Source organism: Dermacentor silvarum, chromosome 4 (genome assembly GCF_013339745.2).
Source record: "Dermacentor silvarum isolate Dsil-2018 chromosome 4, BIME_Dsil_1.4, whole genome shotgun sequence".
Taxonomy (NCBI): Eukaryota; Metazoa; Arthropoda; class Arachnida; order Ixodida; family Ixodidae; genus Dermacentor; species Dermacentor silvarum.
This window is the reverse complement of record NC_051157.2, coordinates 44,666,589-44,810,767: the sequence shown is the minus strand read 5'-3', so window position 1 is coordinate 44,810,767 and position 144,179 is coordinate 44,666,589. Positions and strand designations below refer to the sequence as shown.

General features: G+C 45.1%; 3 protein-coding genes across 5 annotated transcripts; 2 read left to right on the top strand and 1 right to left on the bottom strand.

Moving 5' to 3' along the window:
* The first annotated feature begins 43,195 nt into the window (after positions 1-43,195).
* Positions 43,196-50,979, top strand: LOC119448086 (uncharacterized). Its single transcript, XM_037711567.2, has 3 exons — positions 43,196-43,423; positions 47,137-47,538; positions 50,548-50,979. The coding sequence occupies exons 1-3, from the start codon at positions 43,408-43,410 to the stop codon at positions 50,781-50,783; spliced, it is 654 nt and encodes a 217-aa protein (XP_037567495.2). The 5' UTR covers positions 43,196-43,407; the 3' UTR covers positions 50,784-50,979.
* Positions 50,980-58,043: 7,064 nt separating this feature from the next.
* LOC119449926 (uncharacterized) lies at positions 58,044-111,227 on the bottom strand. 3 transcript variants are annotated; one of them, XM_037713217.2, is made up of 9 exons: positions 111,019-111,227; positions 93,210-93,361; positions 90,456-90,615; positions 87,282-87,458; positions 83,324-83,420; positions 79,144-79,266; positions 69,176-69,356; positions 65,291-65,462; positions 58,044-62,589 (listed from the first exon to the last, which is right to left on the bottom strand). In XM_037713217.2, exons 2-9 carry the CDS (start codon positions 93,351-93,353, stop codon positions 62,459-62,461), a joined length of 1,185 nt encoding a protein of 394 aa, XP_037569145.1. In that variant the 5' UTR covers positions 93,354-93,361; positions 111,019-111,227; the 3' UTR covers positions 58,044-62,458. The 3 variants fall into 3 exon arrangements, with proteins under 3 accessions (XP_037569145.1, XP_049521478.1, XP_037569146.1); XM_049665521.1 differs by lacking the exon at positions 111,019-111,227 and adding an exon at positions 94,389-95,236; XM_037713218.2 differs by lacking the exon at positions 111,019-111,227 and adding an exon at positions 93,696-94,359.
* Positions 111,228-116,013: 4,786 nt separating this feature from the next.
* LOC119448085 (histidine-rich glycoprotein-like) lies at positions 116,014-123,028 on the top strand. The gene is made up of 2 exons (XM_037711566.2): positions 116,014-116,275; positions 122,747-123,028. The coding sequence occupies exons 1-2, from the start codon at positions 116,067-116,069 to the stop codon at positions 123,000-123,002; spliced, it is 465 nt and encodes a 154-aa protein (XP_037567494.1). The 5' UTR covers positions 116,014-116,066; the 3' UTR covers positions 123,003-123,028.
* The last annotated feature ends 21,151 nt before the right edge of the window (positions 123,029-144,179 follow it).

Below are 144,179 nucleotides of genomic sequence, written 5' to 3'. Positions count from 1 at the left end.
ATTTGAACGACACAGAAATGTATTCTCATTGCGCCTCTGCAACACGCGACGATTTGATTATTATTTGGGTAGTGTTTCTGACTTTTCGCTATCAGTAAACCGGGACATCTGGAACAATAATTCATGCTCAGTTTCGACACATTTCCAATATGCACAATGTAGAGCAACATAAGAACTTTCTTACAGTGCAGACGAATCTTCCAAACTCCGCAAGCAGGTTTTTCCACACACCACCAACCTATATACCGCTGAGATGGGGGTGCTTGTGAACAAAGCGCGTAGAAAGCAGTGAACAAGCATTCACTGCACATGTGAGTTTCCTGTTTTCGCTCTCAGTACGCGAGCACCGACTAGCTGTTGTCTTCAATCGCGATATCAGCATGCAAGGGAAAGGGTCCTAGCCATGTGGAGAAGCATGCTTGCGTAGCGCTTGATATGCTCAAGTGCTAATCACTATTATGCTGTGCAAAAAGAGGGACGCATGCCGCATCGTGTCGGACAAGATTGTGGAATATTCCCGAATCTGGTATGTCATCTACGATGCCTCAAATTAAATTTAGCGTTCGCAGCATTTGCACGTTACAATTTGAAGGAGGTAGGAGGCGTTCCGAGATGTGCTATAACTCCACTTTTCTTTTTTGGGGAGAAGCACTCTCTAATTTCTTGGAGTGTGTATATCTTTAGATATTGATAAAGATGCCTTCAAATGGTTAGACGACCTTTTAGAGCTCTTTCGCGGTAGTTGTGATAGCTTCCGCAGGGGCAGCAACGGCTGCCGACCGAAGAAGAACGATGGTTTTACGTGGTAGCAACCCGTACGGGCTTCAATACTGAAGTACTCGCTTCGACCCTTTCTTGCCCCACTTTCTTCTTTTTTTTATGATTCGTTTACTAACTTTAACGTCTTGCAAGTTCATCCTTGACCAACGTCCGCGGTTCGCGCAACAGGGGCTTCACCACAAAGCAAGCGAGGACGTCAGAGCTGCACCCCTTACAACGCTCCCCGCATAAAGGAAAAGGTCAGGGGAAACGAACGGCCAGGGTCCGAACACAATGCGAACCATAACAAAGCGAGAGGTCACCGCGCAGAAGTTGACCGCTCCTTGCACAATGGCTGCAACTCTTTGACCCCGCGATGCTGTAACCAGTTCGCGACTTCCTATAGAAGAAGGGTTAGGGGTCGGTCCGTCAGCCAACCCCTTCCCTCGCCACCGCTTTGCGAGCCTCCCGATTCTTTGTGTCCCGAATGGGAGGAGGAAGCGGGCCCCGTTCCGTATACGCCAGTGTGCAAAGCCAAGTGCAGCCGTGTGTACGGCTCCCGCTGCTTCGTTCCCGGTCGCTCTTTCTCGGAGAACGGCGCGGCGCCGACCGAGGGTCAGGTCTTCGCCATCCTGATTTATAGCTGCCTCGACCGTGCAACAAACAGGGTCAAGCGACGCAACATCTGCGTCCCCACGCACTACCTGCCTGGCTGCGACTGGCGCCGCTGTTCACTTTGCAGCTGCCCTCCCCGTGCAAGTTGCGCGGATCAGTGCGGTGCTGCGGCCCCTGTGACGTCACGAAACTCCTCGCCGTTGCGGCACTCTTCCTTCTTTTCTCTTCCGCTGTTCTTACCGGCTGCTTATATACACCAGTTAGAAAACACCAAATTCTGTTAAGCGGAGCTTCGGTTATACGCCATTTATGATGACAGAGAGATTTCATCCGAGGAAAGGCACGAGAGATCGGCCTGAGCTAGTGTGTATGATATACATTGCGCGGATGAAATAAAGAAGGGAAGGAAAGGAGGGGATGAGTTACGAATAGAACAGGTGAGATGTCTGCTAGATGTCTACTATAGATGTCTGCTAGATGTCTGCTAGATGTCTGCTAGATGTCTGCTAAATGTCTGCTAGATGTGCAATCGTGGGGTACTGCTAATGGCGCGAGCCCACTTCGATGTTGCGGGAATGAGTTACACGATAAACATAACCTTGCATCTATTATTTGATCAGAATAAGTGTATGTAAATTTACGGTTAGGCTTTTCTTTCCGGTGAGCGTAGCTGTGGTGTATCGTAATTAGTTTTCATCTTAAGTACACTTATAGCATGCCCGTGTAGGTTAAAATACGCACTTGTGCTGCGGGGCTGCGAAATCAGATGGGTCACATTGAAGGAAGCACCAAAGAAATCAACGCGTTTTCGTTTTTCGTTGAAGTAACATGGCGTGAGCACATTGCATGTCCACGCCGAGAAGCATACAGATAATGCGATAATCTAGAGCTAGTTGGTTCTGTTGGACTATAAACAATCTACTATACCAAAAATGACAAAGACGAGTGAAAAATCCTGTCGTCCTCTCTTCGCTCGCCCGAGTCAAATTTCAATAGTACAATGTTACGATCGGAGAGTAAAAACACCTTAGCTGTTTCCATCAGTCATATTATTCTTGGGTGGGTGTTTAGGGTACGTATGACATTAAGATGGTGTAATAACAAAAAATGACCAGTTCTTTTAATGTAGCCGGTATAGCTTTCATAAGTTCCCTCACTCAGCGTCATATATAACTCCCATACGTTTCCCGTTATGCAGAGGCACAAGAGCTCTCCTGAATCCAGTTTTAAATATAAGAACAAGGAAAAATGCACACACCTGACTATGGAGTTGCTACTAAGCGCTGCGTAATCCCAACAGGAATGTATAACGACGTGGGTCTGTATGCGTTCACACGATATATCTTATCCGACCACTGACTGGCAGGAATGTGATATAGGAAGCATCTCGACCCGAAGTAAGATGAATGCTCGGCGGCGCCAGCTTTAAGCGTTTAACTCTCGTTGCGTTAACCAAAGCACGCAGCGAGAGGAGACGGCAATGTCACATCGCGCGATGTGATAAATGTTTGTATTACCTGGAGATCTACAGTGGGCCGAATAGGAGAAGCCTACGCCTGGAACCAACATGGGGGCTTGCAAATATACTGTTGGTCACTTCAGGCCTCCATCTTCGCATGTGTACCCGCTGTCTTGTTTATCTTGCATAAGATATTAGTAGCGTAATGCGTTCGACGTGCAATAGACGAACCTCTGTTTGTCCCTGCATGGACACGACCGGAAGAAAGACGAAATAAGCAGTCTGCTAATCGCAAACGCGTAACGTAGTTTTTTTTTTTTTTTCAAGAGGCAAACATTCAGACGAGACTATACAACACGAACAAAACTGCGCTCCTCGCAATTACTGCGCCCTTTGCAGGTTCTAGGAATCAGAGTTTAGTACTAACTTCGGAGGGAGTAGATTTGAGCAGTCATTCCTATGTCGAAAGTACACAGTTTCTCCGCCCTTCTCCCTAACGCCCATCTTCGTCCGCAAAAAAAAATAAAGAAAATGGATAAAAAAAAGGAATTGAAAAAGAAAGCCCTCACCGAAGTATACTAATTAAAGCGTCCAGCACTCTTAATTTGACACTTATGCGAATACATCGGGTTTGCCGCATTCTATATGCCCCGCGGTACTTTACTCGACCGGAACGAGCTCGGGACTGGCTTCGTGCGGTTGTTGACCTTTCACAAAGAAATCTCCATTTCATTCCGTATATTCAACCTGTGCTCCCTTTCTTTGTGTTTAGCCTCTTTTCGAAGCACTCACGTTCAGGATAGTGTGCTGCACCCGCACTCCTCAAGGAATGCTGATGGCCGGGTCCCTAAGAGAGTAGACGTAAACGAGCAAGAGAGCAAAGACGAAGAGGCCTAACGGGACTAACCACTTTTCCACATAGAGGAAGGTATACGTCGAAGGTGCTTCGGGCACGATGGAATGGGTATGCCCCCCCCCCCCCCTCCTCCTCCTCCGAAAACGCGATTATCGCATCTTGTCTGCATGCCCCAGGGCAACTCACGCTGCGACCAAGCTGTCGTGTTCGCTTCGGGGGCGAGACATTCACCTCGCTCGCAAGAAAGAGAGAGAGAGAGCGTGTGTTTGTGTGTGTGTGAGAGAGAGAAAGGCGTGCTTCAAAACCCGGCGGGACCGGCTCCTCTTTCTCCCGGCCGCGTCTTGCGCGCCCCTTCGCTCGCCGTGCAGGAATCCAGAGGAACTGGATTGGCGCTCAAACGATGTGTCGGCGGGAAGGTCGGCGAGGCGGCAGGCGCCGGCATCTCCCGAATAACGGAACGCGAGCTTTCCCGCGCCTTGCATGCTTGTTCCTCGTCGAGGCCACGCCAATAGTGTTTAGCAGGGCAGATAGGATGCGTGTTCCGACGCTAATCAGACTGGGTGTCCTGGCAAGCGTGACGAAGGAATTCGCCCGCGCGTTCCGCGCACCGCAGTGCGGGTTCTGCGAGGCTCTTGTCTTCGGCTTCTGAATATCTTGCCATCCATTAGCAGCGGAATCGGTGCACACGTGTATGTTGGTATCCTGCAGCAAATGAACTATGGGGAAGCGTTATAGAATAGATGGCGGGACAATTTGGCCAGTGTTTTATCACTTACGACGATTGGATGGATGGACACTTCGTGTGAGGCATAGTATTGCTGCTACGATTTTATCCTTAATAGGCCGGTGAGCCATCCCTCATTTAATAAAGCTGTACTATACATATGCCATCCTAAGCACTCAGGTACCATAAAATATTGTTCGGCTAAAGGACGCACACTCGCGTGCACCTAACCTCAGCGCCCCCCCCCCCCCCCCCCACACACACACACACACACACGCGTGCGGACATAGACAAACCCAGATTTTTATTCATTTTTTTCCCTTCATTTTAAAAGTTTGGACAGCATGCACTGTGCCATATGTGGGTATCTAAGGGAATGCGTGCAAGCAGTTCTCATTTAAAATAGTTTAGCGGTAGTTTACATAGTTTATTATCCATAAGCCAACGCGTATACAGATGTCAAATTAACCAGTTCGTAGGTTGACCGCTCTTAAATAGCTTTCTCTCATGTAGTCCTCGTCACGGAGTAGTCCTCGTTCATGAGCAGAGTCACTAGAAGTTGTGGAGGTCTGCTGGTGAATGCTAGAAGAAAACACTTCAAACAGTTCACGGGGTCTTCGGGCGTTGAACGCCTGCCCGATTGACAGAAACCACGTCGAAATTTCCAGAGATACTTCCAAAGCGGAGAAGTCACAGGGCATTGTCCTGCGCCGTAAAAACGCGTCACCTGCGATATCAAAGTCGAGTAATGATCAAAAAGCATTGTGGAAGTAGTGACAAAACGCCGATGCCCCAAAGTCGTTTTAGTTACATAGCGCGACCTCGCTAGAAGCTGTTAAGCTGATCCTCAGAAGCTGAAGCTAGAAGCTGATCCTCAATCTATCAATTTTTTTTTTTTTTTGGAGAGTCAGAAGACAGGAGCCTCGCCAGTGGTCCGGCCAACGTCTCTTGGCATGCAAGCTCCGGCTTTGAAACTTTTGAAAAACATTGTGAGGTGCATCTCCGAGCGCTTGTGAGAGGTGTGTGCGAGCCTCGCGTGGGGACAAAAAGCAGTAGTGAACCGAGCCAGTTTTCGCTTCATTCTAGGAAAGGTGTGTAAGAGGGACGACAAGGTAGCCAAAGAATACAGGACACGTGTGGCCGTCTACCTTGTCGGCCGTTGTACGCCCATTTTATGAGATGAGTGATGAACTAACCCGGCAGAAAGCGGTGCACGTGATCACTGTCGGGAAACAAAGCACACTTGATTAAATTGGCGCGCATTGTCTGTTTACACCGTGGCAATGGCCCACAACCACCCTCCACTATACAATCACCTGGCAGTCGCACCTCCCGTGACGCCGTGAACACTAGAGAAACATACCTGTGTATGTACCCCCAAACCGCCCCCATAAATTGGCCCGACATTGGTTCCCCCCACAACAGCTAGGCGCGAAATCTCCCAAAAAGGCTGATTAACCCTGTAGAACTATGAGTCAGTAACATGTGACAACAATGATGTCATCTAGAACAGTCAGCTAGACAGTGCGCGCTTCCGGGGAGACCACTGTGTATACCAAAAGGATGTCGCTTCCCTTCGGGTCCATTACTATGTAGGGATGAACGAACTCCCTTCCCGGCGCAACGACGCCGCTTACGTCGTCGTCTCGTAACCTTCATAAAAGAAGGAAGGTTGCTCGCGCGCGCAAGACGCGAGCTCCTTTCTTTCTCGCTACGGTCGCCCATCTGCGCACCGTAGCGCGAGGCATTGTGCAAGGCCGCCGGCGCTTCATCGTATAGGGCTGGATGTTTTTTGCTGCCGCCGCCGCCGCCGCTGCTTCGACCCCCCCCCCATCCCTGGCTCCCCTCTTGGTAGTGGATGCCGGCATTTTTTTGCGCGAGAGCCCCGAGGGCCCCACCCCTGGGCTCGTGCCGATCGTGTGCCGCGCGTTGTTTGCCATAACCACCGATTTCGCCCACCCTGCGCCCTCCTTTCCGTCTTCTTCGTACAACACAACGTCCCTCGCCCTCTTTCTCTCTCAAATCGCTCGCTCGTTCCTTTTGTCGGGAAGGAAAAATAAATGTTTCCGCCTTATTTTTTAAGGCTTTGTGCCGCGTCATACCCCTCGCGGGACTTTGTGAACCGCGGGTTCAAAAAAAGCAAAAAGAGGGGCGAAGAGGAGAGGCTGAGAGAGAGAGAGAGAGTCTCGCATTGCTTTGCCGCGCCTATTCCCCCTCCCTCCCCGAACTCCTGCCACCGCCCCGCGCTTACAACTTCGGTACTGCGCGCCACGCTGCCGCTGTTTCGATTGAACCCTGGCGCGGCGGCAGTGAACTGCACCGGCGATGACGACGCACAAACAGGCAGGCGCTGGCTGCGCGATCAAAAAAAAATGCCGAAAAATAGAAGAACAAAAAATGGGAGGGCAAAACAGGGATAAATCAGGCAATCTGCCGGTCCTCTCTGCCTGCTGCTGCTGCTGCTGCAGCCTCCGCGATTTCGAGGAAAAGCATCGCCCACTGAATCCGAGAGCACCCGCTGCACCCCCTCCTCGCCCAACGTCCTACACTGCACTGTCGCCCCCCCCCCCCCTCTTTTTTTTTTTTTTTTTTTTTGTGCGCACTTGCTTTTCAACTTCGTCCTGTCGTTATGGCCGAAACTTAAATGTGCAGAGAAGCCCGCTTACCAAGACTGCGTTCGTCGTTCCGTTTGATGCCTCACTTCGTCACGTTCCTTTCTTCCTCACCGTTTTTGTTGCCTTCGATTTCAAACGTCCTGCCTACAGGCGTATTTTTCACTGAAGCCTCCGCCTGATGGGGGAGGGACTCTCCAGTAAAGATCGCCCTCGGAGTTGCGCGTCATTCGTTAGCGTCTGATGTAGTGTATGCGTCTCCCGTTTTGCAAACTCGCCACTGGTGACTCAGTTTCGTGCGGGCCAATCCTCACCCTCAGCGAAGCCTTAGGGAGCAAAGCGCTCGAGCCGTGGGAATTCGCTTTCTCTGCGAGGCGACATTATAGACTCACGCGCTGTCCCCATGGTCAGTAACTACAGATTAGCGACAGACAGAACAAAGCGAAAAGATTTTCCCATTCCCACGCAAGAAAGTTGTCACTAAACCTGAGGTTTGCAAAATTTTGCAAGGTGGAGAAAATTATGGGAAAGGGGAATGTTCCATCCACATGATCATACTCGGAAATCCAACTGGCTCTCTACGTAGCTTTATACAGTCCAGGGGATGACGTTTTCTTTTTTTTTTTTTTTCAGTGGGTTTTTAACGGCTTTGTTAACTCGGAATATTTCTCACCCGTTTCTTGAACGCTCGAAATGCGCCGGTTCTCCGAGAAAGTGCAACTCAACTTATGAAGTCATTGAACCAAAGAGTCTCAAGAGATTGCTCTTATTCCGAGCACCGGCTTCAGTTTTATGTCGTACACTGTCGTGAGCTTGAAACTGAATTGCATATAACGATGATATATTTTAACCTTGGATCCTTACAGCGTCTTACAACTGACACATAAGGCAGCAAACTTCGTTTGTCAGCTGGCGCCCACTGGAACTGCATGTAGTTGTTCGGTAAATATTCGGGCTTGCGCCTCTTGGTGTAATGCGGTAAATAGTGTCCAAAATAGAAAGTAGAGAGGAATCCCGCGGTCGACTTTCAAATTTTGCTCGATACAAACATAATAACTATAATATGTTGGCATGATATGAAGATGAGAACACAAGAATAGGACATGACACAGACTTTTCCTCCTTCTCTCGTCCTCGTCTTAACCCGCTGTTATCATTCGCTGGCGTATAAGACATGAGCCCGAGATGAATTTGGTGGCGTTGCTTCGGCCATGCTTGACTATTTCTTAACTAAATTATGGTGTTTAAGGTGCTTAATATCTCGAAACTGTAAGTTATGACGGACGCTATACGTATAGTGGGGAGCTCCGGGTAAGCTTTGAGCACCTGGTGTTCTACATTACGTGCTACATCCACCTAAACCTAAGTAAACGAGCGTTTTGCATTTCGCCTCCATCTAAGTGCCGCTTCCGCAGCCTAGAATCGAATCCACGACCTCGTATTGAGCAGCAGGAACGCTATAACCACTGAGACACCTCGACGGGTTCGACTGTTTCTTCAAGCGACGAGCACAGCTATGCCTCCTATTTTCGTATGCCGTTATTTCACAGTTCGACCTGTATATATGAAGCAACGGTGTAACTCACACACGGGGACGTGCGGGCTGCGTTTGAGAACCCCTCCTTACGCGCGGCTCGCGCATCGCGGTCCAAAGCGGATGCGCGGCGAACCCGGAGCCCAGATCCCGTTCCGGGAAACTGGAATCGGCTCCCGCCGCGCCCCACCGGCTGCCCGCGAGCGGAGGAACGGCTTCCTGCCGCTCCGGGAGCGCTCACGGGGCCAGCCAGCGTATTTTTCACCGAGCCCACGCGGCCGCCACGGTGCAACGGTGAACGGCCTCTGCGTGCCCCTTGGCGGAAGCCAGCCGCATGGTCTTGCCGGTGCATGCTGATCACCGACTAGCTTCGGGCAGCGGGGCGATGGTGGTCACCCTGACCGCACATATGCACCGTGGCCCCACGGGGCCGCCTTCTCGCGTAATGGGTGCGCATCCCCCGGCTTACCTTTTCCTTTTATTTCTTTTTTTCCCCCCCCGCGGCCAGTGCGTGCAAACGCGTGGGATGAGGGCAGCGGCGGAAGGAGTGCACGGGGTTCGCCCCGGTGTTCACTCACACCCCCGCTTTGTTTTCCCGTCGGCCGTTTCGTAGGTCGGCGGAGTAGAGCTAGCTCGCACCCTCTATATAGGTGGGCGCAAATGATGGCGCGCTAAGGGAGACAGGGACGGCATCGTTGGTTCATTCCTTGGGTGCACGCGGCTGCAGTATAGGGTGCGCGCTTCTTCCGCTGGATTCCGTTAGTCGCAAGTACAGAGAGAAGGATAAATAGTATAGGGCTAGGCGCTCGCGCGCCTTCACGCATGCAGTGTTGAAGTGTATATAGCATATGCGGTATAGTATAGTGAGTGTACAAGCTTGGGAAAATATTGGTCACGAGGGTGTTCGGTGGTGCTTTTATTACACTTCAGCTGCCACTGCCATTAGAGGCCAATGGGCAGCAACTACCGCACATAACCTAACCAGTGCACGTTCTGCGCAGTTCGTGTTTGTGTGGGTCTTTATTTTTTAGTGCTGTAACCGTGCATGTCTCATATGGCCGCCACTGCTCGCGCTCGTAGGGTCGTACGGGAGCAGCGGCTCGTGCACGACTGAATCTGTTTTGTCAAAGCCAGACGAAGTCTAACCACGCACTAACTATGTTCCTGCGTGCATGCCACGTCATCTTTAGATATTGCACGCACCGAAGCATAAACAGCGATCTTATTTATACCGCATACCTGCGGGGCCTCAGATACCGCCAACTTGTTGCTGCGCCAGGCGCGGTTACAGGACTTCGTCCCAGGTCGCGCCACGGCTTGGAAAATTGGGAGAGAGATAATCGCCTGACCCCTTATCTATCTTTCTTTAACGTGCGCCGATCCGCTATATAGCGCTACTCGACAGGACAGCTTTGGGGCCGTCCTCTCTTTTAAGTCCCGGCGCCTTGCCTTTTATTTTTATTTGCTGCCACTCTCGAGAACGACCAAACTCCTCTACCGCAACCGGTAATACGGGCCGTGCTTCAGAGCAGCCGAACGCATTTACAGCAGGACGAGGGGAGTATGAGGGGGGGGGGGGGGGGCGCAATGGATGCTTCCCTCGCCTATACTGAAACATCCTTCTTTTCCTTATACGCGTAAGAAAGCAAGCTAGTTGCAACCGTCACGAAACGTAACACACACACACACACGCACAAACGCACGCATCTATATACTATACCACAATGTGGCGCACCAAGCGGTATATATACGTAACAGCGTGTCTGGCCCCGCCAATCTCCCCCGCCCCCCATCTCGGCCGAACAACCTTCCTCTTCAGCTGTCCGCGATCCCCTGCGCGTCGCGGCGTCCCTTTCCTGTTTTTAAGCCTCAAGGGCTGCGAGCGCGCTGCCCATTTGGGAAACAAAACAAGGACGCTGTGTTCAACAAAAATCCACCGCTTCAAAGAAACGCGGGAGGGGAGTAAACTAAAAGGAAAACGCAAAAGAGACGAACGTATAGTATATATACAGGCATACCCAAAACAGAAATCATCATCACAGGCCAGGGCGGCAAGGGCCAACGACCTCGTGACGCAAGCATCCGAACTCCGGTGGTACCTCTCTCTCCCTGTGTGTCGGTGGAAATACTCAACTTCCACTCCCCCCCCCCCCCCCCCCCCCCCCATCCTTCACCTCAACTAACGCAGCGTCCCCCACTCTCCTACGTTCTCCACTCCCTGGTTGCCGCCGCCATCTTGTTTGGCTATCTTTTTTTTTTCTTTCCCGCCACTTCTGTATTTGCGTCGTAGTTACGTGATTCCTGCCCTCCCTTCCCGTCGTCCTCCCCCTTTCCCCGGACGACCTCAGCGCCCCCCCCCCCCCTCCTCTTTTTACTTGCCTCCCGCGGATATTCGGCTTTACCCCGCCAGTGAACATAGTTGAAAAGTTTTCGACCCCGCAGAAGGCCTTCGCCGCCGCGTAAACCACGTTTTCGGGAATGCGACCTCCCTCCTCCCTCTCGTTTCCCTCTCTCTCATCGCATCCTCGCCTCTCGGCTGTTGAGCAAACACACAGGCTGGAACTTTGTTTTTCATCATTTTGCTTTCGCGTTCCTGCAATCTCTTTCCCTCTCTCCCTCGTAGTTATCTCCTTTCGTTCGAACAGGAAGCACAGACTTAAAATATTGGCCGACACGCGTATACTGTCTGACGGCCCGTACGGTTGCGGCAGTTGGCAAAGGACTTGTAAATTTGCATCCAGCCGACTATTTCTATGCTCACGACGCGTGTATAGTCCAGGGGGATCCGGCGCCGCCCCGTCTTCGAACGGAAACCGCGAGCTCCTGTGTTCGACAAGTTTCTTGAAAAGTCCCGCCACGCCATTGGGTATTGTGGCTTCACGAGGCATCCTGTGCTGAGAGCAGTTCGCAGAATTTGCGGCAACCGCGAATATTGCATGTAAAACAGCTTTCCGTGCTCGTCGTTTCTTTTACGTTTATACTTCGCTTGCTGCTCTGTTGCGTACTTCAAAACATGCATGGGCTGCTCATGCATCGTTCATAATGCAACAGGGTAAACTACAAATTCCATTGTTAATCGCTTTGACTTGGAGAAGATTATCAACATGTTCGTCCTACAATGGTTCGAGCTTCGTCGATAAGACTTCGATTTTGCCATCAGAAAACCGGTCACCGGAGAAAACAGCGCATGCCGTATTCTTAAAACTATAGAAAGCAGAAACAGTGTAATTGCGTCTCCTCAATCTGCGGTAGGACACATATCAGCTTTACAAGTGAATGTATTCGCGAATATAGTACAACTCATGCCCTTGGTCATGAGTTGTACTAAATTTTTCATCATATGTCTCTTACGTTCTCATATAATCTGACCAAAAGGGAGTGAACTATCGTAGTTTATCTGCGAAATATATATATATATATATATATATATATATATATATATATATATATAACAAGAAGTGTGTATGCTCGCGTAAATCAGTGCATGGTTCCACGGTTGTTTTACTACGTGCTTTCTTTCTTACAGTGATTTATTCAACGGTATTACAGTGGGGCTCCAGCAACCCTTACTGATGCATTGCTCACGTTGTCATGTCACCGTCCTTGGAATACAGTGCCAGGTACAGGATGGGAATTAAACTTGGAAGGCAACACATAAGCTTGTGCAGAAGCTTAAGACCGCGCCATGAGCGACGGAACTAAAGAATCATAGGCTTGACATTACGAGACAGTAAGACAGCGGTGACGATTAGAGAGCAAACGAGGGTAGCGGATATCTTAGTTGAGATTAGGAGAACGATGTGCAGGTCGTGTGAAGCGGAAAGCAGATAGCCGGTGGTCTGTTAGAGTTACAGAATTGGTGCCAAGAGAAGTGAGGTGCATTGAGGACGGCAGAGAATTACAGGTGGTGCGATGAGGTTAGAAAATATGCAGGCTATAGGGTGGAGTCGGCTGGCACAAGACAGGGGCAACACTGGCCCTCGTCCTGCAGTGGACCTAAATTCGATGACAGTGATGATGATTGTTCTGGGGCCTCGCACGATGACGCCCGAATGAGTATAATTTATGCGAACATTAATATACCGAGAGTATTCGGTTCTCGGTAGTATTTGCAACGTAAAGGCCATATTTGGGACGGTGAATAATCCATCGACAATAGCGGGATGTGTTAACGGCGTTTTCGCATTGGTGTCGCAATGCATAGTCCTTGCAGTGCGCCTTTTTTTCTTCCTTGCGACAGATGTAGGGGAACCCGTTTTGACGTATTCAAAGAAAATGTTTGCTGTCAGAGATAAAAAGGTTGAAGTACGGTGTGGCCCTTAACTTCTGCCACTTGTTTCGCCTTTATTACATATGCACTGCAGTTCCTGCATATTTTTTAAAATTTTCTCACCATCAGTGGAAAAGCGTAATTTAGACCTTCAACAGCTCCCAACGCCTTCTACGGCCAATTAATGACAACATAAAAAAATTCGATGACACCTATTCGAAAGGCATTCGCTGAAAAATACAGCAAGCTAGCTTCTCTGCAAAAAGTAGTGCCGTACACAAAATATAAAGCCTACTTTCAGGATTCGAGTGACAACCGATTATAGTACCGCGATCTCAACCTCAACAAACCTCAACCGCTTTCAGCACTACTAAAGATAGCTGCGCAAAATAAAATTAAAAAAAAGAAAACATGCTTAGAAAATAAAATTAAAATGCATTACGTTTTACGTTGTCATATTGCAATGGGTACGGAGTATATTTATCCCACCTTCCCACATTATAGAAAACGTTTTAAAACTTCCTGGCAGGCTGTGTTCCATTCGACGCAGAGATAAAGCTGACCCTTGCGAAGGAGCTTTGTCAGTACAAACAGAATTAGGATCGGGATAATGTGACAAATATATTCCAATGCGTGAGTCGTGGATGATGAAAAGAATTAGAATAATTCGACATGAACTGCTACATATTGTACCGGCCCAAATCACATACGCTATAGAACGCTGGCAGGCTCGCCTGCGCAGTCTTAACATTTGCTCATTTGCTCCACAAGAAAGCTCGCTTGCTATGCTGGCATATTTGATCGGGCAGTCTTCCCTGTGTGCACTGTTTAAACGCAGTTAAAGAAGATTAAACAAGTGATCCTTGCAAAGTTGGAAAAGTTTACGCAGCTTCTTTCACGGAGCCTTTTTATTCGTCATACTCGCGTATCTTCTTTTCTTGTTTTTATTTCTTCGCCAGGAAATCAGCATTTCATGTCCCGTCTAGCGACACAAAGTCCCATTTCCGTAAAGTGTAAACTAACAATTTAAAGAAAAATAAGAATGTGAGGTCTTCCGCGAAACACTTGCTTTTCAATTGCGCGCAACACTGCTACAAAAGGAGCATTCCGCCAAGGTGTTTAATGTTCCTTAAGGTGCTTAAAGAGCACCTTAAGGAGCATTTCGCCAAGCTGAAAGAAAACACAGGGGCTCGAGCGTATGAGAAAGAACTTGTCACCGCCATTCTATTCGGTCCACCAGAAGCTTCACTTCCCATCCCCCCTATTCTCATCAGCTTCCTCCAAAGAAGGAGGAACAGATACAAGGGATCATCGAATCTGTGTTGCGAGATTACACAACCGCACGCACCGTCGGTACCCTCACACCTGAATATATCCCTTGGATTCTTCCGCGCATTACCACCGTTTGAGCGTGGCCAAACGGCGCGAGTAACCCGTGAATCTCCCGGCAACCTTATCCTATAGGCATGCGCGCATAGGTTAGAGCACTGCGGCTCGCGCGAAGTCAGAGAAAAACGAATGACAAGGGGGAAAAAAAGGAATAAAAACGAAGAAGAAGCAGTGAAGCTCAGCACCTCTTCGCTCCGTGCTCGCCACGGACGGTTCGCGTCCTTCGTCCCAGGCGGCCCCGAAGGGCTCGAGTACGGAGACTATACGCGCCGAAGCCGGAGCTCCCGGAACACGGATCGCCTCTTAGGCACCTGATGAGCTTTTAATGGAGGCACGCAACGGTTCGCAGCGGCCCGCCAAATCCTTGCATTATTCCCGGAATGCATTAACCGTTCAAGCCGCTAATTGGCCGTCCAGCTCCGCGCTCAAGAAGAAGGGCGATAAAGGAGGGCTCCCGCAATGAAGCTATAACTCTACGCCATGGCCACTGTATCGTCCCATTCGAGTCCCAGGAAAAAAAAAAAAAAGACTAAATAAAACACTTCCTGCTCGGCCGTCCTTTCCTCTGAGATTGTGTTTGTGCGTGTGGGCCCCATGGAGGTGGCCATATAAACCCCGGCCTCGGCTTTCGTGAGCCGTGCGTTCTGCCTTGCAGGTTACGGGAGCGCGCACAAAGTCCTCTCCTCGATCGACTCTCGTGAGATGAACGTGCGCGCTCGCTACGCCCGCGCACCTATAGGGCTGTAAGCTCGTCGTCTCGAGCTTCTTTCTAGTTCGTTCGTGTTTCATTACCTATAGTCGTAGAGTCCTCGCCGGAATCTACTTTCGATTTGCCTAAGCACGTCCGCAAACTTCTGTCGCGCGGTACGTGTGCGAGGATCAATGATGAAAAATTGCGCTGCCGGGAATTAGAGGAGTGCGACTCATCTTGCAGAGTTGCTTCGGTCGTTTCATTCCGTTTACTTTCTCCTGTCCTCACCACCGTTCCTCGTTCTTTAATTTTTTTCCTGTTTTTTTTTTTTTCACAGTCCACTGGTCATTCTTCTGCAGGATGCGGAAACAGGACCGAACATGGTTCACAGCCGATCGCCGGCTTAGTGGAAGCGGAACAAGGCCTAGACCACGGTAGGAAAGGAGAATCAGTACGTTTAGAAGGTTTCGGGATGGTATAGAGCCTTTCAAAGTGCATCATGTTAAGAAAAGAGATATGTAGGCATAGAAATCTAATGACTAAAGCTATGCGAGATATGGCACCACGAACGGATCACATGATAAATATAGAAAATTCGTAGCAGTGATTCGGGCCTGACATGTTTACAGGGCAGACAAATATAAACGGGAACGTATGATTTGTGTTCCAGTGTTCTAGATCCTTCTCTAATTTCGCTTTTGGCAATGAAGTGAGAAACTACCACGCCACATTTCCTAAATTACGATAACTACTTAGCAAGGATCAGAAATTAAGTGACGTCCCAACCCGAAAATCTACAGAAACTCCTGTTATAATACTGATTAGGCGTTTTATTCATTCAGACGCCCCCTGTACATACAGCAGCACCACAGCAAACTCCCGGGCTAGTCAGGCATTTGGTTGCCTTTCTGACACCCTTTCCCGTACAACCATCGCGCATAAATTGTATTTCGGCTTGTCTGTCTAAAGTTGGTCGAAAAGCTCGCAGTGAGGCAGTTGGAGGTTCGGCAACGGCTCTCGGGCATCCTTTCTCAGCTCGTTGGACTGCTGTGCGCTCCATGTGGCTCGCACGGCCAAGAGCTAGGGAACCGAGAAAACTCGGGGGAGACGGAGGAGCGAGTCCGCCGCGGGAAGTGTCAAGCCTTCGAAGCGGGTCGCCCGAAATACAGTGGCCCGCGAAACACCGCCGTGCGTCCAGAGTCGACGGCCCGGGTCGCAGGCCACGAAAGTGCATTTCCTGGTGGCATTCCGGAACGGGAGCCACTTCCGGCAAGGGTTTTTTTCCCACGACCCACCGCCTCTGCACCCTGGCGGCCATCCCGCCGTCGGCACCCTCCTTTCGTTCCCTCTCCTTAACGACCACTGCGGGCTTCGGGACGAAGAAGGGAGGAAGTAAAAAAGAAGAAGAAAGAAAGAAGGGAAGAAGGAAGGCGAAAGGCTGGAACACGCGGAAAGAGTGCGCGCACTCGGGATGCGACGGTGACAGTTTGTTGCGCCACGGTTACGCAGTTACGCAGTGCGCCTCTCCTTCCTCCGTCGTCTGAGGCTGCGTCGTCGAGTCGTTAGCTTCGCCGCACATGCGGCCGAACCGGCGCGTTCCCGACGGCCCCGGCGGTCGCACTCGGGGGTGTTGCGTAGTGTACGAAGAAGCGGAGTGGCAGCACGCCAGTTCCGACCGGTCTCCCTCTCGCGTCTTTCTTTCGCCCTTCTGTGCGTTGGCTACAGCTACACGTGACGCGCTGCGTGATTTTAGCAAACGGCGCACTCTTTCCCCATCACAGATCGCTTTCAAGATAGGGCCCGCGCGGCCGCGCCATACGCAGCCGCGCCATACGCAGCCGCCGCCGGAGGATGGTTGATCACGGTTCGTAATGGTTCGACGCGGATGGATAAGGCGGTAAAGAGCGATAACGGCTTATAATGACCGGAACGTCATCAGCACGCCTGGCGTCGCCGTCCGCAGCAGTTCATGTCGCCGCAGCGCTGTCGTTTATACTGGTCGGACCAAGTTTCATAACATTGATAATGGCAGCGGGCTGCGTGCAGATGAGCAAGTGGCGCAATGCTCACGCATACTTAGACGACTCCCAGAGGAGTTTCTGCGTGAATTTTTAGATTAGAGGATGGCGTTCTTTTTTTTTTCAGTTTCCCCGTAAGTAAAACTTTTTATTTCAGGTATCGCACATAAATAAGTGGGAATTACTGTCGGTTTCGTTCAGTCCTACGTTTGACAAATGCTTCTTGCTTCACGAAGGGAGCGAATGGTTTTGCGTTACAAGTTTCAGCCGCCCCCAGTGACGGTACACTACCTCTTTCTTTCTTTTTTGCCCTCTTATTTCTCTCTCTTTTTAGAGCCGTTGAAATGTAGCAGCGAAACACATTATACTACATTAAACACCTCAAAAGAGGTCTTGACTTTCAACTTACCATCTTAGTTTTCCTATCCGCGTAGAGAGGATGAAGTTTTGCCTGAGCAGCAGTCTCAAACGCGTTGCGCGGACTCTGGGCTCTGGACTCAAGCCTAAGCCTACGGAAGGCGCAAACACTCGTGTAATTACATTAGGTGCAAATGAAAGACCCCTGGTGGTCGAGGTGATCGAACTTAATTTTGCAGAGTCCCCCAGGGCAGCGTGTCTCATAGTCCATGAGTTGCCTTGGGACGTTAAACGACACAATTTAATTCACCAAAGCCCATTTTACACTTGTACATAGATATAGCTGATATGATTCTGTTCAATATGGTGCATAATAAGGGAGGTCATAAGTATTTGCCGAACGACGCGGAACCCCGCTGCATGCATTCGCTAACGACTGAACATGTCGTCATCATAGTTTGTAATTCATCGGGTCCTTATAAACTGCACTATTCTCGATGAGCTAAAGTGATAATTTTGTTTAATGTGAAATAATAAATAAATGAGTAAATGATTACATAAGTACCTCACCAGTTTAATTATTCATAGCTATGCAATATCTAAAACCTCGCCGAAGGTGAAAAGCTGCCTTGAAGTTACGTACGTCGGCTAAAGACGTTATGCACAGCAAATTTTCGTCATGCGCGTGCTCAGCAATATAATCTGTTTCAATGAATGAATCAACGACGGCAGCAAAAAAAAAAAAAAAAAAAAGAACGGACGTATCGAATATATAAATGACCAAGGCACGAACTATCAATGAGAAAAAAGGAAGCCAGAGGTACACTTTCAATTAAGCAAAGTTTTCAAAGCCTGCCGTCGCATTCCTCAACCCCTCTGTATTTTACGTCAGCAATTGTAGGTTTCTCGGCTGTCCAGCTGATATCTGACTGCTCATCTCTGATGCAGGGCCTCTGTTTCGCTGACAATCGTCATCAAGTCGCTTGTTTCACTAAAAAAAGAAAAAGAAACTGCAAGCAGTTTCTCTGTGAATTTTTTACTCAATAAATATACCAGCTTTTTAAAACGAGCAACGAAGAACGAAACGAGACATGACGGGGATCACTGAAGCAAAAAAGAAAAATGTAAAAAAAGATGTTTATGTAATTACAACTACCTAAGCAAGGTCATTCAATTTTCTTTTTTTCGCCAGCTGTTTCATACGTAGTGTCGCGGACCCCCACACTGCCGCTACAGTTGCACTCGCAGATCCTTCCTGCTATCTCGCGGGTTCACTTTCCTTCCCAAGAAACACAGAACCACGCGCGCCGTCTTACGCAACACCAAAGCCACGTCATCAAGCGGTCTTTCCCGCAGCGTATCGTTTTGTGGGAAAGCAGTCGTACAAGATGAACGCCTAAAGCACTCGCTAAGAAAAAAAAAGGAAGAACGAAGAGAAACAAGAAATGTCGCAAAGGGAACTCGCGGAAGCGAGCGAATGATTCTAGCGACGGAACTTCGGAGGCTCGGTCTCTCTTTGCTTCCTCCTTCTAATTTTGGCAGATGGCCCGCATTTCTCCACAGCGTCTCTCTTATACGCCAACAGCCCCGTCCTTCTCATCTCCCTTCTCCACTCACGTTCGTGCTTTCATTTAATTTCATTTTACTTCATTTTTTGTTTCAGTGGTAAGGGGATATAGCGTGGCACTGCACTTGAATTTCAGGAAGCGACCGAGGCGGAAGTGTCACCGACTGCAGTTGCGAATACGCAAGCGAGGGGGAAAAAAAAAGTCGTTTTGTTTTCAGTGACGGAAGTATATCTGCACTGGCTACGCCGGAGTTTGATTGATATCCGCGTCTCAGTCGGCGTGAGAGCTGTCAACATCGCGGTCGGGAGAGGCGCTGTATATACCTGATCTACGCCGAGGCGACGATAAACTTGCCATCAGAGTTCTCGCCTCCTGCCCCTAACCGCGGTAAACCAAGAGAACCGAGAGGCACTTTTTTGCAGCTAGTTTGAAACGTTGAAACTCAGTCTGGGATTCAAAAACCTGGCATAGATTGCGGTTTTGATTGCGTAAGCTTGCTCTTGTTTGTTGCCTCGTTTACTGTCGTTTCTTGGAGCGAATGCGGCGGCGCGGTACGGCGCCCATGTAGTGCGACGTCTGCCAAGAATGAAAACGGGAAGTCGATGACTTGCATGGAAGACAACAGGATACCGGCTACCGGAAGTCGCGTCACTAGTAAATAGGTCGAGTGCTGCGTGCACTAAAATAACTGACTTGTCGCAGAAGTAATAATGGCGACAGCGGTTTACTCTTTGTAACGACTTTTTTTTTCTTAGAGGGGAGGGGGGTCGAAGGTTTGCTAACCGACAATCGACGTGGGTGAACCAGACGTTGTTTTAGGATTTCTTTGTTGAGTGTCTTTAGACAAGCTTCATTCCCTTCTATGTGGCAGCGATACCTTTGCCACTATATACCAACAAATTATTTCAGTTATCAAACGATCGCTGTATACTTAAGAATATTACGCTAATAAAAAAAGATCCCTTAAAGAGTGCTTCTCGCAGCAGCGCTGAGGATTCGCTTCAACAAATTCTATGAGATGTGTTTAACAGACCTTGAGCTTACTTAATTAGGGGATTTTACGTGCCAGAACCACAATCTCATTTTGAGGCACGCCGTAGTGGGAGACTCCGGAATAATTTGGACCACCTGAGGTTCGTTAACGTGCACCTAAATTAAAGCACACGGTTGTTTTCGCATTTTGCCCCCACCACGGCGGGTGACCTTGGGCTTATGGTTTCATCATTGAATACTTGCCAACGCAAATTTAAAATTTTGCATAAATAGCATATAAGCAGTGCCTTCAATTGAACAGGACACAGTGAAATTTAAACAGAAGCTGTTGATTTGACTAGGATGCACATAAAGTCGAATGCGAATATGTCAGTCTGAACTTGAGGCAATAAGTTCGCTTAATTTAAAGAAGAAAAAGAAAGCAAGAAAGAAGGAAACGGTACTTCATTTCGCATAGTTCCGATAGAACAAGACAAATAAAAGGGGCCTAGTCAGTGCATCAAGTATGATTATACTAACACTTTTACCTGCTGCTGCAATATCAATTACCCAACTTTTTGAGGCAGCAAGTTGAACACCACTGCTACTTGGCGGTCGGGGACACCTAAATTTATTCGTTCACAAGCAAATTCGTCGTAGAGGCGTTCACAATAAATTTGAAAGATTAGAATTAAGCCAGGACATAATCAATCCTTCATTACGCAGGTCATTTCGCTGTAGCGGCGTTCGTTGTAGTCGTGTTCGACAGTACAATGGATCGACGACGCGAAGGTGCACCTGGATATCCTATCATGCTCCCCACATAACCTCGTTTTCTAGAGCCATTTATCGCCCACAGCAGAACGCACTACGAAGGAATTTCGACAAAATGTCGTTAAACGGCCTCTAAAAGTGTTCAAAGCAACCCATTCGACCGTCTCCAACCATGAAAAGCGAGCGCAGGTGTCATCATTATGTTCGGAAGACCCGCAACTCGTTCGCTCGGTAACCCTGGCACACGGCCGCTTGATTACGTGTTTAAGAGGCGCCCCCGCCCGGCCGAACCTCCAAAATTCCGGCCAAATAAGCGCAGCGAAGCGGCTTCACTTCCTGCTGTCACCGGATAGTGTACGGGCGGTGCTCTTCCCTGTTCGACACAACAATGAGAGCACCGTCCCTGAGGCAAGCAGCGCTCACGGGGGATGAAACGTCCGTTGCCTAACCACGTCGCATCACTCGCGCATGCGTGAATCGGGCAAAAGAGCTGGCAAGTTGTTGCGTCGCTCATCGCATGTTGTATGTAGTACACACGCGCGAAAGGCTCTTTCATCGCATCTTCTCTCTTTTTTTTTTTTTTTTTTGTTCGTTAGACCACTCGTCATCTATGCAAAGAAAAAACCAGGAAGAGACCAAAAGGGCAGACGAAAAGAAATAACAATAAACGAAGCAGGAAAAAAAAGAGAAAGAAAACACGAACTCGGGAGTGGGCGGAAAGAATGGCGAGCCGGAGGAGAAAGAAACGCTCACGGGTTGCGCGCTTTTTTACCGGACAGACATGCTCGCGGGTGAAGCCTTCGCGCTGCGTTGCGGAGGCTGTTCCGTCACGCCGGAGACGGGAAATAAGCGATGGCAGACGCGCACTCTTCCGATGGCCCAGCCGAGGCGACGGATTGCTTCTCTGCTCATTGCGGGGGTGGACTTCTTTTGTCTCTCCCGACGTAACGCATGGTAACCCCCTCCCCCTTTTCTCCCTTTCGCCTCCGCCACAGGGAAGCCGAGTGCACAGAAAAGGGAGTTTGGGGAGTCACGGAAAGAGGACGAGGAAAAAGAAGAAAAAAAGCGTAGAGTACAATAAGGTCCTCCGCCCCCGCCGCCCACAGCTTTTTCTTTTTCTTTTTTTTTTCTGAGTGCCTTTGCAAAGAGTAGAGGAAATAGAGGGAAACCGAAAAAAAAGGGACCCACCGGGTGATGCGGCCGGGAAATATGGATAGAGTATAGAAGGTACGGTGTTAGGGGGGGGGGGGGGGTGAAGGGGGTAGCCTGCACTTTTCTTTCGTGTCATACAGAAGCGACAAAGAAAAAGGAAAGGGTAAGAAAGAAAAGGCGAGACTGTCACCGGCCGAATTTCTGCGGTGTCCGCGCTGGGGTAGCATTTTTTTCTTTCCCTCTTCTCCCTCGTCGTTGATGATGGTGCGTCCAGATGCGTGTCGGTCAGAAGGGGGTCGTCGCCGGGCGCGGGCGACACTGAATATGCCATAAATCACCCGTCCTTCACCCCTTTCGCCGCGCGAGTCAGGGCACTATGAATGGAGGCTGTTGCGCCACGGCCTCAGGGCGGTTGCGGAAATGCTGCGGTTGTCCACAAACAAGGCGCGCGCGTGGTCGGCCGCGAGCTGCCACTTCCGGAGGAGAAGACTAGAAGGCCATTTGCATGCGCGCGCGCGGGCGGAGAGGAAAGAAAGGATAAAAAGAGGAGGATGGGGGTGAAACGGGTGGTTGACGTTTTTTTGGGGAAGTGCAGGCTGGGTGGGGGCAAGGGCGAGTGCACGCTGAAGCGGTTCGGCCGTTGGCGAGAAGTACGTGCGCCGGCCAGAGCGAAACCACGGTCCAGTGGTCACCGTTGGCTTCGGCAACAACTCTTAACTGGGCTCATTTGGGAGTCGAGCACCGCTAAGCGGATACGGGGAAAAAGGGAAGGGGGAAACTGCTTCGGGATTTAGTCCCGTGCGGCTGACTGCAACAACAGCGGTAACAGCAATGAGGACGATCGATGGACGTAACAAACGGGCGGGTGACTTAACTCTAGGGCTTCGAGCTTGCAGTTCGACGCGCGGTTTTTGCTATCGAGAGGGACGCCGTCTGTTTCTATATAGTTTCCGGTTGCGTGTAGACCACTTCAGTTTCGGTCCACGTGTACGTGGCTTGTTGAGAACGGCGCTTATGTTAAATGCCGTATCTCTTTTACTGCTGATTGACGCTATAATGTGGTGGCCCATCGCCAAATATGGCTGTAGAAACATTTTTCTGTTTGCGTGCTGCGAATCTGCACTGCACATTGGACAGTGCAATTCCTGCTTTCATGCAATAAATGGCCAAAAGACGCGTGTACAAGAAGAGGGGCGAAATTCGGCGAAATGAGAGTGCTTGCTTGCTTGCTTGCTTGCTTGCTTGCTTGCTTGCTTGCTTACTTGCTTGCTTGCATGCGTGCGCGTTGAGTATCTTCATTTGTTACTATAGCATCCGCGGCCACTGACCTAAACATTTGTCCCGCATTTCAGCGCCACCTTTTTCGAAAGTCCCGAAAGTAGATATTCCGTAAAGTAAAAGCAATTCATTCCCGTTGCTTTCAAGGAGAAAACTGAAAAAAGAGAGAAGAAAAAAGAAATAGCAGTGGAAAAGCATTGCTCACAACAACGAACTCAAAAATCTCGCGATCTGGAATCTTTACTTGTCTACAGGTAAAGCGAAGAGAAGGTGAAAGGTAATTGTGATGCCACATAACCGATAATACTAAAAACGGCTTCTTTTTTAAGTCATCCTTTGCAGCATACACTTGTAACATAAGTGCGCAATTTCGTAATTCGCATTTACCCAATGAGCAAAAGCTACTGTATAGCAAACGTTCGGTTACGTACGTTCAAGTTGCCTTAATTTTCATAATGGCCTGTGCTGACAGGCAAAATTATAGACAAAAGAGCAAGCGAGCAGGACTTGGAGCTGCTTCGCGGTATTTTTCGAGTAAGTTATAATAATTGACATTTGAGCCTAATCACGCTGACCATCGTAAAAATCGCTTCCTGAGCTGCGGAAAGCCGGGCACTGTCATACGCATACGCTTTGGTGACGTTACGCGAAGGACCACTACTTTATTTCTGCTTTCGACGAGTGCATCATTAGCAAAAAAAAAATACCAACGACGTCTTCTGATAATTAGTCTCAGCTCTTTTAAATTTCTACCCACCGTGGTTGCTCAGTGGCTATGGTGTTGGGCTGCTGAGCACGAGGTCGCGGGATCGCATCCTGGCCACGGCGGCCGCATTTCGATGGGGGCGAAATGGGAAAATACTCGTGTAGTTAAATTTAGGTGCACGTTAAAGAACCCCAGGTGTTCCATATTTCCGGAGTCCCCCACTACGGCGTGCTTCATAATCAATCAGATCGTGGTTTTGGCATGTAAAACCCCATAATTTTTCTTTAGAATTTCTGCGACGTTGCTCTTCGGGAGCTATTAAGGATAGTCTAAAGCTGCACGCTGCTCGAGCTCACGAGGAGTTTAAAGCACTGATTATATTACATGATACAAGACTGTGCCAAGCCATTGCACATATTTCACTCTATTGCAGTATGCTTGTCGTACGTGCCGTTCGTTCGTATAACATTGTGCAAACACATGTTATATCCTAAACTCTGCTCCTATTTCGCCCTCAGTGTAAAAAATCAGTATCATGTACCATACTTTATCCTATAGGAGTTGACACACGATATATATGATAGTATTGGTGTGCAATCGTAAGAACGGACATCCGATACTGACACGCCGTTTAAAGGACGCTAACAGCAACGATATAACAGTGTGCACTGGTAAAGCATCCCTTCAATTTTTGTTTAATTATTCTTGTTCCTTCGGTGAGAAAAAGCTTAAAATACAAAGATTAACCTCGGTGCATGTGCGTGAATGTGGCGTCATGGGTACTCGTGTACTTTGTTGGATTAAAACTGAGATATGCAATGGTAACTTTTGGTAACCATGGATAACCACAGTAACACATGGCACGCTTGTTTTTGTTTTTCAAAAGAAAAAAATAAACCCAGCTTTTTATGTAATAGCCACTGATGTGGTTTAGCGGCTATTGCGTTTCCCTTGCATTCCGATCAAAAAGTAGGAAGTGCGATTCCACACCACAACGGCAGCTCTCAGATGTGAACGAAACCATGAAGACGTCTGTGTAGTGAGATTCAAGTTTAAATTATCGCAGATGGACAAATTTGATCCGGAGCCCTCCCTTTGTCCCACATGTATGCATTTGAGACGCTAAGCTCACTTAATTATTGCACATATATTGCCTCCCCCCCCCCCCTCAAAATGAAAAATACAGGAAACAACTCACACGTCTTCGTGGAGTTGTGACAACACTAGCCACCGCATAACCACTATTCTTTGTCTGCATTCCATCGGTCTGTTAATCTTCGTTTGTACTGTTTTGGCATATGACCGCGTACAGCAAATCTCAGCTTTTTAATTTATGTTCAATACCATGCAAAGAGACCCTCCAAAATTGTTGTTCTCCTCCCGCGTGTCACGCACCTTTCGTCGATAACCGAAATTATGGGTCACAAGCAAGTGCATCACTGGATGTGGGCGAAAGCTACGTGCCATTTCGTGAAGAAAGCGTGTTCACAAAGTCAGCGGCGATCAAAAACAGAAAAAAAAGAAACAAGATACTAAAAGTTCAACGTACCTTAGAATGATTGGCTGAGTATCGCTGGCGTTGCTGCTGCTACACTAATATTGATCTATCATCATCTACAGGTTCAAAGGCCCCTGGGAGAAACGCACAATTAATCCGGACGTGCGTGACCCCAGTGCAACCGTCACGCCATCAAATTTTCTAATCTCCTCGCTCCATCCATCTAACTTTCCGCCGCCCATGGTTGCGTTCGCCTTCCCTCGTCCATTCTCATACTTTCAGTTATCTGTATATACAGAGCGCCGTCACATGACCTTCCCATATCCGCTTCTCCCGCTTAATCTCAACTAGAATATCATCTACTCGCACCTCTAATCCACATTTCCTTTATCTCAACGTCACGACGCTTATATCGTTTTCCTTTTCGCAGGTTTGTTGAGCGATCCTTAGCGATTCCTTTCAAATTTCTTTTATTAGCTTCCATGTTTCGGTCCTGGTACTGGTCTATATTGGCAGAAAGGCCTCGATTGTGAATTGAATTACGTTTTTATCCAAAACACGTTCGAATATGTTTCTTTTACAACTGCTTGGTTATCGCTCAAATTTCGCTAGAATATTGCATCCCGTATGTTGGCGCCTATAGCCATTAGGGAATTGAGCTGCTACAGTGATGCGGGCTGCAATCGCTGTCTGATTTGTCCAGGCAAGGTTAACGTTGCGCATTGAAAAAAATTCAGCTATAGTCGAGAAATTCGAGCGAGAACGAACCAGCGGCAAGCGCACAACCTTATTTTAAAGTATTCGTATAACCTATAAAAACACAGCCACTGTGCACACTTCCCATCAGAGCTTCTGATGCAACTCCCTTGCAATGACCAGGAGAGAGAAATAAATTCGAGCATGAGGAGAAGCGGCTGCTGCTTCGGTAGAGGGCGTTGCATGGCCTCTGTAAGCACGAGTTCAGTTCTTTGTTTCGAAATCGACACAAGTTCGGCGAATCTGCGCGTGCTTTGCTGGCCGTGTGCTGTGCTGCCCGTGTACACGTCGATGAAATAAGATATACCTCTTTTTTTCTTCTTTTTTTTTCCTCTCGAATGTTTAGCAAAATGTTCAGCGCAATCCACTGTCTCTGTTGCGCATCCTATTGACGACTCTTGTATGGAGGCCGTTATGAAATGTCGGGGCTCCATTATATAAAAAAAAAGGAAAAGAAACTGACATAATCCTTCTAATCTCTCCTCGTTGAGCACACGACAAAACCAAGTATACAGTACGAGCTTTCCCTTCAAAGTCACGTGTCTTCAAGACAAAATAGCCATCTAGGACATCATGTTTTTTTCTTTCTTTTTTCCAATTACGTCTGTGTCAAGTTGTGACGCTATAACAAGTGGACGCAGGAACAGCCAACCGACAAAGTTTTCGCAGCACGGAATTCCGAGGAAAGAAAAGATCACTTGTCTCGCATCCCCACCTCTGAAGTCCAACTTCAACGGTGATGACCCTGCCGTAGGAAATTATAAACAAATCTTTCACTTCTTGGAAGGATACGTTACCGGGCGACACACAGTTTAGTCGAATCTTGGATCCCGCCTGCTACGAAAACTTCTGCGGTATAGGGAGGACGCTAAGGAGTAGCGGCATGACATGTTCGACTTGTCACTTTTCTTTGTCTTAAATAAAGGACTAAACCATCTAAACCCTAGAAAAAGCGTCAGAGCAAGCATCAGAACACCCTAACTAATTTACTATGTGATACTTGTCTGTACAAACCAGTTTCGGTACCTTATAGTTTGAAGCTTCATGACGTGATGATGCATTGGCTCTCTCCTTTCCGAGCAATTACTGCGGCTGCCACTGGCTAGCGCAGTCAGAAGAAACGGCCACGACGCTCTAGCTTATTATTATTATTTTATATAATCAACTGAATCATACCTGTCCTTATTGCTAGACGACGTCGAGAAATGTTGCTCTGTGTCATCACGTCACGACAAGGTCGTTAGCGCCGAGTCCGGGACTTAAAGGTCAATTTTAGTATCAAATTAAAATATCTTATAAACGTTTCCTTATCATACTTGCTAAATTACATCGTTATACATGTGAGAAGCATGTAGCCTTACAAAAATAATGCATAATATTCAATTTAATCTCAACAGAGATTCTACCGAATGCAACATAAAGTGAATAGAAACACAATTTATTTATAGTGATTTTTGTAAAAGGTAGTAGAGTTTCTACTACTACGAAAATATCTTCGGTACTCCTTTAACTAGAGGGATATAGTTTAGCAAACGGCGTTACTGCGTCCATCCCAAAACGTGTGGACTATCTCCCCTGTATTGTGCTGTCCGAAGGAAGTAGTACAAGCACTTCGTGCACAATGGAGATATGACTCACAAGAAAGGCCTGTCAGCACAATCTCTCAGGCCCTCGTTATTCTGTGTACTTCAATTAACCACGATGGCTGACACGCTGAGTAATATACTATTGGGGTTTAGCGTGTTCGTAAACGTATTATCAGTTACGGAATACCGAGAATACCGGTGACGTACACATGAGGACCAGTGCTGGTGCCGCCATCTTGCGACCCTCACTTCAACCAGAAAGTAAAAAAAAATAGTATAGTAATTACAGACTACGTGCTACTTAGTTGATAGCGAAAGGGCGTCGACACCAACGTAATAATGAAAGTGCAATGGCTTTTCTTTTCCTTGCACTCGAAGATCATAAAAAAAGAGAAAAACTTCTGACGCTAAAGACGCGCTTGTCTTACCTTTGGCGCTTAGTTGCATTTGGCAAAAGCGGGAAGTCACTACAGCACGGTAGAGCACGCCGAGGAGTTCAATTAACGCGTGGCGTCCGAGATGGTGGGTACTTCGTGACTCAACGAACCACCACAAAGTGCCACTACCAACGCCACTGCTGTCAATGTTTCCGGTGTTTCTGTATTCCGTAAACCGTAATACGCGTACGGACAGGACAAATCGCTCGATTTTCCTGCCACACGAGTTAACAGAAAGCACACTGTATGTATAGTTCACTCACGTAGTTCGGGCTAACCGACGCACGCGCCTTCAAAAAGGCGTTCACAAGCTCAGGGAATGATGTTCTGTTTAGTGGCACAGCAACGCTGGCCTGATGTTAAATCTTTCATCATGTAAGTGCATGTACAGTGTGTTATCTACGTGTTTGTCGTGTGTGTATGTGTGTGTGTGTGTGTGTATGTGTGTCGCGTCCGTATGTGTGAATGTGGTTTCTAAACCGTGAGATGTCACACCCTGCCGCGAAGTCTTGTTTTCAGAATCAAAGGCACCGGACAGTAATGCGTATTGTGAAATGTTTACGTTGATCGCTTGTGAACTATCAGTTCTTAGCATTCAAGTTGCTGGGCAGAATACCACGCACACTCTGTTAGAGCCCTGAAGGGGCAAACACGTCTCTGTTACACTACCGCTGTGCAGTGCAGCAAAAGCAGCCTATCAGGTACGGGAATGGGATGCGCGTCCTCAAAGAAGGCAGAGGGCTTGCCTACTGTGTCCCGCTAATATCATTCCCGCTATCCATTCGTACGACCGGCCTGACATACGGTAGAAGTAGCAACTGGCAATGTAACCGTAGGGTCTCATACAATTAACTTGAGGGAACTGTGACGCTAGCATCTACGGGAGCTACAAGCAGAGCGGTCCAGCCAGCCTGTGAATGATGGTTAGGGCAGGCATTTGCCTAATTGGTCCTTCTGGCTTTTAATGGCTTCGTGACTTTGCAAAGTGATCGTCTTTTAAGGAAGTACCGCGTTATAAATAGTTAAATAAACATTAATAAAAATTGGCTGGTGACAGGATTCTAACGCAGGACCTCTAGCACAGAAGCCACAAGCACGAAGATCAGACTAATCCACCTGGTAACCATCACTCCCGTAGTGGCCGAACTATCGCAGCGTCTCAGTTTCTTCTAGTAATTATTATAGGAAAATCGAGGAATCAAAGAAGCCCTTTATCCGATCATCTATCCTGAACTGTAGCTTTAGCCGCACTGCGCAGAGGTGCTGAGGTAGAGTATTGGTTTTAGATTGCATATTGCTCGTTCTTTGCCATGTATTGCCAAGCTGCAATCAAATTTTGTTCTTTTTCAGAACTACACAGTCAATAGCTTCAGCTGCATGTATAGTAGATACAAAACCGCTGAACTCTCAACGTTTCCAGCAAAGGTAAAGAAGCTTCATATCTGAAAAAAGGACGAAAAAAGAAACCGACACATAAGACATCGCGCCATTTACTCATGAAATGTGATGCGCACAAGGGCCACGTGGAGGGTTGAAACAACATGACTTCATCAAAAAGGCTGGTATTTAACTATTCTTGTCGGTCAAATGTGTACGTCGTGAACACCAGAGGCACTTGTGTATACATTGAACGAGTTCAATAATTGTGTTGCTAGAAGTACATGATCCTTGCTAGGTCACGATCGAGCTTAAATATAAACACCAGACTTCAGTCGAATAGCATCGTCGCAATACGACAACAGCGTGGCTAAACCGTCCCGTCAATTCCTGAGTGTTTTGTGCCTCAGTGCATGTCCAACCTGCGTGGCGCTAAGTGAAGTGAAACATATGTTTGTTATGCTTTTTTTTTTTTCAAATCGTATGACCATTAGGTGTTTGTCAGATATAAAAAAAAAACTTCCAGCTCGCACTGTGATTGCTTCAGAATGACCTCTGTCGCCTGATGTTTGAGAGTGGCTCACCCCACCCATCCCCTTCTTTATTTAATTTTTATGCTATTGGTCTTTCGAGCCTGATAAGTTACATAGTGGCTTCAGTACGCAGCCCGATAAGAGATTCTGCCACTTTGGAGGATTCTTTTTTTCTTTTCTCTCTTTATCTCTTTGGAGGATTTTTTTTTCTTTTCTCTCTTTATCTATTCTTCCCCTAGGGTAGCCAACCGGGCACGTCCTTGGTTAACCTCCCTACCTTTCCCTCTTCGTTTTTCTCTCTCTCTCTCTTGGAGGATTCAATTCATAACTTTTGACAAGATCTGCTATGTGCTAAAGAAGCAACAAGAGCCACAAAATAACAATCCGCAGTAGATTCACAAGCCGTAAGTTGCGCGAGCTCATCTCGAAATATCAGCGTCATATAGGCCAACAATATATATAGGTGTTGCATGTGTTGCATGCTGTCAGACTGCACTGCCGTTCATCGTGGGTCAATTTTACGGGTATAGGCGTCCACGAAAGAGCATTTCAGCCATGAAACAATTGTAGAAAGTATGGTTATGTTCCATATCAGCGACAGCAATATAGAAACAATAACGAAACAGACAAGGTCCAAGCTGACGAAAAGCTAGTTGATTTATTGATACATCCGTGCAAATTTCTTCTTCTTTTTCGTGTGTTTAACCATTGGCATTTCGGGTAGTAAAACAGTGGTATTTTTGTCAAAGTTCACGTTGGTTGAACAAGCTGCTTGGAAACTGTGGTATTCTACCATATGCTTTATTTCGAAGAGAACAGACCAGCTATGTCGTTATTATCCTAAGTACCTTTCCGCATTCCAATTATGGCAACGTTTCGAGGTTTGGATAGCAGACATGCCAGGTATGGCGCTGAACTGATTAAAATTAATGGTCGTGTACGCATCCTACTAAGGCACGCTGCTTGGATTTCTCAATATAGTTATTTGAAGGACTAGGTGACGAGCCATTCTAAAGTGCAGAGAAAGAAGAAAGGAATGAATAAGTTCTTGTCTTAACAGACTGGCGTTTGAAGGGGCTGTGCGACACAGCTATAGCTGAGTTACCGTTCCCGCATTTTGGTCTTTCGTTGGTATTTAATCATATCCTCTCCGTCAGGACACCCACCAATCGGTCACATGATATAAAAGCCATTAAACTGACCCAGCAATTGAACAACATGGCGTGTTTCCAAGGGAGAATCGTGGGAAAATGAAGGAAACGATAAGATGCCACGTAGGAAGCAGATAAAAGAATTGACATCCTAAATTTCGGGACGTGTACCCAAACAGTGAAAGCGACTACCAAGATCGCAGCTGGACAAAGCTGCTATCAGTGTGACTAAACAGGGACGTAGCATGGCTGCGCATCCCTTTCTGAGTATCGCGCGTGTATACGCTACGGGCGTCTTATAGCTAAAATGCGGCTTCGGGACGAAAAAAAAATTATTAAGTGACGAAAACATAGCGGAAGGCATACAGGAAATAAAGAAATGCAGCTGCGTCAGAAAGAGGGGCGGCAAATTGCAAAGCCCGTTCAAATAAACCTGCCCTAGTATCAGGATAGCACTGATGTGTCCACTGCTCGAGCGAAAGTGAGAAGGAAGCGAGTGCCAATGTTGTACTATACCTGTTGTGTACCACAATGTTTGCGGCCATCGGAGCAAAGGCCGCGATATGCCTGTTGCCAATTCATTGACGCATGACCTTTGTTTCAGCTCTTGGCAGTGCGAAGCTGTGTGTGCGACTCTCTGTTTGTGTCTCAAGTTGCCGGTATAGTTAAGCGTCGCACGGCGAACAGACCGAGCCAAGTGTTTGTTGTCCTTTTTTTTTTCTTTTTGTGTGTGCTATTATTCATCATGTGTATTCGTGGAGAAATAAATATTTTTACGAGGTGATTAATAAAGAAAAAAAAGTGCTCTCAGTCTCTTTCATTTTTTTTTTCTTGGCAGCGATTCGCACGCTCATTTCTAGATGCATGCCACCAGCAAGGGATATGCATGCCCGTGAGAACAATTCGCAACTTTCACAGATGGTGGCGTCCCCAAGCGGTCTGTTAGTGAACCAGCGATGCGATGATCAGCCTCTGCGGAAGGAATGACTGGTGCTTTCTCAGGCACAAGGGGCCCATTAATACCTTTACAAAATAGAAGAAGTGTGGGATGTTCCGAGAAAATATATACTGGTTTGCGCAATAAATCATTCAAACAGAAAATAGTTGTCAAAGATGGAGTGAGACAGAAAGAAAGCCGTCACAGAAATGTATTCATCAGAAAAGGTCCACGTTCAAAATACCCGTCGCATCATTGCAAGTCTCAAGCGTCCGAGACAATTTCTTGAGGGCGCCGTCCTCTTGGGGCAATGGCGCTGTCTATCGTCGTAGGAGTGGAAAGAGGAAACTACCCAAGTGGTGGAAGAAGGAAATAAAACAGGTCTGTACAGAAGAGAGTGAACAGACGTCTAGGGATCATAGGGAAGCCAAAAGTTGGGATTACACGAAGATGTGCTGCCTAGATGGCGGGGACATGTACCGGGAAAAGAAAAGGGTCGCGAGTTAACTTGCGCAAAAAAAAAAAGAAAAAAGAAATGCACAAGTGAACGTTGGGTGCATGACAGTCGCAAAAAAGAATAATGCGCGCCAAAAAAGATAGTGGAACCATGTATAAGGGTACTCGGAGCACCAACTAAATATTCGCGCACGTTTTTCTAATGAATGAAGACGGTAACATCTTCGAAGGAGACGACGCGCTGCGGTACATGAGCGGCGATATTAGTGATAACTTCGGCAAGAGAGAAAGCTTAGTCCTGGCTCAACCAGATACAACAACGAGCTCAAAATTTACCACACAAACTTTATCTGGGAGAGATCAGAAGGAAATGACCCTAATAACATCGCCATAGGACCAGATGAAATCCCGATACCGGTAATCAAACAACTGGGTCCAAAGAGCAAGGTACAGCTGACTAATGTCACAAAGCAAGTGATTAAAACAAGGCAAATTTCGATTGGGTGCCGTGAAATCAATGAGTCTTATCTCTAAAATCAAAGGTGATAAGGATATGACGAGCTTGCGCAGACCAGTTACCGTAACGTTGATGATATATAGAATTGCAACGCAAGCCATAAAATTAGAGCGATAAAAGTCGGTTCATGTAGATTCTCAAGCAGGAGGGCATAGACGACGACTTCGCGTCACTGCTGAGGAAGATATATTACTAGGCGTTCCTGCGAAGACCTTAAGCAATTTTTTAAAAAATAACCTGTGGCGGACAGCACAATTCTAGTCGTTGAGCTGGTCTACTCAAACAGAACGGCATTAATTGCACGAGAAATCAAAATGCATAATCGACTGATCAACAAAAATTGACAAATTATGTTTTTAACGAATTATGTTTTAACACATTGCAATATACAGATTGTAGCCGGGGAGCTCGAAAGGAACTTGGAACGAATACTCAGGATGACATCAGTTTTGAGATACTACTAATTCCCGAACTTTGTCAAGAAATACATTGGCGGTCCAAACCCTGGCCGTCCAGAGTGCCCGCGATCGGGCCGTCAAGCTCGGCTTGCCGGTCCCTACGTGGGACTAGCCGGGTGGCGCGGGGTGTCCCCTGCGTATTCTCTGGGCCTCAATAAAGTTATTTCACTCACTCACTCAAAGCATAAAATGGCGTTTTGTTAAAAAAAAAAAGGTAAGTGGAACGACAGTGCATATTTATCGCAAGTTTGACGGTGCATATCTCGAAAATGATATCTCCCTCCACTTGCACCAGATAAGAAAGAAAAAGTTGTGGATTTTTTCTTTCTTTTTTTCTGCCTGCACCTGAATGTGACGACAGCGCCGCCTGCACCCCGCATCTTCGCATCTGACCCATTACGCGTGTTATGCGTGCGTACTCGCACGCACGCACACACGCACAAATGAGTGACACTGGCATAGTGCGCTTTCAACAGAGCGCTCTACGCTTCCGATAAGATTACGGCCGGTAGACATTTTCTTTCTTGTGGCGGTGGGCGGGGGAGTGAAAAGAGGGGCCTACAAAGGAGCTATGCAGGGTGATCGACCCACAGAGGTTTGGAAGTGAATTTCACTGGTCAGCGATCACGTATTTTGACGCGGTCAATCTCGCAAAGACAGTTCTAGAAGACTAGAAACACTGCACAAAGGACGAATGACAGTGAAAACACAACACGAGCCACCCTATTAAGAGTGACATGTCAGCGCACGCCGGCAGAAATATCTGCCTTTCAATAAAGACCTTCGCTCTCCCGCTCTACAGTTTATTCATTGATGGTGAGCAATGGATTAATAGGAAGGGGCATGCCTTCCATGAAACCGCGTTCCACGAAGCGTCACAAACGGATGTCCATGCTTCGTTGCCCGCTGAAGTGAATGCATAAGACCTTGGTCCTCCGCACCCCTTCGAAGGTTCTCACTTCTTTGTCCGCGCAGACAAACATAGTGTGGTCTGCCGCGCTGAGTCACCTATAGGAAAGATGCTACCGCTGAAGCCAACGCTTCGAGAAGGGGACGAAGCCAAGTCCCCTTTCGAAACGATGGCTTCAGTGACATTCCTTGTTCCAACCCTCTTATGTCAAGCCTCCATCTTCCTGTGAACTTCTCTCTTGTTTTGAGATTGTCGCTGAGTCACACAGCATGCCTAAGAGTGTGGCTATAGAGGTTTACGGCATAAAGGCAGCAGACATTTTGGAAACATGAGTAACTGTGCTACGAAGTGGCCCGAAGATGCACGAGCACAAACAACGCGAATATACCTCTATTAGGCGGTATGTGCAATATCAAAGCACAACCGTGAACACAAAAGACTTTCACACTTAACCCTAATCAATCTGCGGGCTTCGAGGCCAGCAAGCCTCGGGTAAAGCATGACTGCCTAAATTTTAGCCCGAATTCTTCTGTAATTTACAGAAATCGTCAGTCATGATGCACATGATAAAGTGTAGTTTTCAATTTTACTTTTCACATGCTGTCACGTACCATTAAAGGGACGTTCTTTTTTTAGAGCAGACGCAACAAACGCTGGACAATTCCTGAACAAGCTTCTCGTCCTTTATATAGATATATGTTATTGCCTTTATTATTTTTTACGACGAATGATGAAATTCTTAAAACTTCGGCAGTCGTATGCGTTAGTATGCGGTAGTATCGTGCCTCTTCGAGCTTACTTCAAAGTATCTGCCACTGTTCAATCTGGAAATCGGCCGCTGGCCGAACACGCGAGCGCGTGGCCGACGGCACTGTCAGCGCCCCGTTACGGTCATCACTGGAAACATTGCGCATGCGCATCACGCCTTCCGCGAAATAATTGTTCCACCGCGCGCATGACGTCATGAATGCACTTGTTCGTCGTCTGCTAGCCGCATTTTTGTTTTCTAAGCCCATGCATCCTGCATTTTAAGATTTCTTTAAGCATCTGTGCTTGAACAGAACAAGACAAAAAAACTTGTATATCTATGGGGGCGTGTCTATTCGTTCCCTTCAAAGTTGTTGTGCATGCAACGCCGTATATAAAACAACCAAACATCTTTCGCAGACGTTCATTCTGTCGCCAGATCGTATTATGGCTAGGGTTCCCGATGATGAACGGCGCTCAATTGTCGATCTTTCCCTGAAAGGTTATTCCCAGCGGTATATTGGCGCTTTAGTTAATAGGCCCCTGAAGACTGAACAGGATAATTCAAGCCTACAAGTATGAAGGTCGCATTCATGATGCACCCCGCCGATCGGGAATATGTTCGATCACTTTACGACTCGTTACCGTCCAGAATAGCTGCAGTCGTTGCTGTAAGTGGTCACATGACTCGCTATTAGATTTGCTCATGTTTTTATATTTGTTCTCATGGTCTTGTTTAACTTGAATTGCAAAAGTGCAATTTTCTTGAATAAAAAGTTTAATAATTATCCCTCTTACACTCACTTTTTTCCTTCACGCGCCAATCTTCAATCCAGATGGACCTTGAAATGCAGAAGGTATCAGCTCAGCGAACAAAAAATGCGGCTAGCAGACGACGAACAAGCGTATCGATGACGTGATGCGCGCGGTGGAAAGAGTGTTTCGCAAAGCACATGCTGCGCATGTGCAATGTTTCCAACGATGGCTGTTACGCGGCGCTGATAGTGCCGTCGGCCACGCGCTCGCGTGTTCACCCTAACAGTGCTCACCGCTGTACACACGGTTCCTGCATAAACATAAAAGGACACTTCGCTGCTGGCTGCCGAACACGCGTTGAAAGACTTCGACTCAGGCACGAGTGCAAGTGAGAAGTTCTCGAAGGAATTACAGTTTTGGAGGATGAAGTTCTTCAGGGCGTATTTGTACATACTCCAGCCTGATCTCTTCTTCACGGAGACTCAGCTCAGAATTGCACATGCCCGGCTGAGAGCCCTCGTCATCAAAGGTAACTTTTCGCTAGTAAGATGCCACACCATTGAAAAACGTCGACTTTGTGTTAGTACTTCATTGCAAATTGCGATTTATTTCATCAAAAATCATGAAGAGATGACACCTGTAAACTTGACTTGTGCATTAGCATTTACGCATTAAAATGCATAGGGAGGCGAGAAGCCTAGAAACGCATCGCGCTTGCTACCACACGCCTCTGATCCCAGTGTCTAAACAGTGATGACATGCCTTGCGCCTGCATTGTTGGCCAGCGACTGTAGAACTCTACGAGCCAGGAGTCTTAAAGTGAAGCCCAACCTGCCTTTTTTAGAATGTATATTGAACTCGTATGCATTTAATGTTATTAGAATGGTGCGTTCTGCCAACTTTATTCGCCTGCCTTGTGCCTCCTCTGTTTCCTTGATTGTCCTAAGACTCGCTTCGTATATTGACCTGCTGCATATCTTAGACTTTACAGCGAAGCTGTTAGTGCGACTAAAAGCGCTCAAAAACGTTATATGCCTGTTTTTATGGTTTTCTGAAAAAAAAAAAAAAACTACATCACTCAAGAAGTTTATATTTTCAGGAAACGTGGGAAATGATAGGGGTCATACGCAGGCACATTTTGAGAGAGAGAGAGAGAGAGAGAGAGAGAGAAAGGGGAAAGACAGGGACGTTAACTAGAAGGAAAAATCCGGTTTGCTACCCCACACTTGGAAGATAGGGGAAGGGGGAGGTAAACAAACAGGTAAGTAGAGAGAGGGCAAATATTGAAGTGTGTGGTTTAATTACGGGCTAAATGGAAATTGCTAAATCCTTGTTTCCAGCCTGTTTAGAGGTGTTGTATGAAATGCATGCAAAGTTTCCCCACTTCCCTGGAAGGACCAAAAACGGAGAACGATTTCATATTTAACAAAAACTTAGTGACATTTCACTTCTTGGGCGCGGGTTACACGCAAATGTAAGGACGCCGCGCACATGCACAGCGGCGTCCAAATACAAACCGAAAGGGCGCGAACGCGGTCGCGAGCGCTACATTGATTAAAGGGGCTTTAACATTGATCTCGACGGTGCGACTCCTGGTGTGCCACAGGGAAAGCGCATATTGCTACACAGGCAAAGAAGAGACGCCGCGACCATATATCTAGCGAGCACCGCGGCGTCGAAGCACAAACTTCGGAAAGGGCACGAACGCGGCAATTCTCTTCTCCGCCTCCAGACACCTTCTTCCGCCGGCGCTCGCTGCCCTCGCGGCGACAAACATAATTTCGCCGATTTGACAGACGGGCCATCTACGCTCGCGCGTAAAATGGGGACCATCGTATGGGTGGGCACTTTGTTTATATTCCCTTGAAGCAGTAAGGACGTCGTGAGTGGCGAACGACAAATGATTAATCTGTGTAGATTATTTACCCCCAACTTTTGTAGAAAATTACTTACTCGAGCGTTCTAAAGTGTGATACTGCCGTTATCCGCAATGTTTCCCGGAGTCCTAAAGCAACTGTACAAGTCAACAAATGCACGCTGTGGTCTCGCTGCGATACAGAAGGTAAAGGTCGCCGCACTGTCGACCTGTACAAGCTGGGACTAACACGACAGCAGCCGCAAACGATTCTGATATCAGCTGCTGCAAACAGTATATTCTCACTAAAACGCTAAAATGACGGTCGCAGGATTAGAGGTTGCCACAATGCTGGCAAAAATTATTACCATAGGAATATGACAGCGTAACCATGACAATTCAGGCGCGGGCTATGCTAAACATACGATATGGTACCTATGCTTCCTGAAACATGGTTGCTTATGGTGTTCAGTGGGCCCCTTCGCTTCCGCACGTGACGTCACGAACCAAAGCACGCACGCTCTGTGACGGAGGTCATGTGTCATATAGGAAAAAGAAGAGGATAGAGTAAAAGCAGAGAGGTTAACTATCGACTTCGTCCTCTCAAGTCTTGTTGGAATTGATTTAAATTTCTTATTATATTTTTAACTACCCGGTTCTTCTCCTATCCCCCAGAGTGGGTATATCATCATCAAGATCAGCATTGTCATCATAATCATCAGCCTACTTTTATGTCCATTGCAGGACGAAAGCCTCTCCCAGCGATCTCCACTTAGCCCTGTCTTGCGCTAGCTGGTTCCAACTTGCGCCTGCAAATTTCCTAATTTCATCACCCCACCTAATTTTCTGCCGTCCTTGACTGCGATTCCCTGCCCTTGGCACCCATTCCGCAGCTCTTAATGCCCACCGGTTATGTGCCCTACGCATTACATGGCCTCCCCATGCAGCAACGCGATAGCATTAAGGACCCCGTGTCGCAAAAAAAAAAATGTGGTTGATCCCTCTTATATAGGAATCGGTATAGAACACGAAAGTGAAACGTGTCTTCACAGAAGTAGTGTAATGTTTATTGCACATTGATATATAATGTCTATTGGTGTTTTGTGGCTAAAGCGCCCTTAGGCGTTGATGCACCCACGCTGACGCCTGGTGGCACGTCTCCTCCATCACGACTACCAACGTCGATGACCATGATACAGTGTACCTTCTAGTACACTGTAACCATGAGCAACCGTCGTGCATATGGAAGCTGCACTACGCTGCACACGCTAGCACAACGCGAAAGACGAAGCACGTAACTGACACACTAATACAACGCGCAAGACAAAGCACGTAACTGAATCGTCACCGAGTCAAATCAGCGCGTACAGCGCGTCGTAATTGCAGCCTCCGCGATCAACTTCAGAAACATTTTCAGAGCTAATTGCGGAGGCCACGCTCCGCTGTGCTGAGTACGGTGAACGCCACCTAGGTGGCGTTGGTAATGCTTCTTGATGCCAGCGTCCCTTTGAATGCTGGCATCGAGGCGTCGTAGTGCTGAGACCACCGAAGCGTTCACTGTCGGTGCGCGTTAGTGTCATAATGCAGTACTTCTCTTTTCTGCTCGTAGGCGGCGGCACCGCCCCGAGCAAGAGCGCGGGTACACGGAGGAGTGTTAGATATATAAGGCGCGTCTGTGTACCTCTCTGCAAATGCGTTTGTGGCGCAATGGGTTAAACGCTCGGCGATCTATCGTCGCGGACCGAGAGGTCGTGGGTTCGATTTCCAAATTTTGCATGTTTGTGGAACTTTTTCTTCTGGTTTCTTTCTTTGCATTATGTTCTATGACGTATTTCCGTGACGGAAATACGTCAGTGAAGTCTTGGTGGACCCCGGCATAAAACACTTTCGTGTTAAAAAGAAAGAAAGAATTAGCAGTGGCTTAGCTTGGCTATGCCAGGCTATACGTAGCGTGAGCTAAGTCGGCCACATCGTTCAGAACCGGTAGACCTGGTGGCATGGGCGGGTAGCGATACCCATTGATAACGCTAAAGAGTGGAATCTTCTGCTTAACGAGAAAGTTCTTGCCCGTTGTATAAACCCGCGCCACGGTTTCACCCCACTCAGGCGGCGCCGCTAAATTCAACGGTTCACGCATGGCACTACTTACCGGCGTCAAGTATTTCATGTGCCACAGTCTTTCACACACGTCGCACACATATCCAAACGGATTGTTTACGAAGTCCGTCTCGAAAGTCCGAGTCGCACTGGCGCTCGCTAAGGCAGCAGACACGCTGCCTTAGCGTTTTCGCTAAGTTTCACCGTATAGTCAGTCAATCGGCGAGCCTTGACGTCATCGACGGCGTCTTGTTGTTGCTGCTGCTGAGATGGTCGGGCACGTCGCTCAGCCTCCTGGCGACGCCGCTTTGCCAGACGTTCCTCCCTTTGCTCCGGTGTCTCCACAGCACGTTTAGCCTTCTTCTGGTCGTTCTTCCTACGCTCAACCGCTAATTGCCAAGCAACTATACTTCGGGATCCGATGAGTTAAGCTTCTCCGCTCTTCTGCGTCGCTGAGCAGCAATTTCGCTCTCCTTCTCCATGGCTATACCACACTGGCAAACGCCCAGTGCAAACGATCAAACGCCCAGCGCAAACGCCGGGCAAACGCCCAGCGCGCCAGCTGTGCGCCGTGTGACGTCACTGCTCCTCGCGCATGCGCAGCACGGCTCGCCAGGAGCCACGCGAAACTGCTCAACCTCGGCCAGTGTAGCTCACGCTACAAAATCCAGTGTCGGTGTTGGCGTCGGCGGCGTTGTCCAAACGCATCCCGAATGACGCTGGCTCTCCGCATGGCGCATAGGCGTTACTGAACTAATTGAATTTCTCAAAGTAAGATGCGTCAGAAAATTCGTAAGGTACGACTTACACACAACCTATAGACATGACAGCGTCGGATTGTAATTTGAATATAGAAGAAAACATAATTTTGTTACGCGGAAATACAAACACAAACCCCTTTTCCAGCTGCTGTTTGAGTCTTAGTCTTAGTGGGAGCGGGGCGCCGTGCGGGGGAAAGAAAAAAAAGAACCAGAAAGCTCGCCTTCGTGCATAGCGTTCACCGCCAGTGTTTGCAAGTAAACATTACTGTTACATATGCTGCAGTTGCCGGAAAGCGTGAGAAGCAGTAGGGGATCTTTGTATGCTATCCCGTTCCACTCTTAAAGGCGAAGCTTAAGTGTCCTCCAAGTTGTTTTTCTCTTAATGTCGACTAGAATATCGGCTATCCCTGTTTGCTCTCTTATCCACACCGCTCTCTTCCTGTCTCTTAACGTTACTCCTACAATTTCCCGTGCCATCGCTCTTTGCGCGGTCCTTAACTTGTTTTCGAGCTTCTTTGTTAACCTGCAAGTTTCTGCCCCATATGTTAGCACCGGTAGAATGCGATAATTGTACACTTTTCTTTTCAACGATAGTGGTGAGCTCCCAGTCAGGATTTGGTAATGCCTGCCGTATGCGCTCCAACCCACTTTTATTCTATGAAACGTGAAAACAGCGCGAAGACAACGACACACAGAAAAAGAAACACGCTCCACAGGTGCTTTTTGCGCTGTTTTAACCGTACTATAGATCATACTTAACCAACTAGCTCAGCGTTGCACACTTCTGCAATCCATTTTTATTCTTCTGGGAATTTCCTTCTCATGATCAGGGTCCTCTGTAAGTAATGCAAGATATGTAAGTGCAATAAATACTAAGCTCTACATCTAAATCTACTTTATGGATCCAGTTTACTAACATGCACGTGCTGAGCGAAAAGCAGGTAACTGAAAGAGTGTTAAGCCAATGCCTCCTTTGGAAGATGCCTGCCGCGTGAGCCGAGAAGCTGGTTCCTGCCCCTCTCCTCTTTCCTCTCCTCCACCGGGGTCGGCTGCGAGCGCTACCTGCGGCGGCTGCTCCAAACCTTAACCACGTGACCCTGCCTCCGAGATTACAGCCGCGTTTGTTGCAATCCCGGAGGCAGGACCCGCGGTCTCTCGTCAAGCCATTGGTCGAGCGCGTGCCAGCCTTGTAATCATCACTTCCTCCGCAACAGGAAGTAGGGTCGGCAGCGAGCGCCGTCTCTCCGCGACTACCCTGAACTACGGGAACCTCCGCTCCAATGGGAAAACGAGCGACGCGGCAGGCATCTACTAAAGGAGGGATTGGTTAAGCCAACGCCTCCTATAAAGAAGGCGTTGGTTAAGCCAAAGCAGTGCCTGTTAATGGCGGCCGTGTATCCCATGGAGATCCGAATGTGTATAATAGTTCGTAAAACTTGTGTATCAGAACGGCAACAGCTTTTTTTGCGATAGCAATTATATGGACACTTCAACCGGATTTCTGCCGTCGGCGTCGCCGTGAGGTTTCGTATAGATAAAATCTTCGCCGCGCGCCGTATGCCTGAGCGGAAGCGTGCGGGGACGCGCGCTATCACGGAGAGCGAACGCACTCAATCTCCCATGCGCAAGCAAGGAAGCGGGAAGCCAGCGCCGGAGGGAGCGGGGGGGGGGGGGGGGGGCACTTCTACTCTGCCAACAACCGCGCTCGTCGCTCGCCCGCACCGTCTCTTATCTCCACACGCCTCTGACCGTTGTATGCGCTGTGCATTCGCCGCTCAGTTTCCGTTGAAGCGATAGACCGCACGTACCTTCGCCCGCTGCGGCGTATGCGCTTGCTGCCAGCGTTTTGACAGTCGTTGTCTCCAGTCATTCAGTGTGATCTATTCATGTTTGTTTGTGCGCGCTCACACCACGCTTGTTCATTCAGTTAGTAATAGTCGGGCCACATTTTCCAACGCACGCTACACATGCAATGCTGCCCGGATCGGCAGTGCAGCGCTACAGGTGTGTCCCTTCGCACGCGCTGCCCACGGGAAGCGCTTCTCAACAACACCACCGTTTCACACGCGCCTTCTCGTGGTCATCGAGTCTCTCTTCATGTCGGTCTACTTACGCCGCAGTGCACCTGCTTACTTAATCAGCTCATGTTTACTACAATTCATATTGCTAAAAAAGCCGCTCACCTTACTTCGTATGACATTGCTGTGTTGCTATCGCATTCATTGCTTCGCCCTTAGGACGAAACTGTGACATTTTCTTTTTTTTTTTTTTGCCAGATTAACAAAAATTTGCCGCGCTTGAACGCGGTCAAACCAAGTTTGTCGAGCGATAGCACGGTTTTGCTTGCTTTGGGAAAGGACACAGACGCTACTCGGCGCGGTCAGCAACTATATACCGCCTCTACAAATGCACCACAAGACAACACATAGACGCTGCTCGGCGCGACAGCAGCAGCGAGCGAATGCTGCGTCTCGCTTCGACGCGAACGAAGCGTCGAAAGCACAGCGCAGGAACGCGCTTGGAACGCCGTCGCCCGTGGGAACCGACGCGTTCTGTCGTCGATGGCTAGCGCCGTTCGGCCCAGATAAGCGGCCAAAATGCAACTACGGCTGTCACTGTCGCTCCCATTGCAGCCCGCCTGACGCGCGCAGGCCGCGTGGTAGAGTTATCGCTCTAAACCAAGCCCACTTTTTTCAAATTTCGCGCATATGTTTCAAAGTTTATTCTGCACTTGTTTGTAAGTTAATCGCGGTACTAAATTTTCCCTATATACGCGCCGTGTCCGGATCCGCGTGCGTTTCGACATGGGTTAAGAAGAAGTAGAGGTTCGTTTCATTGGAAATGGCGAAGAATATGCGTGAGTATCTTCGTTAAACTTGGAAATATGTCCTTCGCCTCAGCCAGATTGCACTGTTGTTATTTCGTATTTTAATTGTTGTGCTGCTAGTTGAAGCCTTAATATATACAGGGTGTCCCAGCTATCACGCAGCACGATTTAAAAAAAGAGCAACGGTGTTACGCGAAGCAAACCTAGTGCGTATTGTTTCCAGTACAGTGAAGTAGCCGCCAGTAATTTTTTCGTTACTGAGATTTAATTAGCTAATTGTAATTAATTATCTAACTCGATAAGTACTGTCCTGATTATCAAAGTGTCAATGAGAGTGTTGTAGAGCAACACGAAAAACTCCCGATACAGTTTTCTGTTGCTCAATACGTGCTACATAAAAGTGTTTTTCCGAGCGTGAAATAAGCCCGCGAATACAAGCAAAGTGCCTCGAGCGGCCAGTCGTGCGGCAATTATGCGTGTATTCGCGGGCTTCTTTCACACTCGAAAAAACATTTACGTAGCACGTATTGAGCAACAGAAAACTGTATCGGGAGTTTTTCATGTTGCTCTACAACTTTCTCATTGACACTTTGATAATTAGGACAGTACTTCTCGAGTTAGATAATTAATTACAATTAGCTAATTAAATCTCAGTAACGAAAAAATTACTGGCGGCTACTTCACTGTACTGGAAACAATACGCACTAAGTTTGCTTCGCGTAACGCCGTTCCTCTTTTTTTATTGCGATAGCAATTATATGGACACTCAAAAGCAGATTTCTGCCGTCGGCGTCGCCGTCGCCGTCGCCGTGAGGTTCCGTATGACGTCAATGGAGATGAAATCGTCGCCGCGCGCCGAACGCTGTATGTGCGAGTGAAAGGGCGCGAGGGACGCGCGCTTTCACGAGGAGTGAACGCACGGCGGATAACAAACGCGCGTTCTGAGCTGTGCTCCCTTAAGGGCTGCAGAAGTAGGCGTCTCTTTCCTCCTTTACAATCACCATATATGTAAAGCAAACGTGCCTTCTTCCGACGCGCGAAAGGCCGTGGGGGAGGGAAGGGAGGCGACGTTTAGCTGCGGCACCAAGTGCCTATTTATATCAGAGGCTCCGGCAACAGTCACCAACGCCGCACACATTTTGAGCGAACGCTGGCAAAACGCCGACGGCGTCGACAACAGTTCTGCGTGTTGCCGGTGCTGCTGCATGTCCAAGTTTATACAGCTGATAAATCTGCTATCATTAATCCATATAGCTCTCTACAAATTTGCTATCGCAATTGATGCTTCGCCTTTCAGGTGAAACTGCGACAACTTTTTTAAATCGTGCTGCGTGATAGCTGGGACACCCTGTATATATATTTGTTTGTCTTTACAAATTTCTCGCAGTCACCGATATTTTTAGATAGCACTCGCAAAGTATTCGCAGTTAATGAAATAGTGGATTATCTTTCGCTCATGGTTGACACGCCATCGCTACTGAAGGAGACACTCAGCTAAAGCGATAACAATGAACCACAGGTCAGGAAATCAGCTGAAGATGCACTCAAAGGGGTCGTGTATAAACGGGCTAGAAAACCAGTTCGTACTTGATTCTGTGACTCCTTACTTCTCCTTGTTATCATCCGCACCGCGTATTAACCTCAGAGTTTCCTGCTAAGATTACTTTGGCGCTGTGATTGTTCAGCTCCAATAGGAATTATGGTTAGTACTTATTTGTAAAATTTTCGTGATTGTGACTTACAGATGTCCTTCCGGCTTTATTATTGCGATAGCAATTATATGGACACTCAAAAGCAGATTTCTGCCGTCGGCGTCGGCGTCGCCGTGAGGTTCCGTATGACGTCAATGGAGATGTAATCGTCGACGCGCGCCGCCGAACGCTGTATGTGCGAGTGAAAGGGCGCGAGGGACGCGCGCTTTCACGGGGAGTGAACGCACGGCGGAGAACAAACGCGCGCTCTGCGCTGTGCTCCCTTAAGGGCTGCATAAGTAGGCGTCTCTTTCCTCCTCTACAATCACCATATATGTAGAGTAAACGTACCTCCTTCCGACGCGCGAAAGGCTGTGGGGGAGGGGGGGGGGCAGGGAAGGGAGGCGACTTTAGCTGCGGCACCAAGTGCTTATTTATATCAGAGGCTCCGGCAACAGTCACCAACGCCGCACGCATCTTGAGCGAACGCGGGCAAAACGCCGGCGGCGTCGACAACAGTTCTGCGTGTTGCCGGTGCTGCTGCATGTCCAAGTTTATACAGCTGATAAAGCTGCTATCATTACTCCGTATAGCTCTCTTCAAATTTGCTATCGCAATTAATGCTTCGCCTTTCAGGTGAAACTGCGACAACTTTTTACTACGCTTTTTTTTTTTTTTAACGCAGAGGGCAATAAGACTCTGAGCATGTGCATAATCATTGCGAATTGTTGTATTTGTAGCTCAATGTATCGTTGAAAAATACCACATTGCGAATTTACAGAGCCATTTGAAGCCAGAAGGACGAATTTTAAGCAAATCCATGTACTAAATTTACCCATCACTCCCGTGCTGGAAGTCTTATTCTATGCGTAAAATTCCACGATATTGTGAAATTCGCCATCTTGTCAGCTCTGGTTAGCTCTGATTAGCTCTGATTACGGCGTCTCCGAATGGCTCAAAAGTGCCCCATTTTGCCGCACTCAAATTCAGAATTTGACCATGTGGCAGAATAGCAGCACCCCTGGCGGAATCGAGATATACTTGCAGCTTCCATAGACACTAGCTCCAAAGGTTTCCATTATAGTAGATTTTCTAAGAAACTATATGGTCTTAGCCTTGTCGATCCTTGCAGTTTTTATGGCGTGATCCATGTCACATTCGGAAGCGGGTACGAAGGGTGTTCTTGAGATGGGGACGATACCTGGAGTATACGCTATTCTTCGCTCCGATGCCATATTAGGCTTCTAAATCGCTGACAAAACGCGTGGATGTCTCGCGACATATTAAAAATTAAATCGTGGGGTTACCCGCATTAATTTTAACCACCCGTTTTTAATACTTTTTTAACGTGCGCCTGAATCGAAGTACACGAGCGCTTTTGCATTTCGCCATCAAAATGCGGCCGCGGCAAGGAATCGAGCCCAGCACTTCATGCTCAGCAGCAGCCTTACCACAGCCGCTAAAGCACCACGGCGGGTCACGGCATATGCTGTTCTTCAGTTAGCCGGGATGCAACAAAGGTCAAGACGATGGCGAAGACTCTCACACGTGTACCCCGCGCTTCGAAGGATGAATGAATGCAGAGCTCTTATGCATCTGAGGCTAGCTATCCCTGTAATGAGCAATCCGGCGATGCCATTTATTGTCAGAACAAAGGAAAGACTGCCACTAGCGACACTTCAGAATATAACTACATGCTGTACTGTACCCAGCCGAGCGCTGCCAGAATAGCTAGTGGGAAAATTACGCTTATAAAAGAGCCAGTGAGTGAGTGACCAAAAGTGATCAAACAAGGGATGTCTCGGGCTGCAGCCAGTGCTTCGACAACGAGACTTTTTTGCGTCGTAGCCGAAACGTTGGGGGCCACCCGAGACATTCCTCTTTTGGCCACTGTTGATCACTTCGAGTCTCCTGCGAACTTCTTTACTTGTTTGGAGCCAATCGGGCAGCGTGCAGAACACTGCTGGTCCATCTCCGTTTCAGGCACTTCGACATTCTCTTGGTGAAGTTATACTTGGCACACTTAGGCATTGACCACGCGCGTATATGCAGGCAACCTCCGCGCTGCGCGCGAATACGTGGACGCCGTGGTGCAGCGCCTTCGCGACGACGTGCTGCTGAAAGAGGTGGGGCAGTGCGAACTGCGCAGCACGAGCGACGGCTCCGACTGGAAGCTGCACGGTGGCACCATCCGCGGCCTGGGCCGGATAGGCCACGACGGCAGGCCATGGCTGATCGAGGTGCAGCCGCACAGCGAAGGCGACGCCGAGGTGCTGCCACACAGCGAAGGCGACGCCGAGACACCGGCTCCGAAGCGCTTCGACGTGGCCGCCATGGTGCTGGTGCGCGACTGCGAGTTTGAGGCTTTCTACGACTACGCGAGCGTCATGCAACAGGTCTCGGGAAAGGTCTCCGGAAAGGTGGAGATCGTGCGTGTGGACATGCTCATTGGCCGTAAGTATACACAAGGGAGCTCCCCACACTGTCTTACAAGATAAGCCCATCATCCTCGTTAAACGTATATGTTGCTGTAGAGGTACCTCAGCTATCATGCATCGCGTTTTAAGCGAAGCGTTATAGGCTCACAAGTGTCGGCGGTGGTGGTGGTGGCGGCGGTGTCACGCTGAAAAGTGGGCCGATCCTGGTGATAGTGAAGAAAAGGTCCAACCTCAATGGCACATACCAGGGACAAAAAAGAGCGAAAGAGAAAGAGAGAGAAAGAAATAGACAAAGAGAGTTAGAAAGGAAGAAAGAGAGAAATAAATAGAGAGAGTGAAAATAGATAAATAGCTAGAAAGAAAGAGAGCAAGTCACCACGAAGGTCAGAGAAGAGAGGGAGAGAAAGAAATAGAGAGACAGAAGGAAAGATAGACAGAAAGAGAGAGAGAAAGTCACCACGAAGGTCAGAGAAAGAAATAAAGAGAAAGAGAGAGAGAATGGAAGAAAGAGGGAAATAAAGATAGAGGGAGAGAAATAAAGAGAGAGAGAGAGAGAAAGAAAGAAATAAGGAGAGAGAAAGAAAGTAAATCACCACGAAGGTCAAATACACACATGACAAGCTTCGCTTACCCCCATTTTCTCGACAGGGGAAGGGCTGGTAACTTTTTTTCTTCTCTTTTGTTTTTTGTTCTTTTTTAAAGATGGGCCCATTCTACACGAAGATAACCAAGTGCATTTTGTTCACAGTCGAGTAGAGCAGCCACCAGTAATATTTTTGTTGATGCCATTCAATTTATTAATTCATTGCAATTAGCAATTTTAAAATTAACTGCTCGCAATGGCGTACTGTCAATGAAGAAATTTTAGAAAATTTAAAGAAACTTAAAGCTGACATGTTTTAAGCCAGTTACCTTTTGTCCGTTTATTATTATTTTTTTTTCTGGCTGATAAAGAAAGCCAGTGGCAAATGAAAAAAATATTACCTGACTAACCAAATTAGTAGTTTTATTGGCCGTATAAACTTGTAAACATAGGCATACTAACTAAATTAACAAGCATGGTGTCACGCGCGCACAAGCAAACATGAACGCATCTCACTCGATCACCGCGGAAACTCGCTGTCAAAACGCTGGAGTTGAGTAAGCGCGGCAGCAGCAGTGAGCGGATTGACCTTCGTACCGCCGCTCGCATCAATGCCAACTATGCCGCGAAAACACAGCGCGGGGAGGTCTGTGCGCCCGCTGCAGATGGCTTTCAAGATACAGCCGCTCGGCCGGGCTCAAGAGAACTAACATCGCGTGGTATATACGTTGGCTTGCTGATGTTGCATCCTCTGTTTCTGTGTCAAGTAACAGTAATCGAGAGGTACTTGATGGCTGCCTTTTGTTGTCAGGGGCGACACAACGGCCTAGACCGAATCGGTGAGAATTTTCACAAGATTGCAGCAGTAATGCGCCTAAACCACTTTCATGCAGTACTGCATGCTTCAGACTTTACGTCGGAGTTGGATATATTACGTAGTTGCAGCTGAGCTAATCAATCAATCAAAGGAACTTTTATTTCTCCATGAGAAATATGGGGATGGCGGAAAAAAAATCTGCAAATTGCAGCTTAACTAGGCTCGGGCCCCTAATGGAGTCCTGAAAGGAATAAAAGCAATGTACCCAATGGGTATAATGGGAGCGAAGAGGCTATAGTCCTCACTGCTGCCACTGTCACCGCTGCTCAGATTCTGTTCAGTAGCGCACTTATGGATGCAGTCATCCTCAGTGCCATCCATGGTGTTAGCTATGACGTCAAAGCTTTTCACAACGATGCCCCAAGACCGCGCACGCCGTACGTGCGCACAAGCTACAGAGACACTCTCTTCAGTTGTCCGTTCGGTGTCTTGCATTTTTTTTTCTTTCGCATTTGGGGCTGCCAAGTTAGGACTGAGGCTCTTACATGAGTGAGGCCTTTAGTTGAGTATATACGGTAGCATCTGTTGGTCGTGACACTTCTGAAAGTTCGTCATTGGAACAAAGCGCATGATTCGCTCTATGGAACAGTTGCCGCCCCCGTAGACCCCCGTCACGGTCCCGCTTCGTGAAGGCCATGGAACTCCTTACAGTGATAAATGAACGTTAAACCCGGAGGATCGAGTCAGCGCTTGTTTTAGGCTCTGCGGGTGTATAGCCCTGTCCACATACTTGGGAAAATATAGCGACGAAGAAGTAACTATATATAGCTACGGCTGCTCGCTCCAGCGGCCCTTGTGATTTGGTCTCCTGTCCTCCACCACTGCCTCACGCCACTTTTTCCCATCTCGCGGAGATCGCAAAATGCGTGCACCAGTACGCGAAGCTTAGTCTGTCTCGGAGTGGACCCTCTTCTTTTCTCCCCGTCTCAATACAGTGCTGGAAGAATGTGGGTGACAGAACTAAAAAAACTCGATTTTTAGTAAGAATCCGAAGCCAACTGACAATGAAGCTAAGGAAAGCATATGGGAAATATGCGATATTCTAAAAATAAACGATATAATTAATTACAGATGTGTGTTAAACCTGCTATGCAGATTTTCTCATCTCCCTTATTTTTTGTTAAGAGTACGAAGTTAAACGTAAATTAATGAGTCCAAAAAAAAAAAAGAAAAAAAGAAAAATTGGTGCAGGAACTATAGACGATGATTGTCAATACATATAAGCGAATAGCTGAATGTTTAAAGAAAGCTGTTCGCTTTATCTAGGGAATTTGTGCACTTGACAGTGTATATTTGTTGCAGTGAGGATATTTATGTAGCGTTTGTTGTTTCATTGCGTAATTCCGCAGAGAACAGGCAATAGAGCCAAAAAAAGCTACTCGCTTTAAAACACTTCAGTTTCTCTAAAATTTGCTTCCATCGCCATCGTTGTCTCTTAGCAATTCGCACGGTTGTTGCTACACGGCTGGTATCAATACAGATACGCAAAACATGGGAAAATAACTAATGTCTAGAGTAAAGCTATAGTTTTTTTCTACTCTTATCTCTCCTCTCTTGGTGAACAGACCCCAAGGGGCCAGATGACGTGCCTGAGCTGAAGGTGTTCGACACGAAGGAGTTCACGGGCCTGGCGCTTGCGAAGGTGAGCGTTGGCGTGCTTCACCAGAAGTTCATCACAGAAGCCACCGCTCAGGCTGTGCGCAGCTGCATCGAGCAAGCGATGACGATACGTGTGGCACCACTGCTCGCCACCGTGCTCAAGGGCATCGCTTTCCCAGACTTCAACAAAGTGCAGCATTAGCAAGATCAAGCGTAGCATCCAAAAGAGCGTCTAAGGATTTGTCTAAATTATTGGATAAAATGGCACTTATCAGACGACAGTGTGTGCAAGTTCCCGGTTATGGGCGTGGCCTCCGAGGTCGGACCTCGGGGTGACCTTGTGCGTATGCAAAGTACTTTGCACGCGCACAAGCACTGTGTACTGTATTTCTCTAGAAATAAATTTGAATGACTGCCCACAATAAGGCTCACAAGCACCTAGGCACTCAATGTGCGCTGCCCTGCCCTGTACAGTCGCGTTCAATACGAGCTGCATCGCGGTGCCCATGTTTGAAGAAGCTCCAAGACTGCATGGACGCCGATATACTAAAAGTTGGGAAACTAAACATTGTTCCATTTTCTGGGATTTATTAAACCACTTTTTCGTACGTCGGCGCTGCCGAGCAGTCTAGGAGCCCTTTCAACCGTGGGCTGTACTTCGCGGAGACTTCGTCACTTGTCATATGACACTGACGACCGCACAGAGGGGAAACACCGAGCGAGCGCATGGCGCGTTCACCATGTGATTTTAAAGCCTGCTCTAAGTAACGTACCTATTGCACTTCAGCATTAAAGGGCCTGCTGCCGGCACAACTACAGCGGACTGCGTGTTCTTGAGATCAAGGCGCGCTGTGAGATATCAAATGTATAGCACAGCGCAAACCAATCGAACCACCAATGAGCTTTTGTGGGATACATTTATTAAATGCGTAAGCATTTCTATGGTTACCCAACGAGAAAACTGTTCGTGCGTCCATACTTCGCGTAAGACGATCGCTTTCAAGACAGAGCCAGCAGCAATGTTTTCGCCAGCTGTGGAAGAAGACGACGAATGCGTGATCAGTCGCACGAGCGCGTCTCTGTGACCACGTGACGTGTGCAATCAGACACGCACTTGGCACACCTTTAGTAAGCCAGAACTGTGGAACAGCAGTGGCTTCTGATCAGAGCGTCATCAGCGCACCTGGTGCCGCCACCTGCAGTAGTGTTCTTGCCTCATCAGTTCACGCAGCGCCGCCTTGTGTAGCAGTTCGTGTCGCCGCAGCGCTGTCGCATTTACTGTAATGGCGCCAAGACGACTGCAGCCGCTGACCAGTGCTAAGATTACCAGCAGTGTTCAATGTGAGCACTCACGACGTTACTACGAAATGCTTACACATCATTCAGATGAGGCGATTATACGTAAATTTTATTTGCCACATGTTGTGAAGTTGGTGTCGATCGGGAGCCCGGAGCCAAGTTTATGCATTGAAAGCAGAAAATCATGAAGCATATAGATAACGCAATGACGAGCGCTTCAGTAGACCATAACACTAATGTAAGCTGCGAAAATAGCAGAAAATTCTAACAAAAGCCCACTCACTCCGGCCATGCGCGAGGTATACCGTCAAGCGCAATGCGTTTCACGTCACACGTGATCACACAAATTCCCCAGGCGGCACGAAGGAAGGAAATTAAACTCAGAAGAAAGGTACTGACGTCACTCGCTATGAAGCCTCAGTTAGCCAGGATACCTCCGTAGTACCGGAAATTGGTGCAATCTTCTTGTTCCGGTGCATCATCCTCTCCTGTTTACCTCCTTCCCTCCCAGTGCTACGTAAAAATCCACTGGACTTCGGGGACGCGCACGCAGGGGAGGGGTACATTATTGTTGTGCCGGGTGCCCTACTTGGTCCACGACCCTGGAGCCCCTGTTCTTGGGTTGCTGGTTGTAGAAGCTCATACGATAGGAAAGCTTGTGACGTAGACATCGCCATGGATGCTTTAGACAATCAGTATAGTACTCTGCATGTTGACAAATTCGCTATCTTATTTGTCAGCTCTGATTAGCTGAAAGGGCTGCTAGCGGCCTCTCTTATTGGTAAAAAATGCCGCCATTACAAAATTTGACAATGTGGTGAAATTTGACGATGTCCAGAATATCTACCCCGGGGCTATAAGAAACCATTACATTACGCATGTGAAAGCGTCAAATGGCCCATTGAGCGAAAAAGCCGGCGTCTGTCGTCTGCAGCAGCGAAATAGCAGGCAAATTCCCATTTGCTGCGATGCCACGTCACGAGCGCGCCTCGGAGTAGAGCGGGCGAAAGGGAACACCTGCTGGCGCAATAGCGCGTTAGGTGTTGCGAATGGGGAGAGGGCATCGCCGTGACGCCACGCCCCCCTCGCTCTCGCAAACCGGCGCACTTTCTGTATCTCTCTCACCCCCACTGGGCTTAGCTGCTAAGCGCGCACCTGCCGGCCTTGGTGGCCGCTGCTGCTTCCTCGATCTCTTGATCGTCGCGCAGGACGTTGGTGGCATGTGGCGTTGGCACTGCAGGCTGCTGCTGCTTGCTGGCTTGGGCAGCACGTACTGCTATGGGACCTTACGATTGCAATGCAAAACTCGAAGGACTGCATGCTCAGCCGCGTTCGCTTGGACATTAATGCTTTCGCATTCCCAACTCGTAAGAAATTAAGTGATTTGGTTTGGGCAACAAGACGTACAAATTTACAATCAGCTTTGCAAAAGCTTACCGTAATTGGGCATTCCAGCACCATCTGCAGAAAAAGAAAAGGAGGAGCCATAGCACATGATGTTATAAGGACACTAAATACAGACACTTTAACAAACTAGGATGTTAGACCATGGTTTCTTAAAATGCTCACAATGTTAATGTAATATCAAAAAAAGCCGTTAGATCCCACGCCCTGTGAGAATCGATGTTATGGGAAACTGTGCGGGGAGTCTACCAAGTGAACGAAACGACCATGAGAGCACCAAGACGTAGGCGGTTGTTTCATGACCTACATGACACGCATGTCACGAGTCCTCAGGAATCCGTTTAGCTGTGCCTATGAGACCTTAAGGCAAAAGCCTTAGTCATGCTCATGACTATGACTGCGACCATTAACCTTTTCCTTCACTTACTACCACATCCAAACTCATTCCAGTGGTTTTTGAGTGTTAATCATTTTTCGCCGAGTCACTGTCATTTTTGCTGAGTCATGCTCATGACTATGACTTCTACTATTATCATTTAGTGTTTCCTTCACTTAGTACCCACGTCAGAACCCATTTCATTGGTTTTTGAGTGTTAAAGTTTTTTCGCTGAGTCATTATTTTTGCCGAGCCATGCTCATGACTATGACTTCTGGCATCATCCGTTAGTGTTTCCTTCACTTAGTACCCACATCCGAACCCATTTCAGTGGTTTTGGGTGTTAATGTTCTTTCGCTGGGTCATTGTGATTTCAGGCAGCTGTTTCTTGACCTACATGACACGCATGTCATGACATTCATGTTATGACCTATCATTTATGTTCGTCATACACTGTTGTCATACTATGCCAATTTTGGTACTTACCAAGTTAACGAAACAACCATGATAGCACCAAGACGTAGGTGGCTAGATAGATAGATATATAGATAGATAGATACTGTCAAAGTGGCAAAATGTTCACCAAGAAATGCTTCGCATTTAAAGCAGCATAGTTGCAGAGAAAATTGCTGTTGAAGGGGCTGCACAATATCCTACAATTCAAATTGCCTAGATGTGCATGATGTCACTTATGTAGCAATCCTAAGCTGTGCCAGCGGTCTTGCAGGTCATGTTCTGATGGAAGCGAATGCTGTCTTTTAGTCAGAGGCCTGCAGAAAGAAGGCACCGCACTACCACAAATAGTGCTGACAGAGCAGTTTGAAAAGGCAGTGTCAGTGAATCCTGTATGAAAATACAATAAAAACTGCCAAATGGCAATTTTCTTTCATGTAGAAGTGCAATGTGCAATCAACTTATTATCAACAATTTACTTATTTTGGCAGTACCATACTTCACAAGTGTAAGTTTATGCCACATTTCCACCAACAAACGCTGTATTCTTTGTAAACATGGCACTTTGTATCAATCAGAGCACTAACCGATCTTATAAACTTATGGTTGTGCCAAGAAAACTGCGTTCTATCCGTGCTTGTTGCTGTGACCACAAACATAATTAAGCCACAGAATGATTGCCACGATAAAGAAGGCAGAACTAACATATTGTTAAATCACCTTGAACCTTCTTAGCAGTTGCATCACCCAAAATTGATACCATCACAAAACAAAATACCAAGTTCAGTGAGCACAATGAATTCAAGCATGCTTTGCATTTGCTCTTTACATTGGTTTTCAGCAATGTTCAAGTGTTTACAAGCACAGAAACTTGACGAAGTTTATATTACTTCATAAAGTAGCAAGCTAAACAGTGTTTTAGGAATTATGAAACGAGAGACATGTTGTGGTCAAGCGAGTGCTGACTTGAAATGGAGACCTATTACAGCTGGAAGGTGAACTTAAGCCACCATCAAAGTACCCACCAAGGGCTACCACAATTGCATTAGATTCATACAAGTGTTGCGTTTCTGCAGTAATCTCCTTTTATATTACATTTGTTGTGTGGTGTGTTTTTGTAGTGAACCCTTCTTCCTCACAATTTCTTGACAGTAATTTAAATCTATCACTCACTATAGTACTACCTTCATTTGAATCCAATGCTGTTCCACTACACCCCGTCTGACTTTGTCTCACATTTTGTCATTTTCATGCTGTTTAGTTTACTGAGAATGTCCTGGTTTACTGTTTGACAATGTTAGTCAGTAGAAACTTTAATACTGTATGTTTAAAATTTTGAAAATGCACCCAAAGTGATATCTGCCATCTCTGTGATCAGGGTTCATACAGAACATTCGGATAAAAATTCAAGGACAGTTCAAGGATGCCGAAGGTCAATATTCAAGGAGGGGGAAACAAACCTTATTGGTACACATACACTGAAAATTAGCGAGATCTCCTTCTCAGCTGCGATTTCTTGCAGCTAAGCAGCCGATGAGTTGGAGTTGGCTTCAAGCTATTCAGGTGGCTTTTCAAAGTCGACTTTCCCCTAGTAATGATGTAAATCACTTTTTGGCATGATGGCTAATATAGTGTCCGGATTCAGCCAAAGATACTTGTTGTCTTAAAGCCAAATGGCCGAAACTTACTTTGTGACATGTCTATAGGCTTGGAACTGGAGCGATGATGGCTGCAATGTGAACCAACTAAGAAAACAACAAAATGGTGGCACGGCTTGGTTGCTTATTTGGCTTTGTCTAGCTCCACGATGGCAATGGTGATTTAAACAGGCCCGTCAGTGGTGGCTGTGGACACACCACATTGCAATCATTAAAAAAAAAAAATACCTAGGATTATTTTCCGATAGACAGTATCCATGACAGCCTCTATGCATAGTTTGTTACTCTGATTGTTCAAAAGTTGCCCTCATTAACGCAACGTTTTCGAGGAATTAAAGAAGCAAATTTATTTTTTGAAGGAGTTTTAAGGGCCCTTGAATGTCCTTTTCCAATTTCAAACAGTTTTCAAGGATTTCAAGGTGTGAGAACCCTGTATGATGTAACGATGTACATAATCTCACCAACTCTATACAGAGCAGCAAAAGCTACAGTTAGTGTCAGGTGCATGTGTCGATGAAGGACTCACCCGTTGTCTCTTGCCAAGCCTTGTGTGATCCTTCCAATCAACAGACACCAGACTTGTACGTAACGAATTACATGTAATTAATTGCTTGTAATCAATTGCATTTTTTTGGTAGTTTTGTAATTTATTGATTACTCTGTAAAGCTCACTGTAATTCATTTACTTTTTTTCAGTACTCAGTTACATGTAACTAGTTACTTTAATGATGACACAAGCTGCAGCAGGCGACACAGCTTTGAGAACCTGAATGTGGCGGGAACTACAGTAGGATGCCCGAGAACCTGCCACTGCGGCAGCCTCCCAGATGTACATGTTCAGACAGGCAAACCCAGGAGCTCAGTATTTGTTTCCTCATCTTAACAGTTCATGAGATGGCCGACGAATTAAACCAGTGTTGATATGTCTCAATAGCGACGACCACTTAGGATGTTAATGCCAGGAAATAACGTACGTGTGATTTTTTTTTTTAGCTTTTCATTCGCCCAATCGTGGGCGTCTTCTCCAAGACCAAGCAACAGTCAAGCGCTGCATTTCATAAAGGACCCAAATGCTGAGTAACAATTTTTTTGCGCAATATGTGTGTGCATTACAACACCGCCCTACCCTTCAGTGCCCACATCGAGCGAGTTTTCAGTGTCACTGCTGATGTCTCCACAACAAAAACAAGGGAACATGACCAGCGAAATTTTTGAAAAGCAATTGTTAGCGAAGATAAGCAATATGTGAAGGGATGCAGAAGACTCATTGAAAGTGTCAGGCCAGCTCGAACATTCTGTTTACTGCATCTGCAATGTTAATACTAAAAGTTTGGAGAAAAGTAATCGATTACTTTTGAGTAATTCCTCAGTTATTTTTGTGGGGCAGTAATTGATAACTGTAATCAATTACATTTTTGAATGAAGTAATTGTAATTGTAATCAGTTACTTTTTTTTCTGTAATGTGTACAAGTTTGATTGACGTGCAGCTAATTCTTATTCCGGACTGGCTGACACGACCATTAGTGTTCAGTGCACTGCGTGGAGTTCTTATAAAGTACACATGGCACACGGTGTTTGATGGTTGTCAGTGGTCGCTGGTCATTTGTATCATGAATTCTGTTATTACTGATGCTTAAGCATCGCAGTGTCTTCTTTGCTTTCCACTCCAGCTGTTCCTTGAAGCGAGCTTGCCCATAGGTGCACACTGGTACTAGCGGATGATGAAAGAGAACTGTGTCTTGTCTAGCCTAATCAATATTGATTGTCTGTCATGGCTTTCCTGTTCATACAATTCAGTGTGATCTTGGAAAGCATTCTGAAGCATAACTGACGGAACTTGTCATTTTTGCTGAGACGTGAAGGGCACTGATGTTATGCAGATCCTGTTCTAGCTGTAAAACTGCTGCTTATGCGTGGCCTTCTTTTTCTAAATTTCACACTTCTGTCAGGATCCTTAAGTTGCAAATTAAATGCCTCAAACACTACTTTCAAATGCCTTCAAATAATATCCTTACAGTTTTTATTTAGAGAGCCTGATATGTCCCCTTTGATTTGTTGCTCAGGACTATATTGGGGGAAAAAAGCAAACAAATTCATCACATGCATTTAAGAGTCATTTTCAGAAATGAATGCTTCATTGTTGCTCATGCTTTCTGTATGGAGCTAATGATAAAGAAATCATAAGAATACAGGGATGGTGAACAGATGCACAAGAAGAGTCCGTGTTCAACCACTGTAAATAACTACAAGCCTAAATAATGAAACAAGTGCTGCAGATCAGTTTTATTAAACTTTATGAAGCCATATATATTGAAGACATGTCATAGGCCACACAAAGAAAAGTATTATGAAGGATAACTGGAAAAATGTATAAAATTCAACATTGTTCACTATATAAAAGAGGGTCTGCCACATTCACTTGTGAATATCATTTCACCAGGTAGTGTAGTACAGGTGTTTAAAACTTAACCAGTTTTAGTAGTATATCTTTGTGAGCACACACAAAATGTTTCAGTGGCACCAGACCTTGTGAGAATTCAGATTGAGCTTTCCTCTGCAGGATGAATGGAAACAGATGGTGACGACAGAGGGCAGCACATTTCCATTTTTTGTTCGGCAAACATCTGCCGATTATGTCCGCCACACGTCTGCTGTCACATGTATGCACACCACACATGTACGCACTGTATGAGAACGTAGTCCATGTCTGAAGCTCAGTCAAAAATTCTCATAGCATCTGGCACTAGTAGCATTTCAATGACAGTCATTCATAGGGCATCTCACCAGGAGAGCCCAATAAATATCTCTGCAGACAAAGCAGACCTGTTTGCTCAGCAAACAAGTGGTTATACATGACAAACATTGAGTACACTGAAAAGAACATACACACACAAAAAAGCTGCCATGCCGTGGATGCAGATGTGTAAAGATCTGGTTGCATACAGACGCAAGAATTTAACACACAGCACCAGGCTCAGACATCTCGTAAACAATTACATATGCACCATCCAAAATGACAGACAAGAACAAAAATTCTATTCACTAACAAATTTGGTTTAGCAATATGCTTCGTTGTGATACCCTCAGATGGATGCCAACTTGTGATACTTCCTTCACCTTGCAAATTTGTGCCCAACTCGGGTGCCTAATACACACCATTGTCTGAGTATTCATTATGTGGCTTAATAAATGTATTCTTCTATGGCTCTTTCTTACTGTTTGACAAACTGCACTGCTGAGTGAGCATATTACTGTTACTTAATGGAAAATGAATAGGTACTGGTCTCCCAAATTCAATTACTTGTACACCAATAAGTTGTGCATTAATGCTTCGAATAGATGACGGAGTTCCGAAAGCCTCCTTAAATGAGTTACCGCAAAGTCACTGGGTGCTGAGCATACAAACATCTGATGAGCCACAACTAATACTCCACTCCTATAACTGCCACACTATGCTGAGTGCTAAATGTATTTGGGGTGACCCAAGAAATATTATGCTTTTATTAAAATTGCTGAATTCTCACAATATAAACCGGTGCTCGCAGTTGTTCTACCCCATACTTTGGGGTGAAAAGCTATTCATTGACTGTGTAATAAAAATGAAGCAGAAAAAAAAGGAAGATAGGACATGGGAAAGCAAAAGTAAAATGAGTCGATGATGATCATTATGACCTATTAGGATGATACAAAATTGGGTGCATGAGCAAAAGAGAGTAAAAAGAATGTGCTACCTGAATACTAATACTGAGAAGTAATGCTGAACGCAGATTGTATTTGCAAGTTCAATCAGAAAGCTGTACCATAAATAAAAAGCTATGCTAAAATATATTGAGAGGAGGGAATGCACAATGAAGGCACTAAAACTGTGCTCAATCATAAAAACTTGGAAGGTCCCCTCACATTGCTAAAGCTTCAGCACAGACTGTGATTGGTTAGTGTCAAAATGAGCCTGCATGCATTGCATGATAAACAAAAATAATCAATAAACTAATAATTTTGAGACTCACAAAGTGGTACCACTAAATAAAATCGATGCCAAATACAGTTTTGGGAACCTGCCACATCCATACACAGAATACCGGTGTAATTTGCCCAACAGAAGCACCAACATCACCCTCACATTCACTGGAAGGAGTAGTAGAAATTTTGAATGCCTTAAACAATTTTATAAGCCCACAATCCAAGCATAATCTTAACAAAGAAATAAAAATTGAACAAATGAGATTAATGCATTTATCGCTATATGGATGCCTCAACAGGAATTAGGCGTTAAGCTCACACTGCAGTAAGTGATATAACATTTTTTTTAAATAACTAGATTCCGCGACTCTTTTTACCTCAACTCAATTATGCAAACAGAGTCTTGCACGTGATTTTAAAAATAAGGTGCCAGTACTCCGAAAAAACTCTTTCCAGAGTATGGCTCCTTCAGTGGTCCCCTGAAAAACTGAAAACTCCAGGACAATGCCAAGAGGTGAACTAACATGAAGCTTGCATGGATGCAGCAGCAGCAGACCTGCCCTGCAAGTGCCATCATTTGCGATCAAGACGTGCAAGGCACATACTGTTAATGAGCTCTCCATAAAGCGGCCTTTAAAGGGGCACTGCAACGCTTTTTGAACATGGTAAGAAAACATTCGCTGTCTCTGGACAATGCTGCCATGGACATGCATGCCAAATATTAGTCCACTGCACGTAGCAGGCAGCCCACAATCTCGCATAAAAGATTGCTCGTTTTCTGCAGTGGCTTTCCAGGCCTCACCCATCCCTCCTCCCCTCTAGTACGGGATGCCCATGACATTATGGACATGCACAACAACCAATAGACACCAGCCATTAGAGAATTCTTCATAACTGTGAGTTAAAGCTCATGCACACATATACAGCCTTCCAATCTTTGTCACGCATCAACCTTCAAGGGTTACCATAAGTGCACCACGGAAAGAAGAAAAAGTAAGAAAGGAGCAATAGGCTGCCCATAGCTGAAAAGGAAAGATTGTGTTGAGGGGGAATGGAGAAATAAAGATTTCGCTCTTTATATCACTGTCACTATTACATCCTTTTAGAAGACTTCTGCAGGAATATATTCATTCAGGGGCATCAGACTCACTCCAGTGCAATCTCAATTTTGAAGAAAGAGCATTGCAGAGTCCCTTTAGTGAGTTCTTCTAAACCTTTGATGTATTTTTCTTTTTTATGAATTTGATTTATAAATCTGCTAAGCTCCCAAATGGCACGTGCAGCAGAATGCAAACACTGGTGAAGTGAAGGAAAGGCATACCGAAGTGCATGCACGCCAACTTTCTAGGTTCCAGGTCTTGATCAAAATTTTGATAAGCGCACAAGACTAGCCCAACTGAAAAAATGTCCGGGTTTGATCTTTACCTTGAAATCTCATTATTATTGATGTGATCGCAGGTACACCTGCTTGAGCACGTTTCTTTTTTTCATTTTTCACATTACGTTTCTCATAACTGCTGTACACGGTAAAACAAAAAGATGCATGAATAAATTGGGTGCACTGTACACTTGAGTGGTCTTGCAACTTGCTTTGGTAAAGGACTGACACATTTATAAAGATAGTAAACCCTGCAAAACTTGTGTAAAAAGTACATAGATGCTTTTTGAGAGTTCTCATGTGTTGGAGTATTGGAGAACACATCATTCAGTCAAATAATTCGAAAGAGGCATACAATACAATAAGACAAGTGTGTTAGTGAAGCTACACAAATGCGAACATGTACAGAGAAGGAAAATGTCTCTGCAGAGTGTGTTGGATATGGCAATCTCTTTACATTGATCGACATTCCTCGACGATCCAAAATTTGTAGGTGATGATCATCCTTCTTTAAGCTTTACTTGACGTCATGCACATATTACATTAGCGTAGTTAAGAAAAGCTTTATAAAAAGCTGAAATGAAATGCTACAGTTTGGATTCGTTAGAATTCCTGAGACTTGTAGGAGATTGTCACATTAGTGAGTGCCTCAAGTCACACTGTTTCCTCAGAGCTACTAACACACACACACGTCAAGTCACCTATACATCACTAGATAATTTTGTTGCTTTTTTTGCAATGCAGACACATATTTCAGCAAGCTTTAGGTGACTGCAAGGTACTTCAGGTGATCTGATCTATCAGACACAATTAATCAGGTGTGGCAAATAACAAGGTTTGCAGAAAAGTCATGCTGCCAAACTTAAGCAATCAAGCTGCAGGCTGTTTCATTCACTGTAAAAAATGTTTAACATGGGCCAGCAAAAGGGCATGTCTTAAAACATGGGACAAAGCCTTCAGAAATGGTGTTATATACAAAATTTCAAAAGATAAAGGTTACTCGAGGTTTGGTTGACTTTTAAAACCTGTCCTGTATGATGGACTGTTACGCACAGTTCAGAGTTCCTAAAGTTTCTAAGAGTGCCAGAGCATGTCACCGAATAAAGTTGGAAAACTGCACGCTTATAAATTATCAGAGTAGTAGTGAGGCAAATAAGAAAAAAAAAAATTTGCAGCTAAAGAATGGTGAGAAAGTTACTGAAATTCAATGTTACAGTGCAGCAAACTACATTTGCATTGCTACAAGAAAGTTCACTGAGAATTAATAAATTCACGATGATGCCTCAGATCAACTGTTTTGCGTAAACTGCTGTCTTGGCTGAGTGAATTACCCCATGTCAAAGACCAGTTACTTGCTAGATGCAAGGGCTGTTTGAAGAAGATCCATGATGGCAGAATTGACAACTTCTGGATGCCGGCGAAACAGGTAGTGACCTCCTTTCTTGAACAGCATCACTTTTCTTTGGCCTGATGTTGAGCCTGAAGCATAAAGAGTGGTTTAAAACACAAGTATATTGAAACTACAAAGTGAGAATTGTCTTCGTGAAGTAATTTCAACTACCAAGGCAAGATTTCAGATTCTATAGACACCACCAAACAAGGCCAAATGGGAGCATAAATTTCAACTAAGTAAGGAGCTGTAAAGAATCGATACACATCTGAAAGGTCGAAACAAAAATAGTATTTCCATTACCTAAATTATTAATACCAATAAATGTAATTTAAGCATGAAATCTATCAAAAACAATTTACCTGCTCTAGGCTGGCCACATGAATTAAAGCCAAGTAAATAGCACCTTTAATGTAAACTAGAAACAAACAGCAAAGCTTGTCTAAAAATAGACAAAAACGAGCAGAATATTGTTGTAAACAGGTAGACATGCTGGCAGAGACGGGGACAACACTGTAAACAGTTCATTGAACACACCTGATCCCTCTAAAGCAAGATACAGCTTGGTGGCAAAAAACAGAAATGAGGGCAATTGGCAGTCGTTGAATTAAAGGGGCCCTGAACCACTTTTTATTGAAGTTGAGAAATGCATTTGAAGTTAAAATGGACCATTTCAGATATATTTTCCTTAAAAAGGACATCAATAAATCCAGCAGAAGTGAAGTTATTGGCAATCACACGTCCCCAACGTGGTGCTACCGCTCCTTTTTCAATGCCTTGCACTGTGAAGGCTACAGAAGAGCGGGGCATGTCCACAACGTTCCGCCTAATGAACGTCACTGTGGTGTGCAGATGAAATTTGATTTTGGATGTTTACGTAGATGCCACTACTTTGGATTTTGGCGCCCATGAGTCGCCAAACGTGGTTGTCCTCAGTGAGCCGCAGTGCGCTCAGTCAGCAGACTCAATGCGGCATCCCGCGGTGGCTGCAGTATCTATGCTACGTAGCAAACTGCAGCTACATGCAACTGTAGTGCATATGTGCAGCATTTGCTTTGTGCAAGACAGGACTGGAGTGCGCGCTCACACTCATATGTTCCAGTCTGGCCGTGTTACATGGTGCGGACTGGCTTTGTCCTGCACCAGCTTGACCGATGGATAGTAGCCACATCCAACTTATGCATTTTGAAGTGCTATCAATAGCTCAATATGAAGCGAAGTCTGCCAAGGCGTCTAATCAGGAGCGGCCAGGAGTGTGCCTGTGGTCTGACCTTAAGTTTTGCGTGATTCAAGGCTAGTTGAGTGTTCAAAACTAGTCGAAATTAGCAAGAACCAACCGCTATGAGACACTGATAAGCATAGTTTAATTCTTACGTGGGCGGACACGGCCTAGCGTGAGGAGATGATAGTCGGCTTCTCCCGGAAGTGCATAATTATTATCGAAATTCCAAAGCAGATTTTCGCTTACTTTGAACTGTTTATAAACTGCATCAATAAATAACACAATAACAGTTGGAAGAAGCGCACTGATCCACACACCCTTCTTGATTGATGTCAGCTATTGGCCAATAGCAGCCACATATGGGAATCTGCTATTTTACCAAATAAAGCATCCAGAAAAGTGAGAAACAGGCTTCTGTTGAAAAGAGAGCGTTTGAGAAAAATGCACCTCCCCGCTCCGCTTATGAGCTCCACACGCCATGCATAACTGCAAAATTCGATTGAGATGTTCACAGCAGCGTATGCTATCCGTGGACGTTATTTTTTCACCTTTAAGTAACATGGTTATTACACTATCCCCTATTTACAGGGGCCTCCTCGCACATTTTAGAATGACTTGAGATAAATGTTAAAATTCTAGATTGTGCAACAGTAATTGTTTCTCACATGTACACTCCGATGGAAGAAGCACCGTCTTTCCACACGTGACTACAACATTCAAGATAGACAATCACCTTGATATCTCTTGCAATAGCATAAGTGCAATAACACATACTAACACATCTAATTTGACAATGGCATGGCAATATTTCATCTTAATATCTCTAGAAAAATTCTACTCGTTTGAAAATTAGAACACCACATTTCTATATAAATTTTAGAAGAAAGCTGAATTCACTGAAAACACTGGAACAAAGAAAATGACCAATAGCTGGTGGCAACGTAGATTATAATTGTGTGCCTCACACTCAGCAATGGCGGTAATACGATTAAAGGGAAATCTGCATGGGGAACTTCTCCCAGGGATTAGGGAAAAGATTATACATGTTTCGTTTCTAGCGAACCTCCTCTCCTCAGCAGGCGGGAAGCGTTTGTGGCTTAAGAAAAACAGTCCCCTGTCTCTGCGGGGAGCCACCCTGCACGATATTGCTGTCATGTGGTGCACTCCTCTGGCAGCAAGGAGGTGGATTTCTCCTTTGCGTGAATACAGTATCCCTTAAGATTCCCATCTTCGTTTGAGAGTCACACATCTCACACATTCCACAGTCACACATCTAAACTTATGTACTAGTTGAGGCTAGCAGGAAATTCATCATGTCAAGAGATGCATGATCGCAATGAAGTACAAGAAGTCATGAAACAATGATTCTTGGGAACCAAAAAGCATGAATCTGAACTTTAAAAAAAATTACAAAAATCTGGGATAAGTAATCGAACAATTTTTGTGCCAAACTTTGTGAAAGTGACATGTACAAGTTTGCTTACGTATATTAAGTAGAACAAGTCAACCTGATCTATGCAGTTAAGATGAGAATGAGGTGAAAGAATGTCTTTGCAAGCCTGACTTACCTTTTCTGACCAATTTCCCATCAGCGTCGTAGAGCCAAAGATCTTGGTTGCGTGTGCCAATAAGGTCCACCATGTTGAAAATAACCTGTGGGTTGATTGCTCGATCGTTCTCACTGAATGCTATGAGCAAAGGTATGCCACTGTCAGCAACTTGCTTTATCTTGTCGCCCGCCTGCAAGAAAGCATAATTTGCTCAATATAATATGGCTGAGGGTAACTGAACAGTCATGCTGAAAGAAATAGGTTAAGCTGTTTTGCATAGCTTGCAACATGCAATGACACAACTTTCACTACATGAATCAGCCTCACTGATTCTCTACATTGTTACATTGTATAGTGACGGTGAGGAACCAGACAGTGCCAAAACTTTAAGTCACGCATCTTACTCTTTATTAGGTGAACTTGTGCACAGAAAAACTAGTAACTAGCGGTGTGTGAATAGTGATTTCTGAGACCGAATTGAACACTTTTCGAATAGTGATAGAGGCAAACCGAATTGAATAGAATATCGAATACTTCTACGATAATGAACAGCCGTTATAACAATTAATATAAAACGATGTTCACATCCCAGTATTCATAAAGTTAGCAAGTTTCTGTGATTACATGCTTAATTACGAAGCGTTGTTTATTAAAGGCATAAATAGAGCATTAGGAGCAAACAAGTAATTTCTTCACATGCACAAAGCTCTACAGAGAGTACGTATGATCACTCTAAAGTATGGCTGCCTAAGTGATGTAGCCTGCTCCCCTACGCAAGTTTTCATGTTTTATGCCTATACTATGCCTGCGGGGGTGAAAATTTAAGTACTTTTGCTCCAATTTTATGTTTATTTGGACAGAGTTAACGTTTTGAAATATTTGCAAAGTATTAGAAAAACATTTGCATTTACGAATAAGGCCCTATTTGATTTGTTATTGGAAAGTTTCGAATATTCGCACACCCCTACTATAGTAACACACATGCCACAACGATAACGGCAAGCCCAATCATTGGTCGTCGCCATCTGATCTACGAGTAAAGTGTGTCTGCTGTATTACATGGCTCATCATAGATTCCACCGTAATCGCTGGTGCTCGTGTACTTTCCAGAATGTACACTACTATATTCGTGTCGCACATGCAATGTGATTAGGAGAGATTCTTTTGCTATAGAACCGGTGACAACATTCAAGAAAGTTCCGATACATGAAGGTGTACCTTGCGCCAAGTGATAACTTTGTAACAGTGGTTTGCTGGTGAAAAACAGTCACCAGAAAATGATAAACAATGTACGCGAGTCGATATCATCAACAGATTCACAACAATTTTTTTTTGTATGGACCATTCCACGACAAGTTATCCAACATCTTTTTTTTACCGTCATAGATCACACAGACAACATTTGTACATCTTGTTGGCTGCATGAAAGCATCCACTTTAAGTCTAAATCATTTATTTGTAGAGAAGAACTACATTGCCTTCTGAAGGAAACAAATACTCAACCTAGCAAGTTTCAGTAACATTTCCTATGTCAAAGCGTCCATAACATGAGAAAACACTTTGGAATCTGTGAGCTGGATATTTAAAAAGAAAGTGGAAATTCGGCCTTAATTTACTTCCTTAGTAATCAACCTTTTTTTTTTTTTTTTACACTAAGCAAATAGAAACAGAGCTTTGAAAGAGCACTAAAGAACACTTCACCAATTTATACTGATATGATGCTGGTTATTATGGTACTGTATGCGGAAGTTTAGAGCACATTTAACTGGCAATTTGTGATGGTTGCGTGCATCTTGATTTTCAAGCTCTGTGGCTGGAGTCGAAAAACTGCAATCAATATACATACTTAAATAAAATCAGTGCAGGAAATGATGGTAACATGAAAAGAAGGATGAAGAACAGTACTTATAAAACACCAGCGTAGCACATTTTGTTCGTATGAAAGTACTTTTCAGATTTGATTACAACCATGAAAGAAGAGCTTTCACGTTTTGTATTGCTACCTTCAATGTGACCGATTAAAATTATTTTGTGGACCGAAAGAGCAAGTTTATAACACCTCTCCTTCCTCTCTGTTTGTGTGTGCACTTTGCAGGCAGCATAATGCAGTTGTGGAGTATAGCCACCTGTATCACAGTTATCTTGGCACAAACCCAATTAGCGATGGAAATTAGCAATGAGGTGCAACCTGCTGAGCAGGAGGTCGTGGGATCGAATCCCGGCTGCGGCGGCCGCATTTCTATGGAGGCGAAATGCAAAAACGCCCGTGTGCTTGCGTTGTAGTGCACGTTAAAGAACCCCAGGTGGTCAAAATTAATCTGGAGCCCTCCACTACGGCGTGCCTCATAATCAGAACTGGTTTTGGCACGTAAAATCCCAGAAAGAAGAAGCGATGACAAATTTAATAAATTTTATGTTGCCAAGGTGCTCGAGTATAATGTTAAGAGGTAGCCAGATTCTTAGCTCATAACTACTCTGTGAAATAACATTTCCGAAAATGGTGATATTTAAGATAACTTCCGTGTGCCAAGTTCGCAGCTTTGTAGCCCCGAAGCAAAAACTACTATCGCAAGCCTGTAAGCTGCATCTGATGATGCATTTAAAGCGGGTAAACCCAACACATTAAATCACTTAACTTACAATCAATGTGAAAGTCCACGTGAAACACAGCTTAATCACAGTCAATGCGAGGTTTACGAAAGTTCTATTCACAAATATGAATATATATGTATATATATATATATATATGTTGTTGAGTTGCATATAATATGGTAATCTTGTGTGCTATATGCATTATAAAGGATTTTTCACTTCATGTGACAGCCCACTGCAAGGTGTCTTAAAATAAGGAGTTCAGCTGCCTTGGCTACAATGCTGGCCTAGAGGACTGCATGCAGACATCATGGTGCAAGTGTTCTGGTTGCCTGTGGGCACCATATGCTCCTTCAATTTGGTGATTCTTTTTCAAACAGTGTTATAACTCCCCCTTTTTTTTTAATCATAGAAAATGTGCGTTTTACAGCTTATAGTGTGAAGAGAAGTGAGAGGACTGCCACTCATTGTCTTCAGAATGCTGAAAAAACAAGGAAGAGCCTCGGAGGTAGTGAAACAAAGTCACACAGATAGTGTAAGCGATCATGGCAGCTGCCAGCACATATTTTGTTCTCTTTTACTCAACGGTATATCAAACGTGTGAAATCTGGTGCATGGATAGCAAGTGCAAGTAAACATGGCAGCTGACCATGCACCATTATTGTACCTTGCTTGTGTTGCAGCTTTCTTGCGCTTGTCTGCTCTGGTCAAATACAAATGAGTTTTAGTGCTGTCAAAAGAACTGCCCCGGAACGAGCTTTATCATTACCCTCTGTTAGCAGCAAATAGATGTGGTATGATTTGTCAGACGACTATTGAAATTCTGGCATTTAGAAACCAAAGCTTACAGCTAAAGTGAAAGCTATTCCCCTTATTGTGCACATTGCTAAACAGGCATGATGCAAATATTTGCTGTGGTTATGACAAATTCCCATGAAGATTTAGTATAATAAAGTTCACACCACAAACTAAATTCCTTTTAGCAAGAGAAGAAACATGAAGAATAAAAGCGGAGTGCACAGTGCATAACTTGAGTGTCTGCCCACACTGAACTCATAGTGAAACCATACTGCCATCGATTTGCAAAATTGCAGCCTGTCTATACTGATTGTCTTGTCACGCAACAAACACTTTAAGAAAGTTGCTTACTCATTCGTCATGTTTTAAAATTTTGAGTGTCTGTTTAGTTGACAGTAACCATTTTTAACAATAAAGAACAAAGCATGACAGCAGTTGTCATTGTGCAAAATAAGAGACTAATCTAAAAAAATGCAAACATAATCAATATCAAGAACTTAGAAACATGCGCACCTCTTCGTAGTCGGAAAAGATCATAGTCTGCAGTGACATAATGGCATCTTCAATGTTAGGCTTGATGGGACTCCGCGTGTACTTCATTATGGCAATGCCCAAATGTCTCATGAAGCCTTGATAGCGTGGGTTGGTGTAGTGCACTGCAAAGGCTCGCATCAGGGGTAGTGGCCTGATGGCTCTGCACAAGTGGCAACAAATTAAAAGTCATGAACAAGTGTACAAATTATGAAAGTAAACACAATTGTGTGCATTGCTGTTAGTTGTATAGAATTTCATACACACCAATTGACTAAAGCTTCGCTTCACAGATCCCAACATGTATATTGGATCTGCATGACTTTTTTAAAAGATGGTTATTTTTTACACTTTACAGTCTGCAAAAGCTTACAAGACAAAAAGGTCCCAACCAAAAGTGTGATGCAAAGTGCAAACTCGTAGCAAGTGTGGCTTTTAGACAGCTGGATATACAGACACTGCCTACCAGGTTTTGTGGTGCATACTGCAGGATTCCTACTGATGCACAGAACTTCGTGTAGGCACTATGAAATGGCTAAAAACAGCTAAATAAAATTGTCAAGGTCAAGATGCTTGGCTAACATATTTTTAAAAACGTCTATTCACAACGTCGAAAAGATGTTTTGTATGCGAAGTGAACAAGATACAAAGAAAAGACACATTGGCAAAACTCTTAACACCGTAGGTGGGGCAACGCAACTGGAGGTGGCTGAGCCTATCTTGTACACAAAATTTTGTCATGGCTGGAGCACGCCAAATACAGTCAAACCCGGGTATATCGAACTCGCCAAAAAACGTTTATTAGTTCGATATATGGCATAATTCGATATAGGCCCACTAGAGGATTTGATGACGCAAAGGCACATACCAATAAGAAAAGTACTTTATTAATATGGTGGCTTACTTGCGTGCCCTACTTTGGAACAAAATAGTCCTGGATTTTCTTCTGTTTCAACGACTTCGCTGCCTGCGACAGCACGCACGCCTCCACGTTGTCCAATGAGCGGAGCAGCTGAGGCCTCAACTTTCTATATCACGCAATAGCGCCGGACCAACGCAAGTGCACTAATCACTTCGGAGGATGTAGGAAACGGGCCATCGTCAATTTCCTTATTGCTGTCGCTTTGGCTCATGGTCGGCACGACGTCTGCAACGTAGTCCTCATCTTGTAGCTGGCCCATGATGGCGACATCATCGTCCGCACTGACGAACTCGTCGAATATCGATAGCACCTGGGAACTGAAAAGCGCTGCGAGCAGGCCAGGATCATTTTTTGCAGGGGGGTGTTCGCCCGTGCACAGCCGGGTCTAAACCACTTTGTCTAGGATGGCGCCGGCAGTTATCCCCGCCACTGCGAGGGAAAGCCAACTTGCTGGGGCACTTTTGAGGCACATGGAGTTTGATATATCGGTTGTCGTTGCTATTTTCGTTCGATGTAACAGTAACTTTTGCTATATATTCTCAATGTAAATTTACCGTGTTTAGAAATTGTTCGATATACGGGATAATTTGATATAAATGGGTTCGATATAGTCGGGCTCGACTGTAGCACAAAATAGGGCATGCATTCGCAGATTAGATAAAAAACAAGAAAAGGCCAAGCATTAACGCGTCTGCTCCCACACAGCCAGCAATACATTCAATATATATTGTATATTCGTATCATATTGAGCATTATAAGTATTATGCGTTGGTATTCAAAATTTTTTAACATTCAGGCACCCTTACTTGCAACACTAAATTGAGGCCTGCAACAACCTTTTACCAATGGCCCTCTGGTATGCATGCATCTTTGTGCACATTGACTACCAAATGTATATTGGATTTCATGTATGTGTTTCTTAAAGGGGCCATGAATCACCTTTTTTTGAAGCCTCAAGAACGCCTCAGGACGAGTATTGTGCCTTCCAGAAATATATTACTGAAATAATTTTTCAAAATGACTACAAACGCAAAGATGATCTTTCTCATTCCTCCTCAACGTCCTTCATTCCTTCGGAACGGAGCAACTCCAGTTGCGGTGCCCAGCCTACAGTGTTACATTTCCTGGCTTCAATGTTGTCTTTATTCTTTCAGTAGAAATTGACGGGCACTGTTAGCAACACATACTTCTAGTTACTGTTACAGTAGTAACATCAATCACCACTTTGCTGTGCTATAGTTTACTAGATAGCTGAATGCCGCTGTTTCTCTCGTACCAAGCAGCATGAGCAGTACATTTTGCACTTATCTCTTTGACAATCACACAATTTCCGAGGCTTGAACAAAACGGCGTCTTCGTTCGTGTGAGTATGCATGCTGCACGCACATCAGCTCAGCAATAGATGCCGCACTCCGGACTCGTGTTGAAGGGATTCTTAACGTAATGAGCTTCGACCATGAGGCGAAGCACCTCGAAGGCGTGCCACTCTGGAAGCAGATCACCTGACCTAGTCAGATGTGGGCACTCGGGCCGGCTTATGTTGCCACGCTCCTGAGCCTTGTCACCCACAGAGACCAATCGGGGCATGGGGTTCTCGACATATCTCCTCGGTAAGAGGATTCGTGGCAGCACTGTGCAGTGGCTGCAGTATCTACACTAGGCAGCAGACGCAGCTATGCACAACTGTAGTGCACTTGCTATGTGCACGGCAGAGCTGGAGTACACAATTGTGCTCGTGTGCCCCAGTCTGGCTGTGCAATGTGGTGCGGACTAGCTCTGTCCTGCATAGATAGCAGACAAATACAAATTGTGCATTTTGAAACATTATCAGTAGCTCAATACAAAGCGATTGCCGCCAAGGTGTATAGCGAGGAGCGGCTGCGAGTAAGCGTGGACGGGCATGAGTTCCTTGTAGATGCTAACTGCCATTCCTGATGAGGCGCGGCAGGCGTAGCATACATGCGGTCTGGGCTTAAGTTTCACATGAATCGAGGAAAGTCGAGTGTTCAAAACTAATCGAAATTAGAGAGACGTCATGGCTACAACCCGATAAGCAGTATGGCCACAGTTTCATTCCTATGTGGGCGGGTGCAGCCTAGTGTGAGCAGACAATAGTCGGCTACTTCTGAAAATGCATAATCCTTATCTAAATTCGAAACACAGATTTTGGTTTACTTGAGCTTGTTTAGTTAACTGGTTCAATTAATCACAGAAGTCTTCCGCTAATTCCAATCAAGGTTTTTTTGATTTTTAGTTAATTCTACCTTGACCAAAAGGTCCCGGCCAGTGCCCATTCATTTCTATGGGCCCAAACTTTCGTTATTTTGACCCTAAAGTTGGCCTTCGCTGGATAATTCGAACTTGACCAGTCAGCATCCATGTGCCTGACCCCTATGGTGACTGCAATAGTGACCCCTTTGCTGGCAGTGTCTGTCTCAGCAGGGCTTAGTGGACAGTTAATGAGCTGAACACATGTAATCTCCTGTCGAAAATGCCTATTTTGTCCTGCACTAGGAAGCTTTTCAAGCAATAACTGCAGCTCATAGAGTCTGATTACGGTATTTACCCGGTTTTATTGCACTTCTTTTTTATTCGAAGAAATTAAGTAAAAAAAACGCGTTCTCTGCGTTTTGTGCTTTGCTGCAGAACAGCTGTACTGTGGTGAAGCTGACTTTAGGAACCAGGCCACCACTGTGTGACACATTTTAGATCCTTGACGTTTTTCCTTTTTCTTGATAAAAAATAGAATGTGCACTAGATTTCTACTTTGTTTAGGAGCGTTAACGTTTCCTCTACATTAGTATTCTACTTTAGCGTTTGATTCAGGGGCGTATTAGAATCGGGCAAGTACTGCCGGATGAATCAGCGATGTGTTTTGACGTTTTTTTCCGCATCGTTTAATTCGGCCCGCCAGATAATTCGACCAATTCTGTCGGCCCCTCTTGAGGGTCGAATTATCAGAAGTCGGCTGTACACAGTAACAGTAGAAAGAAGAGCGCTGATCCAAATACCCTTCTTGATTGATGTCAGCTATCAGCCAATAGCAGCTGTCTATGGGAATCTTGCATATGAGGACACATGCAAGGCACTGGCAGCTTCGAAAGAGGTGTGGAGCAAGCCTCTGTGAGAAGAAAGTAACTTTGTGCTCCGCTTGTGAACTCCAGGCACTGTGCACAACTCCAAAATGTGGCCGAGATGTTCGCAGATGGGGATGCTATCCGGTGAATGTTTTTTCACCAAGCCCGAGAAGTGGCTCAGGGCCCATTTAAAGTCTCCACAGATGTTGCCTTCATTAACCCAAATGTCATGCGCAAAAACCCTAAATGAACATATTTGCCCATAATGCCATGAACAGATGAACATAATGCCATGAGGATGAAGGCAATGCTTGAGGTTTTTTGACGGAAGAATGGTGAGGAGCGGTATATGCAGAGAGATGTACAACAGATATATAAATACATTTAAGGCTTTGATACCCCTTGCCTTGAGTCACAGTGGCCCAAGAATTGGTAGGCTAAATATAAGAAATAAAAAAATTAATAAAATTAAAAAAAAATTATATGCTTTTCCATTAAGAGGTTTGTGTACTTTAGATACCTATGATCCCAGATTATATACTTCCAGGTTTTAGATAACGATTTGTTTTTTGAAAATGCAGAATAAAGGTGTACTCTCCTTGCACTAATTCACAAAATTCTTTGCTATATTAGCTCGAGCACCTGATGGCATATATACACAGTTTTTAAGATTGGGGTAGCCCAAATTCAGAGAATCAAATAGGGTGCGTGTGCGTGCTTGTAATATATATATATGTATATATATATTATATATACTGTATAGACTTGCGTAAGGGCCACTATTTTTAGAGTGTTCCTGTGGCGAACGGCGGCTGCAGCGTAACCGAGCAAATGAGCACAACAGCGAAAGATGAAAGAAAGACGCGAGCCGCTAACGGCGAAGAACAATGAGTGCGAACAATCAGTGAGTTGCGCACGGGAAACTTGTTTCATGCAGAGCCACCCGACAGATAGATGTGTACTCATATCTGGTCTCAACCGGACCATTAGTTTTGTACTATCGTCTGCTCATGTCAGCTCTCGCCGCAGTTTGCTTGGTTTTGTCTCATGTGCGTTTGTCTCGACTGTCATGGTTTGCAATTGTTTTGTAATCTGATTGTATACGCGAAGTGAATTGTGGTACTTCCTAGAAGCCAAGCGGCAACAGCGATTACACTGGAACCTTCGATGAGTCATGTATAAAGCAGACGCGCTTGACCCGCAGATCAAATATACGACGATTGCCGACTCTGCGACATGTCTCTCAAATTCTTTGCCTTAATATATTGCAAAATGAAAACATATAGAGCTGCACTCAAATTTGGCATTAGGGAGCATCTTAACTGTAGGTGAATTCTTTTTTTCACAATTCTGATGAGGTGCGGCCCTCTGTTGGTCAAAATGGTGCCGGCGCAGCCAGCGACTTGTCCACACCCCAGCTCTCGCCTTCTAGCAGCGGCACGCAGAAGCACGCAGCGCGCAAAAATTCGCCAATGCGCATGCGCATTATTGGGGCACCGAACACGACTGCTTCTCCACTGGACATTTTTTTTTTTTTTACAAATTTTGGGCTGCCAAGTTGGGGGTGCAGACCTTACACAAGTCTATACAGTATATTGTGAGATACTGACTGACATGAAACTGTGATGGACTAGGGAAAGAACACTTCACTTCAAAAAAAAAAACAAAAAAAAACAGCTGTGGTAGTGCTCATGAAACATTTTCATGTACACCTAGAGACAACACTGCATTTGGTATTTGATGTCCTGTGCCTCTGATCACATGTTGGTGCGTTGTGTGGGTAAGTGCATGCTGTCTCCTGATGCTTGATACTTTTGTCGGTGCATGCTTCAAGAGTAAAATGTATCCAATTTGGTTTCTGATACTATGTTGTCATATCTGCAAATTTTGCTCATCCATCAATAAAAGCAATGCCACTTTCACGGACAATGAGTCGAAATATACACCAATGACCAGTGCATGGCAGGCGACGTGTGCTTCCTGTGTAAATAGTGCCAATGCTTGCAGCACGGACGTCTGACCATGGTGCAGTGCAGATGGCACACTGCACAGTGGTAGGCTTTATCTAGGTGGGTGATACTTGCCCTTTTTCCAGGCAGCGCAAGATATGGGATCTTTAAACTACCGTACTGGCAGTGCCCGATAGTGTTTCTAAATATGGAGAGTGAAATGGCCTATAATTTCTTGCTTTGGGAAAAACGGCTTGTTATATTTATTTATTTATTATAGAGATCATAGCAGGGTGGTACATAGTGAATTGTTACATGGAATGACAAACAAAATACACTGCTTATAAAGATGAATGAATAACACAATTTGTTAGAAGCAAAAAGGTACAGAAACCGTAAATAACATTGTAAACAAAGAAAAAAAAACTATTACTGTAAGTATTTCTCAAATGGCAACAATGAATCTTCAGTCACAACACTACCAGAAACGTTACTCCATTCAAGAATGGTTATAGAAAAAGAAATGAGTACTTAAAACAGTTATATTGTGGAACTAAAGGTGTTGCTGTAAAAGAATGCCGCTGTCACATATCCTTCAGAGTAAGTGATAATATCTGACGTATTAATGTTAGAATAGCCTTTGATTTATTGATAGAAGAACTTTAGTTGACAAAATCGATTTATATTGGTAACTGAGGGCAGTTTGCATTGTTTTACAAGTTCATTAACTGACGTATGCCTGTAGAAGTTATAGATATACCACACTACTCTCTTCTGTATGCTTTCAGTTTGTCGACGCTAGTCCTGGTGTACGGATCCTAAATGAGTACTGCAGACTCGAGCATTGGACATATAACAGATATGCAATAAGATGTACAAAATGCATGGGTAATTTCAAAGAGCATAGTAAGAAAAATAATTTGTATAACACTTTACTTGTAATAGCGTCAATGTGCATTATTTTTATGAAGTGCATTATTTTTATGAGTTACTTACATAAAGACTATTTTTTCGAAATTAATAGCCATCTGCCACTTCTCACATCAAGATATGACTTTTTCGCGATTCTCATTTAACCTGACTTGATCTTCGATTGAGCTAATAGTTGCATAAAGCACTCAGTCATTTGACCAGCAATTTAATATTACCATCAATCTCAGTAACGATGTCATTTATAAAAAAAATAAAAATAAGGGATCAAGCAGAGACTAAGTGTGGACAGCTGGGCTAGTTGGTTGTGATTAGCATTATGAAACATCAAGTATGAAACAGCGCACAATTAAACACGGATGAGAAGAGAAAGACAACACGAACGCCGATGTTCCTGTTGTCTTTCTCTTCTCATCCGTGTTTAATTGTGTGCTAGAACAATGTTTCACAATGCCAAGCAGAGACCCTTGGAGGATGCCAGAATTAACGCCAACGTGATTTGAGCAAGTGCCATTTAAGGAACTGTACTGACCGCAGTTCGAAATGTAAGCCCTAATTCATGCAAGTAGTTTGTCATCTGTTTTTGTAAGCCCTCATTTGTGAAGCAGTTTATTGTGCGATACTGTAGGAAATGCCTTACAAATATACATGTAAATAATGTCTGTTTGTTTTCATTTATTCCAGCTGCCAAATCATGCGTAATTTCGATTTGTTGTGTTTATTGAATAACTGCGTCTAAAACCACGTTGTACATTTGCTAGCACTTTGTGTTGTTCAAGAAAATAAACTATGTGCTTATAAATAATATGCTCGAAGATTTCATAAGAAGTAGATGTTAATGAAGTAGGCAGATAATTTTCAGTACTGTGCAATGATTTAATTCTGGCTGTTCTCCAGTCGTCCGGCAAACTATTGTTCAGAGACCTATGAAGCACTACAAACAAGTACTTTGCCCACCACTCTGCATATCTTTAAGAGAGGCATTTGAGATATCATCGGGGCCAGGAAATTTTTCGGCTGGAAAGTTTCAGCAGAAGATTGAAAATACCATGCTCATAAATTTTTACATCAAGAATAAAAGGCAAAGCCATGTTGGAAATTGGAAGACAATTATTACCTGTTGTAAATACAGATTTGAAATGACTGCTGAAAGCTTTACAAACCTGAGTCATAGCTTATGCAGTTTCCATTTAGAAAATGTGGTGTTAGAACATGAACACGGCTTAATAAACCTCCAGTATTTATTAGGCAATGTTTTAATGAATGAAAGAAGCGACATATTGTAGTTTCTTGCCTTATCATTCGTAGTTTGTTGTTTCAACTTATCTGATACATTAGCAATGTCTTCTTTTAGCAAAGGGCAACCCACATTATTAGATTTCTTATTTTCCAGCCTTTCATTTTCTGTTGGAGCTATAGTGTTTGTCGAGTAATCCAAGGATTGTTATGTGTGAATTTCTTTAATATTGGCACATACTGTACTATACATTCATAAATAATGTTTTTAAGTCATTTTATTGCACGTGATTTCCCTGAAAATATTATATTACAAATCTAGTAAGTCAATGATCTATTCATCACCAGCATGAGAAAAATTTGGGAATTGGCAATTTTTAATATGCTGATCATAAGAAACATCAGTAGATGCAAACACCACAAACTCGTGATTAGATATTTCAGGTGTGACGTTACATGAAACATGATTTTTGACGGCAACGTTCACAAAGAATAGATCTAGAATAAAACAGCATTTTATATTCTGGTAGGTTCACCAGCAACTTGTAACGAATCGAAACAGAAAAAAATATCTAGCATTTTAACCCTTTCAGCGTCACTGACACACAGGTCCGTGTATGTGCTGCCATGTCACTGACTTCAGGTATGAATGTGAGGACCATACCAAGAGAGCTTATTGCCATTATCCATGTAATTTTTCCCCTTCTACGTAACCAAAAATAAACCGCTGTGTTCGTTCTATAATATCCGAGAAAAAAAAAACCAATGATGGAGGTGCATCACCTCTGAAAAAACCCGACGCTGAGAGGGTTAATGTCATTCAAATCTGAGGACTGCAGAGAGAAAGTGGTCCAATTTGTGTACAAAAAACTTAAATTGCTTGGTAAAATGAATCTGTCTTCTGATTTTATATTGGAGCACATGTAGTCCTAGAGATTTTCTAGAACTGAGACAGGAGCTTGGGGACCTCTAAACGGCTTTGAGGATGTACATTGTTAATCTACATACTAGTACAAAAGGTTGGAAAGGATAGCAGTTGGTAGGGAAGTTTCCCTTCATTAAACGAGGTAACAGATGAGGTACAGTGGAACCCAGTTATAACGAACAGGCTTATGCTCTAAAAATAGTTGAACGTATAAAGTAATTTCATATTCCCAACCTCGTCTACAATGAAATCAAGTGAACTTTTGTGGTGCATTCATTATATATGGATTTTTTATCTCAAGTTAGAGAAAAAAAGCGAGCAAGGAATCTATTTACTGAAAAAACTACGCGTAGTAGGTAGCAATTTCTGCCTGTGCCTTGAACTGTTTCTCAGTTCACTGAGAATGGTGATCTCGTTGCACGAGAATATGTTGACATGCTGCAGTCCACTCAGGGAAAAAAAATAAAATAAAGCGTTACAAAAACAATAAAAACAACTCCCCTTAATACTGCCTTCATGGCATGCAGGCAGCCTGATGACGCTAGTCGAGTTTGATATATCGAATGTCCAGTCCACTCTGAGGAAGTTATTTTACATGTGTATCGCTCAGTAGGTTTTGTATTTTCGATATAGAGAATAATTCGCTTTAGCCAGGCTCATTATATTAAAGTTAGTAAAACTTTAATTCTATGAGAATGTAATGAGGAATTTTGTTTTGTACGTTATATCCATTATTTCAATATAATGAAGTTCAAGTGCAAATGTCAGTATGTAGTCCAGTGCTTCTATCTTCTACTTGTTCATTTCATGAATATGTCCTTGACTGGCTGTTTCTTCATTAGCCTTGCAAATTAGCCTGCCAGTGTAAGTAACATAGATAAATGTGTGTTAAGGGCAAAGACAACACATACCTGACCAGTTGATGTCCTGCTGGTGCCAGCAGAGCCACTGATTTCACGTGGGGCATGCCTGGCCTGGTCATGACATTTAAGGTCGGGTAGATGGCACTGCTGTGAGCCACCAGCATGTCAACCCTAAGCAGGAAAGCAAGGTCCTATGCAATGGCCATCACCACTGCTTATGAAGCACAAAGCAGATACATTTAATGTATCTGCTTTTGTCAAAGGATTTCGTACATTTGAAATCACAACCATAAAGCAACCATTACATCATTGAAAAAGGCTGGACTTGCTTCTAACCACAGAATACTCACTCCCTACAGCATACTTGCATTCACAGCGATCTGATTTTTTTATTGCCACGGTATACAGTTAAACCTCGACATAACGAACGTCAACATAATGAATTTCTGAATATAACAAAGTATTTAATATTTTTTAGCTTCTTGTCCATAAAATACTGTGTATTTTGAACACCAGTACAACGAAATGTGTTTATACATGACTTCAATATAACGAAATTTCACTGTTGCCATGGAGGAATGCCAAGGCAATAAATGAAAACAGCCACGGGCACATATGGTCAAATGCTTGAATTGCACCTCTGAAATTGTGCGCTGCGTGACAGAGAGTGGCCACCGAAGCGGAGCAGCATCTGATAAGGATGAGTAGTGGTTGTAGTACTAAACGCAAGTCCCTCTTGCTGTTATGTACCGTATAAAGTCCAAGTGCGATAGGATTCTACTGTGCTCGCACGGCGTGTATTGTGGGTGCGAGAGTGAGCCGAGAAGGATGGTCGCTTGATGCCCACCATCTTCCCACGCGCGCTAGGGGGAGGAGGGGGAACGTGTGGTAATGTGATCAAGCGCACTCGGTCGTGGCTGCACATTTACCGACCGTGCATGTTCGCTTTCTTCACACGCACCTATTACTGGAGGTTGCGTAATCTCAAGTTTCGGAGATGTGCTGACCGGAGAGGCAGTAGATGGCATTCACTCCCTTCTGTTTGCACTAGCGTTGTGACAGCGAGTGTCCGCAGTCATCGAGCAAGATCTGTTCAAGAATGCCTATGTGCTTGTGACACCATGCTTGCTAATTTAAAAGCGAGTGTTTAATGCAATTTATATGGCTGATAAAACTGTGAATGTTACTTTGTGTAGTTGTGTAATACTTTGCTATTGCAATCTATGCTTTGCCTTCGAGCGAAACTGCAACTTTTTTGTGATTGAAATTAATTTGTTTATTTTGCCTGATAATTTTGCCCGTTCCATTGCATATGTGTCTTTCTTCTGTGTGTGTCTTATTTTGCTGCGAGTATGTGTTACTCTACTTTATTGCATAACAGCTCAAATTTCAATTTAACGAAATTTTGATATAACGGAGCAAGGTGCAGACTTTACCGACTTCGTTATATCGAGGTCTGTACTATGCTCAAATAGCCTTCAGCACTTCAAAATTCAAATACTGAGGCTTGTGCTGTTTAAGTTTCTTGTTTTGCAGTTCAACGCATGTCCATCACAGCTTCATCCTTCTGCTATATCAGCAATAGCAAAGTTTATCAGTTGTCATCGTCACATAGTTAACTACAGCACTATCAATAGCTCACCTCAGGGTTCAGTAATGTTTTCCTATAAAATAGTACACAGACTCAGTAGCACCAAGTCAATGACTACGCTAAGCAACTCTATCGCAATGTAAGCCTTCACATGACCAAGCAACCTTGGTTATACAACCAAACAATGGCTTACATAAGCATGGCTCAAGATTGGTCTTCATTTGAACGCCACTATGCACTGCGAAGTAACTGTCACTGTGTGCCCCAGCAAGTGGGCAAATTCATTCAAGGCAGCAGTTTGGGTTATCGGTGACTGGTGAAATTTGTAGTTCTCCAGCCTGTCAGATCCATGAATCAGGAACAACTCCTCCCAAAATGTACTCTTTGACAACGAAACATTCAGGAGAAATTGTGACAGCCACAGATATTTGTGCAGGGCTTCACTTTGAATGCTTGCGTATGACATGTGTATGCTTAAAATACAGTAGAACCCATCTAATATGCTTTCCACGGGATTGTGAGAAAATAATGTAATACCTGGAAAATGTAATGCGCAAACATGCGTATTGCACAAATCACGCGGATGTGCTGTCAAATATTAAAACAACACCATTGTGCATGGTTGAGCCTCCAAAGGATTTACAGTTGCTGCAGATAATGCAGACTCGACAGGGACCACCTAAAAGTTTGAAATATCGTATTTGGCAGAGAATGAGACTTATTACAAAAGTGGCCGAAAAAGGTGTGTCATATTCTCGGATTGTCACTTTTGGGGATATCTTATCTTTCAGAGGGTTTTGCGTAACTAGCACTAGACGCATCGGCATCTACGAGTGACGGCTTTCTTAGCACAGCGCCAAGCACGCTGTCTTATCACAGTGCCAGGATAGCGGTCGCCTATCGACGCGTCCGTTGCTACAAAACAGATGGTAGTACCTTCAAAAGTTATCGTCCGAGAATACGGCCTAAGTTTGCCAATGGCGTTGCTGCATGCACATATGCTTTCCTGTGACCTAGTCAGTTCGTATTTCGACCATTGCCATGCTGTCGCTACAGATATACGAAAGCAGTCAAGCCTTATGCACCGAATCTTCGTCCCCTGGCAATATAACCCAAGTTGACTGAGTTGCGATAGCTGAATGATCGCTGATTGCTGAACATCGAGGGTGCAGTTGCCAATACCTGAAGCTGCTTGAAGAAGTAGCCCGAGATCGTGTTGCTATTTAAAGTGCAAATGAAAAGTGCTGGACGTGTGTAACTCGCAAGACAAACAGCAAATGCAGCTGGTGCAGCCTTCCAACACTTAGCAGCTTGGCTTGGCTTGTCCTGCAGTTTGGGTGAGTTTGGTTACTACTGGATCAAATAGGCTGTTTTGAGGAGGAGCCAGTGACATGGCAAATGACCATGTCGGCAACATATTAAAACCACAATATTGCCATTTATTTCTTGCTTCTGTGGCCACATTCGCATGCAATCGTGCAGACAGAGTCCTAATATCGAGCACCCCGCTGTAAGGTGTCTGAAATTTCTAAACTTTCCACCAAGACCACACCCGCAAACACTGTGGCACGTCAAAAGTGCACATTGGTGGTGGTCGGAAGTGTGCAGATATAGGATGTCTAGCCGGTTGGCAATTTTCTTTCAGATTTTTTATTTTATAGACAGCACAACTCATATTTTCTTTTATTTATGCACCAAGATCGTAACATATCAGTGGGGTTCTACTGTAGGTGGGAGTTCAGAGACGAGTATCAAGGCAACATAGAGCATAGTGTCATAAATCTTGGAAGCCAAGAAATTGGCTAATACTCTTCTCCACCCATTGCTTGATGGCAAGCGTGTTTGCTCATGTCACAATAGCACATTTAGGTTTAATTTCAATCATAAAAATGATTTCATATTTTTTGAAGCTGCTTTAATATGGCCTGTTAAAACCAACACGTGACCTAAGAAACTAAAATTACAATGTGACTCATATTTTTTTTTTTCCTACAGGCAATGCAATGCAGTGGCAGAGCATCACAGCTGTACATTTCTTGGTTGGAAGCAAGCTAATGTGCACATTAAAGCTGCACACATTAACAAAAATTTGCTACTTTAATGTCACTTAAATTATTGCTTGTTTTTTCTTGAAGTCATTCTGAAGAATTTAAATCTACAATAAAAACATGTGATCCTGGAGAAAGGCATTCCTTGAAAAAACGTGACCAACAACGATTGATTGTCAAAGTATGCGCAAGTCGATTTTACTATTTATTTGTTGTGAATGTAGTGTACAGCCTAACAACTGTGGTGAACTTGGTCTAAAGCAGGCACCTTGTGAGCAGCCATGTAGTCATGCTTGCTACGAGAGTCATGAAAAGCCAGCGATAATAAATCTCGAAGACAGTGCATCTACACTACTTGCAAAGCTTCTTGTTGTGGTCCCGGCATGCAAAATTAGAGCCCACTATTTTATTGCATACACAAGTACGTTTAACGTGTTGCACAAAAAGTGGCTTTTAGCATGCAGGAACGAAAATAATGTAATACCTGGAAATTAATGAAAGATTGCACCCATGCCATAGCAACAGTCTAGCAGAAGAAACATTTAACAGCAACAGGAGATAATGGTGAGAACATTAGATAACATGTTACTTGCTGATGTTGATGGCCTTGAGGAAGTCTGTCAGCAGCTGCGTCTTTTCTTCTGCTGAATGCCAGAATGTTCCTGTCCGGTAGCTGAGACGCAAGTCTATGAAAAGTGGTAACAAATAGACACTTAACAAACTGTGAGTGAAGAAGTGTAGAAACACTGTAGTACAGCATCCTCCACAAAAGTAAGAGAGAAAAGAATGTACAAAGAGGGAGCCAAAATTAAACCGGACTGTCCCCAAAAGAAAAACATTATTTGCATTTAGGACAAAAAGGACTTTGTTCCCTTCAAAGCAATATTCATCAGAGTCAAGACCTCCACTTGTCCAACCTTTTTTTCCCACTGTTCGAAGCAACTCTGGAGCTCCTCAAGCTTAATGCTGTTGAGTGGCTCCTGCAAAGTTGTTTTCCCCTCAAGAACAGTGTTACATCTCCTTTCTGTATTGAATTTTCTTCTTCTAATATAATGAAAAAAATCACCAGGAGCTCGGCCTGACGAATAGGGTGTGTGGAGAATGCTGGCCCATCCCCAAGAGGTTAAATACTACGTCACAGCCAAAGCAGTGTGAGCTGAGGCACTGTCATGATAGAGAAACCAATCACCTGAATTCCAGAATTTTGTGCGTTTTCCTCGCATATTCTTTCTTAATCGCCTTAATACACTCAAGTAAAACTGCCAATTGAAAGCCTGTCCAGGAGGAACAAATTTCCGCCGCACAATTATACTAATGCCTGAAAAGGAAAAAATGAAATAATGATCATCGCCTTCACACATGTGCACTTGTCGCATTTTTTTCAGTCTTGGTGAAGAAGGCGTCTTCAACTGGTTTGAAACTTGCTTGTTTTCAGGGTCATACCCATAGCACCAGCTTTCACCACCTTTGATGATCTTCGAAAGAAGGTCTGGGTCATGCGATTTTTCTTCTTTCTGAGATTTTACGTGCCAAAACCAGCTCTGATTATGAGGCACATCGTAGTGGAGGGCTCCGGATGAATTTCGACCACCTGGGGTTCTTTAATGTGCACTACAATGCAAGCAAACAGGTGTTTTTGCATTTCGCATCCATCGAAATGCGGTCACCAAGGCAAGTATTCGATCCCGCGATCTCGTGCTCAGCAGCGCAACGCCTTAGCTAAGCCACTGCGGCGGGTTCACGTGATTTTTCAAACCCTGGCACAATATCAAACAATTGTTCTTTGTTTTGTTACTTTGTCCACTGTGAGCAGGCGGGGAACAAACTTGCGGAAATGCGTCTCATGCCTAATTCTGCACTCAAAGTTTACTCACAGGAGCTCCAACACACACAAGCAGCTTCTGAAACCCTATCAATTATGTAGCGATGACTCTTTTTGGTCTTTTAATTCCATTCGATTCGCCTGCACCACTGTGAACCAGTTCACGGCGGTTCACGAGTTCAGAAATTGTGCAGCTTGATTTCTGCGGTGCAGGCACAGCGCGACACTCGAAATGAATGCCAAGGTGCAGACGCGGTGCAGGCATTATGTTATGTCCGACTAATGTGCACGGAGTACGCAAGTTTTAGAGGTCCTGAACTGCAGATATGATCGGCTTCTGGGGCGTACATACACACCGTGGACACATCAGACGTGCATAAGGGGGGTTTTAATGGCGCTCGCGCCCGTGTGCTGCGTCGTCTGCTGCACTGTTGCTTCGCACCTGTACGCCTGCATAGCACCGACACTGAAGTGGGTGCAGCAAAATCGTGAACCAGCCCTGCACCTTTTGAAATGAACGGCGTGGTTCAGCGGGCGCCATAGCTGCACCGCTGAAACTAATGTCAGGGTGCAGCACCTCGTGAACTAGTTCAGGCGGTGCAGGCGATTTGAACGTACCTTTTGTCGAACTTTTTGACAATTTCGTAGCTGTGACTGGTTGAAGGTCAGCCGAAATTAAGGTAATCTTTAATGCTAATTTCCCCTGTTGAAATCACCCAAAGCACTCAAAAACTTGAGCACGGCTCAAAGTGGCTCCTCCATAAACATTGTTTGATGATGCATTTCAAGTGTTTCCTTGTTTGTTCTTTCAAGGAAGAATCAAAACTTCAAGCAGATTTGCTGTCCGTTATAAACAGACATCCCGATTTCACAAGAGTGTGACAATAGTTGGAACAACTGTCACCACAAACTCGTCTTACATTCTACGGTGGTGTCGGCTTGGCTACTGACTTGTGAAGCGTCTATTTACACCCAGTTAGCGGGAGAACACAGCAGTACAATTATGAGAGGCTCAATGAAGCCAGTCCATTTTTTTTTTTCTGGGGGGGGGGGCTCGTAAATGTGGTTTAGAGCAGGGAAAACAAACAAGTAAAAGCACTTTATTGCCTGCTAGTGCTTTGCACACAGGGTCCACTCGCAGTTCACGTATTTGTATGCCTTCCTATGAGCTATGGAGTGCTGAGCCAATTGCTTCCGAATGAGTTCGCATTTCTTTCTTTCTTTTTTTTTGTTGAGCACTTTGTACAGTTCAGTTTGATGTGCGTAACAGTAAAGACCAAGACTGCTTGAGTGTTACTTCATCACAAATACTATATATATATATGCACACAGTATTAGTATTGAAGCTTGCGTATTACAAAGACACCTACAAATGCTAGTTACATAATCAGTTTTATGCAAGAAAGCCACTTTGATCACATAAAAACTGCCTATAGACCCACTGCAAGTTAACCAACAAAGGGCGTGCTGGCGTCTGTAGTGACATGGCTGGGGTGTTCGCACCATTGTCATCTGCTACAATTCAGACAATTTACTTTTACCTACAATGTGGAATGCACAGCAGGTCAGCACCAAATGTAGTGACTTCAAGATAAACATAATTTTCATTATCTGCACACTTCTTTACCTAACAGGATTTGGTGACGAAGAATGAGAACGGCAACAATGAAAAAGAAGCTACTTCCAAGAGTATCATCCAAAGGCTAAGAAAGAAACCTTTGTAGCCCACTTCTGGCGATAAGAAAATTTTCGAATACATTTAACGTCTGAATTTTTGGACCCCCCAGGAGCCGCGAAAACGTCTGAAAAATTGTACAGTCAGAAAAAACTTGAGTACAGTCAGAAAAAAACTTGGGAGCAGCATGCCTTTTACTGCTCCCAAGGGCTCAAATTGCCACAGGCACATCCGAAATAGCTATGAAGGCCTGGCAGTACACTTATACGGCGTATCATAGCTCGTACTGTGCTAGGAGGCAGCGGGTGCACGCATGTATAACTCAGGAATACATACCGTGTCCTGTGACAATTGCCCCTTCCCACTCTTAGTATGCTTCACCGTGTAAGCATAAAAAAGCATTTGGCTGAGCATAAAAAGCGGTTGGCTGAGCATAAAAAATTGCTGCGGCTTAGCTCAGCTAACCCTGGATATGTAAAGCAAAAGCTTTGTTTAGCCTGGTTAAGTCTTGGTTTCGCTTGGTTAGCCTTTGATTTAGCTGTAATTATTATACTTATGTATACACTCATCGATATAAGCCAGGTATAAATTATAAGCTGACAAGTCCAAGCGTTTTGCGAGCCGAACGGCTAGCTCTTCCTCAGTCTTCGACGCTAGCTTCGCGCGCTTGGCATTCTGGACCCTCTCCAGTGAAGCAGTTCACCGGGCAAAAGACGTGTGTCAGACGCCGCTTGGGTCAGACACCGGTAAGACGCCGCGGGGTGGTCAGACCATAGAGAAAGAAACGCTGCCAGCCAGCTGCAGCGCCAGCTGCGACACCAGCTTCGGCGGTTGCTAGGCAATGGCTCAGCTCGCGTTGCTGCCACCGGCCACAGCGAAACGGTGAGAATGCGGCCAGTGTAGCTTTCGCTACGAAATGTATATTCTAGTGGCATTCTGCAAATGTCCAAGGCGGCGCAGGTCTAGTTTCACATAAGCTACTGCGTATGCTTTCGCACAGCACTCCACATGACTGAACTGTAACATCCCATGAGCTGCCACTGTGCTTACCAGGCCACCGGGGTGAGATGACAGTGACACCGTGACTGTCCAGGAAAGGCACCAGTTGAGTGAAGTCACGATAACTGCCAGGTGCCCCATGCAGCAGCAGCACCGTGGGGCAGCCCTCGCGCTGCGCAGCTGGTCTGTCCAAGCCCGTGTGCATGTAGCCCAGTTCCACTTCAACACCTGAAATAACAGCAATTCAGGCGAAGATCACAACCACCACTGTGCGAAAGCACTGCCGCAAGACGTGCAGCACAAATTTGGCTAGAAAAACAAACACACTGTATGTCATCAGCACTGTCGGATACTGCCTGTGTTGATTCACTAAATAAACTACTAGAAGCATGTTGACTGCTGATTCGTAAATTTTTTAAATTTAAGTAAACGTAAAGAGGACTTTGGCGCCTTCAGTGGCACTGGCTAAACTCATCATTTGGCAAACAAATACTAACAGCATGAAAGGCACTAAAAAGCACTTAAACAGTCAAATAACGATATTTAAAAGGCTTTCAGGCTTTTTGTTCCATGCGGTGTGATTTGGTAGAATATGTTTCTAGTTGTTGAGCGACTAGGCGGTAATATAGGTCCTTTTGTTGTTTCTGTGACTGTGGTCACTTGTCATAGAACACTGCTGCATTGTCTTCTTATTTTTCATCTTTGCGCTGTCGTCATTGCTGCAGAATACAGATGCTATTGAAGTAATGGAACCTTAGCAGCTGTGAGCGCTTTTGGTTCTGTTGTCTCTGGTTTTCTGAAGTACAAATGGACTCTTGAACCAAAAGTTAAGAAATGATTAAGTGAACTTGCCTTGCCCTGTTCAATGACCATCTTTCCTGCTCTAAGATGAATAGAGAACAACGGTACACGGCTAGCCAATTTTACTTCGATATATCTATTGATCGCATTGGTATTAGCTTCCTTTAAAGGAGAGGCTGGGGGGGGGATTTGAGTAGATACCAAATAAAAAGCATAAGTGGAGAACTTGCATACATCTGTGTTCTCCGCATCAAGTGGGATAGGACAATGGGCATTATATATAAGAAGAAAGACCATTTTACGTACACATGTCGCACACACATTGCAGAAATTTGTATACTGAAGATATGAGGTCAGATAAAAAATGCAGTACTGAAAAAAAGAAATCTAGAGGAGAAAATTAGCACATGGCTGCAATATGCTTTAAACCACTGGTTGAAATTTGCATATACATAACACAATGAGAAATTAGACGGTAACTCATACACTGAGTCACCTGAAATACGAAAAAATTGTATTGCTGCAGTAGGCTTGCAATAATCTCAACTAAGGTATTCCATATTGCCAGCTGATATGAACTTAAAGGGGGCCATGACACCAAATTTTCAAGCATGAATTTAGCACTGCACGTTAAACTGTGTGCATCACACATCAAGCTAGTAAAATTTGAGCGCTGTGTGGTAGAAAATTTGTATTTTAATTTTTCATATCGCGGTTGAAGTGTCCAGCAGTCTGACAACACTTACTGGTGACAAAATGAAACATCTCAAAGGCCATGATTTTGTGCACTGCAAGCGTGGACGCGATTGCGCAAGCCAGAAATATGTAATGGTTGCCATACATCAGCGGCGGTCAGTAGGAGAGTTTCTGCAGACTTCTCTAGTTTGTGCTGCTCTTATCGCGCGAGTGAAGGAACTGCAGGCACAAACCAATGGCGATACCCTTGCTGCGCCATTGGTTGCCAGAGCGTGCGAAGCAAGCAGTCCGATGTGGTTTCAGACTGTTTTGGAGCAGATGACACAGCAGTGGGCCCGCATTTCCCGACGTCACACAATTCATGCCAAAATAGCGGTCATTGTCAATGGGAGGGGTTTGGAGACAGCAGTTTCAAATTTATATTTTGAGTTAAAATGTGGTCTAAGAGACCAGCTTTTTTGTGTGCATAACCATGTTTTCCCCCTGTAATCTCAGTTACAATGATAAACTAAGAATCGTGGGATGACTTTGTCATGCCACCTTTAAGAGCCGTTTCCACAGTCATATTTTAATGCAATACAATATGTAGTACTATTATATTGCCTTGTCTGAACAGACATACTTAATACATTTCATATCCTCACACGTGTCTTTTGGCAGAGAAGAGCTACTGCCCAACTGTGAAATTTATGAAATGTGGGTATTTCGAAGGTGATGAATAACTGAAGGGCAAAGCGTTTTTGTTAAGTAATCTAACCGGTGCTAAGAGTTCTCTTAACCCTTTCAGTGCCAGGTTTTTTTCGGAGGTGACGCAGCTCAGAGCGTCAGGATTTTTCTTGGATATTATAAAATGAACAAAACGATTTACTTTGGTTGTGCAGAAATAAAAAAAATTGACACGGATAATGGCAAATTCTCTATTGGTGTGGTCCTCAAGTTCCCATCTGCAAAAGGAATGTTATAGACACATGGCAGGACAGAAATGCGGAAACGTACCAGTACGTCAGGGACGCTGAATGGGTTATATAATAGAAGCTACAACTTAAATATATGACTCATACATTTACATTACCTCATACAAACATTTCACTGTACAAGCGATATAGAAGTCAAGCCCTTGAACAGCACGCTCGCCTCCTTCTTCACATTTTTCATGTGTTACCACAGTCAACAATTGAAGGTCACATATTTTAGGCCTTTATATAAGACAGTGTCCTTAGGCAATGTCACCATCAGCCTAATTTACTTCCACTGCAAGATAAAGGCCTCTCCCAGCTGCCTCCAATTACCCCTTTCTTGCATCGACTGATTGCATCTGATATCTGCAAATTTTCTAATTGCATGATACCACCCGATTCCCTATTGTCCTTGACTGCATGTTCCTTTCCTCGACACCCGTTCTGTAACTCTAGTAGACCACCGGTTATCTGCTCTAAACATTACATGACCATGCCCAACACTATTTCTTACTCTTAATCTCAACCACAATATAGGTTACCCTCCGCTTGCTGTTCACACTGCTGTCTTCCTGCCTCTTAATGATGAATCTATAACTTTTGGGTTCATCTCTCAACGTGTGGTCCTTAGCTCCCCCAAGCTGCTTTGTTAACCCTCAAGTTCCTGCCCTATATGTGAGTACCAGTAGAATGTAGGAAATGGACTATTTTCAAGGATAACTGTAAGCTACTGGATGGCAATGTGTTAGTGTCTTCAAATTTTTCACTATACCTTCAGGAGGTGCATTCTGATAGCCAGGTTTCCATTTTCTCCAGTCCTGGTAGAGTTTTGCACAGGTGTGCACTTTTACAATGTGCTCGGTGTAAGGCCATTCAGGTGGTTCCACTGGTGCAGGCTGCTTCTTCAGAGCAGCTGCACTGGGCTCAAGGACCTGTTCAATGATCATACATGGGCAACATGTTGAAAACAACAGTAAAAAAAGAAAAGAAACATGATGCAACAAATTATCGAAACTTTAAATTTCTTAACCAGTGAACATTTGGGTACACTCATGGTAAATGACCATTTATTTTTAACATTTTCAGCATGCACCAATGGAATATCAGAAAGACATTTTGTGTTCTAACAAAAGTAATAAAGAAGAATGGTTAGTGCTGCTAGTGCTATGGATGGTTGGTTTCTACAGGCTTGTTTGAGTTCAATATGATGTTGCCCAGTATCAATGGAAGATTGGATGCGTGCACTTTTATGGCACACTCACATCCCCACAGCAGCATATGGAGCATCTGGTAAGCAGCCTCCAGGTGATTATAGTAGCCAGCACCTATTTTCATATAAAATAATTAATAAATAGTATCTAATAGAAAGATTTCAACTTGACATCTCTCACGAAAGTATATTGACCTTCTGCATTAAGGCCCTCTTGGGCCTCAATGCTTGTATGCAGAGAGACTTTCTGTAAGGATGACCTAAGAGTCCTACAATCATGGATCAAAGAAGTGTTTAACCTAACTTGAATAAAAGCCTACTGCATACAGATGAAATTAGATTTATGAAAGGCTTAGAATGTGTGTCATATTGAAGAGCACCTCCACAGAAACATTTTGCTACAAAATATTTTTAATGCGTCTTGTATTAATGCAGTTATCGGCAATCAGACGCTGGCATTGCCACACCCTCGCAACCTCCTCACCTGTTTGTCATTCCCATTGCACTGAAAACTGTGTGACACACCCATATGAAACAAAGCTCACCATGCTTCTCCCATCATCGCACTGAGCTTCTGCACTGTGCATGATCTCGAGATTGTGTGGCACGACACTCCATCCTGCCGCCCTTCTCATAAGCCATAGTGTTAGAGCAATGAAGTTGGAACAACTATAATTTGTAACGTAGTTTGAAGAGAAGAGAAGGTGCACCATGCTGTAGGAAAATGTGGCAGACAAAGAACTTAGCCAGTTCATAAGAGTTTCCTTGCAGAATAGCTCCGGTTTCGGCATACCGGGTCAAGTAGTCGATAGCGACGACTATCCATCTGTTGCACGAAGAGGTCACTGGGAATAGACCAAGTAGATTCATTCCTATTTGTTGGAATGGTACTTGAGGAGGGTCCACAGGGTGGAGAAAGCCAGCCGGTTGAACGGGCAGTTTCTTGCAGAACTGGCAATCAAGGCAGGTCTTCACGTACCGTTGCACAGAAGAAAACAGCTAGGGCCAGTAGTACTCCTATCACATCCTTGCTAACGTCTTCGTGAATCACAGGTGCCCCGCACATGGCTCATCATGGCAGGCTTGCAAAATGTCTTGGTGCAGCACTGACGGTACAACAAGGAGGTACATTTCTGGAGCGCTTCTGCAGTTTTTCCTGTAAAGGACGTTGTTGCGCAGGCAGTACGATGATAAGCAGCGCACGAGCGAGCGAGTTAAAACAGTTTCAACTCCTTGAAGGTGCTCGATCAGCGACAGCAACTCAGGGTCAGTGCACTGGCGTTCAGCCATCTTTACGGTGTCAACAATGGCGACAAATAGCAAGTCGTGGTCAGGGTCCGATGATGTCGTAGGGAGAGGTGTGCGTGACAAACAGTCAGCGTTGCTGTGTTTTCTTCCAGATCGGTAGACAACGGTAATGTCGTACTCTTGTAAGCACAGGCTCCAGCAGGCTAGTCTGCCTGAAGGATCCATGAGGTTGGTAAGCCAGCACAGGGCGTGGTGATCACTGCCTATTTTAGTGTTGCTTTTGGCCGAGAACTCTGCTTAGTTGCGATGTTTCAGGAAATCAACCCAATAGCCACAGTGTTTACTCTCCTGTGAGAGCAAGGAAAGAAAGTAGTCAGGGCTTTGAAAAGTTGAAGAAAAGGGCCGCCAGCCTTTCCAGCAAGCTTGAAATGTGAAGTTATGCAAGAGGCAATGAACATGTAATAGGAAGCTCCTTTTGCAAGTGACAGCTTCCATACTGTAGCCCTTTCTGACCAATCTTTCATGGTAAACTAAACTAAGACTGCAACATTCGTTTTGTGCCTATGCTAACCATGCTATTCAGGTTATCTTCATACTTCGAGATCTGTGCAGTGCTCTTTACCTAATGCTAGTACAGACAGCAATCACAGTGTATTTCATGGTACTTGAACGCATGATGATGGCGAATTGGGTTTTTTTTTATGGCACAGCAGCCAATTTGACTTCAACTGCATCAACCACCAAACTTGTCATAGGATTTAAATACTGGACCATTATAATGATTTCTTCAATTTTTGACAAGATTGAATTAACTGAAGTTGGTTGTACAATTTGCAAATTATCATTTGGAGGCAAGCTATACAGGTGATATCAGCACAGCATAATTATACACAAGTCTGACTGGGAGCTTGAGTAGTAATAACAGGTAAGAATGGATGAGACACCACCTGCAAGAAGAGCATATTCAGTAATGAACTGAACATTTAGAAAACTTTTCTCAATTATCATCAGTTTCTTTAGTTGTTGATAATATCTGTTTAGGCAGTAACTGGGATGCATAAAATTTACCTGCGTGGCAACAGCTTCCATCTGCCCATGTGATCTTGAAGTCAGCAGTCCTCGGCATAGCAAAATATTTGGTGGCAATTTGCTTCCTGTGCAGACATTCTTGCATGCTTTGAGGCTGAGGAAAACCTTGATCGTGCCCTGCATTGTGTTCCCTGATACAGAGGGGAAAATATATATTTTTCACTCATTAACATTACACGAATACTACAGGCAAAGAAAAAAATATGCACTCGAAGAAAATTTGGGATAATCTTCTGAAAAAGGAAAATTACAGTTGTATTGGCTGGTGAAGCCACAGCTCTATTATTTTCTCTTAGCTGCAGCCGAAACTGACAAAAGCACGTGCACAAATCACAAGTAAGATTAGCTAATGAATTGCATGTTTCGAAACGTGACCCCTACGACTTGAACAAGGAACTGGTCATTGACACGTCATAGCAGGGCGTACCCACATACACACGCATCGTTTGTGACAGCTTCTCTCACCTGCGTTGGCTCAAAGCGAACTCTCCCGAGCGGATACCATAAATTGAATAACTTAATTAAACCGATCCACTCGTCGTAGGCACAGCTAGGGAACAGCCTCCGGTGACGCGTAGCTAGCGAAGAGAGGGAAAGCAGAGCGGACTGGCTCCTGAAAAACGCGAGCACGGCAGCTGCAACTTGTGAGGAGAAAGCGTGCTTCCATCTACAATTTGCGGGAATATATCGCGCAATCGCTGGAGCTTTTGATTTCGTAATTGCACCAATTGGCGCCTACTACTTTATGTTTCGTCATCCGCGCGCACCCTCCGCTCAAGCAATCAACCAATAACAGCGCCGCGGGGAAGATATCGCGCCAGATACCACAACTACCCTTTCCACTACCGACTGCACAGTGACAGCGCGCACAGCGTGTCCGTCAAAACGGTTCATTCTCCGTCGACAGTGCGATGCGAATAAAAACTGGCCTCAGTTATACGACCCATAACTCCGCATCGTCCGATCCTGACGGATATGTCAACGGCGCCGCGAACGCACGCGCTGCCGATTGGTTCATTTCAACCCTTTCTTTTCAGACATGGCAGGCCGGCGCAACAAGCGTGCCGCGCCTCAACTGACATTTTGCCGGTTCGACAGCTCCGGCTAAGAGAGAGAGAGATCAAGCCTCTGACAAAGGGCTGACAGGCAGGTACTCACAAGCGCGGCACGGCCGGTAGAGCGACTTTGCGCACACGGCGAGATAATACCGGACCAACGAGCGCCGAGCCTGCCTCGTCTAAAGCACCATAGCAACGCACATGCCGAGATGAGCCGGAGATGAGGAGCGGCTGCTGCTGCTGCTGCGCTGCCGCAAGTTGAATGATCGAGGCAAGGGCCAGCTACACGAGGGTTACGTCACGATCGTGCGATGCGTCGCCCCACCAAGGCCACCGCCGAGAGGTGGCGCGATGTGCCCTTGCTGACGAAATATGGCGGCGTTTACGAAACTGAAAATGAATGCGATGCCGAGTTCGTATGCAGCGATGTTGTCGCAAGAAGCTGCGACGAGCCCGAGCTTACGGAGCTGCAGGCTTTACAAGAGCACAAGCGTCGGACACAAAAGTGAAAAATACTCCGCGCGATCGCGCGCGGCTCTCGAGCGAGTGAGCCGAGCTGCTTAGACGCGGTCCGGTTGTTTTGGTCGCGGACGCCGCGGCCGCAGCGGACGAAAACTCGAATGCAGAGAAAACCGGAATCGAGGTCATGAGCGTGCGATGAACCGGACAGTCGTGAGAAGGAGCCTGGTTAATGGACTTAAAATGTCGTCTACCTCTCGCGGGTCCCGGTTTCATTCAAACACAACAAAAGGATTTCACGGTAGACTGCAGACTGGGTCGTCGGGCACGCGCCGGCAGTGAGGCGTCTGTCCTGGTCTAACTGGTCCATGGCGCCAAATGTCGTGCATTATCATTGGAAGCGCTTTGAGAAAGTAGGCGAAAAATGGCAGTAACGATACATGACGCATGCGCTTTCTATAAAGTTAGCTGCACGCGTACGTCTCGATCAGACATGATATCGATGTTATGCAACTGGTACAGTGCGTTCTATATAATGCCACGCGAAACAAATGAACACGCATTTGCATTTTCTACTATGCTTTGAAGCAGCCATTCTCGAATTCATGTAGTACTAGACATGTAATGGAAAGTATGATTGCATTGTTTAGTTACATTCTTGTCGGATAAAAATGCGGCCTTTCTTTTACCTGACAGATATGTTACATTGTAGTTATACATTTCTGCAGTAGTAACCTGAATTATTCAAAATGTATTTGTTGCTTCTGCGGTACTACTTGAAGATGAAAGCTTTCTGCTTCAGATCCCGAATAAAGACACCTTAGGGACAGGTTGACTACTAATCGTACAGGCACTGCATGGACGCATGTTGTGTTCTCCACTAATCATTGCTTTTTGTGCGGGAATAGCTTTGGAAATTGCACCAGCTGCGCCTGGTGCTACATTTTGTTTCGGCTTTACTGGTGTCTTAGCATTGTCTTAAGCTTTTTGAAGTTACTTACGCGCACGCGGACAAAGATGAACGCCTTTGAAGTGTATTATACCTGGTGACTATTTTTTATGTTGTGCGGAATTTTTAAAAAATATCCTGTTGCAGATAACATAATTCTAGTCCTTGAACTGGATTGTTCAGAGATGCGGACTTGCCCCAAAAATCGAAGTATATATTGAACTAATTAACAAAATTTACTAATTAACTTACGAATTACTTATTTTACGGCCCATATTGCAATTTATGAATTGTAGCCGGTGAGTTTGTCAGGCGTATCCACTATGAACGAATGTCCACAAGGACACCAGTTTGGAGATACGCGCCATCAAACTCGCCGTAAAAATTCACTGTTGGTCCACTTACTTATCTAACAAAACGCTCTTTTATGCTTTGAAGCACAATGGTAACTGGAACACCCATGTATTTCGTCCCAGCCTTTGGGAAATAATATCTCGAAACTGGTGTCATCCTGAAAATTCACTTCAAGTGAATGCAGCATCGTCCTGCAAGCTCACCGGCTACAATTCGTAAGTTGCAATATGTGCGGCATAGTAATTAATTAAGAATATAATTAGTCAATTTTTGTCAACGAGTTGAATATTTGTTTCGATTTCTCATGCTATAGACGGGTACAATTTAAGAAGACAGGAGAGGCCCCGCCCAGATGACCGAAGCGCACCAGCCGATTTCCTCCGCGACTAAAGAAATAGTCTCGCTGACGCGACTCGCCCCGGCGTGAAGCGCGGTCTGCATGCTCTCCGTCGGCTGGGACAGCGGCCGTCCGGCTCATGACGCAAGTCTTTAGTGCGCGCCCATTGGTGGAGGCTCGTATGCATCCGCCTTTTAGGGGGCAAATGCCGCTGGCTTCTAAAGTTGTACCCGACTTATGTCCACCTCATCAAATAATCTAGTTCAACGACAAGAATTACGCTATCTGCCACAGGCGATATTCAAAAATTCTGTAAAACATAAAACTGATGATCATGTATACAGATTACAAAGGACATCGTCGAAGAGAATATGTGCTATGGCAGCGCACGCCGCGCTACCTTGAGAGAGAGAGAATAAACTTCAGTGCAAAAGAGCACACGAGTGTAGGTAGCTCCTCCGCTTTGCAGTGGGTGGTCCCCTCAGTCCAGGAGTCCAGCGGCCTCAGCCAACACCACCTAGATAGCACAAGGCCTACGCACTCCGATCATGGCGTCCTGGCCCGACTGCCATAGAATCTAATGGGGATGCTCCCGCGTAAGCAACAGTGATTTTGGCGTCACCGCTTTCGTCACGCCAGCCTTGGCAATGGAAATTTCGGGCCAGGTAGCATGACGTCAGATCGGAGTGCGTATGTCTGTGCTGTCTAGGTGGTGTTGCCTTAGCTGCCCTTCTCGCTCGGTTGACCAGGTTGAGTTGGTCCGTCGGGTCTGAGCTGGACAGCGCTGCCTCCCATTGCCGTGTGGTGGGGTGTGTTATGGGTGTGAGCTGTGGTGTTTGCGCAAGCCCATACCATGTGGTAAAGCGTTGCGCATTGATCGCAGCGTGGGCATTTATAGGAATACAGCGCAGGGTGTATGGCGTGGTAGAGACTCAAATGTGGATATGTGTTTGTTGGGAGCTTTCGCCATATTACGGCTTCCTCTCGCGTCAGAACATTGTGAGGCGGTGGTAGTACGTGTTCTTTGTGAAAGGGGATAGTGTTGTAGGATGTGCGTGCCGGTTAATGGTCTGGGCTCGGGATGGAAAGGCTCGGCGCGGCCCTCTTGCGGGTCCCGGTGTGCATGCATGCGCTCGGGCGTAGGCGTGTGCCTGCTGATTGCCGCGTAAGGACTCATGCCCCGGAGTCCACACGATTTGTATGTATGGTGGTAGCTGGTGCGCTTCATTCAGAATGCGATGTGCGACCCTGGAAATTTTGGACCTGGAAAATTTATGCATGCCGTCTGAGAGTCCGTCAGAACTATGACACACTCCCAGTGCGCTCTCGTCGTGATGGCTAACGCTATCGCTAGTTCTGCCTCCGCAGCGCTCGCTCTGGAAACCGACGACACATTTATTTCGGTGCCATGATTGTCGACTATACACTGGTGACGAATGAGGTGCTCCTTGCGGTTCTGGCCATGTCTGCATACAAGACATTGGGGTGGTTCTCATACTTTCTCGCGAGCGCCTGCGCTCGGGCTTGTCGCCGTACGATGTGGAAGTTTGGATGCACGTATCTGGGAATCGGTGAGACGTGCATAGTTTCTTGTATTCGTGTTGGGATTTTTGTCAGTGCACTGGCCTTCCGTATGGAATATCCAAGACGTTCCAAGACGCAGCGTCTCGCTATTGTGCGTAGTAGCCTTTCCTTCTGGCTTACCAGGTGGGCCTCTATGATTTCCCGTGCGTTGTTGTACACTCCTGTCTCCTCGAGGCGAAAAGTATATAGCCGTTCCGGGTGGGAGTCCGAGAGCTTGCGTATCAGCCGGTCGAGTACCTCCACTTCCACGTCACTGAAATTTAAATATGGTACCTAGTGCGCAATACGACTTACAATCAGAGCCTGCACTAGTCGGATCAGGTCCTGTTCCTCGAGTCCCCGAGCTGGCAATTCGTTGCATCATACGCAAGATCTGCATGGTCGTGTGTTGTAGCTCCTGTAGGCGTATCCTCCACCCCCGTATTTTTGTAAGTGTAAGCCGATGATACGAAGTCTGCCCACATTGGTGATTTTTCTAGGACCTATTCGCAGGTGGATGGTTGGTGCCGGGGCTGTTGATCGTCCTCGTGAGCGCTTCTCGATTATGAGGAGCTCCGACTTCTCCGGCGCGCATTGCAGTCTGCATGTCTCCGCGCATCTTGTTATATATGAAGTGTACTGCCCCCTCTAATACCTCTTGTTGTTCTCCTATGGACCCATAGAGTTTCTCACTATAACACCTAGAGGGTAAACTGGCGCCACCGTCTATGCGAGTTTCTTAAAGGGCTGCCGTGCCCTCATGGGAATGGCGGGATATGTGTCTGCGAGGCTTGTGTTGGCTGGTGTTGTACGAGGCTTCGTATAAAACGTAGATATGGCTACACAAATAACGCGTTCTTAAAATAAAATCTACATAAAAGGCTTTCATTCACCCATATTACATCTCTCAATAAAGTTTACTCACCTAAAATGCAGCATCATGCGAAGAAAAGCAAGAACAGACGGCAAGTTGTTCCAAAGCGAGCGATAATCTTGTTGTCTGCCCTCCAACTTTAGCGGCCAGCTGGTACTTTTTACGTTTCACAGAATTGTGCATCCAATAGTATGTCCTCGAAATTAAACAAAACATGTTATTGTGTAATAATAAAGCTAAAGCAGTTTTTTACGTGCTGTTTTAGCAGGAAATGAATCATTGTGACAGACGGAACGGTGCTAACCGGGCGCGTCTTCAAGGAGTTCGGGCTCTCCAAAACGATGCCAATCCGAATCCACAATATATCGGCATTCCCTTGCATACCACGGCGCAGCAGCGCCACATTTCCCTCTAGGTTTTATAGTGTGAAACTATGTATGGACCCTCCGACCGTCCATATCGTGATATCATCTGCATACAAGGCATGTCTGATCCCCGGTATTTTCTCGAGTTTTGCTGGGAGTTTCATGATGGCCACTTTGAAAAGTGTCGGCGACAACACTGATCCTTGTGGCGTTCCTCTGTTAGGTTTGTGTACTTTCTATGACCTCCCATTTCGCAGCCCTATATATTGTGGCTGTATGATCTGTGAGAAAAGCCCTCACTTATAGTTGTACGTTCGTCGGCCGCAATTCATGTCACTGAGATTGGCTAGTATGGCTTCATGCCTCACGTTGTCAAATGCCCCCTTTAGGTCTAGTGCGAGAATTGCTTTTGGGCAGCACGGCGTTACTGCATTCAGTGCTTCCTCTTGGAGCTGCAGAAGCACGTCTCGCGCGTTGACAAGTTGTGCAAAAAACCAAACAGCATGCTCGTCATCAGTTGACGTTCTTCGAGATGCGTCTGTAGCCTGTCTAAGATTACACGTTCCATCAGTTTACCGAGGCAAGACGTGAGCGAAATGGAAAATCGCAGCCGCGTTCACAGATGGCGACATTTTAACAGCGAAGCTGTTTAAGCCAGCCGTAATTCATGGTGCGTATCCAGAAACTACCAAGAAAGAAAGGAAAATAAACTTTCTTGCCGAGGCGGGATTCGAATCCGCGTAACCCCGGTTCCAAAGCAAGCATCGTAAAAAAGAAAAAAAAAAAAGAAAAGAAAACTAGGCTATACAGCCACGCTTACAGAACATGCATTTATGCAAACCATATGAGTGCGTTCGAGCGTCGTCGTGTTCGCCCACAGCTGGCGCATTCGTACGCTCGTGCTCTGCGAGGTAAAGAGGTAGGTAAAGAAGTTTTGCGCGCTATGAGAGCGAAAGAGAGAGAGAGAGAGAGAGAGACGCATTCACGGAGTGGGTCTCCTGGAACGCGGTGTCGGTGTTGCAAGCTGCGCTATGCAATGCGCAGTGACGGCCGCAAGTCCGAGACGCGCGAAAAGAAATTATCATCATCATGAGGAATAAGATGAAAAGTTCGCGCGCACTTCTGGAAAATGCTGGGCTACGATCGCCCAGCTTCACTGTTTCAAGTGTTGCGCGGCCGAGTGCAAGATTAAGCGTTTTTTTTTTTTTTAATGCGAAGTTTCATCAGTATCCTGGAGATGTCTTGAATGGCGAAATAGCAGCAGAACCAGATGATATGCCCTTGTTATGTCTCCCTCTGTTTTTGCAAGGCAGAGTTGGAAAGAAGTAAGCGAGCGAGGACACTTTGAATCTTTGTGTTACTCGGACTTGTATCTTTCATAAGGCCCGACTTTTATCGAGGCCTCACTTGCTTCTTTTTCCTGTTTTCTTTTTTTTTAAATCGCTTAGGCACTTTGTGTTTCGGTCTTATAATCGCTTAGGAATGCTTGTTCCCGAAACTCACTCCAAATTCCGTTTAATATTTTGCATGTGCTTTGTCAACACCGAATTTCGAAACCTATTCGAACAGACACGGAACCGAATCAAATACGAATCAGATCATATGAGAATTATTTTTTAATGGTCCTTTGAACAGTAAACTTATACGCGTATTATGGGGTTTAACGTCCCGAAACTGCACAGTCAATTGGCTATGAGAGACGCCGGGTGCTCCGGATTAACTTTGTCCGTGTTCACAAATGCACGGTACACGAGCGAAACGCGGCCGGCCGGGAATCGATCCCGCGACCTCGAGCTTAGTAGCAGAACGCCATGGCCCCTGAACCAGCATTGTTTCGTAGTGCAGTGTTCCAACATGTCACATATCCAACTTGCCCACTATACAACGCACTATTTGACTGCACTGAACCACGGCGGTGGGTGAATAGTAAACTTATTGCTCATTTACTATCAAATTACCATCACTATTGTTTTTAAACCGGACACGTGCGAACGTCCACACCGTAACGAAATTGCGTGATCTGCTTACGGATCTATCGGATTAAGTTAATCGACGCTCGTTAATTGTGTAAGTAAGTAAGCTCCCGGGTCCCTATAGCATGGGTTAATTAACTAAACGAGTGAACAACGCAGCAGGAAATGTTTTACATATTGGTCACAATTTTATTACCAGCATCAGAATACGAAGTCATATGACTGAACACAAACACTCTCATAATCAATTTTCTCGAGCTCTAAACACAACGATCACAGCGTGCCGTTCTTACTTTTTTTTTAAAATAACCGAAACACAAATGAGCTGCTACAGATTTTTCGCACCGCAGGCGTGACGTTCCTGGCCGCGACAACTATAATTAAGATCATCACAAAGTCTGAAGGATTATTTGCAGAGCTAGAGGTATTTTGAGTTCGTAGTGGACAAGAAACAAGTTGCTCAACATCACCAGGGGAAGAAGAAACAACTTTCCGTAGCTTGTCTCAGTGCTTCATCATGAGAAAAACTTAATTTCAGCTTTAGTGTGCATGGGTTCCACGTAATACAAGGATGCATTCGTATACAATGAAAGGACCTCGTGTATTTTTCCCATATGTCCGCCACAGTGGGGGGCCACGTAGTTCGCGCGTGACAAAGCCTGCAATTGCAAAATTCATTGCGCTGAGAAGCGTTGGACTTTCTCGCTCTTTGTCGATTCCAAGCTGTTCAAGAATTTCTATACGGACAGCTGTTCGGCGGGAATTGAGAGCGCCTTGCGCTACTGCTCGAAAGCCAAGTTTCCAGCTTATACAGACATATTTCAGTCATACGTTAAAATTTTGGTGAAGTATTCGAAAAAAAGTGAATGCTGTCTGTTTGTTTCGAATATTAGGATAATCGATTCGAAAACATAGAAATGCTATGTTTTCGTGCCCATCTCGTACGGGAAAGAACGTTACGTTTGCCATAAGTGTACGGATATTACGTACGATGTTTAGTGGTCTGCGACAACATCTAGCATGTTAAGGGTCTGGAGAGTAACCTTTATATATCCCGGCAGGCAACTTTAAGTTTCCTGTTGATTAAAGAAAGAACATTTGAAACGCTGAAATTCTCTCATAAGGCAATCGATGAACCAATATGTGATGGCGTTCAATTGAGAGAAATTTAAGTTCTCCCGACAGCTGGATGCAGAGTTCTCGTTCAGGGGCTGAAATTCTTTCATAAGGATGGCCCACTTTAGGCAAATCTTAAAAGAAAGCAAAACTGAAACCCCGATGTTTGCAACTCGGCACTAAACGCAGATATCGCAATTCAGTAAACTGTATATGCATGCTAGAGTGCTTAAAATCACCAAATATGCTATATGCTATTTTACAGCTTATGTGGAATCGTTACACTGTTCACGCGATTTTCTCAAAAGTATTATTCACAACTTAGTGGCACACTTCAGCGCGACCTATATAATATGTCAGTTTTATTTACTGTTTAAGCCCTCTAAGTACATTTTTGCGTGATTGTAGGTATATATTTTTATTGCGTGCGTAGTTACATATAGTTGTCAAGTTCGCCCTTCAGTGTTCTGAAAATTTCCAACATTCGCACATTTTTGTTCGAAATTTGAGAGCATAATTATAAATCCTGTTCTCTCTGATTTGCTAAACTTTTGCTAAACTAGCAATACGTAGATTAACTAGCTTGCGCAAACGCAAATTAGTGAGAACTCAGCCGTATTGGCATGGTAGTGTTTCCGTGCACCTCTGTTGCTTTTCATCTTCCCAAAATTGTTTTGTCCGCTTCCCGAAGCATTCCACAAATTGATTGATTGATTGATTGATTGATTGATTGATTGATTGATGGACCATTATTATTTTTTAACATAAAGTTTGCACACACTGAGTGGGCCCCTAGGCTAGATTGGGCCCAAATTTTTTTCTTTCTTTTACAATGGCAATTCGGACAGGGTAAACAACATGGAACAAAATTTCTGAACTTGTGCGAAATTCTGCAAGCAGGCTTCGCCACATAGTTAAGTTTTGCCCCACGGAATGTGGCTGGCGCCCTCACGCTGGCATCACTGTGTGAACGTAAGCCGGTACGCGTGCAAGCAACGAGAAGTGCAGGTGGCCCCAATGGCGGGACACTTGCTTCTCTCCGCAGGCTTTGTTCCACATACATATACTGCGAAAAACGCCATATTCTTGCGACACGTGGCACACGAGATGCGCGGATAAGCGCGCTTACGAAATTTCGTGCTCCCTCGGCGTCTGCATGGTTGGAAGTTATGCCGGAGGCAATGCACACCATTAAAAAATAATAACAACAAAGAAGAAGGAATAGTGCTCAGCGATTCAAACGCGATATTCGGAGCGCGTGGCTGCCGGGACATATTCCGCCACTTGCGTGGGCACTGCGAGCATCATGGAAGCATGGTTCATTGCGGAACTGTGACTGCATTTGGTCTCCCAGCTCTCACCGGTGGGGACAAAAAGTGCCGACCGCCATGCGGCCCGATTATCGCACTTGAATCGCTGAGCACTGCACGTAATTATGAGGCGCCGTATTCACGAAACTTTCCGTAGGTAAATGTTCCTTGCCGCTGAGTTCGCTCAGCGAGCTCAGCATCGCTCTCTCATAGCATGATGTCATCTCATGGCTGACAGAACCTCATGCGTGGGACGGCCAGTAGTCCTAAAGCAGTGCCGTTCAAAGCCTACGGGAAAGCTATGCGGTGTTCCTTTTGTCGACGCATTTTCTGGGACTTTCTGTAATCTCTCGGTCGAATGGATTACAAGGTTCACTCTGCATAAGCAGTCATCATAAGGAAGGAGAAAAGAAAGACGAGAAACAAGCACATATCTCAGCCTTAACCCTATTATTTTCGCAGACGAAGACGGAAGCCCCCCCTTCCGCTAACGGGGGAGTGGGCTACACCGCGTGTCCTTCTCACCGAGCGATGTAGGCGTCGTCGTTCTTGACCTCGCTTGCCCGTACGCACGCTCGGTCGTTGCCTCGAGGAGTCGAGGTACACGGCTCCGTGATTATGTGCTCAGTAATCGCGCCCAGGCCCTGTACATTCGTGCATGGCTGAACGCTCGAAGAATTCGCGAGCGGAATGGAAGCGAAGGTGCGGTTTTGATGACGTCAATACGATTTGGGACCCCTGGCCTGTGATAGCGAATCGCTGCGGTGTCCAGCTCCTGTGCGCTGTGAGAGCAGGCTTTGATCACTGCGGCAGCTGCTTCAACGCACATTGAGGACCACAATTAGTGTCAGTGACGTCACCCGGAGTGATGGAGAGGAAGTGCTTAGTGGGAACTTGCTCTGTGAACTGCACTTTCATGGCTGTGACGCGCAAATATGGGGTCTGTGTGAGCGCATGTGTGTGCTTGTGAGCGTTCCTGATCCTTATATCGAGAATTTCTGAGAAGGTATCGGTTTGTTCTTGCTAGCGAGCCCACTATTTCGCTTTCCAAGTGTTCGGAGCGTTGTACCAGTCAGGAATGTAACAATTTTCGCCCAGAAAAACAATAACTGAAACTAAATGAAATCACCACCCAAAGCATTTTTTTAATGGCCTGATCTATCCGTATACCAAGGGCAAGTGTTGCCGTTGTTCACACCTCGATAACTCGGAAGAAATGACTCGTAACAGCAATCGGTGCCAGGCTTTAATCCTAATGACAGTTGTGCTGAATTTTCTCGGCAACTCAAGGGCGAACTTGTGTGGTTCCCATGTAAATGCTTTTTATCACTCATGCAGCGACCGGATCGGGAATACACGGTAAAGACGCGCCGCATTGGAAATATTGACTCTCGAAGCATTGCTTTTATTCTGTAGCGATAAGTGCGTTTATTATTTGCTAACTTGTTCGACCGAAGCGGTCGCATTTCACAACATTTCAGCAGTAGAAAAGCGTTAGACAATAACGTAAGAAAAAACACAAATAAGCAAGAGAGGACGCAAAATATGTCCAGTATACCACAATATTCGTAGCTCCTCGCTCGTAACTTTCTATTGGCAGTCCGCCTTCTTTAATAATACGTCTAGCACAGTAGGATTGGCTGGAATTTTCTCTCTCGAACAATTCTAGCGTAAGATCTTTTTGTGCAGACGGGCCCAGATGGTAGTTAGTCTGCTTTACGAAGAACGAGGCGGATGACAGTTCCGAAACAGTTGACTAGAATAGTTAGCGTTATTTTTAAATGTAATAGCTAATTTATACAGGAACTAGAGCAACGAAAAGCTTGTGTTAGTCGAATTGCACGCTCATGCTGCACTTGGAGCTTTCTTAATGTTCTGGGCCCATATCCACACACACCCACACACACAAAAAATATTCTTACGTTATCTAACTGTTCGTAAGAACAAATGCCAGTCAATCGTGATGTTGAACATATTAGTGAACGATGAAAAGTTCTGTGAATTCGGCCCCTGTTTCAGAAGTAATAACCTCTGCAGGGCCTGTGTTATAACTTGCGACCTACATTAATTTGATTTGAATCGTACTAATAGAAGAAAAGAAAGGAACGTTTGCAGTTATACACGGACATGCAGTGCATTTTTTTTTGTCTGGATTGCAATGAAATGTTTTGTGAGAGAAATTCTTTTAAGCTACATACGTTCGTTCTCTGGAAGGCTCTGTATGTGTGCCGAGTATGAAGTGAAGCCTACATATTTTTACCGTTGGAACGGTAGTTGTTTGACCGAGAAACTGCGGCGTATTGGAGTGACGGTGTCTCCTTTATACTTCAAACAAAACAATGACGGATACGACATACTCTCTCCAGTCGATGAAAACTAAAACAAAGCCTCTCTTTATGAACAATAGAATGCGACACGCGCCTCAAAAGAATGAGCTGCCTACGTGGCTGTGGTATACGTGGCGAGGCGTTGTCTTTTTCTTCTAATGTCGTTTTTCGCCACATTATCCGTCCTCTTTACATGCCTCTACGCGTCGTGTAATCAAGGACTGCATCCAACAAATTTGGTGAACAACGCTATTAGCCCGTGAGCGGAGACTAGACGGAAGTAGCATGTCGTTTAGAAGACGTTGTTTTTGTTCTAGTGGTCTGTAGTATATTCCAACAAGATATGTGTATATATAGTTGTCTCCGCAGTATTTTTGTACGCATACACATAGATAACATTTGCGGTAAACTACGGTTTATTATAACTTCGCATTTTTAGGCAGCCTACCTATATAGCCTCAAAAAGAAGTGCACTGCCCCTCGAGCTGTCACAAAAAAATTTTCTTCTTGACCTTTCTTCCCCATTTTATAGTTTCCCATTACGTTCTTATTTCCCACCTTCTCTAACCACTGCTCTAACCACTGTTCCGCGGCTCTCTGAACAAAGCTCTGAGCGCATTAATTGAGGCTACCTATAGCCGAGACCAGCCGCGGGCACCAGGAGCCGAATTGGTTCTCAACGGTCTGGATAATGCGTCACCTCCGGCGAGCGGAGGTGACGCATGCGCGGAAGTGACGAAGCTTTCCATCTTCGGTATTTCACTGGTCTCTACGTAGTAGACATCAGTTCGGTATTTCAAACGTGAAATTTTGCTCGGAGGCTGCTCTACATCTACGTTATCCAAAACTGGGCTTCCTAGGCGGTTCAAAATTTTATTTCAGTTGGCCTTTTAAGTGTCTGTATCGCCTGGTATACGTGCCGTATACAGAATTCAGTTGGACGCACGCTGCACGTTCACTCCCGAGCAAGATTTAGTTGAATAGCAGCTTGCTGGGCTAGTTGGTTCATTGCAACTCGTGTAACAGCGCGAAAAATAACAAGGAAGGGACGACAATAGAGACAGAGTGAAAAGAGCGCTGACTTCCAACTGTTTATTCTACTGACGATGCTAGGCATATGTACATATACGAAGCGTCAGCGAGAAAGGAAATTCAAGAGGATAAGGAAAGAAACTTCAATCAGCATGAATGGCACAAGGTGATAACAACATGGACCCAATCACCAACCATCTAAAAATCGTAGTTCTTCCTTAGTCAGTGTTAGTGATGGCATACTCACACACATTTCTCCCGCACGAGCAATCTTAACTGCCTCAATTATTTCTCTGACGCGCTGGTCTTTGTGTCGAAATACAATCCCGCTTTTCTTGGACTCAGGCTTGCATGGCTTGGTATGACGACACGTAGTTTTATCACCACATTGACGGCAGTGTAACCCAAGCTGACCCTGGTTACCGTCACTTACATTCTTACTGTGCTCTCTTAGTCTGGTGTTTACGCATCTGCCAGTCTGTCCAATGTATTCGCGTCCGCAAGCCAACGGCACGCGATATACGACACCCTCGTCACAAGAGATAAAACGATCCTGGTGCTGAATCTTGCATGATTTCTTCTCTTTGATATTGCACGGGTTTGTTTTCTTGCAAAGGATTGAAAGTTTTAGCGGAGCTGAAAACACAACATCAACGCCTACGCGTTTCCCAATCTTCTTTAGATTGTGGGAAGTTTGGTGGATGTACGGAATGACGGCTATTTTCCTACGCACGTCCGAACCTGCCACATCTTTCTTCTGAGATTGCCGAACTGCTCTCATTTTTTGCAACAAGCCCTCAGCCACAGACACCACCAAGGGTTCTGGGTATCCCGCGTCAGACAGCCGTCTATTTTGAAGTGCTAGGCTTTCTTGGAGCATATGTTCACAAGACTTTGTTAGAGCATTAGTAAAGCAGTACTTAACAATGCTACGCTTCACGAGCTTTGAGTGGTAAGATACAGCCGGCAATAAAGCTTTTTTTTTTTTGCTCTAGGTTCATAACCCCAACATACGTGATCATTAAAAAACTTTAGTCGTAGCTCTAAAAATCTAATAGAATTCTTCTCAGGCAGTTCATGCGTCAAAATTAAGGGGTTTAAGTTGCGCTTGAAAATATCAAGCACGTTTCCAACTGAGTCATAAAAATCCGCATTGGCGTTGTCAATGATGATTGAAAAGTCGTCCACAAATCTAAAAACTTTGATTACACTAGTCCCATCGAGACATCGAGCATCGTCAGTAGAATAAACAGTTGGAAGTCAGCGCTCTTGTCACTCTGTCTCTATTGTCGTCCCTTCCTTGTTATTTTTCGCGCTGTTACACGAGTTGCAAGATTTAGTTAATGATTGCTTTTTTTTTTTGTTGTTGATCGCACGTCGTCGCTATCGTCTGAATTGGCCCACTGGCGCGACGAGGGATAAAAAGAAAATGGAATCGACGGAAAATAAGCGTTTGAAATACGGCCCAAGCTCGGGCTGGGAAATTTCATTTAGTTGGCGTAGTAAAACGTTAGGAATTGATTGCCTTTTTTTTCCCGTAGTTGTAGGTCTTAAGTATATAACTCTGCCTCTGCACGTTATCGCCAGCATCAGCCAGTCGTCGCGGCGAATGATAAGATTAAAATGCCGCTGAACGAAAGGAGTCATGTCACACACCGGTTCTGCAGAGATGTCAAGGGCATTTGCGCTTTCTCAATTGCCTCACGACGCGGCGAAAAAAAGTACCCTCCGGCAGAAAGAATTGCGCACGCCCTGTTAACTCAGTGGCTATGGCATTGTGCTACTGAGCTCGAGGTTGCGGGTTCGATACTGGGCCGCGGCGGCCGCATTCCAGTGGATGCTGAATGCAAAAACCATCGTGTGTACCGCGCATAAGGTGCATGGTAAAGAATCTCTCAGGTGGTCGGGGTTATTCCGGAGCATTCACTTCGGCGTACCTCATAATCGGCCGGATCGTGGTTATGGCACGCAAAACACGAGAATTTAATTTCATTTTTTTTTTCTAGAAATAAATGTGGTTTGCTCTGGCACATCCGTCGGCTGTGACCGTCTAGGTTAAAAAATGCACATATATGGCCCTTCATTAATGCGTTAGCATTATAGGAGTGTCAAAGTGGAGGAAAAAAAAAAAAACTGTTACGTGTGTGAAGCGTTGGCAGTCAGTCACATGGTAGAGGTACATATAGTGCAACTGTCAGCGGTCTGACGGTATACTGATGGCGGTAAATAAATAAATAAATAAATAAATAAATAAATAAATAAATAAATAAATAAATAAATAAATAAATAAATAAATAAATAAATAAATATGCAGTCGAACCCGGATATATCGAGTCAGAAGGGGATCACGAAAAAGTTTGATATATAGTACAGTAATTAGCCATATAAACTGAAAATTTCTATACGAAAATTTTCAACTGGATTTTACTGCTGTTCGTTATACACAGTAATTTGTTATATGTGAGTTTGATATATGCGGGTTCAATTATATATATATATATATATATATATATATATATATATATATATATATATATAGTGCAACTGACGGTGGTCTAGTCCATACTAGTTGCACTTCGCTCCTCGAAGAAGCAGTACGTGTGTCGAGTGAGCTCCTGAACAACACTTAGCAGTTTTTTTAACGCGGTTTAAATCATGGATCCGGGACCTCAAAGAGGTCCGACGTAATGCTAACGCATTTCTCTCGAGTTTGTCGCTAAATCGCCACTGATATTTTTTCACAGAAAGGTTACAATTTAGCCTCGAGAAGTAATCGTGGGGGAGAGCTCTGGATTAACCTTAACTACTCAAGTCCTTATCATATGAACCAAATTACGAGTGCACGAATTTTCTTTTTCTTCCTTTCTTTTTTCATTGCGCCTCTATCATTATTCTAGACGCGATTGTGAGTCGAACCTCAGACCTCTCGCTGAGCGAAAAACGCCAGCTGCTGAGCCACCGGGACATTCGTGAGCGTCCGGATTGCGCGTTTTGTTTAATATACAGCACTAGAGGTTAAGTGTAAGTTTACTGCAGTTTCACCTTAGTTGCTGCCCTCTCCTTCTGGAGATAAGAGGGTGCAGCCACTCAAGCGCTAGTTCTATTTTTTTTTCTTCTTCAACTGAGTCAACGCACTCACCAGCTGTCCCACGCTTTGCTGACGCTATTTGTTTTTATCACCTCCAGATACGGATCATTACTTTGGACGCTACGACGGAGACAAGCCGGAAAAGTGCCGTGTACGTCTGCTGTGGTGGGGAAGAGAGACACCGCACTGGTTTGGTTGGGACGCGGGGATAATTTTTTACTGTTGTGTTCTCATGCTCTACCTCACACGTATCGCGGCTGCTGTCGTGTTCTTAGATTCCAGGAAGGGTCGTCTTGAATGTTTTCTTATTGACATCCCCTGTGGAATGAACCCAAGCGTCTGGTAGAAAAGAGAGAGAGAGAGATAATGACTGAACGGCATAGGAGAAGGACGGAAAGATGCGCGAATGCTCACCCTGAGAGCAAAAGAAATGGACCACACTCTTGTGTTCCTGCATTCTCATTTCCTTCTGACGGTAATTTTTTTTCAAGCTAAGCGTCAGCGAAAAAAAAAAAGAACTAAAAAAAAGAAAGATGATAATTGATGCATCCTTTGATAGCATCCAGCTAGCGGCTACAGTTTCTCTTTATCCGGTCGCTACGTTTAACGCTTAGCAGACAATAAGAGTATATAAATGAATTACGTTTCGAATCAGGACCCGAAGACTACTGCCCCTTCACAACGCACAGTGATGGTCACTGTCACCATCTCGAGACTGATTAAGTCCCCTGTATTTTTCTTGCAGTGGACTTATCGACAAGTAGACCTAATGTACTATCTACAATATATCTACAAATCCCTCTATCCTACAAGAATCTCGAACCCATCTCATGCTGGCAAATTTCCTGATCTCATCACTGAATAACTATTTTCTGCCGCCCTTGACTGGAAATTCCCTTCCCTTGGATCCCCGTTGCGCGAACTCTTAATATTATAGACCATCGGTTATCTACAGAGCGTTAGTACGTAATGCGTACACTCACCTTACCCTGTCACAAAACACGACTGTTGGTGCTCGGCGGTGTGTATCGAAAGAAGCCCGTCCTGATCGCCTCGTCTCACTCACTCCTCCATCCAGTTCGGAGACACGCGGCAAAAGTGGTCCTGGAAGTGGCGCGTCTTTTTCCGTCGAGTCTCGTGGAACTTTCTACGTGCTCGCGCGCCGAGAGGCGGCGGCAGTGGTGGAGAGGAGGTGAAGGGGACAGGGCGAGCGGGGAGACGCGCGTCTGGTTTTGCTGCTGCCGACACGCGGCGGCGATATCACGAGTACGCGCACCGGTTGACAGCCCGCGGACGGACGAAGCTGCTTGCTTGTGCTTGTCCTCTAATAAACGAGGCCCAGATTAAAAAAAAATTAAAATGAAATTAAAAGAAAAACACGTGGATCCCACGTACTGCGGGAATCGGTGGATGCGAAGCGTTTTGGCGGCTTCCATCATGCTCTCGGCAACGAGTCTCAGTTCGTCTCGCTATGCAGGCTTTCATTTGCAAGTATGGGTGCATGTGCATGTACTGAGAAGTGCCAAACGTAACGCTTGACGTTCAACACGTGTAAGCACCTGCAAATACAAGATCAGCTGCACCTCAGCCTCAGGGGCTGTTTTGAGGTACGCTTTAAACATGCGACAAGACACGCGATTTCAGCTGCGGGACGTTCTTGGACCGTGGCAATGTCCGGAAATCTCAACTGCGCCCTACTTAATGCTCATGCGCCCTTAATGCACCTATAAGGCCTGTATCCTGTAGGAATGCTGTATCCTGTAGGAATTCCTACAGGATACAGGCCTCAAGGAGACTGTGTATATAACTTTTGTTTTAGCGCACTTGTGTTACTGTATGTGTTAGTGTATGTGTCAATGTGTGTGTCTGTGCTTTGCTTTTATTTTCATCTCCCTTCCTTTCATCCGTCACCTGGGGTCTATAGCATGTCAGACCTGTCGCCAGGCTAACTTCTCCCGATGTAATTACACTTTAAATCTCTCTTTCTCGCTCTCCCAATCGAGACGTTGGTGCAGACTACAGTGCACAGCGATTGAAACTATACGAACACCATTTGTGACGTATGAACTACGCAAGGGCTTCCTCTCCTAACTCCCACACGCCACGCCTGGGTGAGAGGACCCCCGTGCGTCTACTTGGCAAGACGCGAACACCAAACACAGAGAAAGATACAAGAAAGCTAGGACCCTATGCAACACCCGAGCGATTGTAATGTGATAGCATTATCAGGATCAGGTATTCACGCTGACGCATACTCTGAACTGTTGTATTTGTGTTCTTGTGTGCAGAAATCAACATTAATCACGTGGCTTCCAAAAGGTCTATCTCAACAACTGACGCAGTCATTCGAGTTGAAGATATATGGTAATCTTTCATAAATTCTCGGGCACCCTTCCTTTTGTGCTGGAACAAGATATCTGTATTGCTAAACATTGGCAAGTAGCCACAACTCACACAATGATCAGCCAAAGGGGCGTCTGGCCTTCTTGTTGACACTGTGTTCTCTTTGACGCCCATTACACCACAATAAATCCGTATCAACTAGTACAAATTTCATTTCTTGGGCTCATAGACCACATACGACTTTACCAAAAAGTTGTTCGAACTAGAGAGAGCGAGAAAATAAACGTTTAATAAACTGAACCAGCGAGAAAGAGTGCTTATTTCTTCACCCAAGGCGGGGGACCCACCTCAGTCCAGGCAGCCATTGGTCTTTTCTGCTTCCCTGGCTTGATTCACTAGCTTGCGCTAAAAAAAAGAAAAAAAAAAAAAGCCGGTATGCTTAAAAAATATAGTTGATAAGGAGAGGCAGAAATTAAAAAAATAAAGGGAAATAAACTTATTTTTTTATTACTAAAGCCTGTAGTCACAAAAAAATTATTACGTTAGAACTGTTCGTAAGAACAAGTGCCAGCCAATCGTGAAGTTGGACATAGTATGTAATTGTCGAAGGCGGCCGAATAATGACGAACAATTCTTGCCAACAAAAACTTGGGAATACGGGCCCAGGTGACTGGCCTTAAGCCCGATGCTCCGTGCATAAACAATACCCGCTACTTCCGTGCTGACGATAAGAATTTTCGAAGCAAGGAAAGGCTATTCGTGGAAGCAAATCGAAGGCTGTAAGGCTTGCGAAGGAAAATGCCCCAGCTGTGACAACGAAACACAGATGTCTAGGCCAAGAGACAAAAAAAGAAATTGAGGAGACTTCAAAGCGATTGTCATTGTTTTCTTAGGTTGATCGCTTAAACTCTTACGTCTTCGGTTATTTCCGAACGCTCCTTTCGAAAGTGCTTCAACCCATGGGACAATCGTTGTATCCTTTTTTTTTTCTTTCGGTTTGTTGCCGGGATGTCGAGTCTTCCTGCAATCATTTCTTTATAACGGTGCAAAATGACAATAAGAAAATGAAAAGAAGAGAGAGAGAGAGCGCGTTAGTTCGCAGCTTGCAAGAAGAATTCCAGGCTGGGCAATTTTCGCGTCCGCTACGGAACGGTGTTGGTCTAGGTTAGAGAAATGGAGGGTTTGGTTTGTCATATATGTACGCTACCCCAAGGTGCAACGCTGATGTTGTTTAGTGCAAGCAGTGGAACATCTAAAAACCCGGGAGTGAAACTAGGCCGACGTAAATGTTTAAAGGAGTCTAGACGCCCAAATGTAGCCGCTGCAGTATAGCTGTGATGGCTAGCCGCATTTCGTTCGCGCCATTGATAGCGATCACGTTCGAGCAGCGATTTTCAGAGTGCGCTGAACGTGTAGCCTCAATATGTTTGCCCCGATGAAGATTTCGTTTGTCCATTGACCGCTTGGGAAGGAAGGTTGGATATTTCCAGGAAGTTCTTTCTTTAATGACCTTTGTCTTCTGCCCTCCTGCCTTCTGTGTAAAGATATTCCCAGGCGGTGAAAATTAACCCGGATTCCTCCACTGCAGTTTCTCTGATAGCAAATGCAGATTTAAAAATCCATTACTGTGTGTGTATGCCTATAATACCGTAATTGATGATAATGACAACGCTGGGATATAGGAGCGTTGCGCATGTCCAGCATGTTTTGCGGTGAGTGCCTCTGTCTCAGACTGTGTTTAGCAACATTATTGCGTCCACAAAAACCGTTTCAGAGAGCGCGTGCGTCGATACCGTGACATCATAGAACAATGTTTACATGTAAGAAATTCTGACACACGTTTATGGAAAAATTATGTTATGACTATCTCACACTCGTATCACTGTACGTGCTGATGTATAGTTGTTTCAGGCGCGTTCTTTATAGTTCTTTAGCCTCAAGGTACCCTTAGCAAGTGTGACATCAAGTGTTGGTTTCCGAAGTCTCACTTAAGGACTCACCGGGACCGTTTTCAACTTAGCACGTACCATATAACGCTAAAACTTGAGTTTTAATCAAAACTAATTTTTAATCAACACCGGACTTGGACGCTCCTGCTATAACGGTTGCGACAACCTTATAATGCACTCATATGTTCATAGCTTCTACAATAAGCTCTCGAGAAGAAAGTGCACAGGATCACTTAAAGAAGCACCTCGTGCAAAACTTACCCCAAGGAAGTCTGCTCAGACTAGCGGTAGCAGACTTGACGACGACGCGACGCCGAACGACCACGATGATAAAACAGCTCACACGTCACGAGCCGTCATTGAATCTTGGGTGCAGACAATTACAGTTATTATTTTTTACTATGGTGAGTACACTTCACCAAAGGAAACGTGGCGGTGAGCATGATGATGACAACTTCGGACAGACGCCAAAACAAGCTGGAAGAAATATCCGAAACTTGTATATCGCTGTAAAAGAAGAAGAAGAAAAAAAGAAAAGTGCAGGCTACCGCTTCACAGTGCTCTTCCCTGGTGGCTTCGTTCGTGCATTGCTCTTGGTGGCAAGCCTTGACATTCACAGCCGTTGTGTGTATTGCGAGTCGTAAGAGCGTCGCTTTCATGACGACAATGGGCGTCAGCATCCAAAACAACGACAAACAACAGCCACGGTAAACAACAGCTCAAGAGGCACTCGACACTAAACAGAGCCGCACCATCGTTCCCCGTGCCGGCATCCGACGATGTCGCCGGCTTGCCGTCATCGCCATGTTTTTCTCTTGACGCCTGGATGCCTGCCTGAGTTCCACGGCCAACTCACTATTCTGAGAATCGCCAGGCTCCGCTGGCCACGGTTTCTTCTTCCTGATCTCAGCTGATTTTGTTCTTTTATTATTTTTTTTAAACTACTGTTCTGGCTTTGAACGGCTGGGTAAAGACAGGAGAGGAGGGTCGGGAACGGTGGGCTCACTTTCTCTACTAGTCGGGAAAGCATGTTGTGCTGCATGTATAAAAGGGGCGAGCTATGGCAGCCATGGCAATTGACATAGATACTTTGGAAGGTGGTGGACTTTTGGCTACACCGAATCGGTGAGTGTACACGTATTTGCATATACACTATGAGGCTTATAGATCGCCTCGCGGATAGCCTGATCAAGTGCTAAGAGTTTTACACGTGATCAGCGGGTGTCTTATACGCGAACTTAAGAATTATTGCGAACGGAACGCCACGGACAATCATGGCAGTACCCACTGACCATGTTCCATAATGAAAGCCAAGCGCTCGCGTTTGATTCGGATTTTGGTTGGTGTTCGTCTATGTATCCACAAGTGCGCTGCCTTTACAACAATCACGATCAACCAACTAGCACACCAATACCTCCTCAGAAAGCTAAGGTCATGCTTCGGCAAAGTAGCAAATTATCATTACGGGGTCTCTATTTTTTTTCCCCGCAGAGCAGCAGTCCGTTTGACGATCTCGTGTCATCTCCTGACAACCTCCCCTTGCGTCTCTTTCTCAAATTTCAAGAAGAGTCGTGCGAACTTTCCGAGTCTCGGTAGCTGCTGATCGAGTCGGTTTCGCGTTTTCAAAAGTGCTCAGCAAGTTCTTGATACGGTGTCCTGAAATCATCGGGTGCGGTTGAAGCGTGTGATACGACTCAGGTCTCTGCGGTGTGTGCCATCAACGCGGGAAGAGCGACACGATGTCCGGGTGGCGACGGTACTTGGCGGCCGCGTCGTTGGTCGTGCTCTGCACCCTGGTTCAGCCCACCGAACAGGGAAAGCTGCTCAAGATTGCCTTGGCCGCATCTGCGTTGGGCGGCCACCACGGATTCAGCATGGTGCCCATCCCCATACCCATCCACCGGGAACACAAGCAGTACTACCCGGTGCACTACCCAGTTCCCGTACCGTGAGTTCATCATTACGCGCTCTATCTATATATTAGCTGCCTTTGTGGGGGTCAAATAATGTGGCACTCGGAATAGGGCTTGGGGTAACGGAGTTGTAACTTTGAGCTCGAACTTTATTTGAGCTCCCAGATACACTGATGATACACTGATAGTGATCGTGTGTTTGTGAAAGAAAGTGCGTGTGTGGGAGATAAACATATAAAGTTTACATATACGTTGGACATATAAAGTTTATTCCTATCCTATCCTATCCTGGGAGATAAACCTCCTCTCGGGAACTTGTGCTCGCGTTTAGCCATGTCCACTGTGCTGCAGGTGTCCGAATAGTGAAGTCTTCGAATCGAATCAAATGCGAGTTTTCGGGAAAATAGGGGCTTCAAATATAGAATCGATTCGATTCTATTTATTTTTTTCTATTCGATTCTACATTCGACCCCATTTTTTTCTTGCTTGTCGAAAAAAAAAAAGAACAAGGGGAGGAACAGAGAAACAAAATCTTATTTATTTCCTGCAATGCACGTACTTGTAGGTCGAATCAATTATGCAGCTTGCCAATGAGAAAACTGGCCACAGATCTAGATCGGTTTACAACGTGCACCTCAAGTGGCCTGTGTACCGTGGCATCGGACTTTTTAATGGCAGGCATGACTCTTGAAATTGTAGTGACCCCGCATACTTGGCTATATCCAAATATTCGAAGAAATTCAATATCGAATTCTCAAATCTATCGAGAACTTGAAGATTCGGAACAGACTTATTCGATTTGTACTTAAAGTTCGAAATATTCGCCCACCCCTTCCGCTAAAACAAGACACGAGTTGTCTCGAATAAGAAGTCCAACATAAAAGAGAGGACCTCGAGAGCGTTGGGGCATGCCACTTGTCATAATTCCTGCCAATAAAGTTGTGCCACATTAAGCTTTGAAACGATGACACTTGCAGCGACATCCGGCGTACTGTGGGCGTACCTTATACCTATATACCTCTAAAAGACGGTGGTGCTCGCGTGACAAATATCGCCAGACTAGGCACTTTTCATCCTACCACAGCCTCCTCATGTGCTGGTGCGTTCAAGGATGGGTTTGGGCCAGAGATAACTGCAGTTGCATAACAAATCGGGCCAGAGAACTTTTATGGTTGTAGCCGTATAGTAATGGCCGTGCATTCCGAGAGATAAGTCTGTTGGCTCTGTGTCCATCTTGCGTGACGGCGTGTGCAGCCGTCATCCTACGCCGTTCGATGCCGATTCGCGTTCATCGCGTGCTGAAGTGATTTGTCGATAAACCTTGTGACCTACACACGAGCCGCAACACTTCAGATATTACCGTTTGCCTCACTTGCGTGCCACGGTGACTTAAATTCATATGACCTGCTCCTCCAGAGGCCGTGAAGTAATGAAAAGGCGTTGCGGCGTGTTTGGCTGGCTAGTGTATACTGAGAACAGGGAGCGACGGTCGGCATTCCAAAGCAAGGAGTCAGGTGAGCTTCCTGAAGAGTGGGTGTAAGCCTCGAAGGAGAATCGCCTTTAACTTTTCCCAAACAAATGCATACGCCGTAAAGTTGTCGTTTAAAGAACTAATGTGAAGTATCTGACGCTTAATAAAAGACGCGATCTATACATTTCCTTTGCCTCCGGCCGGCTAAACAACAAAGTCGCACAAGCGCTACTTCGGCACACGCAATAGCTAATTAAAAATAATAATAATACTAATAAATTAGAAGGTTTGCCGGTTGACAGCGCTGAGGCGCTCCTCTGCCACGCGGCTCCTCGCGCGAGCGGGAAGCATCTCATAGAACTCTGCGCCTTTGTATACAGAGCAGTCCGGGCTCGCACCTTCGGCTGTACTTCAAACAGTACCCATAGTGACTGCGTGTATATATAGTGACGGCGTGTAGGACAGTGCAAACACTGCGCTGTGACACTACATACGCGAATTAAAGGTGAATGCTGTCTTAGTCGCGAACTGCATATGTAATCGCAAATACGCTTTAGTGCTTATTATTACCTATCCTCTCTTTTATCATCTCTGCCTGCTCTTTGCTACGGTACTCCTCCTAGCTCCGCTGGCCGCCGCTTAGGCGTCAGCGGCTTTAACTAGACAGTTACAGCGCGGCCACCAGGACTTTCCATCCTTCCTCCTTCCATGTTTATTGAATAAACAACCACTCACATACATAAAAGACGTCAATATTTACGCTATAGGCGGAGGTGTCCTTAAGGTTCTTTTTTTTTGTTTCAGTAGGCTCGAAGGAGACAAAGAAGTCTGCCACGTGCGCGTGCGCTTTGCATTCTTACATTTACTTTGATCGACACGTGTACTCCAGTGGCTCTATCACTCCGACAAACTTTTTAAAAATAAATAAAGAAATAAAACGAAAGAAAAGAAGGCGTCATAAATCAAGGAGATATCTAGACGACACTGCAAATAAACAATGTATGTGGATGTCACAACATTTCTTTCCTTTGAAGATCGCGGTTTATGTTCTGCGCGGGTGGCACAGGTGATTCGCCATTTCGTTCGAACTTCTAAAGCTCGTCTGTTCCTGGATGCAGCTATCAGGTTCAAAAGGCCGAGGCCAGGGACGGGATCGAGAAGAAAGAAAGAAAGAAAGAAAGAAAGAAAGAAAGAAAGAAAAGAAAGAAAGAAAGAAAGAAAGAAAGAAAGAAAGAAAGAAAGAAAGAAAGAAAGAAAGAAAGAAAGAAAGAAGAAGAAAGGAAACTTAGGTCAATAGGCTCCTTAGCACCCTCGTAACACAACATCCCCCATTGCAGCTCGATTTCTTTCAATACGTGCTCGAAGGCAAAAAAGAAAAGAGAAAACGCAACTAAATCTATTATACACTATGTGATTGTGCTCAGAAACACTTCCTTTGGAGCAGCCGATAAACAACTAGTTGCCAATGAACTTTACGTTGGAAGCCTGTAGCACGAAGTCACTTTCGCAACCTGAGAGCCCAAGAAAAAAAAAAAGAAGAAGATGAAGAAAAAGAGAGTAAGAGAGGTCGATTCATCCCGCAATGTTTTCACTAGTGATGGGTTTTTGCGGTGGAGCAGGCGAGAAAGCAGAATCTCATACATGTCGTGCCTGAGGCTTGCTGTGGGCGGGGAGTCTGAACGAAACTTTTGGACGGCATTCACCCGACCATCTTCAAAAAAGCTGGCGACTGTACCCGTTGCTTCCGCAACCGTTCTTCCTTCCGCACACGCTATACCCACGAGCTTTGTTCTTGGCTCTTTAGTCAACTTTTGGCGGCAGTCTCGTGTCTTTCTGGCTTCGCCTGCCGTGTATACCTTCAAATTTATGTATTATTGTGAGTGTACTTCCTATAGGGGCATGAAGTCAGCATCGCAGACGGCGCCTGCTACCCTTTTACTCTTAGCTGTAGGAAAGAAAAACATTGGACGGATATAATACCAATAAAGCAGGGTAAAATGAAAACTCAAAACACAGCTGCCAATTTTCTGACGACATGCAAAAACCCGCAAGTGTGCTTCTCCGCACATTTCATTTGACATAACCAATATGGCTAGAATCGTAATTGAGGTGATAACATGCGGACTGGGGCCGTCATCCCTGTCACCCCCCTTTCCCTGCAGCGTCCAAGCTTTCGAAACGCGTGTCTCAGGTTATAACCGTGCTCGAACGCGGCTGTCTTTGGTTAGGGAAAGGTAGATGTGTGGAAACACCTGCGAACCGAGCACACACACACGCACACACACCGCTCGCGCAAGACAGGGGTTGCCACTGCGCCTCCCATTCCTACGCCATTTTGTCTGTGGCAAGTGCTTTGCAAACGCGTTCCGTTCTTGGTACTAAATTTCTGTAGTCGCGAGGTGAAGTCAAGGCATCAGAAATCAGCGATAATAAAGAAACCGTATTGCAAAATCGTGTTCACATCTTTCCTCTGACAAACTTTCCCAAAGTCTGAGAGATGACAAAATCAGAATGATATCTACGGCTGTATGCATCAAATTTATGTTCATATTTGTTATTGCTTCCCACGCGAGCAAAGGAATGTGAATGTGCTGTAGCAAGCGAAGCTAGCGACGCATATTTCTGTGCTTTGTTTCCTTTTAGCCGTCCGAGAAGTATTTCGAGCCTAGCTGCAGAAGCTTCGAGAATTCTTCCTACGCCCGACATTTTGTTTTCTTCCGGCAAGGCATAGACCACTAATATATGAAATATACATACCTAATTAACGTGGTTTTATGCGCTGCAATTGACGGTTTTCTTTTACTCCGGAGTATGTGTTGAAAATCGAACTTGCTTAGATTCAGAAGAATATCTATATTGCTAGAATAAGCTCGCAGAGAAAAAAAAAAAAGTGTGTGTGTGTGTGTGTGGGGGGGGGGGGGGGGGGAGGAGTGGTTTTCACGTTCACCTACTGACCAAATTTGCAAATAAACATCAAATAACAACAATAAAGAAAGCAAAACAAAAGGTGACGTGTCAACGACCATCCCACGTGCGCTGATCGTACAGAAACCTATAGAACAGCGCGCGAATTCCTTCGTTCATGCTCGATGGCGCCAGATATGGGGTGCGTGCGTCATTTTGATTTTCTCATGACTTTTACACGAGTAATATTTGTGTGTATTTTTTCTATGGAATCGCTTGCCCTCGACTAGAAAAGTGGCTGACTCACTGCGACGGGCCACATTGTTGATTCGATTAGGGCGCTAAAGAGACGCCTGCCGTTTTTCTAGGACGCCTGCCAAGCATACTCCACTCCCTTATTCCGTGCAGCATAAATGAGCCTACCAGCCTCCTGTTCTTTAGCATATAATTTACTCGATACACTTTCAGTATCACATACTGGAAGTCCTTGACAATACGTTATTTACGTGGAACTAAAAAAAAAAGAGAGACGAATATACCTAAAGAAGAAAGAATGACTGAATTTTTTTGTGATCCTGGCACAGAAAGGTAGTGGTGGATAAAAAAAAAAAGAACAGGAAAAGAAAATGAAATGCGTGCGGGATCACGCAGTGGTTCATCTATAGGTGCCTTTGATTGAATGATTCAGCCACGGCTGCTGCACGGGATTGGTTCGGCGAATTTCTTGTTTTACAAATTAAAAGCTGACATTATTTGCATGCTGTATACTGTTAATGCTTGCTATGCACGGCTAGACAAAGAGTCAGACAACTCGTCGAGCAAGTTACAAGCGTATATGCGGCGTCTGGCATGTGTCGGAGTTCATTATCTTGTCGGGCGGCGCTCATTGTGCATGTGTCGATTGCAGCCTGCCAAAAAAAAAAGTGTTGTCTAAAGCATGCGAACGACCATAATAGGAAACTTTGTAGTCTCAGAAAGCATGTGGTTTTCTGGTTGTTAGCGTGACTTCTATGCAGAGGTGGCACCATGATTTTTGTGTTGAAGGGGTTGGAGGGTAGGGGAGCAGAGCATGATTCTCCATTTTCGTTGGTGGTGCAGTAGAGGGTCCTCCATCACTTGCATTCCATGGTGGTAAGAGAGGGCAGGTATAGTATGTGTTTCTGTGTGAGGGGGGGGGGGGGGGGTAGAAAAAAACAATGTTGGGGGGGGGGGGGGTCGTTCGCCCCCCTTCCTTCTTTGGAGCTTTCCCTGATTATACGTCACGGAGGAAATCGACCTGTTCTGTTGGGTCCGATAAGCGCAATGGTGGATGAATAGGCGGACTGCGTTCGTGATGGCCTGGCTTGCCGTATTTAATTTAACTGGGTGGAAACAGTGAGAGAGCGCGTTTCGTTAGGGCTATACCATTTCTTCGAGTCTGACCGACACCATTGACTGAAAAACGAAAGCCGTGTTGTTCACACACAGCCAAATGACGTCTTCATTCAGGGCGCAAACAGCGACGTATACAAGACTAAAAAAAGCTATACATGAAAGCAGGTTGAAATGACTTGACGATATGCGTGCATATAACATGAAGCATGCGTGACGAGTGCAGGTAAGCTTGTTATGATTGTATGATGAGGTACGATGCACTGTGCGTGGCACATGTATCACACACGCGCGAAAGTGCAGAGGACGAGACATAAATTGGGAAAGAAACGCGCTAAGTTTGAAATATCAACATAAAATGTCTTATAAGACGGCCACGCGCTCAACGGATGTCGGAATCAGAGTGTCTGTCATAGGTCCTGTCGTGACGAGTCAAATATTTTACAAATCACTCAATCTTTCAGCCAGGTTATATACTTCTCTTGCAATTTTACTCTACATTTACCATATTACAATCCTGCGATCTTAATCAAGACTGCGAGAGAAGAAGCGCTGTTGCATCAAAGAAGGCGGAAAACACTTCTGAAAACTTCCTTGTCGTCTGTGGAAATACGGCTTCTACGTACATCCACTTGTGTTTGTTGAAAGTAAGAGCTTTGCACCGGTAAACTTATCACCAGACTCTAAAGTGCTAGCGAACACTATTGCCTTAGCGAATGCAATCTTTTTTTTTTTACTTCTTTTTTTTCCTACTGCGCAGGGTGTACCACAAGCACCACACCCAGCACAAGATCCATAACATCCACCACCTGCACAAGATTTACATTCCGGTACACCACCACACCAAGACGGTGCATCATAAGCACTACTTGCATCACCACGGCCACGGTCACGGCCACTACGGTCACGGCCACGATCACCATGGCCATGGGCACGGCGGCTATGGTGGCCACGGGAGCCACAAGGTCTACATCATTCACAAGCATGGTGGCTACCGCTGGCACCGCAGGCGGTAGTATCACCTGGCCGCACGGGAGTGCTGTTACATGGTACTAAACTTGCATGAGTTGTCTCTGATTTTGGCCTTGAAACGAACCAGACGAAATTCTTAGCTGTGCAAGTCCACATTGTGATCGACGGAGAGTCCTTTTGCGCGATAACTTGAGCCACTGGGAGAGCGGCGATATTTTTGTAGCCAAAATACTTCGTCCGTGGTCACGCCCCTCCAAACAGAAACTATGCACTTTTTTGACGTCTCTACGGGATTTCCTTCTCGGCAGCTAGCTAAATAATTTTATTTGGTCTGTAGATTCTTGCGAACTCTACTTACATTGAGTCTGTTTTTAGGAATATCTTAAACCAGGCTATATGTGTTATCGCGTAGTGTTTTTATGGCATATTGGACATGAACTTGCGTTAGTGAACGCGGGTTCATTGATAGACTTCTGGTTAGTTTTCTTTTTTCATCTGGTTTAGATCTACGTTTTTTTCTTCTTTAGTATTAGTATGTTTAAATGTCTGTATATGGGTGATTGTTATACAGGCAAAGAAGTAGCCTCAATTTCCTAAATTTTCGCTGGGATAGCCGACTAATGTTGCCTATACTTGCTGCCGTTTACCTTCAGTCATTAAAGGGACATTAAACAAAGTAAAATAATTTGAGTTGTGTTGGTAAATTATGCTTCCACAATGCTCGAAAAGCCACTCTTACCCAGGGAGAGGAGGCTTGACAAGCCAAAAAAAAAAAACAAATAAAAAATACGAGAATTGACGCCGTGTTTAAATTGCCGCACCAGCTCGCCTTGACGCCATACACTTTGAAGGCGTTTGCTTGAGCCTAGTTAATTTTGATTTATCGACGAGGATGGACTATATTGTGTTTTAAAATTAACCAAAAGACTGAACTTGGCAACATTTCGAAAACGTCTGGTGCGTCACAATGGCGCCCAAATACGAACTATACATTGAAATACACGACGTCACATTGACGTATTGGCGCTGGAGTTTCAACGCGAAGTTAAAGAAACTGAACTTTGGCATTCATTTTCTATTCTAGTAATGAACATTGTAACGCAAAATCTGCAAAACTGGAGTTTTCAAAAAATAGATTTTTTTTATCAGTATAAGCAGCTTTAGTGTGTTTCTCAGTAGTGCAGCGTTAAACAACAACAACAACAACAAAAAAATCAACTCTGCTTTACTTTATTATAGCTTCACCATGCGTTTATTGATGTGTGGAGAAAAAGAGAGGAAAGGCAAGGAGGTTAACCAGATGCGAGTTTCCGGTTTGCTACAAAGCATGGGGGTTGGGGAAATAGAGGTAGGAAAGAGGACAAAGAGAGAGAAAGAAAGATTTAAAAAAAGTAACAGGAAGAGCGCTCCAATTAGAGGTGTTCACACAGGCTGGTGGATCTCAAGCAGTGCAGTAGCACTTGCATTGCCTTCTGATGCAATGTTAAGTCCCGTCGATGTCGTGGAGCAAGAGAGAAGCCATGTGCCTATATGGATACACGACGGCATTATAGAGGGGTTATATATATACATACATACATATATGCATACATACATACATACATATATATATATATATATATATATATATATATATATATATATATAGTTCAAAAAATAGAAGCACGTAGGAAAAACACAACAAGACTTTACTGACGTTTCGGCCGGGGTCCGGCCTTCATCAAGAGTCTCTTGATGAAGGCCGGACCCCGGCCGAAACGTCAGTAAGTCTTGTGTGTTTTTCCTACGTGCTTCTATTTTTTGAACTACTTCTGTGCCGGTTCCGGTTACTCTTTACTTCACTGATATATATATATATATATATATATATATATATATATATATATATATATATATATATATATATATACACACTATGCAGAACAAATCCCTGATGTTTGTCCATCTAAGCGAAAATTTCTTAGTTTTGGAGAACGGTGCATTGAAACACAACACTTGGTATGTACAATGTGCAGGCCTGGGTAAAGATAGAAAAACGATTATTATTATTGTTATTATTATTGGCATCCCCTTTGAAACGGTACGGAGACAAGCAGCCACCTAGATTGCTCGATTTAATCAGATTTTACTACATCTATCGATATCTATCGATTTCTCTTTCTGGTATCGATCTTAACTTTCGTATTTAAAACCTCTATCACTATATTGTACCATTATCAACGCTTGTAATGACGCCGGTTCTGTCAGTTTTTTTTTTATCAATACTATAATCGTCTCCTACTTATCGTGACTGCTGACAGGCAGTTACGATAATTCATTCCTTCGGATTACCTAATCTTTCAGATTACTTCAGTTAATCCTGCAGCGCTACAGTACGTGACCGAGTGGCGCAGCCGGTAACATTGGAGGCGGGGGGGGGGGGGGGGGGGGGGAGTGGTAAGTGGCGAGAGGAATCGTTTAGTCTAAGAGAGAAAAAGCACAAAGTGAGGTGGAATCACAACAAAGTATCGCACATCCTGAATGCGTGCTCCCCTCAGTGACTTGACATCTCGACTCAAACTGTTATGGCAGTATATCTCGCAAAGCGCGTACTGGTCCGTGAAGTCAATATTCAACGCAAAATACGGCCAGAAGGAAAGAATACTCAGACGCATTAGTCGTATCCAACTTAAATGCTGCTGCATGAAGTTGCATAGGGTACAAGTGTGGCAAATAACCAGAAAGGACTTCTCGCACGATCATGCGTTTCTACCAAATGTATGTTGTTGTTGCCATTATTTCCCTCTGTCACTACTGTTATGCGCTACAGTTTTACTACGTAGCATCAACCAGCCTAGAGCTTCTTGCAACTTACTAAGCATGCCAAGGGGACGGAGAACCGGGAGTGGCGGGTCAAAAGACACATTTTTTTGTCAATGTCTTGTATATAGTCTGTTGTCAATGTCCATTGCCACTGTTATGTGCGTGTCAATCGCTTCTGTAGGCGCAAGCTTGTGTTCCGGCAACTGTGAGTGTGCTTGCCTTTACCCACACGGTCATTTTTATTGCTTCTGATGTTACCTATCTGCAGTTCATTAAAGTGCGTTTGCTTGTTGTTCTGACGACTGGAGTGTAGCTCGCCACGACAGAAGTGTTGATTCACGAACCTCACCACATGTGGAATCACCTTTGCAAGGACAAACATCGCTGAGAACGATTTGGAACTCCCACGCAGCTGGTATTGACGTGACGTTAAAAGGATGTTTATTTAGTCGGAGGAACATCCTCCTGTGTGACAAGGTCTGTGACTCTTACCTCACGAGTACAGCTTTTTATGTAGAGACCGCGGTCCATTCGGCGAAGATATCTTGAACCAAGCCAGAAAATTGCATTTGGCAGCCTTTACGCCCGTAAAAATTTTTTTCGCATCTCAAGGAATTTTACCGTTTCAAACCGCATCTTACAGAGTTTTGCCTGATGATCGCATATGAATTTATAGTAATTATAAATTTATAATAATGTGCGCCTGCATTTATTTGCATACTAATTGATTGGATTTAATTGCTTTAATTGCTTAAAGGCAGAACAAGGTGCCTGTGTGAATGTCGAGGTCTCTGCAGAAACATTCGCGAAAGGTCCCGCTAGAAATTAAATCGAAATTCATATGTAGATTAATTTCGCAACGTAACAAAAGGTTCTCATATGCATGGTCAATATGGCAAAAAAGAAGAAAAAAAAAAAAACAGTCGGACACACAGGTAAAGTACTCCTATATAAAAATGCTATGACACTGCTGTTCTACTGCCCGTACATTCAAATGTGCTTTCTTTAGGCACGATGTCTCACATATTAAGCATTTATTATTATGAGACAATTTCGTCGTCTAATCATGTTTTGAGAGCTTAAAGTGCGCCTTACGTGATAACTGTGATCAAAATTTTGTTACGAGAAAAGAAACTTTGTGGCGTCACTCGTTCGTGATTGTGGCTTGGCAGTTACAGTCGGCCGGAAGAGCGAACTATTACGTTCGCTCTTCCGGCCGTATACCGAGGGGTTACGTGCCAGTGGTTTTGAATTTAACGAACTGTTTTTTTTTCCCTTCTGAGTGATGAGACAGATTATAATCTTTATGCTTAAGAAAAGTAGATTTAGAAGGAGTCATTTGTAAAGTTACGACATGCAGCAGCTAAATGGCGTTTTATACTTTCAATGTGACCTTGCAGCATCCCGTTCTGAATTGAAGAAAAACTGTGAATTGGGCAAGTTGAGAAGTATTTACGATAATCAGCGCTTAGAAAAATGGCACCAAGAATACGAAAACACGAGACAAGCGGTGTCTAACAAATGAGCGTTCATTGGAAACGCAGGAAACAATATATATGACAATAAACAAAGAGGGATGCTAGTAATTACAATGAATGGCACAATTGAAAGCTCCGAATCCTAAAGAGTGCGATACAAAGGGTCGGGTGCTTCCTAAATACAATATCTCTGATGGTTGGCTGACTCATACACTTTTTCTTTTTCGTTTTTTTTTTTTTTTTGCAAGATTGCCGCGCAACTGGCCGCTCGAGGCACTTTGCATGTATTCGCGGGCTTCCTTTTTATTATTATTATTATATGGTATTTAGGAGATGTTGACGCCTTTAATTGGCGCCGGCTATTCCTTTTCACATAGAGGCACGAAAGAAAAAAAAAGAATTAACCTACACGCATTAAAATTCAATGTCAACTCCAAATCACAATAACACAAAGTCCAGTCACATAAGTACACTAATGCCACATTAAAACTGAAAGTCCACTCAGAAAAACGGCACACAAAGTTCAGTCACATAGGTGCACTAAAGTAAACACAAAGTCCGGTCACGTAACTATACTAAAATCACGGCCCATAAGATGGCATGGATTCGAATCAAATGAAAGTACATGAACCCAGGCGTCGAATTGACCATAGAGTGAGTTTATCACAGATAAACACTCTTTTCAATAGTTTCCGAGAATATTGCTCGCTTCTAGAAATCTTTGGAGGGCCATTAACGCTCGTCTTTGCAACTAATATGTTGGCCAAGGACCTAATATCTTCCTGAGGCTGAAGGGCCTGCGGTGTAATGTCTCTACATCACGTGCTAACCGTTGTCTGTGTGTGTCCTGTCGCGGACATTCTAACAGAAGATGCTGCACATCCTCATCACGGGCTTCCTTCACGCTCAGAAAAACACATTTATGTAGCACGTATTGAGCAACAGAAAGCTGTATCGGGAGTTTCTCATGTTGCTCTACAATTTTCTCACTGGCACTTTTCATATAATTATAATATTTGAGAAGTTGATCATTCAGTTCAGAGTAATTATGTAATTAGGCGGAATGCAAAAAAATAATATGAGTATCGCCAAGCGACGGCAAACAACATTACCTTGGTTCTTTCCAGCTACGTGGCATTTGCATGAATTTAAATATTGGTGTATGATGGTTGGGACACCCTGTATAAGCGCTTCAGTTGTACATTTACAGCTCAAGGCGATATGTGTACTTAGGTAAAGCCATGCAGACAAGTACGTCGTTGACAATTTTGCAGATGAGTTAGAATTTAGGGATTCCATACAGGTTGAGTCGAAGTTTCAGGGACAGGAGTGTCTCACCGACTACGTAAAAAAAAAAAAAAAAAAAAAAAGAAAAAAAAAGGAAAAAAAAAACGAGAGTTAAAAAAAGAGGATTGGCGCCAAGTGTATAAGGATTGGCGCCAAGTGAAACTTGATATTTGGCTTTATCGCAACAATGCATAGCTAGTACAGAACAGATTATACCTAAATTATGAGAATAACTGGGGGAAAAGCTGCGTTGCAGAAGCTTGACCAGCCCCGCCATTTTCTGGTTACAAAGGCAGCAACGAAAACAGGTGGCACAGAACAATTTAAAGCGAAGGATTTACGAAACTACAAATTTCGCACAATTTTCACATCACAAGGTACGAAAAAGCATTCAAGATATCATATTTAGAAAAGCATATTCTTCATTATTACACGTAAACTTTCGTCTGTTTGTTTGAACTTAATTAATACGCTGAGGAGGCCAACGCCGCAGTAGTTGCAGTCCAAAATTATTACTTGGCCCTGGTATGCGCCAATGGCTGGTTTGTCTTGTTAAGCGTGACGAGGAATTAACAGTTAAATTTTCTAAAGTGTGCATGTAGGGCCATTTTGAATTATTTCGGACCTAAAGCTTGTCAAAAGGTGGCACTCGAATGAGGTGGTAAATGTTAAAACTTTAGAGATAGAGAGAGAGAGAGAAAGGAATATAAGAGAGGAAAGGCAGGGAGATTAACCAGGCACACGTCCGGTTTGCTACCCTGCACTGGGGTAGGAGGTATAGGGATGAAAAGAGAGATAGAGGAGATAGAGAGAGCACAGTTTCGCGCACATTTGAAGATTCGCACCGAGTCTACACATGTTGCCAAGACCTGTCGACTTGAGGTACTGCAACAACGCTTTTGTACCTTTCTGTGCCGTCGACGCGTACTTTAAATTTAGCAAATAATTCGGACGTATGTGTATGTACAGTACACTCGCGTTGCAACGCAATACATTTTTTGCAACACTATCACGTTCTGCAATGAAATTTTAGCACTAGTAGCCCAAACTAGATATCAATAACACAGATGAGGAGATAAGGAAGCGTTATATACCCTAACCTTTTACGGTTTTGGTAGAATGCGCTGATATTCTCGTAGGATGCCCACGGATTTCTTATGTTGATTTCTTAGGTAATTTGTGTGGAATTCCCAGGCCACCGATGGTGCTCGGTGCCTCACTTCGGAAACACTACAATATATTTATAAAACACAACATCTAGTGCCTTTGCGGACAGCGAAACTTCTAATCTAACTTTATCTGGAACTAGGGAATAAAGCACCTAACATGATGTTGATTTGGCCCGACAAAAAAAAAACTGATTTTGTTTTAGAACAATATAAGACAGAAATAATTTTTAACTGTCCAAGTGTACAGTATTCTAATGTGTCATTCACCGATGCTACGGTGTTATCAACGTTCGTTCCCGAAAAAGAAAATTCAGCTCGTGTCGTCTGCATAATTACGTAGTAAATTGTCCACTTCTACAATGTCATTTACAAAAATAATAAACATAAACGGACCAAGTACACTGCCCTGTGGCACACTATATATAATTTTTTCAAGTGCAAACAGTTGTTAAGTGCAAAAGATAAAAGACATCGTCTGTTGCCAACACGTGACGCAGACGATATACGCAACATGCTGCCGCAAGCACATTATGTCTACAAATGCAACTGGGTCGCCCTGGCGTGCAGCCCGTGGGAAAAGTCGCATATACACTGCGGTATGTGGTGCTCTTGCTGCGATGATAACAGCAGACGAAATCCGCCTTCAAATGCCAGCAACGAGGCACACATTACCTCATAAGGGCAACAACCAAGGCTCCGGGTCGCTCGCTTCGTGTAAACCACTGGCGAGCCCCGCACATGTTACGCGGGACCTTTTTGTCGCTAAGCGCACCTACGCACGGGATAGCGTGGTGGAATGCAGCATGGAGGAGATCCACTCGACGGATTACGTTGTCCGGTTTCTTTCCCGCGTAAACGAGGTGCGGCGGCACTCCAGATACCATGGACTCATCTTGTGAGGAGTTCGTGGCGCAATATGAGGCTTGAATCCAGTATTAGTGCTTCTCGGAGGCTAGAGTTTTGAGTGGGATGCCGGCGAGGTTATTAGCCTTGTAGGAACGTCGTGAACATGCGCAGATCGACTCGACTTGGCTGTGGCTCGGCCTGAAACGGTGGGTTCACTAGCGGCACGAGTAACGCTTTATTTCAATTAGGTATACGAGAAGAGTTTTGAGCTTTCTAGAATACGCCTTCTATTAAAGTCTACTATTGCAAAGCATAAAGAAAGAGCCGTGCGCCTAAAATCAGGACTAAAGTTGCGTCAACGCGTGTGCAGGGCTTCTCATTGTTTTTACAAATTAGTGCCGAAAAAAAAACATTTTAATCTGTTTTTTTTTAACATAATGAAACAGATTCTCAATGAGACTGTTTCGTTGCCCTTTAATGCTGCTTAAATATAACTATAGAATATCTGGATATCAAGATGTCACAAGTCCAACGGTTCCCTACATTTCTATGGCTGCCTTACTACTGCTGCTGCTTTATTATTATTCTCTTTAAACTTTAGGTGACTCACAGAACCTCTATGCGCCCTGCAACGGCCGCAAAGCGCAGGGTCTGTGTGGTGTTGTCACTCTCAGCATTTCTTGCCTTTTAGAAAGCAACATTTAGCCAGCCTACGCTGCAGCGTCACTGAAGAACTAAATGATCGCTATTGGAGAGGCAAATGCGCCGAGAGTAATTAACGGGGGAATGCGAAGCGGGAGAGCGCATGTGTAGCAGGCTAATCGATTTATGTCAAATACGTTGGCCAACGCTGAACGTATTGTGTCGGGTATGCGTTATATGTTCAGAAACGAGCTTTATTGTGTGTTTTCGAATGCGTTTTCTCTAAGTGTATGCTTGTAATGGAGTTAAAACGCGTTTTCAATCCAAACCCGAATGGTTCCCTTGTTTCATTAGCAGTAGACACAACAGCAGCATTAATCCTCTCGCGCTTGTGTCAAAATTTGAAGGAACACATCAAGAGGATAGGTAAGAAAAATACAAGATGTAGCAGGAGCCCATACATTTATTCAATACATCAAGCTGGTCCAGTTTTTTCCGCTTCAGTCAACAAGTAACATTGCTTGTTCGAAAACTGAACGATATCTTATTGTTTATACGTATATCGCCATTTTCCGATTTTCTGCGTTAGTGAGTTGGCAGCGCGCGTGTCAAGAGAATGGAAAATTCAGGACGCATGGTATTATCCTGACTGATGCCGCTCAAGCCTCGGGGAATTCCTATTTCTCCGACTCTCACAACGGTCGTTTGAACGAAATAGTTCGATCATGTTTCACGAGTGCCTTCCGTCTGTCGGACTCCTGTTTACGCTGGAACGTTTTTCTGGGGCATTATAGCAGCTCTAAATGCGATATCATCGCGACTGTGTGCAAACGGCATGAGCAGTGAAGTGATGGTAAATCACGCTTGTGCGATATCAAAGCGGTCGGTCCACCTTGGCAAATCAGAAAGAAACAGAACGGAATACAGGTGGTGATGCCGTATCGTGAAGTTATTGCACCACGCCGATTGAATTCATGCATTTGGGCTACGCCCGCTTAGGTATCGTTCATTGTTTATCGATAACCAAGTGTATTCCATTCTAAGGAGATCAAAGGGCGTGCACCCCAGATAGTTCCTATAACTTTTTGAATGCACCAAATGCCGTGGAGTTCTGTTCCCAGGTGACTTCACGAAACGAAGTTTCTACGTTTAGCACACTGACGAGGTGGTCAAAATTAATCATGAGAAACAGAGAGAAAGAGAGAGAGAAGCTCTTTAATGAAAACTGGAAAAAGGTTGTTTGGGCCATGGAATAGCGCATCATTATGGCAATGAGCTCTGAAAGCTTTAATAACCTTTTTACTGAAAGTGACATTGTATATCTATGTATTAACACTTTGTATGTCCCCGTGTGTTTGTGTTATGTCGTTCTATAGCCTACACAGAATGCTGCCACGTCATCAGCAGTGGATATAAAAATAGGCTGATGGTGATGTCCCAGAATTCTGTGTGGGCTATAGATTCATTAGTGTGCTGTTTTCAATATTGACTGTTGTTGCATGCTTAAATATGTTTACGAAATGTGCTTTATTACCGGACCGTTTGTTTGCTTGTTTATTATTCATATCAACTCTCATTATCATCCTTTGCTCATCGGACAATATATTGTTTGTTAAGAAGCCGGCGACACTACAGTTGCCTACATTTTCAAACCTACGAAATTAAAGCATCCCGTATAGCTAGAACTGTGTCGTGCATAAAAACTTCGTAGCGTGGGACGCACAGGCGGCCTATACAGGGTATTTTTCTTTAGAAGGTCCAAAATTTTAAAATATCGCCTATGTCAGAAAGCACAATTCTAATCCTTGATCTAAATTACTCGATGAGGCGGCCATTACTTCTACGAGCAATCAAAATGTCTAATTGAATAATTAGCATAATTATCCTAACTAAATTTTAATTATTTTACGGCACATATCTAAATTTATCTGTGAGTTCGCAAGGTGTATCCACTTAGAACGAATTCTCTGGACCATGGCCAGTTTCGAGCTATTAATTTTCAAAGTGTCCCACGAAATGCATTGGTGTTCCAGTTACTTTTGTGCTTCAACACATAAAACAGCGTTTTCTTAAAAGAAGTAACTGGAATGCCAATGCATTTCGTCGTCCTGAGAATTCGTTCCAAGTGGATACGCCTATAATTCATAGATCTGAATATGTGCCGCAAAGTAAGTAATTAAGGAAGTTAGAAAAGTAAACACTTGAATTCGTCAATAGAAAAGGATTTCTGAGATTACATGTGGGCTTCTTGATGGCTTCGTGAGGTGGCCGTCAGACCGTGTCTACTTTTCTAAAGCACAGGTAAGGGCCCGCAGTTGAAGCGCAGGTTCCGAGCTGGTCACCCCAGCCTCCCACTGCTCTCGGTTGGATAGCTGCCATTCGGCTCTAGGTTTGAGCTCAGAGCATTCGTGTAAGATGTGTGCTAAATCAGCTTTGTCGGCCTCGCATAGCGTACATTCGGGGGAGTGTATCCCAGGGTAGACATATATGTCTAGTTTGTACGGGCTGGGGAAGGGTGTGTGTTTGGAGCTGCCTCCACGTCGCCTGCTGGAATTTGGTTAAGGATTTGTCAGAGTGGGTATTCGAGTCTTTCGTTTTTATAGTAATGCATAATTTCGTGGTAGGTTATCATTTGCTCTTTTGCTCCTCGCAGGATCGGTTGGCTCACTGCCCGGTTGACGAGTCCTCGGGCGAAATTGTGAGCCGCTTCGTTCCGGGATGGGACGAGTGTGCAGGGATCCAGATGATTTTGATCTGCCGGGGGTGAAGTGTGTTTTCTTTAATATTTGTAGAGCCGTTTTGCGGATTCTGCCTTTGGCAAATTACGCACGGCCGTCTTGGTGTCGCAGAAAATGATTTTGGCTGTGGTATTTGCGATTGCTATTGCTATCGCGGCTTCCGCGTGCCTTCCAAAGATGGTGACCGTGGTGATGGGTTTGAGGTCGTTTACTACCGTCCCTGCGGAGAAAGCCTCGGGTTCTACGAGTTCGGCTACGTCTACGTAGACTGCCTCGTCTTGGTCTGCGTAGTGTTTTTTGGAGTGCTTTGGCCCGGGCCTGTCTCCGTTTGTTGTGACACTCTGGGTGCATGTTCTCTGGGATTGGGTCGACCCTGAGGTGACTGAAGATGCCTCTGGGTATGGGCTTGACGTTTGTTTGAGTGCTCTCGTACGGGATGTTTAATTTCCTTAGGACGTGTCTTCCCCCAGGTGTCTTGGTCAGTCTTTCGTATTGGGCTGTCCTGTGTGCTTCAACTATAGTTCGTCGAGCGTGTTGTGGACGCTGATTTTCAGGAGTCTCTCGGTGGATGTGTATCTTGGCAGGTGGAGCACCGTCTTGTAGGTTTGTCGTATGGGGCAGCTTACTTTTTTCCTTCTCCGCTTTATACAGGTTGAATTATGGGAGGGAGTACACGAAACGGCTCAGCACGAAAACTTGGACTATACGCCTGAGATCCTCGTCCTTCATCCCAAAGTGTTTGTTGGCGATGCGTCGGATCAGACGGTTGGTTTGGTTCACGCATGCCGTAAATTCGTTGATAGTCACTGCGTTTTTGCCGTTGCTTTGTATACGTGCATACCTAGTATCCGGATCGTTTGGACCTCGGCAACAAGGGTGTCGTCCACGTATATTTCTATCGGGACTGAGGTTCTTGTGTGGCCTCGATCGTGGATTGTATCTCATGACGAGGAGTTCCAGCTTTTGTGGGGAGCACAATAATCCTATCCTTCTGGCGTGTTCTGATACTACTGCTGTACCAGTTTGCAGTAGGTGCTCGATCTTTCCGTCGTTTCTCTTGGTTACCCAGAGCGTAACGTCGTCTGGGAGTGAAATAGCTTTGGTATTCCTTCTAGGAGCTATGCCATGGGTATGAGCGTGGTGTTTAAACGGAGGGGTGAGTGTACCGATCCTTGCAGCTTTTCTCTGCTTCCCAGCGTGAAGGATTCGGATTTGAGTGACACGAATCGTATCTCCGCCGTCCTAGCGGATAGGAAGGTTTTGACGTAGCTGTGGGTTTAGATTTGAAAGGACTTCCGTGATAGCCTCGTGCTTGACTTTGTCGAATGCTTTGGTTACGTCCAGAGATAGCCTCAGCTAGGATTGCTTTGGTTCGTTTGCATTGGGTTGATGACCTGTTCTGATAGCCTGAGGATGAGGCCTTGCGTGGAGAGGTGTTGTCTAAAACCCACCATTGTGCTGGGGAAGAGTTTGTGTTTGTGTTCTTGCATGCAATGTAGACTCATGTGTTCTAGCAATTTGCCCAAGCATGACGTGAGAGATGGGCCAGACCGTATACGAAAAAAAGAGAAAGAAATCAAGTGTAACCAAAGAAATACGTTAAAGCAGTCGTATTTGAAAACGCAGCCATTATCGATCGGAAGTCACACTGAGTACAACTGCGAAATGTTAATCAACCAACTGTAATAAACAACTAGATATATTATACGCATGACAACCAGCTTATCCAGATCAGGATCGGAGATTAGTTCGATTAAAAATGTTAATCTACGCCCACTCCAAATCCCGTGCATTTGTCCTATGCACTTGGCGTCAAGGTACCGAATTTCGTCACGTCCCTTTCTTCAAGCTAATGCTGAAGAATCGACGAGGCGTCAATAGCAGGCGAAGACGTCAGAAGGAGCTTTCCTAGACGACCGTGCCCTCGAGGGACTCAGAAAGTACGCCTCCTGACGAAGTCACAATATAACTGACGTCCGCTGCAAGCAAGACGCCAAAGTTGTTTGCAGCGAGACGCGACACGAGCTAAACGATCCGGCGGATAAATCTATCGGGGCACCGGTATATAGCACCGCTGTATATCTGTTATGGTTTGCTTGTCTTTTCACTGTGGATACAAAGGAGATGCTCCGTACGTTCTCATACGGATGTTTGTTATATTTAACTCCCAAGAGAACCACGCGGATCGCTCGCAACCCTTTTTCTGCAGTTCCACTTCCTTCGATTCTGGGGACCCGAAGTGAGCGGCATGCATCTCCCACGGGGACTTCATAACAGAGAAGACTCCGCAGGTCGTTCTACCGAACTCCGCTCCTGCGCATGCTCTCCGATTCGCCTGCATGTACAGCGTTGAATGTGTTTGATGATAGGGAGAAAAAAAAAAATACGGACACGGAAAACTAGATTCGAAGAAGACTCTACCCACCCACCCAACTCTTTTTACTTTTTTTTTCTTTTTTGTTTTGTTTGGTGCCTTCGCAATGCTGAGACATATTTTCGCCTCGAACGCGTAATACGTCTCTGTCTCTTATAGGTGGGCGCTGGGATCTGCTGCAAGGTAGCACGAACTCGGAGAAGGAAGAGTGAATGATGTTGAATGTCAGTTCAGCAGCCTGTATTGTAGATAAGCGCCTACCGGTTCACGCTGTGTCGTTTTTTGGCTGCCAGACACGAGACGAGTGTGAGAATGCGTCGTCTCTAAAGGATTTAGGTGGGAAACTTTCACTCTGGCTTTTTTTTTTAACACACACTAAGTTTGGTGATATCACAAGAAGCCAACAAACAATGACACCAAGGACAACATCACAGGGGAAATTACTTGTACTTACTAATTGAGTTAAAGAAATGATACATTAATGTAAATGAAAATGGATGAAAAAAGAACTGGCCGCAGGTGGGGAACGATCCCACGTCTTCGCATTACGCGTGCGATGCTCTTACCAATTGAGCTACCGCGGCGCCGCTTTCCGTCTACCTTTCTGGGCTATATATGTTTTACTACTAGAATAAACCATGGAAGTGTTAGCCAGCGCCACCACTCACAAACCTTGGCGGCGGAAAAGTCCGCAGGTGTCACGAGTACGGGATCTTTTTTTTTTTTGGGTGAAGGCAACTGGTAAATAAACCCACATATGCTACCTGAAGGCATCAACCTTGCCGGATTCGAGCCCTCGTTATGTAATGAAGGAGAAGAAAGGGAACCGAGTGGTCCGATTTTTATTAATCATATCATAAGTTTCGTGGTGATTCGATAGCTTACATGGCAGCTTTACGCCCTATTACAGGGTTCTCGTATGACGTCGCAGTGTGGTTGCATTCAGCAGTCGTGCGTACTGGTGACCTTTCCTCCTATCGGTTGAGGACACCGCTCAGAAAAAATTGTAAAAGAAACAGAGAATGACAGGATGGAGTTGTGCGCACACAGTAACGTTCAGAGACGACTTAATCGTTCATGGAGTTCCGTTCGCGACCTAACCAGCACCTAACATAACCAAACGAGTTTATCTAGGTGACAATTGATTGGAGACGTTTACGTCACTTGTAATGGCGACCCGCATTGCGCAATATGTTATACGGGAACAACAGCCATTCGAAGCTTAACAAAAGCCAAAAACACTTACTCAGTCTGGATCCCCCGTGGGCGTTCCGTCATGCTTGCTCAACTCTTTTTGTGCGATCCCAGTGGGCTGTCGTGCAATTTCATTCACTGCCTCTAGCTTCGAGCAGAGGAACGATAACTTCTCCCCTGATTGCGTGGCGAGTTCGTGACAATGCGACAGAAACGAAGGCAGCTTCCTTCCCATTTCGGAAGCTATAGTTAACGTCGAAGGGAAAGTTCCGCACTCGGGTTGGTGGCGAGGCACGACGCATTGTAGGAAAAAAAAAAAAAAAAGAACCAGTGCATTCGTCTCCTTCCGGTTTCCGGCTGGATAGTGGTCACTGACCGTCCATTTTAGCTATAGTGACGTCGTTGCGGATCGCCGGATATCCCGTCGTCGGACGTCAATCAAATCTTCCACTAGGGAATCGATCTGTGTCTGTCATTTAACTTCTTTCCTACGCGGCTCACCGTTTTAAAGAGAGTAGCCGCCTTTGGCTCTTTCACCCGTTTTCGTGGTATTCGGACTCTCAGCGCCGATATAAAGGCTCCGATGCATCGGGCATGTGCTCGATGCAAAGGGCGAGAGGGTGCTCGGACGGCAGGAGAGGACGGTGACGGCCGCCTTCCACGCCGGCGCTTGCATCGCATGAGGAAACACACATACGACGAATCAGTTTATATGTATGACCACTTATACTACCTATACTGCCACAGCAGATGTGTCGGTTGACAGCTATATGTTTTCTACGAAATTACGTAACGAAACAACAAACGCTACTTAAATGTCCTCGCAGCAACAAATATGCAAGCGCATCATTCCTTTAATAAGTGAATAAGTTGTTATAAGCGTTGGTCTATTCGCTTCGCTGACAACCATCATCGATGTTTCCTGCGCAACTTTTATGCTTTCCTTAATATAGTGTGCTACCTTCATGTTTAAACAAAAAAGAAATCGCGTTACGCACAGTAAGTTGTATTCCTTTTTAACGTAACGCATGCTACTGCGGATGCAGAATTTTTATCGCCGAATAATTGTTTCGCGCATGTCAAAGACGATGCACAAATACAAGTGGACACAGGCAGCGAGGCACAAACAGACGTGGCGTAGCGCAGCCTTACAGCGGGTTCCCATGAAATGCTGATTTATACCGAACACGCAAGCAAGCGTATCACTTGGACAACCACGGTAATCAAACGGCGATAAAGATGTCAGATGTCCAGCACTTTTCCGGTGACATTTCCTTCTCTAATGCCTAATAACGTTCACATGCAGTGCTATTGATGGCTTTCACGTGACGTCACGCACCCACCTTATGAGCGTTTTGGGGCACCAACATGGCGACTACGAGCACTTCAGTCCAATCCATCTTATTGAAAGCTTTCACGTGACGTTACGGACCCAGCTTATCATCGTGTCGGTGCACCAACATGGCGGCTACAATGACGTCAGTGCAAGCCATCTATTCGATGCGAATAAATTGTGTTGAGAGATCGCGTTCACACCTGCGAAGTGCAATGACCTTGATGCGAATGCGACGCGTCACTGTCTCGCAGGCATGGCTGTAGTTATCTCGCATCTGGGGAAAAAAAACGCAGACAAAATAATCTCTTTGCGGTATCACCTAGAGAAGTAAGTTATGGTACTGTTATTCCAAATCAAACGTCCGTGTAGACGTTCCATTCAGACCAGCTCCACAGGGGCAATAGTTACCCATCAATATCTATCAGCATCAAACACGGGATTTATCAAGTAACGACATCGACGGGTTCAAAGCTGGTTGCCTTCCGAGGCGCCGTCGATTATATTTAATTAACAGCGGCTAATCGGTGGGCAATATTCTGTGACTCAAAGGAAGCCGTATACGGTGTCTTCTCAGCTATTCGTCGCGGGTCCTGCGAAGAACTCGTGCCGGAGATGCGCCAAACGCACCACTATACGTGATAGTGAAATGATACGACATTGTGTTTCAGCGGCCATGAAACATTGCAGCATCTTCAGCATTGACCTCGCTGACAAAGCTGCTCGAAAAGCACATGAGAGAAGAAATTTTGTTCCTATATCTTTATCAAGCACAGACGCAGTCCGGTACCTAAGAAAGCTAGCACACGATTTGACATTAGAGAATTGGTACATACTTGGGCCGGCGTAAAGTAACGATTCTATATTCCTTTTCGCGCTTCGTCAGTGTTCTCCGATAACGTTATCACCGGTATAGACCAGTCTTGAATATGATAATGAAGGAATAGAAACGAGCGAAAGCAGTCCTTGCATTGTACCGACGCTGATGATTTCGCTCATCGTTTGCATTCGCTCGACTATTCTATGCAACTGCGCCTTAATTTTGCGTGGGAAGCTTCTCTGAAGTGGAGAAACGCTACTTTCTCGCTCACGTCAAGATCTTACACTTACCGGCCCATATTCATTCTTAATAGGAATGATAGAGAGCAATGAGTGCTATGCCTGTGGTTGCCGAGGGGCAGTAGAGTACCTTCTATATGCTACACTCTTAAATCAGTTTGCTCCATTTGGGGCTGATCTTGTCTCATAAAATTATACGTCATCAATCTTGTCCGTATTTCCTTTCTTTAACGCTGCGCGCCCCCAACTTCTAGGTCACGAACGGCATGCGGTGTTATCAGCGTGGCATGTCATTCTCTGCAGGTAAGTATCAATCGCAGATTTTTCAAGAAAGCAAACGCAAGCAAGGCAGATGACGATTATCGTTGTGGGACAAGGCCCAAAGGGTGCAATTTTTAAAGAGTGTATATTACCCGTCCTTCGAATATTAAAGGCCTGCCTTCCGCACCATTCTAATAAGTCAGCTAGATGAATTACCTTTTCAGTTGGAAACGATCTTGGAGCCATGGTGTCGCAGATCACAGCTGCACAAGGCCACAAGAGCGCTGCTACAATTACTGAAGGCAACCGCGGACTGAGCGGACGCGTCTTTGACACAGCGCTCAGAACTTTCATCGCATAGCGCACAGCGCACAGCAAACTGGGCTCACTCCCAGGTTAACCTCCCTACCTTTCATTTATCCTTTTCTCTCTCTTTCACCGTGGTTGCCTGTTTCGACCGAGAGTTCGAGCTGGTCGCGAACTATTGACCACTAGTAGGGCTTCAACAAGAAGGCCGTACAGGCATTACTCTTGGGTCTGAATCGAACAGCGTTGGATTCAGAAGCGACACGCACAAGGGCAATGCGGACGCCCCGAGCCACTTGCCATTATTGTAAAGATTCTCAACAATCAGGCTTCGTGTCAGCGTTTGCACGCACTTTCCATGAAGCAGCTTCATGAGCTAGCGGACATTCACGTTGCGGACACAGACGGACGATAATAAAATGGCAGACGTCTGGAATTATGAGCAGAGTGGACGAACTGAATAATTAACCTTCGCGTTGCTACAAACCTTACCTTTGAGCAGACTCGAGCTGTGTATTGTTGACGTTCTTATCTACCGGGGCCAGCGTGTTGTAGTGACCTTCAAAGTCGGTGGTGCCGTACTGTATCTGCTTCACAAGCCTCATCATGCATCAATGTACACACATCAGAAATGCAGGCTCCTCAGACGCTGTTCTGGTGGCCGGGCTTGGACGTTCACACAGGCTGCCTTGCGTGTTCTTGGGTATCGGGCTATAGGCTCAGCCTGACTCCTGCGACCTTGTGGGATTGCATCCTGCGACCTTGTGCTTCAACAAGCCACTAAGCAAGTCACGGCGGGTGAACCGCTACTTGAGGCGCCTGTGAATTGGGAAAGAAACGGGAGCCATATGTGTGCACGGTTGCACATATATGGTTGATAAACGCTATAGTGGTAATCGTCGGTGGTGGGACAAAATTGATTAGCTATAGTCCCCATTTTGTTTGGTTGGAAGTCACGTTAGCTAGACAGCGTACGGTGTTCGCACGCTTTTTCTCGTCGCGAATCATTCGTCAGATAACAAGCATCAGTTCTCGAGCAAGAAGGTTCCAAAGCTCATGTGTGCTAACACACCTGCGCCGTGCGCATGATCCTTCTCAATCCAGTGACGTTGCAAAACTCGCTCGCAATGTGCAAGGTAATATTTATAGTCGTTGACTTAAAAAAAAAATTAGAGGCAGTTCCACGCTTGTGAAATCTGATGAAACAGCGGAGCTCTGCAAGCGTGGATGTATAGCGTAGTAGGTATGACGCTCGCTGTTCCTTCAGCTTTTGGAGTGCTTTGCCGAAGCTGCGCGTATTTTATTTTTCTGTAATGCAGACACACGTACACATGGCTTAGTTAATACATATCTCTTTTATTTCATCAGTCAACATTGCTTAGTGACGCATTTTATCTTCCTCTACTTCAAAAATTTTAAATTAAATTATGGGGTTTTACGTGCTAAAACCACGATCTGATTATGATGCACGCCGTAACTAGTGGGGGACAGCGGAAATTTGGACCACCTGGGGTTCTTTAACGTGCATCTAAATCTAAATACACGGGTGTTTTCGGATTTCGCCCCCATCAAAATGCGGCTGCCGTGGCCAGGATTCGATCCCGTGACCTCGTGCTCAGCAGCCCAACACCATAGCCACTGAGCAACCATGGCGGGTTTCCCCTACTTCGTCAGCCTCTTCACGCTCATCTTCACATGTTGATTCTTCATCCTCCGCTTCTCCACATGGGCAAAAGCCATCATCTTCGCCATACCATTCTTCTCGTCCTGTTTCCCGCCACGCACATGGAGCCAAACCTTCACGCACATGGAGCCCAAATTATTGTTCTACGCGTCGTTATGTTGTTCTACGAGTCCTTGAATACCGTGCCGAGCACGACGACGTGCGCTCCTGCTTGGCACTACATCCAAGGGCACGAGCGCAACCCGAGGGGCGCCAACGAGCCAGCTGCGGAAGAAGACAACGATGCTCGAGCCAATGCTGATGATGACAGTTTCCGATCCTCCGGGCACGGCTGGAGCTCAAGCTTAAACAGCTCCGCTGTTGAAAGAAGTTTGGGGTTTAAGCCTGCCAAAATCACCATCTTATTATAGGAGACCCTGTAGTGGGGGGACTCCGGAATAATAATCTAACCACATAGGACTACTTAACGTGCACCCACTGCCCTCACCCATTCCGCCCTCATCGAAATGTAATTGCGGTACCTAATACATTCGCGCTGTGACCCGCGAGCAGAATCAGTGTGACATAATGTGCCGACAAGTGTTCAACGCGATTATACAACTTCTTTACGTCACCCAGCGAACCTCGATCCCGCTTGTATGCGCAATAAACATTCTACGTTTTCTCGTGGAATGGCTGTCACTTTGTCGACCGTTACAACGAAGTTCTCGCTTGCGAGATGTAGCAAATAGTGCCGTCCTCATTTGTGAGTTACACGTGTGCGCCTGGTGTGCAATGCCACACAGCGTGCGTGTAGGAATGCTTATTGCTGCACCGCGTTGGCAATGTACGGCGCGCAAAATATAAGCCCGTGCAGCCACCGCCACAATTATCCGGAGCAACGAATACACACCTAAAGCGGCTTGCGTTTGACAAAGCAGGGATCATTCATTGAATGCTTTGGAATGAAGACGTATTATAAGCTAGCACCCTCAATCAAGGCACCCCAACCAGAAATCTTCGGTGGGCGTGTTCGGTTAAGTATGATGGTGATCGACAAACAGCGTCAACTATAATCATATTACTCATAGTAAACATAGAAGGTGCGGTGGGTATATCGTGTGGAATTGAATTCTGGCGTTTTAGGTGCCAAAACCACGATTCGATTATGAGGCACGCCGTGGTGGGCACTCGGAATTAATTTTGACCACGTGCCCCCAATGCACGGGACACGGTCACTTTTGAATTTTGCCCCCACTGAAATGCGGCCGCAGTAGCTGCGATTTGATCGCGAGACCTCGTGCTTAGCAGCGCAACAGCGCAGCCGCTAATCCACCGCGGCGCGTATAGGTGGGTTGTGTGATTTTTCTTGATACATGTTGCCTTTTTTTTTTTTTTGCATAGCTCATACATCTTTTATATCAGCTTTTAACTTTGGTGGGGCCGCGAAGGGAATCTCTGTCCCTTAAAATAGATTACCTATCTATTTCTGTCTCGTTTCTGGATTTATCAGGAGGTCATACTTATCTGCTATGGTGTGAAGAAAAGAGCCTGATGAAATATTTTTTTTTCTTTTTTTGTGCGCATTACTGAACGTGGTTCAATAAATAACAAATGTTTTCTTTTGTTGTGTCCGATGCTCTTGTAATATCATTTTCTATCATTGGCCATGGTTATAAAAATGTTTCATATATATATATATATATATATATATATATATATATATATATGTGGTTATCAAGATAAAATACATTTTCTGTATGTTGAATCCTCCAAGAGTCCATAGGCAAATAAATTGCGTCAGAAAGTACAAGAATGCATACTGTCGCCGCGCCACTTAATGTGTTTGCTCTTCCCAAGTGCTCAACAGTAGCAATTGAATTGACAGCTGGACTAAATAACGCAGTGTCCTGAAGTGGGAAATGTTTCGCTTGTAACGAAGACAGGGTTTAGTTGAGCCGAAGACCGGCGAAGGAATGGAAGACACGTGGCAAATTCACTTTAAATATGCGGAACCAGCGCATCCGAATCAATAACGTCTTAGGCGCAGGAACAAATCCCGGCCGCGG

Coding starts and splice junctions, on each gene's coding strand:
- LOC119448085 (XM_037711566.2), top strand. CDS start 116,067: ATGTCCGGGTGGCGACGGTACTTGGCGGCCGCGTCGTTGGTCGTGCTC. Junction 116,276..122,746: donor CACTACCCAGTTCCCGTACC/GTGAGTTCATCA, acceptor CCTACTGCGCAG/GGTGTACCACAAGCACCACA.
- LOC119448086 (XM_037711567.2), top strand. Junction 47,539..50,547: donor TGTGGACATGCTCATTGGCC/GTAAGTATACAC, acceptor CTTGGTGAACAG/ACCCCAAGGGGCCAGATGAC.
- LOC119449926 (XM_037713217.2), bottom strand. CDS start 93,353: ATGCAGGGCACGATCAAGGTTTTCCTCAGCCTCAAAGCATGCAAGAAT. Junction 83,421..87,281: donor CATCTCACCCCGGTGGCCTG/GTAAGCACAGTG, acceptor CACTTTTCATAG/ACTTGCGTCTCAGCTACCGG. Junction 79,267..83,323: donor AAGGCCATCAACATCAGCAA/GTAACATGTTAT, acceptor TTTCCTGCTTAG/GGTTGACATGCTGGTGGCTC.